This window comes from Cnephaeus nilssonii (assembly GCF_951640355.1).
Source record: "Cnephaeus nilssonii genome assembly, chromosome: 11".
NCBI classification, from domain to species: domain Eukaryota; kingdom Metazoa; phylum Chordata; class Mammalia; order Chiroptera; family Vespertilionidae; genus Cnephaeus; species Cnephaeus nilssonii.
In genome coordinates, this window is record NC_137082.1 from 73,784,670 (window position 1) to 73,903,678 (window position 119,009).

Genomic DNA, 119,009 nt, shown 5'->3' on the forward strand with positions numbered 1-119,009 from the left:
GCACTCTTTCCATCTTCTTCTGAGATACCAACAAATGTCTGCAAATGACAAAGACAAGGTCCATGGTCTGGGACTGTGCAACCGCATAACTTGTCAATGCCTCGATTGCCTGAGGGAAAAGTAAGAATAAGCAGGGTTTCACCTGCTGTGTTGTTGTAATGTGAAGTAGTATATAGCATTTTACCTCCTCACTATCAGCTATATGAGGAAAAGGATTGGGGTGGGAGGTGGGGAAGAGGATAGTGCACTCCCAAGAACAGAACAGAACAGGGCAGCCCTGTTACATATAAATATGTCATCAGACAAACCTTTGAAAGTGTAACCAATGTTAGTTCCAAAGGGAGCATTGACAGAGTGAAGGTCATTCCCAATCATCTACCTTTTCTTGAATTCACGAGGTTTCACCATCTCCCAGTCTAGAAAGACATCAGAGCTCCCTCTGCTTTCGGGGCCTCCTGGCAGAGTCTTCTGTGGTGGGGGGCAGGGATTCCCCACTTTCTATCCCAGGCATCACCTCTTTGTGAATTCAACTCAGCACAGTTCGAGAGAGCTCACAGCAATGACCACAGCCACACTTACAGATGTTATTAAAAGGAATTTAATAATCTTAATTAAAAACTCAACAGCGAATTCCGTCACAGGCCTTGGCAGCTGGAAGCAACTCCAGGGGCATGCCCCTTTGGGATGTGGTTGGGCCATGGTCTTGGACATGAGGCCCACCACTGCCGGATGGTGAGGAGCTACCTGAAAGTTACTTCAATACAATATCAAAGATCCTTGAGGATTTTTTTTTAAAAAAAGTTTTAAATATATTAGACTCTCTTGATTGCCATTTTTTACACAAAGCTGCTGATACAGTATACAGAGTTTTAACTTTTTTTCACATAAAATACATTTTTCTTAATTGTTCTCTGTACATCAGTGGCTTCTGGTCTGGTGAATTATTGCGGAGGGCTGGGGATCTGCAGACATTTCCTGGGTGTGCAGAGCCAGGCCCCGCACTGTGGCACTTGCATGCCCATGGGAAGCAGGTCCTCTGGCCAACTGGCCAGCAAGAGACTCCTATCAAGGAGAGGGCTATAGCTTTTAGCAAAGGGATCACTTCTATGGAGTTATCCACTGACCACATGACCCTTTGCTCTTATGTGCCCTGGGGGTGGGGAGGCTATCCCCAGGCTACAATAGCAAGAGTTAAATATAGTCCTTCTGGGCATCTTATAGGGAGCGCCTTCTGGGAAAGCAGATGGAAGAGAGAGCTCAAGATCAAAAAGTATCTGACACCAAGAACCCAAATAGTCTTAAGTTACTACAAAGCCAACAAACTGTGGTGAGATAGGACAGGGGACATAACCTTGTTAACTTTCTAAACCCATTTAAGTTGATCAAACAGTGCAGAGCAGTTTCATTGACGCTGCATATCTGATGGAGAACTACATCCTGAAGTCTTTAGTAGACTTGAGTCTAGGGTTCATTCAGCTTCCCTGAGTTACTGGCCAGAAACTCACCAATTTTCAATAGTCTGGGGCTTAGGGTGGAGTGAGAGCAAGGGCCAGAGCTCACAGTGAGCCACGTGGCACCTGCTTTGGAAGGAGCCTCCTTCAATCTGCCAGGAGCTGCCACGAGACCTGGATCTCAGCAAGAGCTGGGCATCTGGTCAACCTTGCCAGCATTCTTCCAGCTCCTTGACCCACACCTGCCCAAAAGAGAGGCAATTCACGAGGAAAGGCTTCGATGTTAAAGGAGAAGCTCTTTTTCTTCCCATTATCCATTGGTGGAGCAGGAAGATTATATAATAAATAGCAAAAATGAGTAAGAGACAATGAGTTTTAAAACCTGAGATGCATTTGGCAGCAAATTCCAGAATCCTTATTCTTCTAGACACTGACCTCAAACTGCTATTATATAGTGCCTCAAAGATGTTGGCCTGAAGGCAGCTAGGAACCCTGAGAGCTCCATATAGACTTGGGATGGTGTCTGCCTGGAACCCAAGATCCAGCGTCTGCATTTAGTGGCAAATGTCATCTAGGGATATTGGACCAGGATGCAGTCACTCTATCTCAGATTAATTGAATGGGCTGGCTGACACCCATGGTCCTCGAGGGATGAAAATCATAAGAGCAGTCTCCTCATTCTATCTTGTCTTTTCTTAACCCCCAGAACCTAACATAGTGCCTGGTATGTCACAACTACTCAATAAACTTCATGAGTGAATAAATGACGTTGGCCCCAGCTTGTCCTTCAACATCCAAGAGACCTATGGGAAAAGTACCCCAGGTACTTGAAGCCCCAACAGGGACTGGTTTATCCCTGATTGAAAATATGAGCTTGTGCTCAAGAGTCTTTAGTTGTCTCCTGTTGGGGAATCAGTGGGATTCCCAGCCTTCTGGGTAGAGAAGAACAGCCCAGGAGGCAGGAAGCAAGAGGGGAGGAGCTGGCCAGAGGGCTTAGAGTGGGCAATAAATGCCTCCAATCTCTGGACCCTGAGCAAACAGATCCAAAAACCTGCCCAACTTTCTCTCTGGAGGAGTATGTGGCTTCCCTCGGCACTCCCCAGCTTACAGCTTAAGTTGGCTCAAAAGGAATTTCAGTGTTAGTCTGTTCTGAACAGTTTTAAGTATATCCCTGGCTGCTCTGGCCATAGGCTGAGATGATGGAGAGCCCACTCCAGACCCCAGGGACATAGGAGGCATCACACACAAGTCTATAGTCTCCTGACCTGCCCCTCCACCCAAGACTGGAACTGTCCTGGAGTTGGGGTGGGGGGCCTGGTGCTGTGACCCTCCCTGCATACAAGAGCCACCAGGGGTACAATGACTTCTTGAGCCCTGTGCTCTCTTGCCCAGCTGCTCTACTCCTGGGAAAGCCTCAGCCAGGCCCCCTGGGAGCCAGCTCCCTCTGGGTTAGGGGAGTGTGTGGGGACCCCAGTGGGGACTGGCACTTACAAACAGCAGACCCATTACTAAAGCTGTGGCACAAAGGGAACTTCTCCAGCCACAGTCCCCTGGCCCAGGTGCCCCCAGAGAGTTTTCAGAGGTTCAGAAAGGGAACCCAGATTTGTCCCCCAAATTGCAGAATCTGGATCTAGGGGGCACCTTCAGAGCTCCAAGGAGGTAGTTTTAGGACAAATAAAAGGTGCATAGAGCAGGGAACAAACCTGCTCATTAGTTACACCAATGGGTTTTAGCTGAGCCAGTGGATAGTGCCCAACTCATGGGCGACAATTTCAAAGGGGCTCATGAGAGAATGCAGTGGGGAGGTGATGGGCAGTCTGCCCCACCGGTGAGTTGAATGGGTGGTCACACAGCTGGCTCCTGGCATGGAACAGGCTTGTGACCAACCTCCCCACCAACACTCTCCTGAATGCAGGTCAGGGTGTTAGCCATGGGCACTGTGGATGTACAGCCCTGGGGTGTCACCACTCCAGCAGGGACAGGCTGGGAGTCCCTGGGCCAGGCAGGAACTCACAAGGGCCAATTGGCAAAGCAAGGCCTGGGGTCCTGAGCATTCACTCTAGGAGTGGGGAGGGGGAGGCAGGCAGCAGCCCCTCACTGCTCACTCTGATGGCTCAGTCTGAGGAGGGCTGGCTGAGAAATTGCCAACATGAACGCACCCTCTCCTTGGAAAAGCCCTTCCAACTGAAGCTCCTAAGTTCATTTTTCTAACACGAGCCAGGACAACCTAATGATAATAACATTCTCCATAAAAGCAGCCAAATTCAGTTACCTCCTGCCTAGAGTTTTACAGCCCTAAATAGTCCTTTTATGAAACTCACTTTGGGAAATACTGCCTTTGTTACCCCCTCCATTTTTTGATGCTTTCATACAAAAACAAAATGTGATCTGGAATATTCCGGGAATAGAATAGCCTGGTTTTCCACCTTGGCTCCTGGCCATTCACACAACTAGTTCCTGGCATGAGCAAGGATGTGGGGCGCAGGTCTGTGTCCATTTCATCTACCCATGTGGGTTCATGGCTTCCTCTGGGCACAGAGAGCACTTCCTGCTCCTGTCAGATGTGGATGGTGGCCCAGACCCCAATAGGACCCTGGGCAGGACTATGGGTCTCAGCTTAGCAGGCCCCCTCCCCTGCTAAAGCCACATTGGCAGTGGTGATAAAACTCTTGAGTCTTAACCTCAATCATTCTCTCAGGAATAGCTCACAAATGCTCTGTTCCACCTGCTTCCCATGAGTCCAGTTGTCATTTGTATACACGTTGATGAAGTGTGTGTGTGTGTGTGTGTGTGTGTGTGTGTGTGTGTGTGTGTGTGTATGTTGATATGTGACATGCGAGTACTGGTCCAAAGAAGCCTTTATCAATAACAGAACTGGAATCCCAGCCCTCCCTCCCCCAAATCAGACAGCAGGGTGAGTCGGGAAGCCCCTAGGGGCCTTGTTTCTGATGGCAGACAATGCAGCAGGAAGCAGACCATGGGAAGGGGTGATGCTATGGGCAGCTGGCTGAGAGGTGGGGTAGCATTCCTCTGGAAAGCAGAGCCCATCTCCCTGCAGCTGCCCTCTGAAGCCTCCCAGCCAGGGCTGTCCTGGATTCCAGGGACCCCTCCCCAAAGCATCTCTCTCCTCTGTCACAGGGAGACTAGGAGATGCGGCAGCAGCCATGGACCTTCTCTTCCATCTCCTCAATGGGGGCCTTGAACTTCAAGAGCGGGGGGTCTCCGCTGGTGACCGTGTAATATACCGAGGTCCCATTGCTGCTGTATGGTGAAGTTCTGCCTCCGATCAAGGGGGCCTTGCCTTCACTGCTGCTCTCACCCGTCCTGGCCATGCTGCTGCCCAGGTGGGTGCTCAGGAAGGGGTGGCTGAGCAGCTTGGCTGCAGCCCGATGCCGCTTTAGCTCCAGAAGCGTCTGGGGGCTCTGCTCCTTGTAGCCACTCCAGGGTGGGGTGGCATCAGCCATGCTGGGGCTGCTGTAGACCATGGTATAGTCGGGCACCTCGTGCACTTTCCAGACATCCCCGTTGGACAGTGCATACTGGTAGGCGCTGACCGGAGCCCGGAGGCCATTCTCAACAGGCATGTCCATTTCACTTCGTGGGATCTTGGTGGAGAACTCAGAGAGCAGCACGGGCTTCTCCAGCCGGGGGTTCTGAGGGGGGAAAGGACACGTTACCAGCTGGCAGGAGGCTCTGAACCCACAACCCACCTGCACTTCTGCTGAGGGCATTATTGTCTGGACCTGTCCTCCATCCATTTTCCCTACCTGGGTAATAGGATGTCCTTTTTGCTTTGGGGAACTCACCAGTCAATGTGTTTTAGGAGAGCTGACCAAGGAGATCCTTGACCCCCGGCCTGGATGGTCAACACATTCACTATAGGAATTGGTTCAGGGATGGGTTCTTGACTGAAACTGATTTAATGAAACTCAACCCTGGGACTTTTGCTAGAATGATGGGGAAAGAGAAGTTCTGTTTTTATAGGAATTGCGGGTGGTGAGAATGATACAAGTTGGGGGCTGGGGAGACACCATGTCAAAGGGCTGATGTGAAGGAAGACTGAAGGAGAGAGAGAGAATTTATCCTGACGATGTGTTTTGAGCCCCTGGATCCAGCTGGGCCAAGACTTTCCAGTTACATGAGCCTGTAAATTCCTTTTTCATATGAGTTGACTTCAATTGGGTTTTTGGTCACTTGCAATCCTTCTTCTGAATTCCCAGCACATCTCCATTCGAAACAGCAGAGATTCCTACCCAGAGGTCCTTTACACCCAGAAATCCCTGTATAACTACAGCTGCCTAGAAACTATAAAGGAAAAGGTTGATATATTTGACAATAATGAAAATGTAAAGCCTAGCAAAAATCACCATAAATAGCCCGGCTGGTGTTGCTCAGTGGTTGAGTGTTGACCCATGAACCAGGTAATCTTGGTAGGGGATATGCAGGAGGCAGCCAATCAATGATTCTCTCTCATCATTGGTGTGTCTATCTCTCTCTCCCTCTCCCTTCTCTCTCTGAAATCAATTTAAAATTTAAAAAAAAGAAGAAAGCAAAACTTTTAAAAAATCAAAAGACACATGACAAAAGTGAAATGATATTTGCAACATATATGACCAAAAAGGGACTAATTTCCCAAATAAATAAAGAGCCCTTAAAAGTCCATTTATAAAGGTTCTACTGCACAAAAGAAAAAAATCAACAGGGACACTAATATACAGTTCACAGCAAAATATAGCCTGTAAATACAGGAAAAAAATAAAAATATTCAATCTCACTAATAATTAATGACATAAAAATTAAAACAACAAGTTTTACCAATCACATTGACAAGTGTCTTTAAAGTTTGTTCTTACTCAGTGCTGGCAAGGGTGTGGGCAAATAGCTAGGCATGTAAACTGCCACAGTCTGTTTGGAGGTCAATGTCAATCACATCATCTAAAAAAATTTGTTTTTAAAGAAGAATGAATACTTTGCAGCAAGCCCATTTCCAGGACTTTGTTTTGCAGATACGCTCCCCAGGAGAGCAAAGCCTGAAAGTCATCATTAGGCAGGTGGAGAATTACGGCATGTCCTTGTACTGGAATATTCTGCAACTAAGAATTGAGGCAGTCCCCATGTACTGGCTTAGGATTCTAGGGATCTCCAAGAAATGTATAAATAAAAATAAGGCATCTGAAATGTGATTTGATTTCTGTCTACAGCTCTTTTCTCCCCAACCCACAAGCTTGGGGACTAGATGGAACAAAGCCTCCGTGTTGCCCTCTCCATCCCAGCCCGCCGCTTTGATGGGGATTCCCTTACACAGATGCCATCACTCCTGCTGGTGAGACCAGCCCACATGTGACCTCCCCATTCACTGGGGAAGCAGGGTCCCATTGAGATGTGTGCACACACTACGCAACTAATCACTTTGCATCCCCCCAAGGCAATACTCTCTAGAAATGCTTTCAGTTGCTCCATGTGTGGTGGTGGAACCAAAAAGGCAGACCGCTGCTAGTACAGCCAGCCTCTCCCTTCCTGTCCCCAGCAATTCTGCGCTGGCCCCAACCCTTGGCCCCACTCGGCAGACTCAGCCAGGCATGGACCTGAGTGCATCAATACTGAGTTGAATAGTGTCCCCCCAAATTCATGCCAATTCCACATCTCTGAATGTGACCTTATTTGAAAGTAGGATCTTTGCAGAAGGAATTAATTAGATTAAGATGAGGTCCCCCTGGATTAGGGTGGGCCCCAATCCAATGACTAGTATCTTTCCAATAAGAGAAAACAGAGACACAGACACACACACATGAGGAAGGCCATGTGAAGACCGAGGCAGAGTTTGGAGCCATGCTAGCAAAAACCAAGGAATGCCTAAGCCACCAGAAGCTGGGAGAGAGACATGCAGAGGACGACACTTTGCTGTTTAGACTTCTAGCCCCCAGAGCTGTGAGAAAAGAAAGGTCTGCTGTTTTAAGCTCCAAGTTTGCTGCAGTTTGTCACAGCAGTCCTAGACACCAATAGAGCGTCTTCTTAGGAAAGCCGTCTCAAGCCCAGGGCCTTGGCTACCACTGGGGCAGGCTGCTTAGAGGTCCTACCAGTACCCTACTCAGTTTTTCAAAAAGTTTCTTCCAATCAGATGTGTTCTGGTAAACACAGTTCTCAACTTCTTGTTATATCCCCTCCACCCTGGAAGTTTCAGTGTCCTTAGCTCCCAGGGTGGCTGCCCTACTGAATCCCTTTTCTGGGAAGTGCGGATTAGATCTGCCGGAGCACGAGCAGGCACATGGTGGTCACTCACTCCCTGTGGATTATGAGAACCTAATGGGTGCCAAAGCTCCCAGCTCTGACTCAAATACACCCTCGGCTTGCCTCATTAACCACAGTAGCTAGCCACCACCATCAGACTGGATCTAGCTGGTCTAAGGGCCTGCCCAGCTAACCTCCTTCTGAAGGCTCTCAGATGAAGAGGCCAGATCAGGGAGGGGCCTGGTGCTCCTCCCAAGGCAGTGGCTGACACTGGGGCAGGATATGAGGCCACTCACTGGGTCCTTATTCTCCTGGTCTGTCCTGGTCTCCCTGATGTCCCCATTGTAGGTTGAGGTCCGCTGATCCTCTGCTGCACTCCGCTGCTGCCACAGGATGGCCTCGCCCTCATACTCCTTCCTGTACAGGTTCGTCCTGTCCGACAGGCTGGCTCGACGCACCACCTTCCTGAAGGGAGAGAGGGGGTGCTGGAGGCTGTATCCGAGGCACCACAGGCAGGAGAGGCATGGGGACCCCTGGCTGCCTGGCCCCTGACTCACCCACGGCTGCCTGTGCTGGACGTTCTCCGGCTCAAGGACGACTTGTGCCTCAGCTGTGACTTCATGATCACATCGTGCTTGTGTTTTAGCTCCAGCAACAGGACCTTGAACTCCTCTTCCTCACACAGGTCTGAAAGAGCAGAGGCGTCTGTTGTGGGAGGCAGCCTGTGGCCCCTGGGAGCCCTCCGGACCAGAGGAGCTGCCCTCCCAACCGAATGAAAACTCCAATCATCCTTTGGGGCATGCAGGGAGAGGAGAAAACAATCCCACCCTTATTTCCTGGGCTACCACCCAATCCTTAAGAGAAGACTACGAACGGGAAACCCAGGTTCCATACACAGTCACAACTCCTGAGGTTCCCAGCTATGACTGAAGGAATCATACACCTTTGATAGTTTCCACTAGGCCTTATCAGCTCTCCACTGACACAAGAAGTATCAATAGAAACAAGCAGGTACCATGTAGCCCAAGCAAGAAGTTATGCAAAGAAGCTGAAATCATATATCCCCACCACCTAATTCTTTCACTCATCTATTTACCTTTTCAATGTCCCAGTCATCCATCCATAGGTTTGTCCTCTATCTATCCATCCTCTTATCCATCCATCTATATTTCCTACTTCATCCATACATTCATCCACTTTGCCATACATTTATCTATCTATCCATCCATCCATCCATCCATCTCTCTGTCCATTTATCCATTAATCTATCATCCATGACTTTATTAATTCATCCATCCACACACCAATCCAGCATCCGTCCAACCATATATTCACCCATTTATCACTCTACCTATCAAAAAGTTGATGAAAGCCTATATGTGTACCAGGTGTTGTGCTGGCCTTACCTATTGGCATTTCATCCATGGATGTCCTAGCACTGAGACTGGCCCCATGGGACACCAATAGCTCTGCCATCTGCATCTGAAACGCAGGAAGAAGCCCATGATCCCACTGCCCAGGGCCCAAAAAGCCTAGGAGGTGGAAAGAATGCCCAAGGCCTCTTGGGATGTGACCCAAAGAACGGTGGGGCAAAGTTGACTCCCAGGGAAGGCTTTGAACCCTGGGGCCAGGAATCCTGGGAGTGCAATGGACTGACACCACCTGCAATATGCCTGGACCAAGGAACAGAAGAAAACGGAGTAGCTGTAACTCTAGAGTTGCCGGGTATCTAGGGAGGGACTGCAAAAACTGCAATCAGGGTTTTATATCTGGGAAACAAATGGAGAACCCACTCAAAGCAGAAATGCTGGAGTTTTCTAATTTGGCAAATTTAATCATCAACCCACTAGTAGCCCTGCACACGAATCCATGCGCGAGTAACTCGCTGCCGCTTGCCTCAGCTGGCCAGCCGACCCACCACCCACCGCTGCTCGTAGCTCTCCGCCCGCCCGTTGCCCTGCCCTCAGTAGCTCTCCGGCCGCTTGTAGCTCACTGCCCCGCCCTCCTGGTGATCAGTCGTTATGCCTCACAGCATAATGACCATTAGCATATTAGCTCTTTATTATATAGGATTAGATTACAGCTTGTCAAATGCTTTTGCAAACTCCCTAGGTCTTTTCATATCCCATACTCCAGCTGTAGTCAACACCTTAAGCAGGTCATGTATTCTTTTGAACCAACTGCTAGATCAAGGACAGCAGGCTGATCCTATGCTGGCCTTGCTCACAGCCCTTCGGTGTATACTACCTGTCCCCAGAAGGCAGCCGCATGCAGGGGCTCCCAGCCATCCCAGTCCTTCACATCCACGCGCACTCCATGGTCCAGGAGAAGCTCAGCTGCTCGTAGGTATCCATTGGCGCCAGCTATGTGCAGCTGAAGGAGAGGAAAGAAGTGAGCATTCCCTAAGGGGGGCAGTCCCACATTTGGAGGTGAAATAGCCCTCTCCCTAACCCAGTGGTCGGCAAACTGCGGCTCTGTTGACATTTAATGAGTTTGCCGACCACTGCCCTAACCCAAGTCTAAGATCATTCTTGGGGCCAGGAGAATGGAACAGAATGAGGTAGAAATACCAACCCCATTGCAGAGAATGATTACAGCTGCAATATGGACCTGGAAGGTAAGGCAGAGAGGTGAGCTCTTCTCCCCTGTGGTTGGTTTTAGAGTGCCTGTGGTTAAGGCAACAGCATTTACTGAGTCCCTACTACATGCTGAGCCCTGTAGAAGAGGTCTCAGGGGTCCAATACGGTGGTTTTAAAAATATGCTTACAAATTCTCTGACACATCTTCCAAAGCAGGGGTGGGGAACCTTTTTTCTGCCAAGGGTCATTTGGATATTTATAATATCATTCAAGGGCATTACAAAATTATCACCTTAAAAATTAGCCTGCTGTATTTGGTTAAACATTTAATTAACTCACCCCTAATGCCTTGGCAGGCCCAGACCAAATTATTTCGTGGGCCTTATATGTCCCATGGGCTGGACATTCCCCACCCCTGCTAAAGGATGGAGCTTAATTTCTCTCCCCTTGAATGTAGACCAGATTGAGTGACTCGCTTCTAACAAATAGGATCTTGTGAAGGGGCAGTGTGTGATTTCCAAGACTAGGTCATAAAAGACATTACTGTTTCTACCTTATACTCTCTTGGATCAATCACTCTAGAGGAGGCAGCCATCATGTTGTGAGGACACTCAAGTAGCCCTAAAGAGAAGTCCCTAGGAGGTGAGAAACTGAGGCCTCCGGCCAGGAGCCAGCACTAACTTGCCAGCCACCTTAGGAGTGGATCTTCCAGCCCCATTCAAACCTTCAGATGACAGCAGCCCTGGCCGACAACTTCACTGCAGCCTCATAAAAGACCCCAAGCCAGAGCCACACAGCCAAACTGTTCCCAATTCCCTGACCCACCAAAACTATGTGAGATGGTAAATATATCATGTTGTTTTAAGATGCTGACTTTGGGGTAGTTTGTTACATAGCCATAGTAACCAATACATCCAATAAGGGAAAGCCTCATGCTAAGGCCCCAGCTCTTCTACCCGGCACCATTCAAAGCCTCCGATGGTGGACGCCACCTTAGTTGCCCCTTTTGTTCAATCTCCAAGAGAACACATAAACTACTTAGCACATGATGAACACACAGGAAGTGGTTAACATTCTTAGGGAGCCCTGAGTGATCACAAAGCACACCATGGGAATGGATGAAGGACCGAGAAGATGAGGCAGAGAGAAACCAACTTCCCAGCCAATTAGGGCAAAAGGAAGCCAGCAGAAGACTGGCTGGGAGGAAACAGAGGCCCCAATGGTAGAGGTGTGTGTTCCACCACATGCTGGCCCACTTCCGTTCTGGCTGGTCTTGGTTCTGGCCCATGTCCTCACCAGTGTGGCACCATGGGCGTCGATCCAGTCAAGGTCTTGGCCCGCTGCGATCATACAGTGGATGTCTGCAATCATCTGCTGCTCGGGAGCTGCCCGCATCTCGTTGATTTTCTCTTGAGTGATGCCTACAGGGGGAGGGAGATTTGGTCAGCACCCCAGGCTTAGGCCTCAAAGTGGGGAGGGGAGGAGAGGCAGATAGGGAGGGCAAGGTTTCTGCGCCCCAGGGTCTGCCAGTCAAGGAGGTAGACAGACATGCCCATAGATCATTGTGTTCCAGGCTCAATGAACACAAACATGTGCTGGCCCATAAAATAAAGAACGCTCCTGCCTGGCACCCAGGAGGTACTGTAATGATATCGGTTACTAATATATATGCTGTCCTTCTACCTGGAAACCCTTACCATCCACATACCCACCTCCAACTGATCAAATGGCTGGCTCTGTCTTATTCTCCAGGTCCCGCCCAGATCACACACACTCCCAGAAGCCCTCCCCTGACCACCCTGTCTGACCAGGGTTTGTTAGTTTCTTTTCATCTCGTGCACAGTTGTGTTTGTAGCACCTGGCACAAGGCTCAATGAGTTTTTGTTAAGGGAATGACTCAATTAATGACTACACAAGGGTGGGCAAAAGTAAGTTTACAGTTGTTCGTATGGAAAGCAATACAGTAAGCCCTGGCTCAGTGGATAGTGTTGGCCTGAGGACTGAAGGGTCTTTGGTTCGATTCCGGTCAAGGGCACATACCAAGGCTGTGGGCTCAATCCCCAGTAGGGGGTGTGCAGAAGGCAGCTAATCAATAATTCTGTCTCATCATTGATGTTTCTATCTCTCTATCCCTCTCCCTTCCTCTCTGAAATCAATTAAAAAAAATTTTAAAGAAAGTAATACAATAATAAATAACATAAGAATAAACACTGTGTTTCACATACAACTGTGAACCTACTTTTGCCTACCCACATATAACTTTCAAATGGAGAGTTGAATAAATTGAGGTGAAGGGACCCAGAAAGACATTGTAAAGCCTGAACCTCACGCTAAAATGTTTAAGTGCTACTGGCAGCTACGAATGGTATTTAGTGAGAGAGTGACATGCTCTATAATAAAGGTCCATTAGATCAAACATTCTTGGATAGAATTCAGGGGAGATCTATAAACTGGAAAGGAGAAAAATATACATGATTATTTTTATTAAACTTTAAATGAAATAGAACATTTCCTTCCATTAGAACATAGGCATAACCCACAGTAGAATGAGCGGTGCCTGTGACGTTCTCACCAACAGAAACTGTAGGTATTTGCGTGTCATGTTATCTGATTGTTTCATGAACCAATAAAGTTGGTAGCTAACACATTTTTAAATATGTTGGTAGTTTTATTTTAATATAGTAGGTTTCCTTTATAATCCGTGCAAGAGTAGGCCTTCCTTCCCCCAGCTGCCGGCAGGCACCCGGGACCCGGGCTTCCCTCGTAGCCCCAGCTTTGTCCGGAAGGACAGAAGGACGTCCGGTCTAGTTAGCATATTATGCTTTTATTATTATAGATGATTCTGATAACTGAATTTAAAGATATCATTCTGAGAAGGGGTCCATAGATTCACAAGATTGGCACAAACTGTTAAGAGCCTCTGCAGAAGATGAATGGTTAAAGCCTGGGTGCCAGGGAATGGACACAGCAAATCAGCGGTTATTGCTGGGATCAGGGAAGAAACACCACCCGGCAGGGCCTGGACAGGCCCGGGGCTGCAGCCCAGGGTCTGGTTTGAGATTCCTTCCTGGGGAGGAGCCCCGAGACTGCATGGGGACAGGGGCAGGTCTCTCTGGTTGCTACATTTGTTTCCTCTCTGAAGCTCATTTGTGGCTGAGAACAGCCCACATCTTGTTTACCCGGCCCCTGGCAGCCAGCATAGTGCCTGGCAGGCACCGGCGAATGTTCCTGACTTTTTATTATTTTCCCAAGTGGGAATATATCTTTATTGTGAATGTTTATTGAATTGTCACAGCTGACGAAGAGGAGACGAGGCCAGCTGAGGCCGCCCGCGTGTGGGGGTGACACAGAGGAGAACAATGCCTCCCTTCTGCACAGCATGTGTCCTCATCTTGTTAATCACACGGTAATAATAATAACGGGGACCCATCCCACTTCCTGGGCCCTGAGCATGAGCAGGCAGGTACGCAGCTTGCTAACGTGTTCACCTGCGTTGGTTTAAGAGATGCTCGCTGCAACGCTACCCTGAGCCCACTTGATAGCATGTGTCACGCTCTTACCCTGGTACGCCATGCACGTCTCGATGACATCCAGGGTGGGCTCATCCTCGCAGAGATCATACGGCATATTCCCATCGGAGTTGACAGCGAGCAGGTCAGCCCCACTGCAGAGAAAGGGCCAGGCTGAGGGCCAGGTAGGTGTGAGGGTTGGTCTGTCTGCCTCTGCCCTCTGGCCTCACATCCACTACCCCGCTGTGCATCCAGCACCCACAATCCCACCAACGTGTACCCTAGCAAGGACAGTGGCTCAGCATCCTGCGAACCCCAGATGCAAAGAGGCCAAAACCCTAGGAGAGTTGTCCCAACAGACCTCCCCCAGCTGCCTGCTCTGGTGAACCAGACAAACACTATATAGTTCCACTTAGATGAGGTACCTAGGGTAGTCAAAACAATAGGAACAGAAAGTAGGATGGTGGTTACTGTTATTGTTAATGGGAAGATGAGTTATTCAGTTTGGGAAGATGAGTTCTAGAAATGGATGGTGGTGATGGTTGCACAAGAAGGTAAATGTACTTAGTGCCACTAAACTGTACACTTCAAAATAGTTACGATGATAAATTCTATGTCTCATGTATTTTTACTGCAATAAAATCTAGGGGTGGGGAGAGAATGAAGGGAGAGAGAGATAATGAAGAGGGACAGAGTGGAAAGGCAGAGTGAGAGCAAGAGTGAAGGAGAGACTGGCATCGAGAGGGGAAAAACAAAGGCACACAGAGGTGGAGAGAAAAATGGGAATTGGGAGAAGAGGAGGAGAGAGGTAGGAACAAAGAGAGGAAGAGACAGAGATGAAAACAGGATTGGGGAGAAAGAGAAAGTGGCAGGCACTGAGAGACGGAGGAAGAGGCAGAGAGAGGAAAAAAGAGGGAGAAGGAAAGAGATGGGGGTGAAAAGAACTTGGAAAAAACCAAAGGCAGAGGGGAGGCTGTTCCCGGGGAAGAGAGGGGCACGTACTACTGAACGAGGATCTTCACCAGGTTGATGTGGCCACACGTGGCCGCGGCATGCAGGGGTGTCCACAGCTCGTTGTCCTTGGCGTTCACGTTCGCACCGTGGGAAAGGAGCAGCTTGACAATTTCCTCGAAGTTGTCGATGCAGCACTGTGAAGGGGACACAGGCAGGGTCAGCTCCCAGCAAGGCCCCAGGCCCCGGTGGGGACACCCCCAGTTCCCCTCAAGTGGCCACGAGAAGGACAGAGGAGTCAAACTGCCTGAGAGTGAATCCAGCTCCAGTATGATATGCTGTGTGAACTTGGGCAAGCCACTTAACCTTTCTGAGCCTGCTTCTTTGTAAGTTAATAACATATAGGATAAAAATATAAAGATAATATTTTTTATAAAGTCAACTATAAAAAACTTTGAAAGTGTTGGTGGAATGAGACACATTTTTTAATGAGGCTTTAAAACCTTTTCTTTTTAGCCCTAGCTGGTTTGGCTCAGATAGAGTGTCGGCTTGCAGACTGAAGGGTCCCAGGTTCAATTCTGGTCAAGGGCACATGCCCGGGTTGCAGGCTCCATCCTTAGTAGGGGGCATGCAGGAGGCAACCAATCAATGATTCTCTGTCATCATTGATGTTTCTATCTCTCTCTCCCTCTCACTTCCTCTCTGAAAGCAATAAAAATATATATATATTAAAAAAAAACTTTTCTTTTTAATTCCAGAAGCCTTTCTTTCAACGAAATTGAATGGAGAACACTAACTTAGATAACCGATACATTCAAGCAGGGCTACAGGGAGAGGAGAGGAAGCTGGAGAGTTTGGGGGTTCCCCTTCCCAGCAGTGGCCTCCAAGGGGTGGCCCTAGATCCATCATAGTTTGAAACTTCTGACTTAGGAATTTCTGACTCAGGAGCTCAATTTGTGGGGAAACCCCAAATAACCAACCCTCTCCCTGAAGAACCCAGCTCAGCCTAAAGGCTGGAGGGCGGGGGAGGTCCTGAGATAGTCCTTGCAAGGAGACAGCCATGTCTGTGCTCCTGCCTGTTCACACGTGGGTCAGCATCAGAGAGAGGGAAGGTCAGGAGCCTGCAGCCCCTCACCTAGACTTAGGGGTCCAGCAGTCATTGGAGCCCCTAACTCCAGAGGCAGAGAGTGAAAGAGTCCAAGGGGACAGAGAGGCCTCAAGCCAGGGGATGGGCAGGAGAGGCGAGGACAGAGGAGGAAGACAGACTGCAGGAGAAGTCTGTGGGGGGCTTTGCTCAGCACTGCCCAGCCAGGTAAGGGCGTGGCCTTCAGTGCAATGGGAGGCGTTGCAGGGGTATACTCGGAGGTAAAGCACAGCCGACTGGCTTTTTAAATCCCTCCTCTGGTTGCATATGGAGAACAGATTGCCAGTGCAGCTTCTTTGGGAAGAGGAGGGACGTTAGGAGGATGTTGAAATCTCCCCATTAAGAGATGGTGGCCTGGCCCACAGAAGTGGCGGCAGGCACGGGGCGAAGTGACTGGATGCCAGCAGAATGAGAGAGGCACCTGTGGGAGGCATGGCCCCAGGTGGGTGTGGGAAAGGGGATGGAGATGGGTCAGCTCCACAGCCCCCACCCACACCTCACTGGCCAAGGCTCAGCGCCAAACCACGTGGGAAAGGAACAGTCGTTTGCACAGATGGTGCTAGAGACCCAGGTTCTCCTTTTGCGCCAGCCAGTGGGGGGTTGGCTGGGTCTAGGGCATCTGTCCTACCAGTGGGGCACAGGTAACCCAGTGAGGCCGGGAGATCCTCAGGTGGTGAGGAGAAGCATGCAGTGGTGCGGTGCGGCCGGCAGAGGGCGCAAGAGGCACCCAAGTGAGGTGGCTGGGAAAGGCAAGGAGCCCCAGGCTGTCACCACAGGATGATGTGTCAGAGGAGCCCAGTCCCCAAGAGGAGCAGCAGCCCGGTCCCTGGGGTTAGGGAATAGGAGAGCCAGAGATCCCACCCTTAGGGGCTGCAGAAAACATGAGGATCGGGGGAGGGAGACTCAGGTTGAAGGGGGAGAGGGTTGTACACCCAGAATTGCAGTCCAGGAGCTAGAGCAGCCTGAACCTGGGAGACTAGTCTGAGCTAGCACTGGGTTGGGGTTGGGGTTGGGGTTGGGGGCTGGGCACAGGGATGCAATGGGGGGTGCATGGCAGAGCCGGCAGGCCTCCCCTCCTGCATTCCCCACGGTGGGAAATGGCACCTGGCAGTTGGATGACCCTCTGCCCCCTCACTGCCCACGTCCAATCTACCACCGGGTGTGGATCCCATCTCCTCACTGATGCCCCATCCCATTGCCCTGGCCGAGGCTTCGTCACCGCTCCCCGCCTAACTGCCGCTCCCCTTCCACACATCCTCCACGGGAGAGAGTTTCCTCATTGATCCAGGCAGGTTGCTCTCAGTTGCCAAGTGAAGGCTCCCTGTTGCCAAGCGAAGCAAATGCGCACTCCTCTGCAGGCACAGGAAGCTTTTCCTAATGTGCTCCTTTGTTGCACTGGAGCAGCAGTGGCAATAACAATGACAACAATAATGACAGCCCGGGAAATAGCAGCAGTAACAACAGGCCACGGCATCAATAAGAAGAGCTGATGTTTTTGAGGAGGTACTGGGGCCGTGCACCTTGCTAACCCCTGGCCGTGCCTTGCCTAGTTTCATCCTCAGAACAACATTTTGAGGACTCGATAACCGCTGTTGCTGCTGGCCACCACACTGGACACTGCAGATACGCAGGACATTGCATCATCATGGGAAATTCTATGACACAGTGCTGTGCCTGAGCCTCAGTTTCCTGAGCTGTAAAATGGGATAATATTTCAGAAGTTCATTGTGAGAATCAGCCCACACGTCACATAAGTGAAGTGCCCTTACAGAGAAATGAACATGTGGCAAATTCTAATAAGAATAATATCTAATATTTATCCAGCATCAAGTGATGTTCACAGGGTTTTTATTTAACCCTTATAACAACCCAATGAGATGGGTACTTGTTATTCCTCTTTTACAGATGAGGAAAGTGAGGCACCCGGAAGGGACAAGAGGAGAAGCCTAGAGGACACACAGGAGGCCACTGGGCTGAAGGATGAAGGTGGAGACTTGCCCCTGGGGCTGATGGGCAGGGCAGTGGTCAGTGTCTGCCCACTTCTTCCTGTCCTCATAGGGAGATGGAAGGCTCTCACCAACCCAGCCTTCTAGCAGCCTGGCCTCCCACCTGCTCAGAAACATGGGCCAGGGCACAGGAAGGCATCAGTTCATTCATTATGTTGGCATGCACAAATTGAGCACCTACTGAATGCCAGCATGGGGAAAGATGCTGGGATACACCAATGAGCAAGTGACAGGGGCTCTGCCCTTGTGCAGCTCAGAGCCTGGATGGGGGGACCAATATCAAATGATCACACTAATGGCTAAAATGATAAATAAAAGGGGAGCCCAGGAGAAAAGAATGTGTACAGAACAACACAGCTCTCAGGCTCCTGTGTCCACTGGGGATAACCAGCGCACGTGGGAAAGTGTAGACGGATCAGCACTGTGTGTGCAAAAGAACCAAAAAGCCATTTGGCTGGAGGGCTCATCAGGGGCCAGGCCTCCCGGGGCCTTGCAGGAAGACACCTGAGCGCTTTGAGTAACACCAGTAGATGTTTGGCCTCAGCATCCCCGTGGCCGCTATGAAAACGAATCATGGAAGGGCCAGCTAAAGGCTGGGGATCAGATCGAAGGCTGGTGTAGCATCCAGGCAAGAGATGACCGCCAGCAGCCCTTCCCCAGCCAGAGGGACTGAACCCATCACACCTCCCTGGAAAAGATGTCCCATGGCTATCGCTCTTAAGCAGATCACACAACCCCGCTGCCAATCACCTTTGTCAGCAGGATGGGTGCATGCCATGGTAGGTGTGCACAAACATGCTTCGTAAACTGTCACACTCCAAACAAATTTGCTTTGTTTGCCAACCCCTTTGCTGGGAAGTGAGGATGCAGTGGACAAAGGCTCCCTGTCCTCAGAGGCTGTGCGTACGCGGCGTGAGCGTGCACAGGGGCTCTGTGGGCATGTCCGTAACAGACACACACATCTCTGAAGCAGACAAAAGCCTTTCAAATGGGGCAGCTGCGGCTCCCCCTCCCTCCCTCCTCCCTGCGGGTTCTGGGCAGGAAAAAGCAGGGAGATAGGGTACCTGTCCAGTTGGGAAGCAGGGAGCTGGGGACCCCTGCCAGCCCGGCCTTACCTGGTGCAGGGCTGTGAGTCCATCCTCGTTGCACAAATCAGGGCTGACTTTATTCTTCAGGAAGTAGCGCACTGCAACAGAGGGGACAGGAGTGAGCGTCCCGCCGCACACTGGGTGTGGAGTATGCAGCGGGGCCCCGGTAAGACCCACTCTCCCGGGTCCTGACACAAAGGGCCTTGTTTGTTTGCACTGCTTTGGGCATTATAAGTGGGCCTGAGTCCCATCACCAACTGCTAAAGCCCTCCCACAGCTCCCCATTGCTCCAGTAACAAAGTCGAAAACCCTCACATTGGTCTTTCCCTGCCTGCAGCCTCCGTCTTGCACAGTTCCAGCGGGCACCTCTCACACCCTGGTCTACAAGACTGGCACCCCGGAGCAGCGCAGTGCTCAGCACACTCAGCTGTACACAGTGCTCCTACCTCCTCACCTCTCCAGGCTCCAAACACCTTCCACAATGGTCTTTCGTCAGCTACCGAGTCACCATACTTCCTCTGGCCTCTGAGCTTTTGCATAGCTTGTTCCCACTGCCTGGAGGACTCAAGCATCCATCCATCCACCCTCATCCATGCATCCATTTTTAGCACGTGTGCACACACACACACACACACACACATGCACACACACACATACCTGAACACACTCCTCATTCTTTAGGTCTCAGCTCAAATTCCCCAGATGGGGGCACTCCCCCATTATATACACCCACTGCTCCTATGCATCTCATTTATAACCTTATCAGTTACAATCACATAACTAATTATGCGCTTCGGTTCTGTCTGCCATAGGACACTAAGCCCCAAGAGGGCAGGGCAGCAACAGCACTGACTGCTCTTTCCCTAAGGCCTGACACAGTAAATCCTCAACAATTGTCCCAGGACCCTGACCTAATCAGCAGCCCCCTAGCTCAGTCCAAGGACACAGACTCTCCATCTCTGAGCCAAGCAGGCCACCCTCTGGTGCTGACCCCAGATGGCTTGTGTCTGTAATAAGCGGCCCGTGAGGCCCTCCTGCAGTCATGGATGACCTGGTAGCTGGTCCTAGCCTAAGGGTCATGAGAGGAGATTATGGCAAAGCCACTGATCACTAAGGCCCAGCCTGTCCATGGGCCAGTGAGGGTGCCCCGGGCCTGGCGATGCCCTTTGGAGAGTAGAGGTGGCTGTTATGTCCCTGTCCAAGAAGGTCCTATTCACACGAAGCAAGGGTTCACAACCCCATGGAGTTGAGTGTCCAGGAGATGCTCTTTGAGGCAGAAATTAAGGTTCAGCTGCCAAAAGTAGCCTGTGTACAACACGGTAATTATTGGGGTGTTCTCCGTGCTGTGTGGGAGCCCAAGGCATGTAATTACTCCAACGTCAGGCAGTTATTTTCAGCCCAAGAGGTGGGACTACTTACTCCATCTCTAAGGAGCCCTTACTACTCGTGAGTCAAGGTCCCCTCAATGGTTCCACTTCTGCTCTGGCTCAGAGCCTGGCTCTGGACACAGCTCCTGGACCAAAGACCCCACCACCCAGGCATGATCAGGCTCTACTCTGGGGTTTACCAAGAAACATGGTTATTCTATCAACAGTGTCTTCTTCCCGAGCCCTTCCTATGCCCCAGGGCACTGCAGAGCCTCTCTCTTTCACGGATTCACGTCTCACTGTTCCCCTTACAGAGAAGAGGAGGAGACAGAGGGTCAGGAAAGTGCAGCTCACAGCCAAACGCGGCCAAGTGGAGGAAATCCAACCTTCTGATTTCAAAGCCCAGGCTGATGAGCACAGGGCTGCTCCGCTCTGCCCCTGAGGCCGGGAATGGGAAGCAGCATTGCTGGAGCCCTGCTGAGTGGCCAGACCTGTGCTGAGAGCTGGCGTGGGGAGGAGGGTGGCTGGAGAGTGGACAGCAATGACCCCTCCTTCTTAAGCTTCAGAGGCCCTCAGGTCCCCAGGTCCCTCTCCTTGTGGATAGAAGGGGTTAGGGATCCAGAAAGAGGATAAAAGGAACATTGCCCTGGTCTTTCAGGGCCATATTAATTGTAAATTTGCTTCCTCTCACTCTCTGCTCGAAACCCCCTTGTGGTTTCACGTGGTTCTTAGCATGAAGTTCAGAATCCTTCTGTGGCCTTCACTGGGGTCATCAAACTATGGCCCATGCACCAAATCTGGCAAGCAGCCTGGTTCTGTAAATTAAGCTTTATTGGAACACATCTGCACGCATTCATTTATGTATTGCCTATGACCGCTTTCTTCCCACAACAGCAGAGCGGAGTGGCCACAGAGACCTATGGCCCACACAGCCTAAAATACTTACTCTCTGGCCCTTACAGACCCTGGTCAAGGCTTGCAGGCCCTGGTCTTCTGGGTCCTGCATGGTGTGGTCCTGCCCACAGGGCTACCACCTTGCATAACTCCAGGGGAATTATGCAATCGGCATGTGGACCGCTTGCTCTGGAACTGTGCAGTGCGCAGCCTGCTCAGCCCGACCCAGCCAGCCAGCCTGTCTCCCTACCTCTCCAGGCTCATCGCTTGCTCGCTGAGCACTGTACACAGTGGAGGAAGCTGGCTTGGCAGGGTCTCAGGGGTCGACTGAGGCTCAGGGAACACAAAGAGGGGGCATGCTCTGCCCCTCAGACAGGATCATCTACCACTTCTTCTCGTTGTCCATCCTCAGGTCTGCTCCCTGCCCCCAAAGCCCTAGCTCCCAGGCTTGGCCATCAGTTTGGCAGAGTGACCCATCTGTTCTCATGCATTTGCTTAGTTTTGGCTTCAGGCAAGTTATTCCTCCTCTCTGTGCCTCAGTGTCCTTATCTGTAAAATGGGGTCACACAGCACCTCCTTTGTGGGGTTGCTATGAGGATTAAGTAATACAACACCTGAGAGCTATTACTATCATTTCTTTTATAAATAAACACAAAAACACATCCACTGAGCTCCTGCCTGGCCCCACCCTGTGCTGGGAGCTGGGAATATAACCACTGACATCTTGCATTTCCCAAGAGCTCTCCGTGTGGTTGGAAATGACAGAGGCCATCTCTCTCCAGGGGACTCTGAGCAGCTGCTGATTCAAGGACCACAGTGAAGCCACAGTCAATGTCTCCACTCTCCCCCCATACAGGCAAGACCCCACGGCAATGGCAAAGAGGTGGCTCCCGCTCTCCTCCTGTGTATTCCAGCTCCTGGCGCCAACCCGTCGCTCTGCCCACACCTCCCTGGCAATCTGGCTGGAATCTGGGCCAAGCAGGGCCATCTGCTCCCCTCCATCTCCAGCTGTAGAGAGTGAGGCTGAGCAGGCCCAGCTCTGCAGGAAGCTGATGGTGGATGCCTCGGCTGGGAGAAATCACTGCTGACAAGCTTGTGTTTTCTTTGCAACCTGCCCCACTCTGCCCCACAGAGTAGACTGCCTGACCTCCAGCTGGTCCGTGCAGCCACAGGTGTGGTTCCCGCTCCTGCCTTGGGGGAATGGGGACAGCAAGACAGAGATGCCTGCCCCTGGAGGTGGACCTTGGGCAATCTACTCCTGCCGGGGGAGCCCTGGGGTTGAGCTGCTGCCTCCAGGCCATGTGACTTGCACAGTCATGTTCATGGGGTACCCACTCACCAAGCACTCCTCCCTTCCCATCTCCCTTCCCTTCCCACCTGGCTCCTGGCTCCCAGCAATGTGGCCTCCAAGACGCTGCAGGTCCCTGCCTCTCCTCAGCCCCCACCTCGTCCCATCCTCCCACCTCTCTTCCCAGTCACTCACTGGCTCAGTTACAATTTAATCCTGAAAACAAAACAAGAACTGAGCTCCTCAAGGCCTTTCCACACACACTCTCTTCCCATCCTTAAGCCAGCAATCTCCTCTTCTCCCTTCAGATTCCAGCCAAAATAGCACCTCCTCTGAGAGGCCTGCGCTGATCACCCCAATCTCGATTGAGTTGCCCGAGTTATTCTCTCCCACAGTACCTGCATTTCTGCTTCATAGCAGTGCCTCTCACAGTCTGTACTAACAGGGTGATTATTAGTATATAAGAATTACATAATTATTTGTTTCGTTTTGGGGGCTCCATGAGGGCAGGGACATGTCCATCTCATTGACTGGTGTGACCAGTGCCCACCATGAAGCCTCAAAGATGGAAAAGGAACTAGAATGGATTTCGTACATAAATGAGCAGCAAATACCCCTCCCTGCACCTGCATTGTCGATGCAGCCAGACCCGGCAGCTGAACGGAGTCCTTCCGTCCCACTCCCAGGCCCAGGCACCTGTCATTTCTTCTTGCCCAGGTCCCAGTCCTCACTTCCCCTGCCCTGAGCCCTAGGTTGTTCTTTCTACCACCCACCACTAACTGTGGGCCAGGCATGGTGCTAAGTGCTTTACAGCCATCAAATCCATGAGTCCTCCTAATCCAGTTATGAGGGTCAATCACCTGCTATTATTAATTAGCTGCCTGCTATTATTGCTCCAATTTAGGAAAAACTGAGGCTCAGGTTTGAACATGCGAATGACTTGCCCGAGGGCAAGAGGCTGAGAATGGCAATGCTGGGATTTGAACCCAGACCCGGCTGCCTGCAAAGGCTGAATCTTAGGACGGGCAGCAATGGGAAGTGCAGAATGAGATGCAGATGCCAGTGTGAAGAGAGACACAGAAGTGGCAAAAAGCTAAAAGAAAGGTCAAGATCATTGCCTGTAGTTCAGTGTTCTAGACCAGCGGTCGCCAACCTTTCCGACCTCACGGACCATCGGTTGGCGACCACTGTTCTAGACCATTACATGGTAATAAAGAAAATAATCGCTAACGGTCATTGCAACCACCTTGTCAGTCTTTGCAGATGGGGATGCTGAGGCCAACACTTAGTGTGAGGTCCTGTGGCAAAGGAGTGGCAGCTGTGGGGCTGCCGGTGGAGCCCGAGCTCCAGCACTTCTCTGTTTGTCTTCCTGCTGCTTCTCCATCCAGGCAGACTACATCCGTCCTACCCCTGATTCCAAGGACTCTGGTGACCTGCTTCCCGCTGCCACATCCATCCACTGGGCAGCACCTCCTCCATGGAAAATCCTGACCACACTGACCCCATTTCTTCCCCTTCCTCAGGTACCACGGCTGCTTTGCCCAGCATTTTGTGGGGTCTAGCACCTGCAGCCTGGTCAAACCAGCTCTCAGGCCCACCCTTCCCCTCTCCCCCTCCCCAGCACACCCAAAAAGCAGCCCCTTTATTCTCCTCTCAAGTCAAGGTTGTCCTGAGTCCTTAATGCACTGCACTTCAAAATCACCTCACTGAGCAATTTCAAATTTTCCACCCACCACTGCTCCTCCCTGGAGCAGAAATAGCCAGAAATAGCTGCTTCCAGGGAAGCCTAGCTGCCCGGGGCTGGGGGTGGGGACATCAAGTCTAATGATGGCTTCTGCAGTGGCTGGTGCAGCCCAAGCAGTTCACCCCAGGGTCCCGGGGGATGACTCACCCACGGTGGAGGGTGGGCAAGGAAGACCTCATTTTCCCTCTAAGTCACATGCCCAGGCCAGGGAGCCAGGCCTTGCTCTTCCCAGGGTGCCTCTCTCCAGGGCCCATTCGAGAAGAAGAGGGGTCAGACACTAACAAGTGCTGGCGAAGATGTGGGGACATTGGAACCATCATGCACTGCTGGTGGGAATATAAATGGTGCAGCTGCTTTGGAAAACAGTCTGGTGGTTCCTCAAAAAAGTAAATATAGAGTGACCATATGACCCAGCAATTCCATTCTTTTGCAAGAAGAATGAAGACATATGTCCACACAAAAACTTGTACACAAATGTTAATAGCAGCATTATTTTATAATAGCCCCAAAGTAGAAACAACCAAAACGTCCATCGATAAATAATGAATATATAGAATGTGTTCTTTTCATACAGTGGAATATTATTCGGCCATAAAAAGGAATGAAATACATGCTACAACATAAATGAACCTTGAAAACATGCTAAGTGAAAGAAGCCACACACAAAAGGTCACAGATTGTATGATTTCATTGATATGAAATGTCCAGAATAGACAAATCCATAAAGATGGAAAGTAGATTAGTGGTTGCTAGGCGCAAAGGGGAGGGGAATGGGAGAGACTATTAATGGGTACAGGTTTCCTTTGGGGGTGATAACAATTTTCTGGACTTAGTAGTAATGGTTATACAACCTTGTGAATACACTAAAGACCACAAATTGTACACTTTAAAAGGTGAATTTCGTGGTGTGTGAATTATATCTCGACTTTGAAAGAAGAGGCAGGAGCTTCACGCTGAGCCTTGAGCATCTTGCTGGGATCTCTTTACTCTGGCAGCCAGGAGTTCTGTGACATCAGTACAGAATCTGACCCATTCATCACTGATCCCTCAGTGCCTAGGACAGTACGTGGTACACAGTAGGTGCTCAATCATTACTTAATGGAAGTGGGGGAGAAGGAAGGCCACTGACCTCTTCTGGACCCTACAGGATCTGACCTCTGTCCACCTCTCCTGGCATTATCCCTCTTAATCACCATGGACCCTTTCAGGACCACCCATGTGTCACCTTCTCTCTTGTATCTCTGAGTCTCCTTGGGTGCTATTCTCTTTTCTTGTTCTTCTCTGCCTTCACTTGACCTGGTTAATCCTTACTTAGCCTCCAAGTCTTAGCTTAAATGTTACTTCCTCAGTGAAGCCTCCCCCACCATGCCCAGGCTGGGCCAGGCATCCTTATTCACTTTCTGTTCCCTCCCCAAAAACATTCAACACTATATTGTAGTTGTGTATGGATTTGTTTGTATCTGTACTAGACTGTAGGCTCTGGAGGGGTGGGGGAGTAGGAACCATAAACTTTTTAGATACTGTGACATAGTTCAGGCTCCTGGTCAATGTCTGATGACTGCAGGAGCAAAAAGAGCCTGCCTGGCCTCCACTCAAGACTCAGAACTGGCCAGAGCAACTTTTCTTGGTCTGGTCTATGCTTTGTCCTATGGACAACAATGGTCCCAGGCTGGCCAAAGACTTCTCCATCTCAGAGAGCATCTTCATCCCTTGACTTACACAAAGAGACCAGTTCCTCTCTTAGCACATCTGATATTCTCAGGACCATGAGGACAAGACAGCCAAGGGCACACAGGCATGTACTATAATCTTCTCCCTTCCAGAACTTCCATGCCCATGACATGGGGCTGTGCTGAAGAGTTGTTGTTGACAGAGACTCACATCAGCTACCCAGATGCCTCTGCACATGTGTATCTAATATCTAGTGCTAGGTATGTGCAGGAAAAGTGATTGCATACCCTTTAGAATGCAAGCTCTCTGTGGGAAAATCTTGTTCATCTTCTTATTTGGGGTATCCAGCACCTAGTTAGAGCTCAACAAATATTTGTTGAAGGAAAGAACAAATAAAATTTTGTTTTTCTGCCCTAATCTGTTTGGCTCAGTGGATAGAGCGTCGGCCTGCAAACTGAAGGGTCCCAGGTTCGATTCTGGTCAAGGGCATGTACCTTAGTTGTGGGCACATCCCCAGTAGAGTGTATGCAGAAGGTAGCGGATCAATGTTTCTAACTCTCTATCCCTCTCCCTTCCTCTCTGTAAAAAATCAATAAAATATATTTAATTTTTTTTAATTTTTGTTTTTCTTCTAAAAAAACAAAACTAAAAATACCAGAGTAACCTAATAAAATATGTACAAGGTCTACATGAGAAAACAACAAAACTCTGATGGATGACATCAAAGAAAAATGTAAAAATGGAGAGGTATTCCATGTTCATGGATAGGAAGATTCAAGATGTCAGTTCTTCCCACTTGAGCTAAAGATTCAATGCAATCTCCAATCAAAATCTCAGCAAGTTATTTAATGAATATTGACAAACTGATTCTAAGACTTAAATATTTTTTTAAATTTTTTATTTTGTTAAACTTCACCTGAGGATATTTTTCCATTGATTTCTAGAGAGAGTGAGAGAGGTAGAGAGAGAAATATCAATGCAAGAGAGACACATCAATTGGTTGCCTTCTGCACAATTGGTTGCCTTCTGCACAATTGGTTGCCTTCTGCACGGGATCAAGCCTGCAACCGAGGTACATGCCCTTGACCAAAATCTCACCCAGGACCCTTCAGTCCACAGGCCGATGCTCTACCCACTAAGCTAAACCGGCTAGGGCTAATTCTAAGATTTATTTGGAGTGGGGAAAGATCCAGAATAGCCAACACAATATTGAAGGAGAAGAACAAAATCAGAGGACTGATGCTACCTGACTTCAAGACTTACTATCAGGCTACAGTAATCAAACCAGTGTGATACTGGTGAAAGAATAGACAAATAGATCAATGGAACAGAATAGAGAACCCAGAAATAGATCCACATAAATATAGTCAACTTTCACTCATTGCTGGTGGGAATGAAAAATGGTACAGACACTTTGGGTGGTTTCTTGCAAAAGGGAACATACTTTTACCATATAATCCAGCAACTGCACGCCTTGGTATTTATTCAAAGGAGTTGAAAACTATGTCCACACAAACACCTGCACGTGGATGTTTATAGCAGCTTTATTCATAATCACCAGAACTTAGAAGTAACCAAGAAGTCCTTCAGTAGGTGAATAGATAAATCATGGCACATCCAGACAATGAAATATTAGTGCTAAAAAGAAAAGCGCTATCAAGCCATGAAAAGACATGGAAGAAACTTAAATGCATATTATTAAGTGAAAGAAGCCAATGTGAAAAGACTACATAATATACGATTCCAACTATATCACATTCTAGAAAAGACAAAACTATGGAGACAGTAAAAAAAATCAGTGGTTGCCAGGAGTTGGGGAGGGGGAAACAATGAATAGGTGGAGTGCAGAGGATTTTTAGAGCACTGAAAACACTCTGTATGATACCCTAATGATGGACACATGTCATTATACATTTGCCCAAACTCATAGGATGTACAACACCAAGAATGAACCCTAATGCACACTGCGGACTTTGGGTGATCATGATGTGTCAATGTAGGTTCATAAATGGTAACAAATGCTCCAGTCTAATGGGGTTTGTTGATAATGGGGGAGGCTGTGCATATATGAGGCCAGGGGGTGTGTAGAAAATCTCTGTACCTTCCCTCAGTTTTGCTGCGAACCTATAGCGGTTCTAAAAAATAAAGCCCAAACACACAGAAAGAAACCAGGGAAGCCTATGTACAAAGTAAGCTTCAGTGAATCTTCTCGAGAAATGTGTAGTCTTTCTGAAACGTGGGGTGAGGGAGGAATCGCTTCCTAACGGGGAGCGAACATTCAGGTACTAGATTTTCTCAAAGGGAGGAAACTGCATTTAATTCATGGAATGTGGAGAACAGGTGAGTCTGTATGGTTTCTTCACCAAAGCTGCAAAGACTATGTCTGTGTGCACTTCCCCCTCCCTCTCTCCCCTTCCCTCTCTCCCCTTTGCTGTGCCCCTTCCCCTTTGTAAGGTTGCCGCCCCCATAGGTATCTTGCCTCCCCCCAACCCACCTTTGTCCTGCCGTACTTTATCTCGGGGTCTCAAAGCAATGGTGCTGCTGGTCCAGATATATGACCCTGGAACTTCCCCATTCCGTTCATGAACACATCGGAATTCAACTGTGCCAGGTCCCTGTCCTTCAGGAATTCTGCTCCCAGAATTCTCCCAGAGCCTCCCCTGCAGCTTCTGCGCAGACCCAGGAACCTGATCTCCCTCCTGCCCACAGAGCCTGAGCGCCCGGGAACTCTCCAAGGTATCTGCCCTTATCCCAATTCCTCTCTCCCTCCAAATGCCCTGCACTCCTCTTTCATTTCTGTTGCTCCCCTAACCTCATCTCTCACCTTATTTCTCGCCTCCATTTTTAAAAATAGCCCAATTATTTCATGTCTTCAGGCAAGTCATAGATAAAAATATTCCCAGCCCTCCAGGTAGGAGTTGCATACACATAAACACTAAAACGGCTTCTCAGCCATCATCATAATATCTAACATTTACTGAGTATTTTCCAAGCGAGAGGCACTCTGCTAACACGTTGCATGTCTCATCCCCGGTAATGCCCACAACATGGGCATTACCGGGGATGAGACTTAGCCGCTATTATGAACTCATTCCACAGAGAACTTCTATAATTTACTCCAGCTCACTTAGCTAATAAGTGTTGAGACTCGGTTGCAGTCTGGTTGATTCCAGGCACAACCAGTGTTTTAGACGCAAATAGTGACAAGAGATTCTCACTCCAATGTAACCAAGAATAAAACCCATTCCTATCGATATTTAGGCAGAGAAAACAAGTTGCCTATAAGGGGGGCGGCAGGGATTCCTCCTGCTCTCACCTGCCCACTTTGAACCTTCCGTCTGGTTTCCCTGGTCCCATTCTGCTGTTTCATAACCACTTCCTCCACTCCCTTGCCTGTCGGCCTAGTTCTCAGTTCCCTGCTCCTGTCCCTCGGCACTGTGCTACCTGGGACAGGACAAATCCCACTCTGGGCTCTGCTTGTCTAATCAAGTCAAACAAGATTTGAAATTTTTAATATTTTTTTTTAGTTTTTGCTAATCCTCACTGGAGGTTATTCTTTCCATTGCTTTTCAGAGAGAGAGAGTGAAAGGGAGGGAGGGAGAGAAACATCGATGTGAGAGAGATACATTGATCGGTTGCCTCCCACATGCTCCCTGATGGAGGGAACCCATACTCCAGGTACATGCCCTTGACCAGAATCAAACCTGAGACACTGATGCCTGGGCCGAAACTCTAACCACTTAGCAACACCGGCCAGGGCAAGATTTGAACATTTTAAAGGTAAACCCGAGAAATTTAAATCAGGATTTACATCTTCCCTATCAATGAAAAAATAAAGGCAAATAAACATAGGCTTCATTACTAATATATATAAACATAGAATTCAAAGTCACAAAATGAAAAAAACACAGAAACATCAAAGTTGCAAATCTTGAAATAAAATGACCAAAAACCAAACCTCGACTATAATAACACATAAAATTATTTATCCTCCCCTATAAAGCAGTACAAATTTGGTTGCCAAGAGGACAAAAAATTCAATTGTGTGCTGCTTATAAGAGATATATCCCAACAAAATAACTAGAGAGATTAAAAATTATGGATTTTCCTCAAAAAATTAAACATGGAACTGCCATTTGACCCAGCGATCCCACTTCTGGGAATATATCCTAAGAATCCAGAAGTATCAATCAGAAAGAATATATACACCCCTATGTTCATAGCAGTGTTATTTACAACTAGTGGCCCGGTGCACAAAAATTCGTGCACTAGTCGGGGGTCCCTCAGCCTGGCCTGCACCCTCTCACAGTCCGGGAGTCTTTAGGGGATGTCCTACTGACATCTTACGCCCACTGCCCGCAGGGAGTGGGCCTAAGCCGCAGTCTGGCCTCCCTCTGCGGGAGGTGACCAGGCCGGCTGATCAGGGGTCAGCACCACCCCCATCACCCCGCCATTGCTGCCCGGCCTCCCTCTGTGGGAGGCGAGGACAGGGGATCAGGGGATGGTGCCCCCCCAATTGCCCCTCCACCGCCGCTGGTCACCGCCCCCCCCCCCCCATCGCCGTTCCCTCCCTCTGCCCACTGGTACGTGCCTTGGCTGGCCTGGCGCTGCTTGCTCGCTGGCTCCAACCCCCACCAACTGGTCATTCCACTGTTCGGTCTATTTGCGTATTATGCTTTTATTATATAGGACTAGAGGCCTGATACACAAAATTCATGCTTTCTGATTGATACTTGCAGCTGTGGCGGCTTGCCTTGGCCCTTGCAGCCCCGGCTTTATCTGGCAGGTCATCCAAAAGGACGTCTGGAAGGTCATTTGGCTGTCCGGTCTAATTAGCATATTACACTTTTATGATTATAGATAGCTAAAATCTGGAAACAGCCCATCAGTAGATGAGTGGATAAAAAGCTGCAATACATTTATACAATGGAATACTATGCAGCTGTACCCTTTGAGACAGCATGGAGGGACCTGGAGACTGTTATGGTAATCAAAATAAGCCAGTTAGAGAAAGATAAATATCACGTGATCTCACTTGTATGTGGAATCTAATGAACAAAATAAACTGATGAACAAAATCCAGAGGCATAGATGCTTGGGACAGATGACAGATCTCAGAGGTGAGTGAAGTGGAGGGGACGGAAAGAGATTAACCAAAGTACATATATGCATGTATGCATAACCCATGGACACAGACAATAGTGTCGGGAAGGCCTGGATTGGTGTGGGGCGTGGGTGGATGGGGGCCAAGGGAGAGGGGAAAGTTGGGGGACATCTGTAATACTGTCAACAATAAATAAATAAAATAAAAAATAGAGGAATGCTCAAAAGGAAAACAGCAAATGCAAACATGCACACACAAATAACCAGAGGTAGCAACATTATTACTATGATGCAGAATAGAATTCGGGCCAAAAGAGGAGGCAACCTACTTTAGCTGATTTTAAAAAAATACTTCAAAATGGAATCATAAACAGAAAGCAAATCTGTGGTTGCTTGGTCCTAGCGGTGGGGTGGGGAGAATGAAGTCATTATCAATTAGGAAACCTTATGAATTGCATCATCAGTAAAGGAAAATTCAGGAAAACAAAAATTAGCATATAAGTCAAAAACACATTTTTTTCCTAGTAATCTTTAGCTCATATACACTCTAAAGATCAGAAGAGAGACAAAGATTTATGGACAAAGATGTTCACAGCAGCATGGTTTATCTACATTGTTTATAATCAAGAAATACTAGAGGCAGCCCAAGTGTCTGAACAATGGGGGACTGATTAAGTAAATTGTGGAACAGCTGAATAATGGAGCATTCTGCAGATGGTATCTTGGAGGGAATTTAAACGATGTGGGGAAATGCTTGGTAGATAATGTAGAATGGAAAAACAAGAGATCAAACTAGACTTTCAATGCAATGTCCGCTGGAAAGGAAATATGTATTCCACACATACACACACTTCTCATTGGAAAAATGTTAAGATATTAACTGTGGTTACCAGTGATTTTTTGATTTTTTAGTTGCTAGAATTTTCCAAACATTTGAAAGTTTGTATGTATTACTTTTATAATCACAATTTTCCGTTTTCACCAAAAAAACCCAAAAAAACAAAAAAACACCAACAACAAAAAAACCCAAAACCCTCCACAGAATGACAGCCCAGGGGTAAGAACCATGTTTCTGCTAAAAGTTTCTCGGGCGGAAATGAGTTCTCACGCTGGCTGAGACCACGAAGGAAACGCTGAGGCTGGGACTCCTGTGTTGGGCAGGGAGTTAAATAACAACAATAGCAACCCCTTTGTACTGGCAAACTACTAGTATATAGTCCAATGGCTAAATCTTGCCATTTTAAACTGCTTCCAAGGATGGTTTCTATATATTTTTTAATGGTTGGGGGTGGGGGGCTGAGAATCAAAGAAGAAGAATATTTCATGACACCTGAAAATGATTTGACAGTCAAGTATCAGTGTCCATAAGGGGAGTTTAATTGGAACACACATGCATTTGTTCACATAGTGCCCGTGGCTGCTTTCTCCTTCATCACAGAGACTGCATGCCCCCACAGCCTATGGTATTTCTTATCTGGCCTTTACAGAAACAGTTTACTGATCCCTGGTGCAACACTCTGTGGCTAACAAAGGATGTTGAAAACCACCATCGTTTCACTCTCACAATAAAAGTTGAAGGTAGCAGAGGAAGAGATACATGTATGTCCCATGTGGACCTCGAGCTCATGGCCAGGAGGGGCACGAGCAGATCGGCTCAATTTCTTCACCTGCCAAGGACTGAAGGGGGCACAACCACCACCCCAAGAGCCTGCTGTCGTTCACCTTACTCCCCATCATCTCACCACAACCCCCCAACTTAGCCACCTCTTCCTTCCAAAAGCGGTCACATTTCCTGCCAAGAGCGTGACCTTCTGCAACCTGTATGGTGGAGGCCACAGCTGCAAACAGAATGGTATTTTTATCTAGCTCCTGCTTCCTGTTTATTGGCTGGGGGCTTTTATTTACTGGTATTTCATTTTGTCATTTCTGATATAGACGCGGCTCCCTTGTTGCACCAGAACAGAGATAACTGTCTCCTCAAAGGGTGGGCTGCCTGCCACCAGCCACCTGCCCCAGGGCCCCTCCTTGCACCCTCCCCTCCTGCTGCACCACCTCCTGTGACATGGAGATACACATTTTCTGCCGGCTCAGGAGCAGAAACCGGGGAGGCTGGGTGGGCAGAGAGGAAACGGAGCATTTCTACTGCAGGGAATGGAAAAAACCACTCCGGTCGAGAGGAGCTGGCTGAGCCGGGAGGGAGTAAGTTACAGAGCTCTGGACCCACTGTTCCTAGCAAGGCCTGGCTGGGAGGGACTGGGGCCACGGCTGTGGACAGAGTTCATTCAGTGCAGGACTTGGGAGTCCTTTGCTGGGAATGTCCTCAGCCCTGGGGTCTGGGCATCATTTGCTAATGCTCCCAGCAATAGATGAAAATGGACTGTCCTCCACCCTCTGTCCCCAGGACTCACAGCCCGATGTGGGAACAAGAGCAGCTGCATCCACGTCTAACAAGCTCACATTTATGGAGCACTTACTGCGTGCCCAGCATGAGGCAGGACCTGTCTCATTCAATCCCCACGACAGGACCACACAGGAGGGAGGCAGCCTCTTTGATTTCTCTCATTTTACAAATGGGGATACTGAGGCACGACCAGTTTAATTACCTTGCCCCAAACCACTCTGGGAAGAGGCTCCAGTAAGCCCACACTTGAACTCCATGCTTGCTCCGCCATGATGGTTTCGATGCATGTCTTGGAGCTAAACCTGAGCCCAAGTGTTTGAGCTGAGGATGCACAGCCTGGAGACTCCCTGGGTCCTGTGTCACCAGCACGCCCAGTGCAGGCTCTCAGCCAGCGGGACGTAAGGGCAACTCTGACCTTGGCTACAAACTCTCTCATCCTGGAGAGAGGCCACCAAAACGTCCCTCTGAGGGAGAGGCAATCTACCTAAGCATTGCCCCTAGCATGAAAACACAGGTGTGATGGCTAAGAATTCAGGCCCCACCATTGCCTCATGATTTGATCTCAGGTACGTCGTCTCCTCTATCTGAGCCCCAGTTTCCCTTATCTGTTAAAGAGGAGTTGCAAACTCATAAGATGATCTGAGAGAGAGGGTATAAGAAGCCTCCCCCACCACAGTCAGTCAAATTTCCATTAACCAGGGAAATTCTTCACTGACTCCTATAGCTGAGTAAGGGTTTCTATTTCCACCCACAGTGCTGAAAACGCATCAGTTATCATCTGGGTCTCCTTCTTGTTCTAGGGACACCACCCAAGCTTCCCTACTGTGTGAGGATGGGGCTGGTCTTGAGTCACCCTCCTGAGCTAAGTGTACCCCAGGGCCTGGCTGGAGAGAGGTGGGGAGGAGACTGCAACCCCCTGTCCTCAGTAGCCACCTCCAGCTCTCTAAATCACAGACCTAGGTGTGCTTCTCTCCTGCTCCAAAGCCTCTCTGGCTCCCCATTGCCTTCACACTGTCCGTGAGCTCACCCAGGGGTCCTCAGAGGGCGGTCCCAGCACCAGCAGCATCACTGGGAACTTGTTGGAAATGCAAGTCCTGTGGCTCCGCCCTGGACCTATTGAATCAGTGGGGAGGCCCCACAATTTGGGGTTTAACAAAGCCTCCCGGTGACTCTGATGCTCCAGCCTCTTCACTCCCCATTCCTTCCTGCATCTCCAGTGCTCTAGAAACACCCAACTTCTCTCTCTCCTTGCCCTCCTCCGCCAGTATTCACCGGCACCACCTCCGTACCAGGTGTGGGCACGCAGCAGTGAATAAGACAGACGCCTGCTCTGCCCCCCGCTCAGTCTGGAATATTCTTCCCTTGATCCCAGCAGCCAAATCCCTGCCCAGCCCTCACACCAATGCAGGAGACAGTCAATAGACACGAGTTGAACATTAAAGGAGCAAATGGCCACGTGACTGAAAGCACCACCTTAATGAAGTCTCCCTTGACCCTGATTTAAGTTGGCCTCAGCAGGCAGTGAGCACCTGTCACCCTCACAGTGCCCTTGAGCCACCTGGGGTGCTGGAGGCCTCGAAATGGGCATAATCTGGCTTGAGATGTGCTGTGAGTATACTTTGAAGACTTAGCACCAAAAAAATATATTGGACATGGCTCAGCTTTTTGCACTTGATGACATGTTGCAAGGATATATTGGGTTAAAGAAAATACATTACACAAATTAATTTCACCTGTTTCTTTTCTACTTTAATATGGCTACTACAACATTTTCAATTAAATATGCGTGCGGTTCACGTTATAGTTCTATCGACCAACGCTGAGCTAGATTGTAAATATTAGTCACGTGACTGTGGGCACAGCTGTGAGCTCTGTGAGGGCATTTCAATCCATCTCCTTCTTCCCTCCCTCCCTCCCTCTCTCCTTTCTTCCTTTCTTCTTTCGTTCCTTCCTTCCCAGATCTCTTCCCCCTCCTCTCTTTCCCATAAACATTAATTGGATATCTGCTCTTGTACCAACCCCCCTCTCCATGAGGCTTGGCAAAGTGTAGGTGTCAATACTGTTTGCTGAATGAATAAACCATCACTCAGATGCAGACTGACCCAGAGGTGACCCTGAGGGAGTTTCCCTCCCATCTAATCTTCCAAACCTGTTTGTGTGGGTGTAGATTTCCCATTTCACTTCAAAAGGAGCCAAATTCCAAAGATGTCCTTATGTAACGCAGGGCTGAGGTCAGTTTTCCTCTTGCATATGGGGCTCAGGTGCACGCAGATCCTGGGGCCAGGACTCCGTGTGCAGGACAGCTTGTTCTCGAAGCTCCAGGAGGCTGACCAGAGCGTGGATCTGGGTTTGGAGCTTTAGTGCCAAGTTCTCCAGTGAGGGGAGGGCACCAGGCTGAGCCATGCACTGCCCCCATCCCATCCCCCATGGGCCTGAGAGGGTGAGGGTGCAGGTGGGTGAGACTCAGGCTTCCAAGCCTGCAGGGCCTGGGCAAGAGTCACTGTGGGTGTAAGAGGACTGTGTCCTGGACTATCAGACTCAGCTGTGCCTGACTGCACCCCTCCCCACCCCAGCCCTTCAGTTTGAGAGGCTGCAAGACACTGGAATGAGCCCCAATATCTCAGATGAGCTGCCCCTTGGAGCTGGGAAGCAGCAAGAAGGTTGTTATGGTGTGTGGCCTCTCCCGTCCCGTGCCCACGCAAAGCTGACACAAGACTGTGGCCCCTGTACCACTGCCCATCAACAGTAACATGCCTCATCCCTTTCCACCGGTTTCACACCGTTCCCAGCTTAGCACTAAACTGCTGGAGGCTTTCCCTGTCCCAGGGCCCTTGCTTATGCCATCATTTCTGCCTAGAATGCTCTCCGCTAGCCCCACCTCCTCTATCTTTCTGCATGGCTGGCTCCTTCTCATCCTTCAGGTCTCCTGAGGCCACCTCCACAGAGAGAACCTCCCTGACTGACCTCCCTGCACACATCACAGCCTTGTTGTCCCTATCAGAGCACTCTGGGTGTTCCTTCGTAGCAAGGGATTTGGGGGCAGGGATGAGGGAGCAAGCCTTAAGGAATCTTATCTTTCCCTTTCATATACTTTGTGGGCCATGACACTACTTTTTACACCCTCAAACCACACACTTCAAATGTCCTCATTTATAGGTTGAATGAAAGAAGCCTCACACAAGAAGCCCTGCTGTGTAGGATTTTCTAGAACAAGCAAAACTAACTGCAAACTTCACACACCCTCTAGGGTGGCTATAACAAAAAAGCAGAGAATAACAAGTGTTGGCGAGAATACGGAGAAATTAGAACCTTTGTACATTGGAAAATGGTACAGCTGCTGTGAAAAACAGTCTGGAAATTCCCCCAAAATTGAACACAGAATTACAATATGATCCAGCAATTCCACTCCTATATCCTTCTGCCTTTAATCCTATAAAGAATTGGAAACAGGAGCTCAAACAAACGTATGTACACTCAGGTTCATAACAGCACTAGGCACAACAGCTGGAAAATAGCCAAAGGGCATAAACAAGCATGTACATACATTTGGTCACAACAAGAAATGAAGTACTGAAACATGCTACAACATGGGATGAACCGTGAAAACATTATGCTAAGTGAAAGAAGCCAGACTGGAAAGATTATATGTTATATGTCTCCATTTCTATAAAGTGCCCCAAATAGGTAAGCCCATTGAGACAGAAAGCAGATTGGTGGTTGCTGGGGGCTGGAGGAAGGAGTGACTGCTAATGGGTACAAAGTTTCCTTTTAGGGTGATAAAAATCTTCTGAATCTAGATAGCGAGAGTGCTTGTACTTAATGCCACTGCTTGTACACTTTAAGATGGTTAATTTTATGTTATGTGAATTTCACCTAAAAAAAACAAACAAAACTAATCTATAGTGGTTAAAAACCACATATCAGAACAATTGTTGCCTGGTAGCAGGTAGAGGGCTGACTGGAAAGGGGCATGAGGGAACTTTCTGGAATGATGGTAATGTTCTAGACCAGAGCTGTCCAGGAAAAATATAATCTGGGCCACATGTGTAATCCTATATAATAAAAGCCTAATATGCTAAATGTTCGGTCATCTGGTCATCCATTCAACCAAAGTGTAATCCTATCTAATAATAGACAAATATGCAAATTGACCGCACCTTCGCTATGCCCAAGCCACGCCCACCAGCCAAGCCACGCCCGCCAACCAATCAGGCTGAATATGCAAATTACCCCAACAAAGATGGCGGCTAATTTGCATATCAAGACAGCGTAGAAAGAAGCCAAGAGCTGCAGAAGGGAGCAAAGCTGCAGAGAAGCAAGCAAACCGGGGGGGAGGAGAAGGGAGGAGTGGAGGCGGGGCCGGGGGAGAAGGGAGGAGCGGAGGCAGGGCCAGGGGAGAAGGGAGGAGCGGAGGCGGGGCCAGGGGAGAAGGGAGGAGCGGAGGCGGGGCCAGGGGAGAAGGGAGGAGCGGAGGCGGGGCCAGGGGAGAAGGCGGGGCGGGGGAGAAGGGAGGAGTGGAGGCGGGGCCGGGGAAGAAGGAAGGAGAGCGGGCTGGCGGAGAAGGCGGGGCTGGGGGAGAAGGGAAGAGCGGAGGCAGGGCCGGGGGAGAAGGGAAAAGCAGGCGGGCTGGCAGAGAAGGCGGGGCCGGGGTAGAAGGGAGGAGCAGAGGCGGGGCCAGGGAAGAAGGAAGGAGAGCAGGCTGGCGGAGAAGTTAGAAAAGCAGGGGGGCTGGTGGAGAACACGGGGCGGGGGACAAGGGAGGAGAGCAGGCAGGGTGGGGTAGAGTGCAGCAGGAAACCCTATTGCAGGATTTTTCCTGCAACGGGAATGCTAGTATGCTAATGATATGCTAAGGCCACTCAACCGCTCGCTATGATGTGCACTGACCACCAGGGGGCAGATGCTCAACTCAGGAGCATCTCCCACAGGGGGAGCACTTCTCAGCCGGAAGCCTGGGTGGCAGCTCTAAGGATGTCTGAAACAGGTGAAATTTTAATAATATATCTTATTTAATCTACTATATGAAAAATATCATCATTTCAACACATCATCGATATTTTTAAATTCTATATCTTGACTATGATGGTGATCACATAAACCTACATTTGTGATAAAAAAAATTGGTTAGAATTAAATACACATATACAAATGCATGTAAAGAGGCAACGTCTGACGAAGGTTGGTGAATTGTATCAACGTCAATTTCCTGGTTGTGATATTGTATTACAGTTTACCATTGGGGTATACTGGATTAAAGGCAGAAGAGGTCTCTCTATTAAATCTGCATGTGAATCTAAATTTATGTCAAAATATAAAGGCATGAGCTTCACTCCCTGGGATAGGGCCTTGGACTCCTGGGAAAAAGACAGGTGTGGTGTGGGTGTGCAGCCATTTATATGGAGGTGCCAGACATATATACTGGACTGAGCCAAACCTGACCAGCCCTCGATAACCACTCAAATGGAGGGGACCCTGCCATGAGGACACACCCAAGGGACCTGGCCCAGCCAGGGACTCAGCACGACCCCAAAACTGCAACGTTAGGGCTGAATGCCAACTGATATAATTCAAGAATAATGATAGCTAAGAGCTAACATGTTTTGGAAGCTTCCTCTGTGCTAATTAAGGGCTTCATTTACTGCTCGGTACAACCCTTTTAAGTCGGTGTTTTATTTGACAAACTGAGGCACCGAAGAGGTTGAGTGATTTGTCCAAGGTCACCCAGTAGCAGTGAAGCCAAGAGTTGAGCCCAGATGTCTCGCTCCAGAGCCTCGGGTCTGACCCATGCCCTTTGGTGAACCCTGGGCTGGACCACAGAGTTGTGCCTGGTGGATCTTTAACCATCTCCACCCCCTGGAACCACTCCCCCTGCTGCCGCCATCCGCACCTGGTTGAAGTTTGAGCATGAATGTGCTGATGAGGGCAAAGGAGCTATGAACACAGTGCCCCCTGTGCAGCGTGTGTGTGTGTGTGTGTGTGTGTGTGTGTGTGTGTGTGTGTGTCTGGGCCCGGCCTCGTCCTCTTTCAAGTCTCTTAAAAACAGCAGTTTCTTCATCAACTGACGAACAGATAAACAAAATGTGGTAAATCCATTCAATGATTATTATCCCAAACATAAAATAAATGAAGTGTTGGTGCTACATGGATGAACTTGAACATCTTATAGCAAGCAAATGTTGTCAAATGCAAAAGGTCAAATATTATATGATCCATTTACATGAAAAGTCCAGAATAGGCCAATCCCTAGAGACAAAAAGCAGATTTGTGTTTTTCTGGAGTCTGGGGGCAGAAGAAACTGGGGAGGGACTGCTAATGGATATTGAGGTTCCTTTTGGGGTGATGAAAATGTGCCAGAACTAGGTAGAAGTGACAGTTACACAACATTGTGAATGCACTAAATGCCACCAAATTGCTTGCTTTAAAACAGTTGATTTTGTTATGTGAATTTCACTTCAATTTAAAAAACAATAGTTTCCAGACCTCAGGACGATTTAACTCCACAGCTTATGCCCTGATTCCTGAAATGCCCATGTTGGGAGGCCCACCCTCCACCCCAGGCTGCCCCCTGCAGGCCTGGCATATCCTCTCTGGGAAAAACACATGCTTTGCCTCCCACCCCAGATGTCCACAGAGTGAGGGGAAGCAAGCAGCCCTCTGTGCCAGGCTCCGTCTGAGAAACTAGCCACACGGAAGTACTGCTGAGACACTGCCAGCCCTCGTGGGACACTTACTAAGTGCAAAGTGCTTTGCATGTCATCCTGTTTCATCTTCATCAACCCCGGGATGCGTGCTGCTGAACCCCCAGTTTACAGACAGGGACAGAGGCTCAGAGAGACCAAGTTCTAGCAAGGAAGTGGTAGAACCCACAGGTGCTCCTCTTCCTGCTGCACGCACAGCCGACAGAGCATCTGGGAGTCCCTCTGTCCCCAGGGCCCAGTGCCTGTTGACCACTGTCCCTCCAACACCATGAGCAGGACTCAAACACCCCCTCCCCTCCGCCCAAGCTTTTGAAACACAGATGATGAGTCCTGCCTTCAAAACAGAGCCAGGCTCTGCAGGGGCTGACCGAGGTGCACCAGAAGCCAGGAGACCGGAGGTAAGAATGCAGACACGGTATTCTGGCTGTGTGAACTGTGAGAAAGTGACAATCTGTCTGGGCCTCGGTCTCCTCATCTGTGAAGTCGAGCCCATGCTGCAGGGCTTCGGTACAGGGTGATGCATGCAAAACATGTAGCAATGTGCCCTAACTGGTTTGGCTCAGTGGAAAGAGCGTCGGCCTGCGGACTGAAAGGTCCCAGGTTCGATTCCGGTCAAGGGCATGTACCTTGGTTGCGGGCACATCCCCAGTGGGGGGTGTGCAGGAGGCAGCTGATGGATGTTTCTCTCTCATCGATGTTTCTAACTCTCTATCCCTCTCCCTTCCTCTCTGTAAAAAATCAATAAAATAAAAAAGTAAAAAACATGTAGCAATGTGCAGGGTGCGAGGTAGGTCTGTGTCAGAGCTCCCAGCTGGGCCAGGCAGGGCCGGGCTGAGGAGCTCAGAGATGCAGATTGCACTGCGGAGAACCCTCTGCTCCCCCTCCTGCCCGCCCCCTCACAGCCCAGGCCCTAGGGCTGTCTCACACGTGCCAGGCTCGAGCCAGGTGTTTCCTGGGGAGGAGACAAGGGTAGGGTTTGTCTCGTGCTCCAAATCAGAAACTCAGGCCCTTCTGAATTCTAGCGTGGCTAAGGGGACAGAGCCCAAGGGGCAGAAAGCCCGGTGGGGCTGGGGCTGAGGTCACCATCAGGATTTCAGGCCAGCCCAACCCATTTAATGGTGTTTTCCCAGCCAGAAGGAGGCCACGCTAATTAAATGGAATGTACCGGGCTGCAAACTGATTTCTGCAGCTCCAACTCTGAGAGGGGCCAGGAGCTCCCAAACTAGGTCAGCGACTGTTAGTCCCTCGGAGTCACCTGGAAACACCTTCTTATCTTCATCTCAGAGCTAGGCTCTCTGCTGGTCCATCCAGGCCCACACTGCCCCACCCTGATGCCTGAGTTCTGGTCACTGACCAAGATCTTTCTCTCCAACTGCCCAGCCCACCCCTCTTCGGAGACACTGGTCCCCCCGCTACCCCACAATGTCAGGCTCAGGAGTCCAGGTGAGCTTAAAGTCACACCTGGTGGGGGTGGCAAGTGAGGAGGATGTGGCCATGCATCACAACTGGTTCAGGGTCAAGGCCTCGGGGGCAGGGCCCAGCAAAACCTACTGAGTTTACCAATGAGAACGGAAGGAACCAACCCAAAACAAAGTCCAAAGAGAAGGTGAAAGTGGCATCTTGGGGGCTAAAGATTACCAGCTAGAAGGCTCAGACTGATGGGCAGAGCTCAGACAATAAACGTCATCATCAGCCATGACCCAGATACATGCTGGAGATATCCTAACAGTAATAAAAGGTTCTGTTTAGCGGGGGCTTTCTGTGTGCCAGGAAAGGCGCCCATGTATCTTATACACATTTCCTTGTTTAAACCTCACAGCATCCTGTCAGTGTCCCCATCCTATGGATGGTAAAACTGAGGCTCAGAGAGATGGAGTGACTTGCCCAAGGCCACAGCGCAGTCAGGGTTGAATCCCAGGCCTGGCTGACCCTGAGTCCTTGCTCTCCACCATCTACTAATCCACCTCTTGACTCACGGGGAAATCTCACGGTGCCGCCTTAGAGGCTGACCAGCCTGCTGGGCTTCACTGAGCCTTGGGTTCGATGTGACTCCAAGTCGCATGGGTGTGGTGAGTTCCCTGGAGCTAGGGCTTAATGCGATCACTCTGCAGGAGCCGGTACCTGTGTCCTGTGGACACCCCAAGGCCCAGTGGGCTGCGATGAGGGTGAGTCTAAAGACAGTAAAAGCAGGAGTCGGGCCCCAGGAGGCTTGGAGGGCTTCTACATTGAAGGAAACCAGCTGAAGTTAGAGGGTAACCGGAGACCCCTGGAGGGAGCCTCCATTTTGCTGAGAGGGTTTTGCAAGCTGAGGGTACAGGCTGGCTCTCTGTGGCCAACTGGGGGATTTTAAGAGGCTGTAGGTGGCAGGGGTGAGAACGACAGAGAAGGCTGGAGAGTGGGAAGGGCAACCTGAGATGGATAACTGGGCACTCTGGTGCTGTCATACTCCTCTCCTCTGTCTCCCCCCAAAACCAGCAGCACGATCGGTATGTCTTCCCACTGAGGCAGCACAATGGCAAAACCAGGAAAAACGAGAGCTGAGGGGCCCTGGCACTGCCCCGAGGCCATAGCCCTCCCAGGTCCCAGAAGGTCCCTGTGGGGGTGACCCTGGAGGTCTCTCTGGGCCGCTGAGGTCCTGTGACCCACCCCTCTCTGTCATGCACACAGTCTGGCCCTGATTGCTACAAAAGGGGGCAATTAGGGTACAAGCCGGAATGTCCGAGGTTAGCTCCCAGGCCTGCCAGTAACTAGCTGTGTGGCTTGGAGCAAGTTACTTTACCTCTCTGTGCCTCCATTTCCAACACTGCAGAAGTGAGGTCATAACAGTACCTCCCGCTGTGCTGTTATGAGGGTCAGTGGGTGAATATTTTTGAAGCACATTAAGTGCTAGTTAAGAAACTGGCACATAGCAAGTGCTAGTTTCTTCTTCTCTCTCCAACTTTACTTTTTTGTTTTGTTTTGTTAATCCTCACCCTAGTATATTTTTCCATTGATTATTATTTTTTTTTTTTTAGAGAGAGTGAAAAGGAGGGAGGGAGGGGGAAAGAAAGAGAGAGTGAAAGAGAGAGAGAGAGAAACATTGATGCGAGAGAGACCCATCAATTGGTTGCCTCCCACAGGAACCACAACTGGGCCAGGGATTGAACCTGCTGAGATCCAGGTATGTGCCCTTGACTGGGAATCAAATCCACGATCTTTTAGTGGGCAAGCCAACACTTTAACCATTGACCAACACTGGCCAGAGCAAACTTTTCATTTTTAAAAAATATTTTTTTAATTGATTTCAGAGAGGAAGGGAAAGGGAGAGGGAGAGAGAGATAGAAACACCCCACACTGGGGATTGAGCCCGCAACCCATGCATGTGCCCTGACCGGGAATCGAACCATGACCTCCTGGTTCATAGATCAACACTCAACCACTGTGCCATGCCAGCTGGGCAAACTTTCCATTTTTAAACTTCATGTCTCATACAACCCACCTATTTAAAGGGTACAATTCAATACGCTTTAAGGGTACAATTCAATAAGCTTTTTAAAAAATTGTATAGCAGAGTTGTACAACCATCACCACACCTGATCTTAGAACATTTTAAGCCCACTACCACACCCTAAACAGCCCCCATATCAATTAATAGCCACCCCTATTCCCTACTCCCACCACACGCCCTAGGCAACCATTAATTGACTTTCTATCTCTATAGATTTGCCAATTACGGACACTTTGAACAAATGGGATCATACAATACGTGACATTGTTATGTATGGCATTTTTTGCTTAGCATATTTCCAAGGGTCATCCACATTGTAGCATGGACCAGTACTTCATTCCTTTTCACAACAGAATATTCCACTGCGGGCACATGCCACATTTTGTTTATCCACTTGTCAGCTGATGGACATCTGGGTTGTTTTCACTTTGGGGGGGGGCGGTTTATAAACAATGCGGCTGTGAACATTCATGCGCCAGTATTTGTGTGGACATATGTCTTCATTTCTCTTGGGGAAATGCCTAGGAGTGAATTGCTGCTTCTTTAAGGAAGTTTTTGTTAAATAAAACATCCTCCTCTCATCTGGTACCACCCAGCAGAAAAGATGAGGCATTAACTTTTCTGGAGCAACTTCCTCTATGCCAATCCTGTTCTAGGTATGCTTACACACACAACTCCTTTCAGTTCTCACAAGTTCATTTGAGGTGGCTATTATTGTTACAGCTGCCAACGAGATGTAAGAACCCAGGAGACGACAGGAAAAGCAACTTGCCCAGGGCCACACAGCTACTGTTAGAGCAGTCAGGATACGAACCTGAAAAGGGCCCGAGTCTTTCCATCGTCTCTGCTAGAGTCAAAGGGACAAGGGATATGGGCGGGGGCCGGGGGAGGGGAACCAATGTCCCTCACCCTGGCCCGGCGCCTTGGGGCCATGCTCCTGCAGGGAGGTCAACCTGTCAAAGGACCTCAGGGCCCAGGCAGAATGAAACCAGCCACGTCTGTGCTTTACAGACAGGAGGGGAAGTGAGAGGTGTACCTGTCTCTGTGGTCAGACCAGGGTTATCTCAGTACCAGGAACTTGTCTCTGGGAACTTCTGCATTTCCACGCCTTTTGTATTCGAAGTGCTGTGGTTTGTAAGGTGCCTTTCGGGGGTAGGAGGCTCAGTCCTCAGCCAGGAGAGCCTAGAAAAGCTTGCTGCTTCATGACCCAGAGCCACAGCCATTTCTAAGCCCCAGGGTACTGACGACAGTACACTGTATCTGTTGACACTGAAGCCAGCTCCTTCCCAGCCACCAGACGCTCACACCCACCACCTGCACCCCCTCTTTTGAACATCGGGACACCTGTGAGGCTGAACTGGGGACGGCAGGGGGCTGGGTGAGCCAAGAAGCACGGCAGAGACTCAGACAGGCTCCAAAGGCCACGTCTGACGGAACCTGGAGGAGGGGAGAGTGGGGAGGAGACGCCAAGAGCTCCCAGACCCTGAGCTCTGCCTCTCCAGCTGTGGGTGGGCCAAAGCTGCCCTCGTGGCCGGTCCCACCCTCCTGAGCACCCTTCTCCATCAAACCCATCGTCATTACTCAAACACCTGCTTATTATTCCTGCCCTGACCCGGGCAGTCCTTCAGGGCTTCTCAGGGTAACCCATCTCATCCATTACACTAACTAGGGAGTTTTCTGGAAGACAAAGGGTCAAGTGGGATTTTATTTCTGGGTCACAGGGGCTCCTCACTTTATCTCTAGGTGCCAGCTACAGTCACCATATATTTGCTTCCATGTCTTTCTTTTCATTTTTAAGGCGGTAGGGGCTGTACAGAAGTTAGGAACACAGACTTCAACATTCATTTAACCGGGAATCAAAATCCAACTCACCACTTCGGTGCTATGAGACCTGAGCAAGTCTCGGAACCTCTCTGTGCTTCAGGTTCCTCATCTATAAAATGGGCGTAGCATCCTCCGCCTTACAGGTTCTATCTCCACTGCTCCTAGCCCAGTCCAACATTCAAGAGCTAACATTGCTCTGTCTCCAGTGAACATAAGGAATAGGGACTTGGGCTCAGGTTGCTTGACATTCACTTTCCACTTCCCACAACTTCTATGGGTGCCTCAAGCACCCAGCCCAGCATGGCTTATCCATAGGAGATGGCGAGAGGCCAGGTGCGGTAGGCAATGAAGTGGGGAGCCCTACACAGTGTGGGCTACCCGGAGGCCTTTTCTCCAAGAAGGCTGGGCTAGATCAGGGCTGCATCAGCTTCCCAGGGTCAATTCAGCTGGTGATAAGGCTCATTGGAGTCCTGACGCAGAGAAGGAACTGCAGCAGGCCAGGGGCCACTGTCCTGGTTTGCAGGTGGACAAGAGGAGAGGAATGTAAGTTGGCTTGGGAAGGGGGATAGAGGGACAGCCCACTACCGCAGAACAAACTTACAGAAGGTCAGGTTCCCCATCAGAGCCCTTTAAGAGCCCTTACCCACTAAGGTTCTTCTAGACAAACTCCTTATGAGCCTGGTGGTAAAACTGAGGCACAGCCTAGCCCTCTAGATGAGCCATCTCGTTAGAGGTACATAGGAGTCTCAGCCTAGCCCGGCCATCTCATTGGTCAGGACTGGGGCAGCAAGATCAAGTTCACCCCACTCCATGGGTAGGGGTCTGGCCCTCTTCTAAGGTCTTCCCAGATCAGAACTGGCTCAAATACCTGCAGCTGAGTAGAACTGGGATAGGCAGATGCCAACATCCTGCAGTAGCTCTAATTATTCCATTTACACAGGAGGAGGCTGAGACTCAGAGAGGCTGAGTGACTTGCCCAGAGTCAAACAGCAGATGAGTAATAGAACTGGAGCTGGAATCTAGGCCTGGCTATTGCTGACTAGCACGTCTCTCTCCCGATGCTGTCCACACAGGGTGGGGGCGCAACAAAGGGGAGAGTAAAAGACTGTGGCAGGGCCAAGGGAAGGGTGGGAAATCAGGAGAGATGGTCACAGGCCGGGAAGAGGACGTGGGCATTCTCAGTGGGAGGAATGGCATGAGCAACAGCGTGGGGAGGGGATCTGCAGGAGTCCACAGGTTGAGGAGCACTGGGAAGCAAGCTGGCATGAAGACTCTGAATGCCCTTTAAGGACTATGGCCTATGAGTCAAGGGAAACTAATATAGAAAGCAAAGCTTCCTCCCACTTAACTCTAAACATAGACAAAGCCTGCCAACCAGGCCAATTAGCACTTAGTAGGTACACAGAATCTGCTGTGTGTTCATCAAACCCTGTTCCTTATTCTACTGGTACATGGCTAGAATATCTGTCCCAGGCTCCCTTGTAAAGGTGTGACCACAGTCTGGGTCCTGGTCAGTGTAATGTGGACAGAGGCAGAAGCGGTCTACGTCACTTGCAGGTCTGGCCTGTAGAACCGCCCTTGCAATCCCCACGCGCTCTCCATCCCCAGCCTGAATAGAGGGGACCTGAGCGTCCAGAGCTAAATTGCCCAATATGGTGGCTACGAGCTACATGTGGCCAGGGATGCTTGAAATGTAGTTAATCAGCACCGACATACAGTATGTCAATATACACCAGATTTCAAAGACTTATAAAAAAAAAAACCCCTCCAGAATGTAAGATATCTCATTAATAAGTTTTTATATTGATTGCATGTTGAAATAATATTTTGGATATAGTGGGTTAAGTAAAATGTGTTCTTAAAAATTGATTTCACCTGTCCATTTTTACCTTTTTACATGTGGCTACTAGGACATTTAAAATTCCTTATGTAGCTTACATTGTCTTTCTATTGGATAGCACAGATCTAGAGGGCAGAGCCATAATTTGGAAGGAACCTGGGCACAGGTTGCTGCTTGGAGGAGGGTCACCTAGGATGGCCTTCCAAAGTTGGGCAACCATCACCACAATCCATTTTAGAAAATCTCTGTACCCCTCATCCCCCGCCCAAACCATACCCATTAGTAGTTACTCCTCATTCCCCACACCCAACTCCAGCCCGAGGTAACCCATGACAACCCACATTGGACTGTTATGTGAGCAAGAAAGAAACTTCAAGATGTCACAGCAGTTAGTCTCCTGTTGTAGATTAACGATGGCCACCAACTGTGACCATCAAGCTCCTGCCATCAGGAGGCTGGGTCTTCATCCCCTCCCCTTAAATCTGAGTGGCTTTGTAACTTCCAGGTCTCAAGATATTGGTGGCTTCCATCTCCTGGATCCTGGGCCATTTGCTCTTGGAGCCCTGAGCCACCATTAAGAAGTCTGACTATGCTGGAGAGGCCACATGGAGAGGCCCTTGGGATATGTAGAGAGATGCCCAGCCGGTTCCCAGATGTCCCAGCCCCCACTATGTAAGTCATCCTAGCCGAGGCCCCAGACATTATGGAGCAGAGACAAATTCCTAACCCATGAGAAATAACACAAAACGGTAGTTGTTTTAAGCCCCTAAGTTTTGGAGTGTGCTTTTTATAATACACCTCCCCTCCACATCCCTACTTCCTTCAAGTTTCTGGAACCTCTCTGGGTGACTTTAGGGATATGGTCAGTTAGCTTGTTGGCCTCTCCATGGTTTTGCGGACCTGAATCATATTCCCCTCTTCAAATCTCATGGTCCAAAGATGTCAGCCACCCAGCACATTTATTTCCCCAACAGACAGGTTTAGGCCTTTCCTGTCCACCGGAAAGTTTTCGAAGATAAGGATTCTCTCCCCAAAAAATGATAAATCCTGAGTCTGCTAGGATCTGGGGACTCCGGAGCTCTTCCAGTGATCATTGTACTTTCCTTCAATGTGTCCAGCCCTCTGGAATAATCCTCTAGTCTGAGGCAACCTTTGTATTCCCCTTTAAGAGCCCTTACCAGCTTCTCCAGCATTGCAGAGAACCCCAGCAGCATCAAAGAAGCCATCCATCTGGCCTGGCAACAGAAAGTGCCTGCTATGGACCGAACTGTGTCCCCCTCAAATTCCTATGTTGAAGCCCTAAACCCCAATGTGACAGTATTTAGAGATTGTGCCTTTAGGAGATAGTTAGATTTAGATAAGTCATGAAGGTGGGGCCTTCATGATGGAATTAGTGCCCTTATAGGAAGAAAAACCAGAGAATTTGTTGTCTCTCCCTGTTTCCTTTTCTCCCTTTCATGTAAAGACAAAGCGAGAAGGCAGACAAAAGGAGAGTTCTGACCATGCTTATACCCTGCTTGGACTTTGAACTCTAGAACTATAAGAAAATAAATTATTGTTGTTTAAACCACATAGTATTTTGCTCTGGTAACCCAACATAACTAAGAAAGTGCCCTGGTAGACTGGCTGAGGTCCCCAAGTCAGGGCCACCAGAAAATACTTATGGTCTCACATGATGAGAGATTTTGGTCACCCTCAGCTATGCCCTGAATGACACCTGGGTCAATGCAATGACAGTCACTGAGTGTCATGAGGTGGAAGCCGTTTATTAGCCAGAGCACACCAAGACCAGAATATGCTTGCCAAAAATGGAGGTTTAAGAAATCTAGAGTTGTGTGGGCTTTATGAATATATTTTCAACTGTAGATATAAAGATGGCATATTTGGCAGTTCCCCATACCTAGCTACCAATCGATCTGTATAACAGCCAACCCCCTTCATTAATTAGAGTTTAACCTTAAATTTTCAGTGAAAAAACAATTTCACTAACTATGATCCTCCTGGTATGAATGGCTTTTCTTGGATCCAGCAGCTTATGAAATAAGACACCTCATGGCCTATGGCAACGTGATTGCATTGCTGTCATAAAATAAAGAGAAGTCAAGCTCTACAGGACCCAAATGTAAATCTTTTTTGAATTAAAAAAAAAATTCCCAAAGCTCCAAATTATTGCCATATAATGTTTTCCAAGCAACTCGTGTCAGAAAAGGCTTTTGAAAATGTAAGCAGGTCATGACCCTTGACATGGCATCTGTCCAAGGCATGCAGAAAAGTACAGAAGAGAGAAGGAAAAACGTCCCAAAGATAGAGATTTCTCTTGCTATGTCTCATCCCATACAGATGATGGAAATTCACCGTGGACTATAAATGTCTCAGTGCAAATGAGGTCTGATTGCCGGTGGTGGGTGCACCCTGGGAAGCCTGGTTCTAAATTATGACTTTATCTGACAGACCTCATTGGAAATGGGTTTGGAACATGGCTGCCAGTGGCTGCACCCACCCACAGGTGGGGGCCGTGGGCACTTGGCTTGTTTCTCCGGCTCCTTCTGCAAGTAGGACACCCTACCTAAGCTGTCACTTCTGGCCCAGACCTTGCAAAATGCTGTTAAATTGTGAATGGAAGGATTGGGATTTTTAAAAAATATATTTTTTTATTGATTTCATAGAGGATGGGAGAGGGAGAGAGAGATAGAAACATCAATAATGAGAATTACCTACTGGCTGCCTCCTGCACACCCCCCACTGGGGATCTAGTACAACCTGGGCATGTGCCATGACTGGGAATCCAACCATGACCACCTGGTTCATAGGTTGATGCTCAACCACTGAGCCACACTGGCTGGGCAGGATTGGGCTTTTGAAAGGCAAATGCTCCACAGTAATCCATGGCTGTGGCAGAAGGCTTAGAGTACAAGTTCTGAAGTCAGACAGTCTGGGATCTGTCTCTTACCCAGGAAAGCTACTAAAACTTTCTCAGCCTTAGTTTATCCATCTGTGAAATAAGGCTACCGATAGTACTTATTCCATAGAGGTATAGAGGATGCAATGACATGATGCATGACAAGACTTTTAGCATGGTGTCTGGCACTTAAGGGTCAATGAAAAATGGTAGAGAGAATGATGACGGTGATGATGGGGCAATGGGGTCTCAGATGTGGGTTATGCTAGGACCTCTGGCAGGCAACTTCACCCATCGTTTGAAGGACTGAGAGAAGAGAGAGCCCCTCCCTAAAAAGAAGAAACTCACCCAGCCACATTGCACCTACCCACTACTACCACAGCCTCAGCCTTACTCCTGGAGAGCTGCACCCCACTGTTTACAACAGCCCAGATTCCAGCTAACTGATTCAGACTTAGACTGAGTTTGTTTCACACCAGCAAGACCTAAGAAAGTAACAAAATAGACACAATCAGAGAGGGCAGAACGGCCCCTACTACAGGTCTGGGGCTCTTCTGCTGTCCCACTCTAGTAACTCCCACCTTGTGCTTTACCTTCATTATCCAGTTATTTTTCCATTCTCAGGCTACTCCCTCATTGCCCAGCTACTCACCCTCTCTCCAGTTACTCCTCTTTCTCTAGTTACTTCCCCATTATCTTAGCAGCTCCTTCATTATCCAACTCCTTATCACCCATTTACTGGTAGATGATTACTCATCACACAGCTATGCTGCACTCCCCAGCTTCTCTCTCACCCTCATATTATCCAGAGGTATTATCTTCTAATTTAACACCAGTTTGGAACAATCAAAGGAATCTTGGCTTTAGTAGGGAAAAATATGTCCTGATATAAGTGTGTGTGTGTGTGTGTGTGTGTGTGTGTGTGTGTGTGTGTGTGTATTTATATATTTATATATATGTATGCATATACACATGTATGTACATACACACATACAGGGGTGAGCAAAAGTAAGTTTCCAGTTATTCATATGAAAAATAATACAATAATTAATACATAATACAAGAATAAATTGTTTCACATACTCACAACTGAAATTATGACTTCCTGAACCAAGAAGCTGATAAGTAGAGATGGAATGTTTCCTGCTCATTATCTGTGAGGCCTGTGGTCCGGGCTACAGGGAGTGGAAGGCAGAGGCCACATGGCACAAGACAGGGAACACTGCCAGGCAGAGCCAGAGGTCTCAGCCGCACAGCCAGGACCTTAGCGGGTGGTCAGCCTGGCCCTGCAGCAGCTCTCCTAGCTCCAGCTGTGATGTGGAGACAAGAGGCTCCTCCCCTCACCAGGGCCCTGCTCCTAACCATCCCTGCAGTTCAGGATGCTCTCCCCTAGAAGCTGAGAGAGCTTCATTGTGGATCTGATTCAATGTAAGGAATCTCATCCCAAGCTTGCCAGAAAACAAGTTATTTTCAGCATCCGTGGGCCGCAAGTGAAGAAGAAAGTCATGAGCCGGAAGGAATGACTATGTAGAAGCCCAGCCCATTCCGAGGAAGGTTGGCCACCATGTCTCCTTGACAAAATGTTAGGTGCCAAGTAACTTGGGAGAAGTTTTGTGAAATAAGCTAGGGTGTTTTCTTTGTGTGTGTGTTTTTAAATAACAAGGGAACAGGTCATATTAACCCTGAAAGGTTAGAGAAAGCTATTTATAGAAACTAACTAGGGTCCCTCCAAAAAGCTTTTGTAATTATAGCTGGGTTTTAAACATTCTAATAACTCAAGCCAAGCAAAATGAATATTTGTGACTACCTTAAGAAATGATACCGGAAACCAGGAAATCTCAGGCACCTTGCGTTCTGTGGTCTCAGTTGTAGCCTGACACCATGCTTCAGTAGCAAGTTCTTTCATTTCAGGAACTCTGAAAGGGCTCTCTATGGCAAGTGCTCCATTAGGTGGAGTGGCCAAAGCCTTTCACTTCCCCCACTGGCTTACCACGAAAACTGCTGTTAAAAATATATATAGTTTTAACAGTTTCATACTAAAGTGCAAATGACTACAATCAGAATACTCATGTCAATGACTGGTAGGAGGCTGACACTAAGTAAACAAAGATAGAGAAAATAAGGGTACTTATGGCAATGGGGGGTGAGCAGAAGGATTAGAAAGAAAAAGGAAGAGGTATTAACCCTGTCTCTGGCCCACTGAAACGGAGGCTAGTGGCAGATAAATAGCTACTTGACTATGTTTGCTGTCCAGCCTTTATCTCTATGAATCTTCACAGCCACCACTTTCACAGTCATTATTCGCTCCACTTTACTGATGAGAAATCTGAGCCCAAAGAGGTTAAGTAACTCACCTGAAGTCAGAAAATGGTCATTAAAATTTAGTTTTGTCTGATTCTACATTCCTAACTTCCAAGTCTGCTATCTTTCTGCAAAGCTTCCCAACCTTTCCACCAAGGGCCCCTTTTGATTCCATTTCCCCTATGCCATCCGTTTTGAAAGATTTTTATCTATTGAGCACACTGCATTTATGAACTAATAATTTGTTCCATCTGGCAGTTGATTATTTTTCTGTTCCTGTTTCAACATTGATCCAGACTTTAACATCAATTACTGAGGGTTCACCATAATATTATGAAATCACATAAATCACTGTCATGGTTATGCAGCTATTAGGCAATAAGATTAAATAAGCGTAAGCACCATTCCCTAGTGCTGAATTCTGACTGCCATGGTTTCAGCGTCAATGCCAGCCACATACTGGCATACTCAACCCAGACTCCAGGATTACCAAATAGAGAACTCTGGTAATAGTGTTTGATCCACATGGTATATCAACAGCCAATCACAGCATTTGCTCAATGTAACATGCCCAAGGTTACCACACTGGGTTGCTAGAATTCTGGTCTAGATCAAAGCAAAGTGTAGTGTGTGTGATGGATTGTAATAACAATGGCTGCCAATCAATCATGCCCTCGGTACCCATGTGCTTATATAGGCTCCTCCCACACCGACTCTTAGCTTGGCCATGTGACTTACTTTGGCCAATGAGACACCAGCAAACATTATGCAGGCGAGGACTTAATAATACTTGTGCATTGGAACCTGCCTTCTTAGGACCCTGAGACCACCATGCTGTATGAAGCCCAGGATGAAAGACCACATGGAGAGAGAATCCCAGATGAGAGCAGACACTGGCTTACCCAGTAGCTAACTGCAGCCTCATGAATGAGCCCAGGCAAGACCAGCAGAACTGCTGTCAATCCAAAGAATTATAGAGAAATAAGTTGTTGTTTTAAGCGTTTCATGGTGGTTTGTTACACAACAATAGGCAATGGATACAGGGTAGCTCTTGATCATGACTCACTTGGAGAATTGCCATTACTACCGCTGTGGTGCCCAGGGAATTGGGGTCTTTAAGTCAAAATGCCTGTGTCCTAGGATTTCTCTTGAAGGACCAGAAACCCTGGACTCCTTCATCAAAATTTGGGCTTCATTTAGCTTTTCCTGTATAAATGACAAAGGTACTATTTCCCTCTTCCCAACTTAGCAGTTTTCATATTTCTCCCTTCTTTGTCTTCACTTCTGGTCTGGACACATTTCCTCCATCAAATATGGTAAACATAAGATGGGGCCATGAGACCAGTTCTGTTTTATTGGCACAAACATGGGGTAAATGTGCTGGACAATACAATACTCTGAGTAGATTCTGGAATATTCTTCTATTTGTCCAACCCCAGCCTTCCTCCACATGGTTGTTTGATGACTTCGGCTTTGGAGACTGTTGAAAGATTTAAGTTGTATGTATTTAAAGAGCCTCTGAGTTTCTTTGACAAATGACCACTTTCTCACTCCATTAGAAAAGAAACAGTGTCCCTAGAAGCCAAGCAAGAATAAATCATGCTAGAAATATTTCATCTATCTCTTCAACAGGGTCACTAGACTGAGAAATGTCAAAGACAGCGCATGTCCAGACTCCAGTGAGCATTTGACAAGCAACGCATGCATCTCCTTATCACTCTCTGGGGAAATGCAGCTGAGTGTCATGGCGTTTGGGGCTTGAGGAAGTTCCAGGAGAATTTCAATTGGCTGAATCCCCCAGGATGGCATCACCTGGGTAATGGACCATGGTTTACAAGTCTACCACAAGTGATTTCTCCCAAGAGCAGTCTCATAGGTTCCAAGCAATAGGAGGCTGCCAAATAAAACCACAGTGCAGTTTCACATGAGAAAGAGAATGGTCTGGTATGCCAGAAATTCATTTAAGCATGGTCCCTCATTCTGTATCTGCAGGCAGACCTGGCTGGAATGTCATTCACAAACATCATTATAATCAGAGGGTTACATGGAGGTACATGATCATTGTGTTTAATGCCATTATGTCAAGACAGATCTTCATAATCACATCGTCCTTAGCAACAGAATGGTAATCTTCAAAGTTGTTAGTCAGATTATCCTCTACCCCCTGGACAGTATTTAGATAATATTGCTCATCAACAGTCTCCTAGCCTCCTTTTTCTAGGCATCTGTTCTGTACAAGCCTCTTTTTATAATAACATTATCCACTGTTAAGGATGTTGATACTGTGCTCTCTTCAAAGTGATTTTGCTAGTCTCTGAGCTCCAACATGGCCTGGCCCAGTCTCTCATTCACTACTGAACTGTCCAGATGTCCAGACAGTGTTCCGTGAATGTCTGTGCATGAATCTCTGCTATAATTTAATACTCAGAACTCTCCCAAGTTTTTATAGGAAGAGGAGTTTTTATACTTTTTTAAGTATTGTAGACCCTTGCTATTGTTCCCACATACCAACTACAAATAACAGTATAGTTAAGTTCATTTCAGTTGAACAATTAACCCCAATGTGTTATGATTGACTCGTGTATATATATTTAAAAAGAAACAACAGGCCAAAATGGAGACATCCAGCATTTACCTGCTTAGAAAACTCATTATGATAAAGATATCCATTTACTAAATTAATTTTTTAAATTGTGATAAAATATAAGTAACAAAATTTACAATTTTAACCATTTTCTGTGTACAATTTAGTGGCATTAATTATGTTCACATTGTTGTGTAACCATCATCCATCTCTAGAACGTTTCCATCTTCCCAAACTGAGACTCTGTACTTATTAGACAACAACATTTCCCATTCTCCCCTCATCCGAGTCCCTAGTACACATAACATAAAATATAATATCGCAATCATTTTTAAGTGGTCACTGGCATTAAATCCTATCTAATAAAAGAGTAATATGCAAATTGACCATCACTCTAAGACACAAGATGGCCGCCCCCATGTGGTCAAAGATGGCTGCCCCCATGTGGACACAAGATGGCCACCACAAGACGGCCTGCAGGGGAGGGCAGTTGTGGGCAGTTAGGGGTGACCAGGCCAGCAGAGGATGGCAGTTGGAGGTGACCAGGCCTGCAGGGGAGGGCAGTTGGGGGGACCAGGCCTGCAGGGGAAGGCAGTTGGGAGGCACCAGGTCTGCAGGGGAGGGCAGTTGTGGGCGATCAGGCCAGCAGAGGAGGGCAGTTGGGGGTGACCAGGCCAGCAGAGGAGGACAGTTGTGGGGGACCAGGCTTGCAGAGGAGGGCAGTTGCGGGGGGGACCAGGCCTGCAGGGGAGGACAGTTGGGGGGGCAGGCCTGCAGTGGAGGACAGTTGGGGGGGACCCAGGCTTGCAGGGGAGGGCAGTTTGGGGGGGGACCCAGGCCTGCAGGGGAGGGCAGTTTGGGGGGACCAGGCCTGCAGGGGAGGGCAGTTGTGGGCAATCAGGTCAGCAGGGAGGGCAGTTAGGGGTGACCGGGCCAGCAGGGAGGGCAGTTGGGGGAGACCAGGCCAGCAGGGGAGGGCAGTTGGGGGGGACCATACCTGCAGGGGAGGGCAGTTGGGGGGCCAGGCCTGCAGGGGAGGGCAGTTGTGAGAGGTACCAGGCCAGCAGGGGAGGGCAGTTAGGGGTGACCGGGCCAGCAGGGGAGTGCAGTTGTGGTGGGGGGGGAGACAAGGACAGCAGGGGAGGGCAGTTGGGGGGACCAGGCCTGCAGGGGAGGGCAGTTAGGGGTGACCGGGCCAGCAGGGGAGGGCAGTTAGGGGCAATTGGGCCGGCCGGGGAGCAGTTAGGCGTCAATCAGGCTGGCAGGGGAGTAGTTAGGGGGTGATCAGACTGGTAGGCAGGAGCAGTTAGGGGCAATCAGGCAGAGGCAGGCAAGCAGTTGGGAGCCAACAGTCCAGGATTGTGAGAGGGATGTCCGACCGCCCAGTGGGATCGGGCCTAAACGGGAGGGCGGACATCCCTCAAGGGGTCTCAGATTGGAGAGGGTACAGGCTGGGCTGAGGGACACTGCCCCCTCCATGCACAAATTTCGTGCACCAGGCCTCTAGTATATTATAATGTGTGCAACCATCACCACCATCCAGCCCCAGAACCCTTTCCATCTTGTAAAACTGAAACTCTATTCCCTTTTATAATATTCGTCAATTTTAGAGGAATCTATTTTTGAAACTTGGAGGCAAAACTTGACCAAAAGATCTTAAATATTATGTGAACAGCTGAAAATGACCATGAACGTTTTTAAAAGAGGAGCAATATGAGAAAGAACTTGTTCTATCTGATACTAAGCCAAGCCACAATATAAAGCTAGAAAGATCCAAATAGTATGCACCTGGCACAAACAGGTTGTTGGAACAGAATAAACAGCTTGGAAAGTTACCCTTCTTCACAGATGAGGCTTTAGGGTATGAAGGTGGCATTGCAAACTCAAGGAGAAGGGAAAGATGCTGGGATAATTGACAACTGTTTGGAAACAAAGTAGAGATATATTTAATTTACCACTTTATCCCAAAATGAGATTTTAAAGGATTACATATATATTTACTTAAATAAGGCCACAAAAATCTAGAAGAACATGTAGGTTAACATACAGAGCTAGATGAGAAACACATTAGAGCAAGAAGGCTAGAGATTAATTATTTTCATCTTTGCAGGCTTTGAACAGTCTCTGTTGCAACTATCCAAACTGCTGCTGTAGTGTGAAAGCAACCATAGACAATATGTAAATGAATGAATATGGCTGTGTTCTAATAAAACTTTATTTACAAAAACAGATGGTGGAAGCATTTGGCCTTCCAGCCATAGTTTTCTGACCCCTGTTTTAAGGGATAAAAGTAAAGAACAAAATAATGGGAAAAAAGCAATATCATTCAGTTCAACTACATAAAAATTAAGACCTCCAGGGCATAAAAACACTACTATAAACAAAATGTGAAAAGACACACACACACACACACACACACACACACACATACACACACACATATACTGCAGAAAATATTTGCACCATACATGACAATGAAGGGTTGACATCTCCTTCTCCATTTTCATTCTTCCCTTTCTCTCCTTCTCCCCCATTCATCTTTCACACACAAACATATACAATCATTAAAATTAGTAAGAAAAATAAACACACTAGTGAAAACGGACAACTCAGAGGAAGAAAATAATGACCAGTAAGCTCATGAATAGGAGGGTATTCAACCTTCAACTTCTCAACTATATGCAAAGGTGTGAATATATGAGCAAAGGTGTGAATATATGAGCAAAGGTGTGAATATATGAGCAACAGTGTGTTTTCAGTGTCATCGTCATATTGATGAGGAAGACAGTGGTGAGGCAGGCCTGGTACTCACTGCTGATGAGAGTGCAAACTGACCAAATGAGCTTTGCAGATGTTTATATCCTCAAATCTATTAAATCTCTAGGAATCTTCCCTAAATAAATAATCAAGGTGATGGTCGAATACTTTTATACAATGATAATCACCATGGCATAATTTATAGTAGCAAAAATTGAAAACAACCTCAAAATCCAATAATAGGAGAGTGGTTACATAAATTCAGGCATGAGTCCCCATGAAGTCATCATTAAAAATCTCTTTTCCAAAGACTATGTAAGGACAAGATAAAATAGTCAACCTCTAAGGAACATTTGATGCAAGCTGACAGTCTTTCCTTCTAAAAACATCTCCTTCCCTAGGCTTCTCAAATGCCACACCATCCTAGCGTTCTTTCTACTTCCCAGACATCTTGGTCTCTCCGTTCTCTTATTCTTCTGAGCCCAACATGTAGCTATTGAGGTGTCCCAGGGCTTTCTCTTGGGGTTCCTTCTTTGGTCTCCCTACCTTGCTTCCTAGATGGTCCCATACAGCCTCCCAGCTTTAAAAAGTTACTTAAAAATGGAAAAGGAAAAAAAAAAAAAAAAGCACTGACTGGGTGGCTCCGTTAGTTGGAGCATTGCCCCATATCCAAAAGGTAGCTGGTTTGATTCCTGGTCAGGGCACATACCTAGGTTGCAGGTTTAATCCCCAGTAGGGGCACATACAGGAGGCAACTGATCAATGTTCTCTTCTCTTCTCTTCTCTTCTCTCTCCCCCGCCCCTCTCTTCCCTACTCCCCCTTCTTCTCTCTCTAAAGTCAATTAAAAAAAAATATCCTTGGGTGAGAATAACAAAAAAGATTTTTAAAAAGATTGCATTTATAAGCCCATGACTCCCCAATTTTTATATCTATCCCTGAAATCTCCCCTGAGCTCCAGATTCACCTATTCACCTGCCTCCTAAAGATCTCCACTTGGATGTTTAAAGGGCATGTCAACTTGAACAGTCCTACAGAACTCTTGCTTCTCTCCAAATCCCTACCTCCCTCCAACCCCAATCTTCCCAGTCTCAAAAGATAGCACCATAATCCACCAAGGTGCTCAAGCCAAAAGGAATCATCACTGAGTCCCTCCTTTCGTCACGTGACACTCAGCCATGTCATGTCTACTTTCTCATTTCTCCAATTTACCTAGGTTCATGCCACCACTAAAGGTCCTCACCCAGGCTACTGTGATAGTTTCTGACAAGGCCTCCATGCTCCCTCTCCTGCCCCCATGAGAATATACTCATACAGTCTACTCTCCAGGAAAGCATTACAGTCCACATCTCATCATATGATTTCCTTTTCACAACCCACCAGTGGCTTTTCATTTCAATCTGATTAAATGTACACTTTCTACCACAGTCTTCAATGATCAACATCCCCCCAATTACCTACCTATCTATGTTCTTTTATCCTCAAATACACCAAGCTCATTCCCATCGAAGGCCCATTATACATTTCCTACAGATTCCCATGTGGCTGCCTCTACCTCCACATTTGAGCTCAGCCTAACTCACCTCCCTCAGGGATGCTCTCCACTTATATTGAAGCTTTGCAGATGTTTATATCCTCAAATATATTGAACCTCTAGGAATCTACCCTAAGTAAATAATCAAAGCAATGGCCAAATATTTTTATACAGTCCCTAGGCCTGGCCTGTGATCAAGGGTATCTTCCCCAGCTGCTGGCAGCCAGCCCCGCCCCCACCGCCACCCATACCTGGTTCCCCATTCGCCATTGGGCGATCAGAGCCTGCAGGCGCGGGGTGGGACCGAGAGGTGGTCAGTGCACCTCATAGCTACTGGTCGAGTGGTCATTCTGGTCATTCCGCCATTTGGTCAATTTGGATATTACTCTTTTATATATATATATAGATAATCACCATGGCACAATATATAGTAGCAAAAATTGTAAACAACCTCAGAATCCATAGCTTACACATGGTCTCCCAGCTCAGTCCTTACTTATGCCATTATTTTGTTTTGGTTCTTCAAAGCACAGAATAGATTCCTAATTTTATCGAATTGATAAATGCATGTTAGGGCAAAAGTTCTTTTTAAAATATACACACACTCATTCTGTGTCTGTGTGTAGATACTAAGAATTGAAGACAACTGGGTTGGGTATACCCCATCTGTCCCTCCAAATCCACTCTTCATGCCTGGGGAAGCCTAACCCCTTGGGCTATGTCAAAGGCTTCCTTGCATTCTGCTTTCTGGTTGGGTCTGGTAACGGGAGCATGGCAAGAAGACTAGAGACAGCTGGAAGAAGCCATTGCTCCTGTTAGGCAGCCCTCTGTCTATAGACCCTCCTTAGGGTACAGTAGGTTCCCCTTCCCATGGCCCCTTCGAATTGGGGTGTGGTAACAGCTACTTACTTTTGCTAGCCCCAGAGTACTGCATCATTCTATGTTGGTTCAGGTAAACCAGTAGTTCTCAAAGTGGTCCCCGAGACTCTTTCAGGATATTCAGAAGGTCAAAACTATTTTCATAATAGCACTAAGATGTTCTTTGCCTTTTTCACTCTGTTGATATTTGTATTGATGGTGCAAAAGCAATGGTGGGGAAAACCACTATCACTTTAGCCCAAGTAGTTTAGTGGCACTAAACTCTACTAGTAATCACCTTATTCCCTACTTCATATGCACGGCGGGGGGGGGGGGGGGGGTGTGGAGGGGGGGTGGAGAATCAAACCAAAGAAGATATCAGATGGCAAATGAGCATATGAAAAGATGCTCCGCTTTATATGTCATCAAGGAAATGCAAATTAAAACAACAGTGAGATATAGCTACACACCCATTAGAATAACCAAAACACAGAACCCAACAACACCAAATGCTGGTGAGGATGTGAAGCAACAGGAACTCTCATCCATTGCTGATAGGAGTGCAAAACGGTACAGCCACTTTGGAAAACAGTTTGGTAGTTTCTTATGAAACTAAACATATTCTCACCATATGATCCAACAATCACATTCCTTGGTATTTACTAAAAGTGATGGAAAACTTATGTCCACACAAAAACCTGCAACCCGATGCTTATAGCAGCTTTATTCAAAATTGCCAAAATTATGAATAATTTGCTTCTTAGAAGCAACCATGATATCCTTCAGCAAATGGATAAATAGCGATTCATTCAGACAATGGAATGTTATTTAGAACTAAAAAGACATAAGCTATGCCCTAGCCGGTTTGGCTCAGTGGATAGAGCGTCGGCCTGCGGACTCAAGGGTCCCAGGTTCTATTCTGGTCAAGGGCATGTACCTTGGTTGCAGGCACATCCCCAGTGGAGGGGGTGGGTGCAGGAGGCAGCTGATTGATGTTTCTCTCTCATTGACGTTTCTAACTCTCTATCCCTCTCCCTTCCTCTCTGTAAACAATCAATAAAATATATTGAGGGGAAAAAAAAAAAGACATGAGCTATAAAGCCATGAAAAGACATGGAAAAACCTTAAGTGCATATGACTAAGTGAAAGAGGCCAATTTGAAAAGGTTACATACTGTATGATTCTAACTATATGACATTCTCGAAAAGGCAAAACTATGGAGACAGTAAAAAGATCAGTGGTTGCCAGGAGTTGGAGAGGGGGGGAATGACTAGGCAGAGCACAGAGGATTTTTAGGGCAGTGAAAATACGCTGATACACTGTATAATACCGTAATGATGGGTACCAGTCATTATACATTTGTCCAAACCCATAGAATGTTACAACACCAAGAGTGAACTCTAATTAAACTATGGACTTTTGGGGATTATGATGTGTTCATCTGTGTTTATCAATTGTAACAAATGTACGATTCTGGTTGTAAATGTAAATAATGGGGAAGGCTGTGCATGTGTGGGGTCAGGGGTTAGGTATATGGGAAATCCCTGTACCTGCCTCTCAATTTTGCTGTGAACCTAAAACTGCTCTAAAAAAAATAAAGTCTTAAAAAATATATAAAATACATACACGATAACCAGAAAAAACCATCAATACCAGTTCCACTTTAACATGTCCTTGATGAAGCAATAAAACATACTAATTGTATTAAGTCTCAACCCTTGAGGACATGTCTTTTAAATACTCTGTGACAGAGTGAGAAGTACAAATGAAGTGTGATCATTCTCTCCATCTGCATTGGTCGAGAGAGTAAGCTGCGTGCTAAGCCACCCCTCCTCTCACGGAACACCATTTCTACTTAAAGCGCGACTAGCAAACAATGGTTGCCGGTCTTCTTCTCTAAAGTGAACAGAGAGCCCCTCACTACTGATAGTGTTTGTTGCCAATGACAGAATTTGAGTTTTCAGGGGAAAATTAGAATTTTGGAAAACCTGTATCACCATCATGAGCTTACAATTTCCCAGGACTTGAAGACTTTTCTGGTGAGGTTGGTGTTGAAATTATAATTTTTTAAATATTGTATAATGAAACATGTCAACGTGTAGAAGATCTGCACAAGTCTGTGAACTAATATTTTCTCCCTACCCAGCTTTACGGAGATATAACTGACATAGAACACTGAAAGTTTAATGTGTACAAGGTGATGGTTTGATACACATTTATTGTGAAAAGGTTGCCACAATAAGATTAGTTAACACCTCTATTACCTGCATGTGTGTGGTGAGAGCACTTAAGATCTATTCTCCTGGTAACTTTCAAGTATATAACGCAGTACTGTTAACAACCGTGGCCATATAGTGCAGTACTGTTAACAACCATCGCCATGCTGTTCATTAGGTTCCGAGAACTTACTCGAAATGGAAGTGGGCACCCTTTGACTAACATCTCCCTATTCCCTCACCCCACCACCAGCACCTAGCAACCACCATTCTACTCTGTTTCTGTGAGTTTGGGTTTTTTAGGTTCCACATATAAGTGAAATCATACCGTACTTTCTTTTCTCTGACTTATTTCACTTAGCATAATGCCCTCAAGGTTCATCCATGTTGTCACAAATGACATGGGATTTCTTCTTTTTTATGGCTGAATAATATTCATATAGATTATATAGATAGATATAGATATAGATATAGATATAGATATAGATATAGATATAGATATAGATATAGATATAGATCACATTTTTTATCCATTCATCCATTGATCGACATTTAAAAAATGTTGTATGTATTTAGATTGAAGACATTTAGATTGCTTCTGCATCTTGGTTGAATAATGTTGCAATGAACATTGGAGTACAGACATATACCCAGAAGTATATACTATATTGCTGGGTCATATGATAGTTCTATATTTTTATTTTTAAAGGAACCTCCATACTGTTTTCCGTAGTGGCTGTGCCAATTTATACTCCCATCAACAGTGCACAGGGTTCCCTTTTTTCCACATCCCCACCAATATTTATCATCCCTTATCTTTTTTATGTTAGCCACTCTCACAGTGTGAGGTGATATCTCACTACAGTTTTGATTTTAATTTCCCTGATATTACTGATGGTAAGCACCTTTTCATGTACTGTTAGCCATTTGTATATCTTTTGGGAAAAAAATGTCTATTCAGGTCCTCTGTCCATTTTTAATTGGATTTGTAAGAATTCCTTATATAATGTGGATATTAACCCCTTATCTGATATATGGATTTGTTTACCTTTGCTTTTGTTGCTCATACTTTTGGTACCATATCAAAAAAAAAGTGAACCAATATTCTCTAACAGACCAAAACATTATGTTGTTTTAAAAAAAAAAGTAAGCATGGGTAAAAGAGCCATTCAAATGCAAAACAAACCAATGAATTTTAATCTATATATATAAAAGCCTAAGCAACCCTTACGACCGGTCGCTATGACATGCACTGACCACCAGGGGGCAGACGTTCAATAAGGAGCTGCCCCTGGTGGTCAGTGCGCTCCCACAGCCAACCTCCCGCAGCCAGCCAACATCCTGTGGTCCCTCCCCCGAGCTGGCAGGCCCCAATCAGCCCGATCACCAGCTAAGTAGAGGGACCCCACCCATGTATGAATTCGTGCACTGGGCCTCTAGTGTAACAATAAAGTAAGAAAAGTTAAAAATTGAGATGGTGTAAAATTCCACATCGCCATTAAACTTCAAGAAACTACCACCTGTTGAGTTGATTTTGGTGTCAAAGACTATCCACAATTATCTGGAAAGGCAATTAAAATACTTCCTCTCTTTTCCAACTATGCATCTGCATGAGATAAGATTTTCTGCATTTACTTTAACCAAACTAACATATTATAACATACTGAAAGCAGAAGCAGATAAACGAATCCAGCTGTCTTCTTTTAAACCAGACCTTAAAAAGATTTGCAAAAATATAAAACAAGACAACTCTCCTTGCTATTTAAAAAGAAAATCATGATTTAGGTTAACGTGTGGTGGCTTTAGAACAGGTTCACAAATTCTCCTCCCTTCAAGAAGTGGAGACTAACTCCCTTCCCCTGAGCCTGTGCTGGACTTTCTAATGAATAACCTATGGCAGAGATGATGGTATGTGACTTGCAAGGCCAGGTCATAAAAGGAACTGTGGTTTCCTCCTTGTTCATGAGTGGAGATGGCCCATGCTGAAGGAAGCCAGCTGCCATGTTGAGAGGATGCTCAAGCAGCCCTGTAGAGAGGCTCACCTGGCAGGCAACTGAGGCCTCCTGCCAAGAGCCATGTGAGTGAGCCATCTTGTGAGTGAAGCAGTTCCTTCAGTCCCAGCTCAACCTTGAGGTGATCACAACCTATTAGAGATACTGAGATAGAACCATCTGGCTAAGTTGCTCCTACAGAAATTGTGTGAGATATAAATGTTTATTGTTTTAAGTCACTTAATATTAAGCTCATCGGCTATGCAGCAACAGATAAATAGTACAACAGATAATGGATTTTATGTTATGTTTTCATATTTATTTTATTTCCTCAGTTTTAATTTCTAATAAGGTAAATATCAATAGATAGAAACCAATTAAACAAAGGTTTTTATGGATTCTGTTTTCAAGAATATAAAGGGGGCCCCAAGGTGATGTGGCTCAGTTGGTTGAGCATCTGTCCCACATACCAAGAGGTCGCAGGTTCGATTTCCCATCAGGGCACATGCCCTGGTTATGGGCTCAATTCCCAGTAGAGGGTATGCAGGAGGCGGCTGATTGATGTTTCTCTCTCATGGAAGTTCTCTCTCTCTCTCTCTCTCTCTCTCTCTCTCTCTCTCTCTCTCTCTCTCTCTCATCATTAAAAACATGCTTAAAAAAAGATAAAAAGGGACCCTGAGACCAAAAAAATTGAGGACTATTGCCCTGAATCCTGCAAATTTCCTCTTTATTAAACTTTCCTCAAATTACCCCATGGGAAAGCACCATTTGTTTCCTACCAGGACCCTGACTGATATAACAACACCAAAATGTTATCAGTAATAGTTGCTGTTCCATATGAAGTATGCATTATTTTATTTTCTTCTTAATGTGTTTTTTCTTCACTTTTAAGGTTTTCTCAACAATAATTCATTATTTTTGTAATTAGGAGAAAAGAAACTTCCCTTTCAAAGCCACCCAAAGTGAAAGTCAGAGCTGTGCTTCCTTTAGACATGCCACTGGTCTCAGGGTGCCCTGCACAGCCCAGGGGTCCACCAACGCACCCAGGGGTGGGGGAGAGGTTTGCAGGGCAAGGTGGGGCAGGAGTGGGGGTGGATGAGTGTCTCAACCAGAATAGCTCTTTCCCCTGCTTTACATATTGGGTTTCTGCATAATATTTTATGTAAAGGAAAGTTTCCACTGCGTAAAAAAAAAAGTTTGAAAACCTTTACCATGAGAATAACAGTTGAAGGGCTAAATTTAGGCTATAGAAGAATCGCTCAGACGTTTGAGTTTGAATAGGATTTCCATAAAGAAAATCCTACAGATTCTGAGAGAACAGAAGCCCTGACACGTTAACAAATGTTCAATCTTTTCAAGGCAGGCTGGGCTCATGCAGCTGCGGAAAGAAGTTTCAGCGAGGGATGAAGAGCCTACCTAGGGACCCCCAATGCAAAGGGCCCGAGGTCAGCAGAAACACCAGGGTTCATAAGGCCCAAAGAGACACAGATCAGAACCACAAGTGAGTGGTTCTCTTGTGTTCTAGGGAAAACCAAATGCAGGAGGTGCCGGAACCACCTGGTTGTTAGAAGCATGGGCCACTGATCTGCCTTCAGAGACAACGGATCTGCCTTCAAGTCCTGGGTCTGACATGTGTGAAACCTGTGAGGTCTCAGCAAGTGCCGTCGCCTCTCAGTTGAGGAGCTGTAAAATGGGGTTTGAGAATGTAAAAGGATGCAGCCTGCCCTGGATGGTTTGGCTCAGTGGATGGAGTGTCGGCCTGTGGACTGAAGGGTCCCGGGTTCAACTCTGGTGAAGGGCACATGCCCAGGTTGTGGGCTTGATCCCCAGTTGGGGGATTGCAGGAGGCAGCCAATCATTGACTCTCTCGCATCATTGATGTTTCTATCTCTCTCTCCCTCTCCGTTCCTCTCTAAAATCAATAAAAATATATATTTTTTTTTAAAAAGGATGCAGCCATTCTGGAAAATAGTCTGGCAAGTGTTTTAAAAAGTTAAATATAAACTTACCATATGAACCAGCAAAGCCATTCCTAGGTAACTCCCCGAGAGACATGAAAACATGTCCACAAAGACTTGCATATAAATATACTTAGCAGCATTATTCATCAAATGGAAATAATCTCAATGTTCGTCAACTGGTGAGTGGATAAGCAAAATGTGGTCTCTCCATACCCCGGGATACTATCTATAATAATAAAAGTGTAATATGCTAATTAGACCAGATGTCCTTCCAGAAGACCTTCCGGACAAAGCTGGGGCTTCGAGGGAAGCCAGGGCCAGCAGCCGGGGGAAGGAAGGCCTACTCTTGCACGAATTTCGTGCATCGGGCCTCTAGTAGGACAATGAAAAGGAATGCCATCCTGATATGTACCACACCCTGGGTGTACCTTGAAAACATTATTCTAAATGAAGAAGTCATCATGAAAGATCACATATCACATGAGTCCATGTAATGAAATGTCCAGAAAAGCAAGGAAACGGAAGCAGAGAATAGATCAGTGGTTGCCTAGGGCTGGGGGTGGGGGTGGGAACCAGGAGTGACTACAGAAGGGCACAAGTTTCCTTCTGGGGTGATGAAATGTTCTAAGACTGGGTTGTGGTGATGGATGTACAACTCTTTAAATTTACTGAAAATTATTGAATGATACACTTTGAATGGGCACATTTTATGATATGTAAATTAGACCCCAATAAAGCTGTTTTTTAAAAATGGGCAATAGGAACGGGAGGGTGGGGCTCAGGCAGGTCTGAGGCCAAGAAGGGTCCCTGGTGCCCGGATATTAGCCTGAGGGCAAGCAGAGTCGAGAAGGAAACCTGGTAAGTTTCCCCAGCGCTGCCTTTCTCTGAGCTGCCTTTCTCTGAACGCCTCACACTGCCCTGGCAGGTGGAGGAGGTTGACTCAGCCACAGCTGTGAGCTCAGGGGAGCGGGGGAGCTGCCATCCATCCCGCTGTGAGCTTACGCCCCAGCAGCCTCCCCAACACCAGCCCCCACCCCTCCTGCACACAGAAGCCATCCTGGCCAGCTGGGAGCAGCGGGCTCTGGCGTGCTGGCAGGAAACAGCATAGCTGGGAGAGATTGCCTGCTGATGGATGGCAGCTCCACATCCCTCCTCCAAGACCCAGCCACCTGTGGCCCCCCAGGGCACCTCGCACCACCCCCACAGCCTGCCCCAGTGCCCAGTGCTCGGGCCCCCCACACGTACCTGGCTGTCCCCAGAGCCAAGAGACCAGCCTGTGGGGCCTGGCACTTTACTTTCAAATTTAATACACGTACCCTGGGATCCAGCTCCTCGATTTTTCCACACCTATCCTAGATCAACATTTGCATGTGTGCACAAAACGTTCGCTTCAGCAAAAACAACACCACTGAAAAGCTTACATCAATAAGGAAGCAGTTTAAAAATCCTGGTGAGTCCATACTATGGAATAACAGCAGTTAAAAAGAATAACACAGATTATTCTGCTGTAGTTTTACTGGCATGAAAACACCTCCAAGATATATTGTTGGGTGAAGAAAAGGAAATTGTGGAATAATGTATCCAGGATATCATCACTTACATAAAAATAAAAACAAAAAAAATCCCAACTAGCTCCTACTTCTCCAAGCCCACAGATGCACAGGTAAACGGGGGAAATGCCTGGTAGGAAACACACCAAACAACCAGCAGCATTAATTTCAGAAGGAAGGGAGAGAGAGACGTTTTACTCTGCAACTTCTGTGTTTAATTTTTTTACAAGAAGAATGTTTGTGCATGTTTGGGTCCTTTAAAAACGTTAGTCTTGTAAAAAACAAACTAACAAACGGAAAAAGTGTTTTGAGATGGTCACCGTGTTAGTGCAGGGTTCAGGGTCACTTTTCAAAGAGCTGTCAATCAAGGACCTTGTCTAATTCTTGCCCCTCCCCCTTGAGGGCCAGGCTCAAACCCCCATTTTGCAGATTAAGAAACTGGACCCAGAGAGGTGAAGCCAGCTGCTCAAGGTCACACCAGGGCTGAGGGGCCCTGGTGCTCTTTGTAACCAGAACACCAGGGGTGGGGGCTGGGCAGCGGGCTGGGGGCGGTGCCGACCTTCTGAAGCAGCACAGCCAGCTCACAGAGCCTCTGCAAAGGGAGGGGGAAGGGGACTTAGTCAGGGAAGAAGGGAGCAAAAGATGAAAGAGGAGCTGATGAACTATCGCCCACGACAAAAATTAGACATCATGATGTGCCTCCCACTGAGTGGGATGGGCCTGCCACGTCACCCAGCAAATGGCACGTGGGAAGGAGCCTGGAGGGGTCGTGTCCCCTGAGCCTGGGATTTCATGCTTCTGAGGGGGCTGCACAGCCCAGGCTCTGGGCTCAGTGCTTCCAGGAATGACTCTCTGCTTATTCCCCAGAGCGCTCTGTAACAGGGCACAAAGGGAATTGTGCTTCGCACAGGCATAAAACCCAACACCTTCTAGCGTAGTAAATGCCACCACGTCTCAGTTCTTTCATTGATTGCTTGAGCACCAAGCATCTGGGTGTGCAGAGGCAGGAGCCCAGAGGGACCCAGGAAACATGGCTGGGCCCCTTCTGGGACAGCCAGAAAGGATTTGTATCCAAAGAGGGACCAGAGGCTGCTGAGGGTGAACACAGGACACAAGCACAAATCTCAGCTGCACAATGAGCAGGCGTGTCCCTTCAGAGCATGCTCAGAGAAGAGCACATTGGCTAAATCATGGATCCTCCGTTCATCCCTATAGCAGGAAGCAAACCTACAAGGCCATGAGGCCAGTGGCAACAGCTTGAATCCTGGGGGTTCTGATCCTGGTCTGCCACTTTAGTCAAGGTTCTGAACCTCTCTGGGTCTCAGTTTCCCTATCTGTAAAATGGGTGTTTTATACCTGCCTCTTGGGTATCGTGATATCTGGGTCATGGGACAAATAATAATATAATTAAATAAAAATATAACAAGTACAGAGTACCCATAAAATGTGGGAACAGATTATATGAGTGTGTATATGTGTTTATATTTATTTACTCATTCACTTTGTAAAGTGAAAATGGCCTAGACAACATTGTCTATATTCTTCTGTTTCCAGACTTTATGAACATAACTATGATTATTTTTATACACATATAAATATATTATAATTTATATATTTATAATTATAACATAATGTTTATATTATATACTACTTTATATTATGTAACTACTATATTTTATTTTATTTTATTTTTATTATATTATTACTCTATTTTATCTTGTTATATAATATATAAGTATATATGTATATAATGAAATGTTCCAGAAATTCACAGGTATTTAATATTCACAGCAAGTCCTTGAGGTAGATGCAATTATTATCCCCATTTTACAGAGATGAAAATTGAGGTACAGGAAGAGAAATGACTAGGGTCTACCTGCTAGGGTCACAGAGGGAATGCTTGACAAAGTCAGTTTTAGACCCCTATAGTCTAACTTCAGAGCCTATGCGATTAACCACCCCTACACCATCTACCTCTGCAGCAAAAGCTAAATGGAAGGGACCTGCATACTGAGCCCCAAAGCTAAATGAAAGGGGCCTGCATCCTGAGCCCCAAAGCTAAATGAAAGGGGCCTGCATCCTGAGCCCCCGCTCGTGGCCAGGCACTGAGGAGGCACCTAAGAAATGCAAGATCCTATGAGCATTGAGCTCTTGGAGGAGAAACCCGACCCAACCTGTTCACCAAATATCTACAATAATAATGTGCAAGAAGTAGGTTGTTAGTAAATATTTCTGACAAGAAAGGAAAATGATGATGTTCGTTAGCCAAAGGCTGGGATTTTTGTTTTCCCCCAAAAAAGTCTTTCCCAAGATGTGTGAGGCTGCCAAACTCGGGAGAGGGTCAGACCCCCCCACCCCAGCTCACACCTCTACTGCTCAGAATCTGGGGGGTAGGCGGGGGTGGGGGGGGGGGTGGGGTAAGGGGCAAACCCTGAACAGGAGGCACGAAGGCCCAGGCGCCGCCAGCGAACACGGGTCAGAGTGGCCTACCTTCCTCGGCGTCGTTCCTCAGGGAGGCCTCCAGCAGGGCCACGCTGGCCTCGAAGGTCACCTTCTTCCTCCGGCCCCCGGCGCTGCGCTTCCGCTCATGCTTGCGCTTGCGGTGCTGCAGGTCCTGCTCGTACTGCGCCCACTTCTTCAGCTGCTGCGCCCGGCGCTTCTGGGCGGCCCACAGCCGCTCCAGCGTGGGCACCTTCTCCAGCAGCTGCAGCTCCGTCAGCAGGTCCACGTGGCTGGCCATGGCCTCCGCGCCTCCCACGCCGGCTCGGGGCTAGCACGGTGCGCCCGCGGCCCGGGGAGCGCGGGGGCTCCGGCGGGGCTGGGGCCTCATGGTGGGGCCTGTGGCGGGGAGACAGACAGGTGGACATGCTTGTCAGGCTCAGAACTCGGATCTGATTATGTCACCCCGTCCATGTTCAAAACACTTTTTTCCCCTATTTTATTGGGGTTATTTTTCTTGGTTTTTTTATTCAGATAGAATTGCCCTGTAAATTGTGTAAATTTAAAGTGTTTTTTTTGATACACGTATATACTGCTATGCGATTTCCATTGTAGTGTTATATTAGGGAACACCTCCATCACCTCATACCATTTATTGTGGTTATATTGTTATAACACACACGGCTGTTAACATTGTTGTTACATAGGATTTACAGTTAATGAAATTGATTCCTGGACAATATTCCAGGAATCAATTTCATTAACAATAAGTGAGGTCAACAATATCCCACAGAGTCGGAAGCCCACTGGTTTCTGTCTTCAGACCCATGGGCTCTCAGAGGGAAAGGGTCTTGGAACAACTCGAACCTCTCTAAGCCTGTTTTCCCACCTATAAAATGTACCTGCCTCCCAGAATTTATAGGATGCTCAAGGAATAAAAAGAGTTGACCAGCCCTAACGGGTTAGGCTCAGTGAATAGAGTGTCGGCCTGCAGACTGAAGGGCACCAGATTCGATTCCGGTCAAGGGCATGTACCTTGGTTACGGGCACATCCCCAGTAGGGGGTGTGCAGCAGGCAGCTGATCAATGTTTCTCTCTCATTGATGTTTCTAACTCTCTATCCCTCTCCCTTCCTCCCTGTAAAAAATCAATAAAATATATATATTTTTAAAAAGAGTTGACCAAGATGTTATACACCTAGCATAGCAGCAAAGATAAAGCAGCTTGGAGGAAGAAAGCAGGGACAGGTAAACAGTGCATCCGGGAACCCACCGGCAAGGCTAGTGGAGAACTGGGGGGTCAGTAGGTGACAGGGAAAGACTGGCACAGGTCTACGATTGCACAATGTGGAAATGCCCATTGTCACAAAGGGGATCGGGATGGCCCTGTGCTTTAGGAAGTAATTGTTATCTCCTGGTTTCCCTGCTTCATTCCCATGGCAGGGGGTGGGGTCCTGCCTGTCTTCAAGAGGCTGAAGACCAGGGTTCAGCCTTAGCCTGGACCCTCGCGTTGGGTCAGAATGTTCGGGTCTCCCCCAGCTCTGAGACTAGAGGTTGGACAGGCGGAATGGGGAAGGGGCTGGCTTGGCAATACTCCCAGGGCAAAGGTCCAGCGGATCTGAGTAAACATAAGCCAATGGCAAGGCCCAGCAGGAAACAGCTAACTGGCCTTTTGTTTTCTTTTTTCTTTTCTTTTTCTTTTTTTGGAACACCTTACAATGCTTTTTAAATTAATTAATTAATTAAACTTTTATTTTGAGATCATTGTAAATACACATGCAATTGTAACAAGTAACACCGAAAGATGCCATGTACCCTTCATCCAATTTATCCCAGTGGTAACATCTTGCAAAACTACAGTATAATATAACAACCAGGAACTTGACATTGATGTAATTTATCAATCTTTTTTTTTAATCCTCACCCAAGGATATTTTTTCCATTGATTTTTAGAGAGAGTGAAAAGGAGGGTGGTCATAGAAGGGAGGAAGGGAGAGAGAAAGAGAGAGAGGGAGGGAGAGAGAGAGAAAGAGAGAGGGAGAGAGGGAGAGAGGGAGGGAGGGAGGGAGGGAGGGAGGGAGGGAGGGAGGGAGAGAGAGAGAGAGAGAGAGAGAGAGAGTGAGAGAGAGAGATTGGTTGCCTCCTGTATGCGGCCCAACTGAGCCAGGGATCGAACCTGCAACCCTTTGGCTTGTAGGGTAATTACCATGTCTAGTTTTATAAGAAACTGTCAAACTGTTTTCAAGAGGAGTTGTACCATTTTTCATTCCCACCAGCAACATGAGTGATCCAGTTTCTCTGCCAGCATTTGGTACTGTCACTGGCTTTTATTTTAGCCATTTGGATCAGGGGTTGTCAACCTTTGGAACCTCACGGACCACCAGTGGTCCCGCAGACCACCTGTTGGTAACCACTGATTTAGATAGATATTTTAGTTGCCTTTTTAAAATGAGCTCAGAAGAGTTGAATTCACAACCACACCACGTCATCATGATGGTCAGACCTCACTGGGAGCTAGTGGACCACATGTCTACTTTCCCCCCTTTCTCGGGTAATTAAACATTCAGGGAACACCTGCTCTGTGACAAGTTCTGATTCAGAGATGGATTAGGGACCAGCTCTGCCTTGTAGTAAATCCCAGTCAGTCAGTCTGTCTGTCTGTTAATCTATCTATAAATTCATTTAATCCTCCTGACAAGCTAATGAGGTAGGTACTGTTATCATTCCATTTCATAGGTAAGGAAAGTGAGGCACAAAGAGATTAAGTGATTTACCCAACAAACATACGGCTAGAAAATGAACAAGCCAACCTGCCTGGGGTTATCAGGAAACGTTCTCCAGAGTAAAGGGCAACTGATAATCTCAAAGGATGAATGTGAAGGAGTTCACCAGGTCAGAGGTAGAGACATGGGCTGAGAGGGAGCTTGGCAATGTTCAGAGGCATGAAGAGGGGTTGACCATCATGGAGGGAGTTCACGAAACAACACACACAAACATGGCTTGAAGAGGATGGCGCTGCCCAGCCCAAAGGGAACAGAAGTCTCCGGGGGCAGTGGGGAGCAACTTGTGGCTATAGACCAGACCTAACCTGAAAGCCCCCTGTGGCCCACAACATGGCCCACACGATGTTTTACAACATCGTAATTCATGGCTTGCATCGGAAACTTGGAGACGTCATCGTCAAAATCAAATTTTCAGCTCTTCTTAGAACATCTCAGGACCTGGCCATGCTGGGCTCACATGGCAACAGTCAGCAGGTATGGAGTAGGACTGTCCCCTTCATACAGGCACATACCCTCTAATTTACCATAGTCCCCACTACTCCCCATTACTCTCACCTGTCCTTCACTAAATGGCAACACTTACTAACTCCTATGGTCATTTGCGTTTGCAAGCCCTGTCTTGGGCAAAATGAAACAAAAGTCTCCCAATATCCACAGGTCCAATCTGCACAAGAAAGAGAAGATAGTCTGTGAGCCTCCCCAGTGCAGAACAGGACCAAGGCCCAGGGGAGTCACTGTGTGCACCCACAGAACAGACACCAGCCTCCGGAGCTGTCCAACAAGCAGTTTCACAAGGCGCCTATGGTCCAGTGACTGTCTCAGGAGGTAGCCAATTCTTCATCACTCACCGATCAGTAAATTTCCACTATGTCATCAACCTGAGTGCTCTGTAAGATTTCTTTCAGCCCTAAGATTCTGTACCCAGACAGCTACTCATTTCTTCATTATTGATTATTTACTGATCACTTGCCAAGTGGGAGACACCAAAAACATGCTAAGGCTGAAGATAAGAATAACCAGACCCATCACTTACACTGTTCAAGCACTTAATTCCTTTGCAAGAACTTGCCCAGCCATCGTGTCAGCCAATAGTTTCCCTACGTGTGGAAAGAGAATCCATTCTGAAGGAATTTTCAAAAGTACAGGGCAAGGTTTAGTATAGCATGGGCTCAGAGAAAACAAGTATCCCCTTTTCACTTCTTTTTTAATCTATCAGGTTGTCTCCAGGAGAAAGTATCAGTTCAGTACTAATAGACCTTTAACATCATTTTAACCATGCCAATCTCCCTTGTAAACAAAGAGAAAGCAGGCCCTGGGCAAGTGATTGTATCCAAGATAGAATGTAATGACATCGTTGTGTTTTCTGTGGATTTGTTTCTTTATAGTCGTGACATAAAATTTCCCTTTTTAATAAATCTACTTCAGTGGAAAGCTAGCAAAGATGATAGCAACAAAAAATTAAATGATGGCATTTAATGTTGGCAAAGATTGTACATGATTGACATTTGGAAAAGCCACCTGGCCACCCATCCTCAATGATGACAATCTTATAGAGAAGCATTTGTACGAGTTCGTTATTTCATCTGAGAAATAGTTATTAGGCATGTATCACATGCCAGGACGGCGCTAAGGGCTAGTGTTACAGCAGGGTCAAAGATGGGCACAGTCCCTACCCATCGGATGGATGACACAACAGAGGCACCAGGGAGTGGGGGGCATGCTCCAAGGACAGAGGCTGAGCTGGTACCTCGAACCCTGACTCCCAGTGCAGTGTTCCCTCCCTGGGTCCAAGCCCCAGGCAGACCAAAGACACGCACTGCAGTGAGCTCCCTGGCTCGGGCAGTTTGCTCAGGGCTAAGGAATTAAGGGCAGTTGCCCAGCCCCCTGGAGAAAGGTGAGGACGATGCCTCCCAAGGGCCAGTAAAAGGGGCCAGAGCACATTTTCTCTGACTTTGCTCCCCCTGCCAGCCCCTCCCGCCTCGCCCCTCTGGGTTCCCTGGAGCTGGGGCTCCAGGACAGCTCCCTCTTGGCTACTGGTTTTCAGGTGACCTAGTTTTCCCCAATAGACCCACACACCTCCTCCCACCCCTGGCCGAGAAAACCCTGCATGGTCTAATTAAAGACTTGCCACCCTACAGCTAACCCAGCAGCTGGGCGACTCCCAAGACAAGGTGCTGGCCTGGGTGCTGGGGTAGCCCCCAGACGTGCTGGCTCCAAAGGGCTGGGGGCTGGCCCCCTCCTGAAACCTGGGCACACCTGTCTTGTACTTCCAGAGCCAGGCCTGGATGGTGATGGGGACATAGCCGGAACTGCCAGAACTTGGGAGAGCAACAGCATCATCCACCCTTAAAGAGGGTCCCCAAAGACCTCATTTGGAGGATAACCAGCTCCTTGGAGACATGGAGCCAGTGTGTTGTGGAAACATCCAGATGGATCATCCTGTGGAGAATTGGGCATGTGGAACCACAAGTCAATGGAGTGGCCAGGCTGGCCAGGCAGGTGTGGGAGGGGTCTGCAGAGGCCGGTTGTATGTGTGTGTGTGTGTGTGTATGTATGGTGGTGGGGGCAGGGAGGTGTGTGATAAGAGAAATCAGAAGCAAGGCAGGTGTGTGTGTGTGTGTGTGTGTGTGTGTGTGTGTATGTGTGTGTGTGTGTGTGTGTGTGAAGTCGGATAGATGAGCCAAAATAGCCTGTGGGCAGCAGGAAGTCTGAGGCCAAGGCATTTGACCCTCAGTGAGCAAGAACAGGCTGTTAGGCAAGCCTTGATTCAACATCTGTTGCTGACTGGCATAGCCAGAAATGACTCCTCTTGCTGCGTCCACTAACCCTCACTGCCTTCGAGGGGAGAAACTGAGTCAGTGTACATCGGGGAAGTAGGGACTACACCCCACAAAGCTGAGCCTTGAGGGGAAAGGGAGAGGAAGGTGCTGGGGCTTTGGAGCTGGGAAGGGGGGGAGGGGAATGGGATGGGCAGGATGCACTACAGAATCCCTCCTCCCCCCAAATGAAGACTAGTACAAGAGTATTGTTTGGGGAATGAATATGCCTCTGGGGAAACAGGAAGAGGAAGTCAGTTTGGTGATGGTCCTTGCAGTTTCCCCGTTATCACTCCCCGCTAGGTCCTGGCTGGCCGGAGCCTGTCAGCAACCGCCTAAGTCCAGGCACAGTGATTGGCTGGGATAGGCACATGACCTAAATTGACCAATCAGGAGCTCTTTCTTCCCACTGCCTGCAAACTTGAAGCACGGACACCCCCATCCACCCCCCAACCCCCAGCCCCCACCCCGGTAACTGCTGGAAGTGATCTTGCCGCCAGCCATGCAGGAAACTGGCCTTTGGATAAAGGCAACACTTGAGAGTTGGAAGAGGGTCCTTTAGCTTAGGGGCCTCTGGACTTCAACTTTCCAAGCCAATAAAACCCCCTTCATCTCTTAAACCCGTTGGATTGAATTTTGTTACTTGTAGCCAAGAGCCCCCTAACAGAGCAATGCGGTTTTTAGGGATGCAGGAATGGGGACCCCAGAAGCAACTGTGGGCTGAAGCAAGACAGTGACCTCGCAGTGACCTCCCCTACGGTGGCCACTTAGGGCCATTCAGGCCCAAGACCAGAGCCAGCCTTGAAGAAGGGTGGGGAGGCCAAAATCAGGCTCCTGAACCCTGAGATGGGACAGGAGGGCCCAGGCTTTGTGACTCCCCACTCCCAGGGGAGCAGCTTGTTGACACATCTTTGGACTCGAGCCTAGTGCCTTGAGAAAAACAACGTGAAGGAAGGTGAATTCAAATGGAGGAGGCATTACAATATGAGTCAGACAGTGTCTCAGAGTTCACACTGCTAAAAGAAAACGTTATGATTTTTTTTTTAACAGCCCACATCCCAGCACGTCCGGTGTCCAGGCCTGGGCAGCCACACAGAGGGAAATCCTGCGGCTCCTGAGTTCACGTGCTGCTGCCCCGCCACACCCCTGCAGGAAAGCGCCCCAGCTAGACCAGTTCCTGCCCCTACTGAGCCACCTGCCCCAGAAGTGAGCTGTGCTTTCCCCTGTGGTGGGAGGCGTGGGCTGCTCTGGGGATGAGAAGTGTCATGGAATTCGAGGACCGCCAAGGAGCTGACCTGCCCATCTGTCTGGACTTGTGGATTTTGAGGCCTGTTGCCCTCGGTGTCCAGCGAGTGCAGTCACAACGTCTGCCGTGGAGGCCTGTGCCACAGCTGGGCATCCTGAGTGCCAGCAGCCTTCGTCTCCCACCACACTGCAGCCCAACTGTCCCTGGCCTGGCTGATGGAGAAGATGTAGTGCCCCACCGGGGCCTGTGCAGCTGCCACTAGGAGCCCCTGCTTCTCTTGTGCGAGGAAAACCAGGGGGCGGGTGCTTGGTATGTAGCGAGTCCCAGGAGCACCAGTCCCACTCCATGGCGCCCATCGACGACGAGGCCTTCGAGAGCTATGGGGAAAACTTAGTGACGCCTAATGGCCAAGATGAAGAAAGCCAGGCATTTACAGGACATGGAAGTGAAGGGTGCTACTAGTGGAAGAACAAGACGGAAAATCAAACTGAGACTCAGTGCAGAGGTTGCAAAGCTACACCACTTCCTGGCTGAAGAAGAGAAGCTGTTTCTTCAGAGGTTGAGCAAAGAAGAAGAGACAAAGAAGAAAGAGACTGAGAACACATTAAAGCTCCATCAAATAACCACTTCCTTGAAGAGGCTCATCTTAGAAGTTGGGGAGATGCGCCAGAGCCCCTTCCTGGAGTTGCTTTGGAATCCAAAAGATCTTTTGACCAGGAGTGAGAACCGGGACGGAAACTATGCCCTTGAGGTTCTGAAGGTGAAGACAGTGTGCCATGATGATGAAGGAAATGCTGAAGCGATTCCAAGTGGCTATCAGTTTAGCTGAAGACACAGCTCATCCCAACTTGTCTTCTCCCAGGAAGGGAGGTATTGGAAAATGGAGCGTCAGCCAGTTCTTGGCCATTATTTTCTACAGCTTGGAACTACTTTACTGGATGGAGGAATCCTCAGCCGACCACACACTCTGTGGAGAGATTTCAACACCCTATTTTGGGGGGAAACTTTTTCACTTAAGGGAAAAATTACTGGGAAGTTGAGAACCGAGATAGCCTGGAGATGGCTGTGGGGTCTGTCCAGAGGACATCATGGAGATTGTTGGTAGTTTATAAATGTCATCCAGGTGGGCATCTGGGCTATTTGTTGGAGTCCTGCTAGCTATTGGCCCCTAACAAGCTTCTCTGTAAGTCCCACCAGGCCAGAGCCAGCTCTTCACGGGGTAGGAGTTTTCCTGATCATGGGGCTAAGGGTATCTCATTCTACAGTGTTGTGGATGGAGGGCCCCTACACACTTTTTCTTGTCTTTTGTCTGATGTCTCTGGCTGTTTTTATTGTTGTTGTTGAGCCCATTAGCATCTTTAGTCTTGCCACTAGTGACTGGTGGGAAATGAGGTTATTCTTTCCCTACTCAAGAACCCACCCTACTCCCCCCTCCCACCCCCCATCCTGTATTCTAGACCAGGGACATCCCTTTCTTGGCCCTGTTCTTTCATTTCATACATTGTGACCCTTGGCAGTACATCAGTATATCCACTCAGACTCCAACTTCATGTTTTGTTCAACTCCCTTTATGTCCTGTGCATAGATATGGCAGACCCTGTTAGTAGCTTTTCTAGTAGCCACCTGCCCCCACTTCTCTGCTTCTCTTCTGGTTGTTTCTAACTGAACTGTTTGGTATATGCCTTCCATGTGCTTCAGGAGAAGCAGTCCCTTGTGAGGTAGGAAGAGAAAATTTCCAAGGTGGGAAAACTTTCTGGGGAATGATTTTGTAACTTCTAAAAAGAGGTATTTGGAAAGGCATAGCCCCCTTCTGATGTTAGCAGCTGTATTGGAACTGAGGAGAGTACAGTAACAGCAGAAAGGAATAAGAAACACGGTCTTTGTTGGCATCATCAAACTTGTAATTTCCCTGATCCCAAACTTCTCATCATCTAAGATTATTGCTCCCTTTTTGCATAAGGCAATTTTAGTCACATTTTGGCTACTTGAAGTCTGAGTATCCTAAGGCACATAGCATGGATAGCCCACAGTTTGGGCTTATCTCACTTTTTCTGAAAGTTGACAAACTTGTAGAATCCCAATTCAATCCAGTCATGTAACTCCTCTTTCCAGTAAGTACTGATATCCCTCACTTCTGTGGATCAGAAAACTGACACAGTCTTCCCTCACACTGCTCATGCTATTATTACTCTTCATCACCTGACCAGGTCTCAGCCTTCAAGTGTTCATTATGTTATCCATTTGTCAAATCCGTATATTGTGTATACAAATTTATTAATATATTGAAAATGTTGAAAAACACTTACGTACTTACACTGGGCTAGCCTCTTCACAAAATGCTTTCATATGACTCTTATAACAGCTCGGTGAGATGGAAATTAAAATCCTATTTTTACAAGTGAGAAAAAAAAACTTTAGAGTGACTCACTCATTATTGCTTAGCTGGCAAATGGGAGTGTTGGGATTAAATTCATATCTGTTTGAGATGAAAGCCTACACTTTTTTCTACTCGGCATTTATTTGTAAGCATTGATTGAATGCAGATTGTGGGTCTGCATCATCTTTGCTTCTTATTTTCTTACATGTTTTTATCCTATATACGTGTTTTTCTCACTTCACCTTTCCACTCGCGATTGGATGCACTCAAGAGGATTGTGAAAATTGCTAGTTATTTTTAAAATAATAACTGTTTCATCATAAAAGTGGTGTACTTATTGAAATTTGGAATGTACAAAGACTGTAAAGAAAATTAAAGTCATTAATTATAAAAACAAAGATTTTTTTCCTTGTTCTTAAGCTATTCTTCTTCACACAATATTGGCAGCAGCCTGGAGGAAGGCGGTGAGTGCGTTCTCCCTGCGCTTCCTGTCGCATTGAGCACAAGGGGGAGAGGAAAACAAAACACAGCCCAGGCTTCCCCTCGTCCTTGGAGCTCACTTGGAACCCACTTTCTCTCCTAAAGAATGCACAGCCCCAACCTCCCATAGCACACTTATTTGAATAACAGCCTCACCCCCATCCCAGTATAAAGATGCTTTACTCATGAGCAAAGAGACTTCTGGGGCCCTTGATGCTCCAAATATTTGAATTAGAAATTGTCTTCCCCAACCCCATTCTCAGGGGATTTTGTGGACTGACTGTCCTGTCCCTTCTGAGATGAAACTTCTCAACTTCAGGTATAGTCATCTTAGACACACATCCTGCTTTAAACCTGTTGTGGGATGTGGGTTCCCAAGGGTCTGCTCTTTAACTCCATCTCTCCCCACTGAGCTTCTTCATGGTGGCCCTAGGCTTGGCCCTGACTTGCCACTGTCCTCTGAAGGCCCAATTTGGCAAGATTCGAGGGTGGGGGCTCAGGAAAGGGCAACAGGACTCAAAAACCACAAGTTCACCAAGAGCAAAGAGTGATCAAGCAACTGGTGTATTGAGAGCTCTGTCAGGGAAAGAATCATGCCCAGCATGGGGATAAAAACCCAGCTGGCCTCTCTCTGAACTGCATGGCCATATTGTGATTATAGGGACTAGGCCTTAACAAAAGCCATGAGGGAAAGGATTACCTTTGTTCCAAGTCTCTAGAGAACAGAGTTGGGATCATGGACAGGCAAAATGAAGACGTAGGAGCAGCCTGACATGAAGAAATTATCTCATGTTAACGATTCAACAAAGCCCAGCCATGGCACGATGCAGGGGTCCCCACCCTCAAGAACCCCATGGCCACTAAGGAGATTGCTGAGAGAGAAGGTCTGTGTAGGGGTGTAGGTGGGACTTGCCCAGTGAGCCCCAATCCTGGCCTGGCAGACAGATCATCTGCACTAGCAGCAAGCACTCTATCATGTGTATTTGCAGTCCAGCACTTGGCATCCACCAGGCTAGGCAGCCTGTTAGAACCATTCCAAGTAGATACTGATTGATGGTGTTTTGGATCCGTTCTGCCTGTGAAGGTGATACAGCTTTCTCAGGCTCAGCTCCAGGAAAACTTCAAAGGAAGCCACAGCTCGAACAGGTGAAGGAAAACCCATGAACACATCAGTCTTCCACGCTGAGCTTCTCCCCGAGAACCTGAACCTACAGAGAGGCCCACACACTTGTGGGTAAGAATGCCAGTGTGTGGGAGGCTGCAGGGGACAGAACGGAGGTGCCAAGGATGGGGCACACACAAGGCTGACACGATATCTACGAATACATTAGTCAGTCACAGTGACAGTGCTAAACCAAACAGCCAGTCTTCTAAAGAAGCTTATGTAATAGCTAAGCACAGGGAAATGAGAGTCGAATTACATATACTGTTTCTCCGGCTTGGGGGACTGTGGTCCACTCCCTCCCTTTGCAGGGAGACAAATACTCCCTTTACAGCTGGAGGGATCATTTTCCAAAGGAGGCTACACGCCCTCCTGGGTTACACATTTAGTAAACGGGACAGTCACTCACATTGGCTAAGCCTGGAGTGGCCTGTCTCCTCTGTCTCCCTCTCTGAGCATGACACCCTTGGCCCAACTTTGGTGTGCTGTGCCAGCTCTTAGTTTGTTTTGGCTACTTGGAGCACTGTGAGGGCAGGGGTTATGAGGCCATGTATGATAGCAGGGGGAATGAGTGTTTGATTGATTGGTAATGCCTGACACAGATAAAGGAGTGGGAAGTGGCTGTGTGCACACTGAGTGTGCAACTCTATTCTACATCATGCTTACCTAAACTTGGATTTCAATACTTGCCTTTGCCCCATTCATTGTTCAAAATCCTCTAGTCTTAAACACAAACATCTAGAAAGTTATTAGAGTGAGTGGAAGCACCCCTCAAATCCTAGTATATCAGCCAAACAACAGCTCAAAATCATCATGGCCACAATGATAGATATAGATTCAAGAATAGCTTAGGTTCTAATAGGAATTTCTCCAATAACTTGCACTAGGGGTAGAATGAAGAATTGTAGTCCATCCCCTTGAGTTAATTAGATCCAGGTTCTAAGAAGCTGCCATCTTTACTTGAGCCAACTCAAGCAAAGGAAGGCAGCCCCTGCAGCTGACTGCCACCTCTCCCAACTCTGTCCCTGGAGAGTAGGGAGATAAGCATTCCGGATGGGGTCCATTCTTGAAGCGGGGGGGAACAAAGGCACTACAACCAGCTATGGATCACTGTCTTGTCCTTTCCAAGCATCTTGGACCCCATCTTGGTACCCAACATAAAGGTACCCCTAGCAAGCTATCTCTTCCCCTTTAGCCAGGGATGTTCTTAGCCAATCAGGAAGTAGCTGGGATGGGAATTTTAAAAAGCTTTTCATATTGTTTGTGCACTGATGTTTAGAGATTAATTCCAATGGAACAAGGACAATAAAAACCACAGAATTGGATTCAAAGGAGAGAGTCCTCCACTAGAGGAAGAAAGAATGAGGAGGGGAAGAATTAGAACAATGCAGAGAATGGATGCCAATTAACTGCACAGCCAGTAAGTGGTGGAGCTGGGATTTGAACCCAGATCTGCTTAGTCCCAAAGCCTATGTATATAAAAGAAGAAGAAGAAGGAACTAGGAAAAACACACACACAAAAAAACACATCAGTGCTTTAAAAGATCTGCTCCATGAAATGCAAGGAGATTTCAGAAAATCTACAGTATTCATGATCAGGGAGATAAGAGGACATTTTTAAAAATTATTTTTTTATTGATTTCAGAGAGGAAGGGAGAGGAAGAAAGAAATAGAAACATCAATGATGAAAGAGAAACATTGATCGACTGCCTCCTGCACACCCCACACTGGGAATTGAGCCCACAACCTGGGCATGTGCCCTGACTGGGAATCGAACCATGATCTCCTGGTTCATAGGTCAACACTCAACCACGGAGCCACGCCAGGCGAGCTAAGAGGACATGTTGACTAAGAAACCAGACAGATCAATTTGTAATTGAACAAATACTTGTTGAAGTCAGTATAGAATAAAACGTGCTTAATGAAACTAAAGATAAGCATCACAGAATCTATAAAACATGTAAGTGAAATGAACCCAGAGATAAAGAAGGCAGGGTAATAATGGCAGCTTCTGTGCACAGTACAGCTTCCACTGTCAAGCTCTTCACATGTTAACATCTCTTGAAATCATTGCCCCAACTCTGCGCTGTAGGTACTGTCCCCATTTCAAAGAGGAGAAAGCTGATGCTCAGAGAGGTTAAGGGATTTGTAACTTGGGCTGACGTTCCAGTTGGTGGCTAGCCGCTCTTCTGATTGGTCTGTGCCTGGGCCATGATGGGTAAGTATTTTGAATAGCTCCCCTGCTTAAAAACAAACAAAAAAAAAAATGCCAGACAGGGAAGATAGCCCACAGGAGCACAACTGAGAGCAACAAGAGGAATCCTTGAAGGAGAATAAATGAAATCTATGCAAAGTGAGGATGATAGAGAAGCCATAACTTCCCCTACTATTGGAGCTGCCATCACCCTTTGGAGGCGTAAGCAGGAAATATCTGTATCTCATCCTAAATTTCCTAAACTCTGCCTTCCAAACCCCTGTGGGCTCAGCCCCCTATCACCAGTATCCTTTCCTTGGTGAGCACTTTCTCATTTTCTACTTCACCCAAACCAGATTCATAACAGCAACTATCCAACAGCAACTGTCCTCTGTGCTCTACTCTCTGGGTGATGAAATTGTCAGTAGACTAAGTCAGGAAGTTCCCAAATGCTCTGCATTTTGGTATGAATTTTCCACCCAATATGCAGTCTTTGAAGTCTCTGAGTACTGGATTTGTGACCTGCCAGGTCACCACACAGAGAAAAGCAAGCTGCAGTAGACTGCCTTTACATTGCTTCGGTTCCTCCCCGCTTTGATCTCCAGCCAAAGTTCCTTCACTTTGATTCCCTCCTCTTGGATCCTCTTGGATGTAAGAACTCCAAGCATACCTCTGCCGACCCTTTGACCAGCTTTATTTCCATTGAACACGGTACATTCTTTGTAAGCCACAAAGTCAATCCCATGAAAGCTGTTACCATCACAATTGAATTTATCTCCTCATGTTGAAATCTTCGGTTCACTTTGTTAGCCACTTTGGTCTACACTCAGATAGCTGGGGTCCTAATATTATTTCAATCACCTCACTCATCATTTTCTCCAGCAACTTACTGAACATCCTATTTTATACCTGATGTTACCGATTAACTAGTTTCAGAAAATGTCTCCCCTAATAAACTTTCATTTTCAATTTAAAGCCACATTCATTTAGTCAATAAATACTTATTGCCATCTACTATGTGCTAAGCAATAAAATGGGGGGCAGCTCTGAGGGTCTCTTTTTCTTTAGTTATATATTCTTTTTTTTAATTGATTGGGGTGACATTGGTCAACATGAACATAGGTTTCATGTGTGGGTTTCTATGTTACAAGTATATGTTCTTTTTTTTTCCTTTTTTTAATTTAAATTTTTTATTGTTTAAAGTATTACATATATTTCCTTTGTCCCCCATTGCTGAGGGTCTCTTAATGAGCAAAATTATTTGCCAGAAAGGCTCTGCTTCTAGTAATAGCAAAGTAGCTCTTAGAAGACCTCCCCTCTCACATATAACTATTATAAACTCGCGGGGGGGGGGGGAAGAGAGAGAGAGAGAGAGAGAGAGAGAGAGAGAGAGAGAGAGAGAGAGAGAGAGAGAGAGGGAGGGAGAGAGAGGTGTTATTGAAAGGCATTAGATTTGTTCAGCAACAAACATACATAAACTGGAGGGGAGTCAACACTTGAAAGAAAGAAACAGAAGAAACAGCAATTGGTGATGTCCCTATTTTTATAGCTTTTGACCCGAGGACAGGCCCAAGTCAATGTTGCACATGGACTACAATTTGGATAGAAATCTTCATTCTTAATTTTTGAGGAATTAGAGGACAGAGTTCAGGTAACTACAGCTGGAAAGTAAGGAGAGACATCCCAGAAAAGAGTCACAGAACAGTAGCCCCATATTCTGAGTATATATTCTGCCCAAATTTCCATGAATGATGCATGTATAGTGCAGGTTTCAAACAGCCTGACTAAGTCTAACAGAACTAAAGAAAGATTTCAGCTAATGCCCACTCAAGAGAAATTGAGTTTAGAATTTGAGTTGGGTAAAAAAAAAATTTTTTAAAAAATCATTAGCCGAAACCGGTTTGGCTCAGTGGATAGAGTGTCGGTCAGCGGACTGAAGGGTCCCAGGTTCGATTCCGGTCAAGGGCATGTACATTGGTTGTGGACACATCCCCGGTGGGGGATGTGCAGGAGGCAGCTGGTCGATGTTTCTCTCTCATCGATGTTTCTAGCTCTCTATCCCTCTCCCTTCCTCTCTGTAAAAAATCAATAAAATATTTTTAAAAAATCATTACTGTTTTGAGAAATATAGAATCAAGAGTCTCTTCAAGTCTCATTCACAATACTCAGGATGTAATACAAAATTACTAGAAAAAAATGTTTTAAACAAACAGAAAAATATGGCCCAAACTCAAGAAGGAAGATAATAGAGATCTACCCCAAGAGGACCCAAGATGTTAGAGTTAACAGATAAGAATCTTAAAGTTGCTATTATAATTTTGCTCAAGGGTATAAAGGAAAATATGCTTGTAATAAATGAATGAACAGGAAATATCAGCCACTGCACAGAAACTACAAAAAGAACAAAAACTATTAATCAGATCAGCTAAATCCCCACCAACACCTTCCTTTGCACTGTGAGTTGTGCTTTTCACTAGGGACAATTACACAGTGCTAATATTGACTTCAATGGCTTTTTTTTTTTTTAGCACTTTCCAAGTACAAGGTATTGGGCAAGTTTTGGAAAGCTAATATACAATACAAAATCTGAAGTTCTGGTCACAAAAAACAACATCTTTTTATCTGACAGCATCTCTCAGTTATAGGACACACACACACACACACACACACACACACACACACACACACAGCACTTGTCATGTCCTCCCTTCTCCTTCAGGTCTTAAATCAGAAGAAATTGAAGTCCTACCATGGCCTCTTTCCAGCTCTCAGATCACTCCTGATGGAGCCATTTGCCCCACAAAAAGCACAGAGGAATGAGGGTGAGGGGCAGGCTGTCAGGTTTGATACACCCCACATTCTCCTTCCACAGCAAAGGTACCCTCCACTAGATTATTAGACAGACCAATTCTGTAAAAACCTCTAGGTACAGAAATAAAAGCGAGTCCATGGGGAGGCACTGGCCACTGTAACATCTCTTTCATCCAGTTTCATTAACAGGTGTTTAGCTTTTTCAAAACCTGGTAAGAAAGAGATTTTTAAACTTGGCTACATGTTGGAAATACTGGAGATGCTGGGGACATATATTAAGATCACAGAGAAGACTACTATATATCCACCAAAATGGCCCAAAAAATGTTATTACATCAGAAAATAGCAACTGCTAGCAAGATTCTCATACACTGGGAATATAATGATAGTCACTTTTAGAACTTCTCAGCAATATCTTGTGAAGCTGAGCATATACACACCTTATATCCCAGCAATTTCATTCCTAGGAATGTGTCCAACAAAAATTTCTATATACACTTTCCAACGGCATTTACAAGAATTTAATAGCACTGTTTATAACAGTCCCAAGGTATAAACTGTCCAAAATGCCCACCAACAGTAGTCTAGAAAAGAATTATGGTGTATTCACACAAGGGAACATTGTGAACGAGAAATGAGAACGAGCACTATACAATTGAACTCTCACAAGGTTAACCAAAATAAGCCAAATACACACACATACAAATACATGATATATGATTCCATTTATGTAAAACCCAGTAGCAAGCAAAAGTGATCTATGTTATTAATCAAGATAGTGATTTTGGGGTGAGAGTGACTGGAAAATGACATAAGGGGTACTTCTGGGATACTGGTAATATTGGTGTGTGTGTGTGTGTGTGTGTGTGTTTTAGCAGGATATGTGTTACAGAGGCATGTTCAGTTTGTGAAAAATCCATCCTTTATTTGTCTTACCTTAACTCATTAAAAATTTTTAAAATATTGATGCCTGGGTCCCACCTCTAGAGAGTCTAGTTTAATTGATCTGAGGTGCAACCAGGCATTAAAATTTTTAAAAGCTCCCCTGGTGGGTCTACCGTGCATCCAAGAACCACTGTGTTAGAACTTGGCAACCCTCCCTACTATTTCTTAGAGCAGAAAGTGCCGCTGTTTCTCTAGAAAGACTAAAGCAGATGTTTTTTGTGGAACACGGTTAGCTCCAGGGGAGGTTAATAGGCGTTTCATGGAAAAAGAAGTCCATCATCAAATGTTTAATTTTTAAAAAATTCTAATTATCAACTGCGTTTCTAGAGCTAAGTGCTTTATCTACACGATCTCATTTAATCCTCACAATGAGCCTATGATAAAGGTGCTATTAATCTCTATTTTACAAAGGGTAAACCAAAACCCAGTGGGGTGATTGCCAAGGTCATACAGCCAGTAAGCAGCAGGGCTATGATTCACATCCACATGGGCCTTGACACTGAAGCCCATGCTCGTTACCACTGTCCTCATCTGCCTCTCTGGGCAGTACTTGGCTGTAGGACTGAACCCAGCTCTTACTGGGCCAAGGTGAGTGGTGGGTTATACAGCATTCCCCAAAGTGGTTTCTTCATCTCCACCCCTTACCTTCCAACCCACCATCCACACCACTGGCACATTTTTTCACTCTTTTTTTTAAAAAAATTTTTTTTGGTTTAAATTTCTTTATTGATTAAGGTATCACATATTTGTCCTCATCCCCCCATTCCCATCCCACACCCCTCCCCACGCATGCCCCCACCCCCCTGTTGTCCTTGACCACTGGTTAGGCTCATATGTATGCACACAAGTCCTTTGGTTGAACACTCCCCTTTATCCCCACCCTCCCCTACCCTCCCTCTGAGGTCCAACAGTATGATCCATGCCTCCTTGTCTCTGGGTCTGTTCTTGTTCAACAGTCTATGTTGACATTTTTCATTCTAAAACCAAGTTTGATTCTGTATTTCCATTGTGGGGAAGCATTTAATCTCTCTGTTGCCTACAGGGTCAAGTCTAAACTCCTCAGCCTAATGGTTCAGGCCATCTAGTATGTAGCTTTGACATTTTAACTTTATCTCTGGCCATCCTAATGTCCCAAACTCACTAAACTCTCAATTTCCCAGCTATACTGAATAGTCTGATGGATTCACATCTCTGCAATGGTCCCCACCATTTGCTGAGACTCTGCTATGTGTCTGGGTCTACACATAAATTAACTTTACTCTCCACAATGAGCCATTTTAAACAGGTATCATTATCCCCAATGGATAGATTAGAAAATGGGGGCTCATCTTGACATGCCCAATGTCATAACTCATAAGTGACAGAACCCAGATTTAGATTTCTCTGCTACAAAGCCCATGCAGGTCCACTACAGCACACCCACCTCCTCACCTTCATTCATGCTGTTCCATGGAGTGGCAATACCCTTCTTTCTCTCCACCTGGCAATCTCTCTCTGTTCTTAGAGAGCTGGTGCAAGTGCTATAATAATCCTATCTATCATCTCTTAAGTGCTTTCCAGGCACCATGCTCAGCACTTGACTTGCCTTGTCTCATTTACACAGTGTCTCAATGCTCTTTTTATTCCCTCTGAATTGTTCTTTATCTGCCCTGTGCCAAATGGGTTTCTTTCTCCTCTCTAGTTCCAAGGCATGTGACCACATCTCTATTGTGGCGCTCAGCACTCTTCAGTAATTGTTAGTTTCCAATCTGCCTCTTCCATTGGACTAGATGCCCTTGAATGACAAGGCATATACGTTATTCACCTATACATCCTGCTAGAGAGCCATCCAGCATATGGTAGGTATTTCAAAAATGAGAGAGTTGTCAGAAGGTGGAAGACCTTGAGACTGAAAATTCACAGATTTTTCCATCAGTTCTGTCACAGGGAGTGGTCCCTGGGTTTGCAACCAGAGCTGTAGCATCAAACAGACAAAACAGACCTGGCTGCTGGGGCAAGAGGTCACACTGAGGGCCAGACCCAGGACACACCTCACCTGGCTCCCACCTTGCCTTCCATGAAAGGATGGGATGGGATTGCCCCTGGCTTCATGGTCTCTTCAACTCTGAATGCTTTTTAATTGGCTCCACACATCCCTGCTTAGGTGATGTGTTGTAAAACAATGGCTAGGCTCAATCCACAGCACTGTTTAAGAAATTCTCAACTGCTCCTTGCCTTGTGCTGTTCTTAAGACACCCCAGTGAATGAAGATCTCCAGGACAGGTGGCCCAGAGAAAATGAATATCTAAGGTGTGGCTCCCCAAAGGTGAGTAGATTAGCTGATCACACTCCTTGCTAAATAGATCTATTCTTTTTTGGTTGGAGGCCCCTTGACAAGAAAAGAGCCATCTTTGATGCTCACTCATCGCGTTGAACACCCTTTCAGTGTACCTGGTCTACAACGGGTGCTGTTCAGAGCACACTGCCTTGGGACTGGGATAACAGCCTGTACATGCCACCAACGTCCAAACTCTATGAGCTCCAAGGCTGTCGATTTTTAAAGCCAGTCCCTGCTCCTTTGCTCTCACTCTTACTGGACTAACATGCATTTGCCCAGGTATGAGTGATCGGTAAGCCCTCCCAGCTGCAAACTCAGCTGGGTTTCTGCACAGCCTCCTTCCAACAAACCCCTTTAGGAAACAGGGGAGCCACCAGAGACTATTTCAAAATTAGTTGTCCCTTCCTAACTGCCCACCTCTTTTGCTGCTCCCACTAGAGGTTAGCTGCATGATTTTTTGGCTTCTAATCAAGTCATTTTCTTTTGAGGATTTGAAGTCCCACCCCACGCCCATCATAATGTATATTGTATTTTTAAGAATTCATTTGTAACATTCATGAAGATAGAGTTTATCAGACAAAAAGTTAGCTTCTTTATGCATTCCTTTAGCACGCTTGAACCACACTGTCTTTCTCTTTGTTGTTGTTGTTAATCCTCACCTGAGGATATCTTTCTATTGGTTTTTAGAGAGTGGAAGGGATGGGGAGAGACAGAGAGAAACATCGATGTGAGAGAGACACATTGATTGGTTGCCTCCTACAAACCCCACGACCAGAGCCGGGCATGGAGCCTGAAACCGAGGTACCTGCCCTTGACAGAACCCTTCTGTCTATGGGCCGACGCTCTATCCACTGAGTCAAATCGGCTAGGGCTTCTCTTATTTTGATTTGCCCAAGTCTTTTATTACTCCAAGAGACAGGGATCAGTGTGAGGGCAGAAACTGGTTTAATATAATTTTCTGTCTTTGATTTCAAGAATAAAGCCAGGTAAAATGTAGCTCTTAAATATGTAACAATCTTTATGTAGGCCCAATCTAAAGAGTCAAAATTTGAATTACTGTGGAACCTGACTCAGAAACATGTTTTCCATTTTATTCTATCAGACTGGCAAAACTTAAAGTTACTTAATACTCAGCTGTTGGAAAGGGGGAGGTATTCCCAAATACTGTTGATGGAATAGAAATTGGTTTGGCCTCTTGGGAAGACAATTTGACAACGTCTGTCATAGCTCAAATTGCAGGAAGTTTTCCTTATAGATAAAATCATGCCAGTGTACAAAGATAGACACTGTACAAGCAAGGATGTTGTAGCATCCTACATTGGTAGCAGGAAAAAGCTGGAAACAATCTCAACTGTCAGCAAGGAAGAAGAAATAAATTATGGTAAAGTTTTATTGCTGGAATATCATGTAGCCTTAAAGACTGAGGCATATCTCTGTGTGCTGACATGTGCTAAGATAAATTAGCTGAAAAAAGGAAGTTTCAGAAGAGTGATCTATAGATGTGTTAAAAAGGATAAACATGTAAATGAATATGGGTCTGTCTATGTATAAGAAATTTATGGAAAGGTACATAAAACATTCAGGAATTTCTTCTGGGGGGGGAATGAGTGGCTGGTGGTAATGTTTGGGGAAATATCACTTTCCATTTTCTACATTTTCATACTGTTTAAATTTTAATAATGCATTTGTATTCTTTTGTAATTAAAAAGCATAAAATACAGCAATAAGAAAACAAAAGCTGGATTTTATATGTTAAAAAAAAAAACAACTAATGAAAATCCAGAGGCAATTGTCCCTATTTCTTTAAAAGGCAAGAGGCGATGTCTATAAGGTGACCTTTGCTCTCTGCCCAGTCCGTGGGATTGCCCATGATGACTACACAGTTCCAGAAGGAACGTGGAGATGGCGACAGTCACCGAGAAGGGCCAAAAGCCCTGAAGAGAGTCAGTATGAGAATGTGTGCCTTCTACTTGCACTTGGACCACAGGAAATAAAGCCAGTTCTGACTGCGACTCTGAACCCTCCTAGGAGCCAAGAAATTCCGAGAACTCCTCAGGGTGGCCCAAACACTAGGGCCTCTACCCAGTGCCAGGAAGCAAAGGCTAGGGATGCCTAGGTATGTGATGACACACGTGATGTGGGTGATCAAAACAACGGCTCCGGCCAGCAGGGACATCAGTGGCGCAGGGCTCTGCTCACCTATCCCCTCTGCTCTGAAGCCACCTGTGACTCCCAGGGGCCGACTTTGCTGATACTAATGTAATAATAATAATAGTTGAGATGTACATCCTACCAAGCAGAGGCTAAATGGTCCATCATATCATCTCATGCTACTATTATTCCTATGTTACACCGTGGGAAACTGAGGCTTAGTGACGTTAAGCAAGTAACTTGCTCAAGGTTGTCGTAAGTGGTGGAGGCAGAAATCAAACCCAGGTCTGACTCCAGAGCCAGCCAAGGTCACTGCTAGCCTTCCCCCATTTGGGGAAGAACTAAAAAAGGGCACTCCCTCAGAGTACAGACACAGAGAGCCACAGCATTTTCATCCAAAGAAAAGCCAGAGACTATAATGATCACGTGCAAGGGCTTTGAAACCAGATGATCTGGGTTCAAATCCTTGCTCTGCCACTTACTGGCTGTGTGGCCTGTGGAAAGTCATTGAACCTCTCTGTGCCTCACTTTCCTCTGCAGCACAATCAGTAATAATGCCACCCCTGAGAGTTGCTAGGAGGACTAAAGAGCTAAAAAGACAGTGATCAGCTCATAATAAGCACCAAATGTTAACGATTATTATTCATTTTTTTAAAAAAAAAGATGCCCTCTCTTTCAGGCAGATGCAAGTCTGCAGGGTGCAGTTTGGCAGGTGGAGCAGACTCCCTCAGTCAGGTGCCATCAGGGAGTATATGACTCTACAACCTTACCCCAGTCCTGCTGAGCAATTACCTCCCATGCACTGCCAGTTCTTCCTCCTGGCTACCTCTCTCCTAGCTGGCACCCTTTTAAAAAAATATGGATTCCCAGGGCCCCATTCTGGCCGGTTCTAATCCAGGTGGGCTGGGCTAGGGCCCAAAAGCCCCCCCAAAAAAAATTAAATTAAATTAATTAATTAATTGATTTAATTAAAACAAGTAAAAAGCCCCAGGTGACTCAGAAAGGGTATGTTCTGGACACACATTTCTGGGAGCACTAGAACCCCTCACACTTTGCTCTGGCTGGTTCAGCTGCTCCTTGAGAGCCGGCAGCCATCCTTTCACTCTTGGTCCCAGGCCTGGGCTCTGGACAAGGCACACAGTAAATACGCGACTCTGAAAGCACGCAGGCGCGACAGGCTGGGTTTCCTTTTGCGCTTGAGTGGGTTGCACCAGGGACCCCTCACCTTGGGATTCCCCAGACCCTTGCTACGCAAAGTGCAGTGGACAGACCAGCCGAAGGGCTTCCCCTGGGAGCTTGTTAGAAATGCAGGCCCTCAGTCCCCTAACCTACTGAATCAGAGTCTGCTTCTTACAGGAGCCCCCAGACGATTCATGAGCAAGTTTGAGACATCTACCTGAGATCCCTTCCCCCATCAGAATAAACTCTGACCAATGTGCACCTCTAACCCGTCCAAATGCCCTTTGGGGATAATCTTTTCCTTCAAACTCCCAGAGAGCCCAAGAATGACACAGCCTGATCCTTGCAATAGCCCAGCTCCAATCTCAGCAGCCAGTCTGGGGCTCACAGTGAACCTTTGCTTTAATCAGTTATTTATTTCAAGGCCCAATTAAAATACACCTTCTTAATACATTGAAAAGGAGACAACAACTGCAGCCTTTACAATTCCGGGGTGTAAAACACTCCCTTCTTTTGCACAGAGTCATGACTCCTGCTTCCCTGGCCAAAGCCATCCAAAGGCATCGGATGGCCCAAAGAAAACAAGCCATGTCTTCCGGTTGGCCAAGCTTTAAGTGATTGGGCAGATTTCACCCTGGAGCTCGACCTCATTAATCCAAGGCCTATCACAGTGCTGTAAATGTCAGTGGAAAATAGCCATTCAGTGGGTTTCCTTCATTCCACCAGAAAAGGGAAAAAACAGGAAGCTGACAGCAGCTGTGCCCCAACTTGGCAGATCCCAAGGGCCCAGCTGACAGGGCGTTCCTTGTCAGCACCTATGTTCCCCCGCCCCAGTCTGCTTGTCCAGATAAAGGTGGGTCCTGTATCTACATGAGCAAGATGCAGTGGTGATTGCAATTCAGACCATTCAGGCCCCCAAGCACCTGCTTGGGAAGGAAAACAGCGTGAATTTCTTTGGCCTGAATTACCAATTGGCTGATCATCATTCAGATCCATCTAAACCTCTTCTTCCCATTCAAAATGTCCTGCAAGCCAAACCTCTGGGACTCCAGGGGACATAAGGTGTTCCAAGACCTCATTCATCTCTTTAATGCATATTGATTGTCTCCTGTGTGCCGGGCATCATGCTGGGAAACCAGGGACACAGAGATGAATGAATTAGACACAGTCACTGACCTTATGGGGTTTATATCCAGTCTAAGCTTTCTCAGCCTTGGCACTATTGGCATTTGGGGTCATATAATTCTTTGTTGCGGGGGCTATCGTAGGCACTGGAGGATATTAGCAGCATTCCTGGCCTCAACCCACTAGATGCCATTGCACCCCTCCCCAGTGGTGACAACCAAAAGTGTCTCCAGATACTGTCACATTCCCCCTGGGGAGCCAAACTGCCCCTAGTTGAGAACCGCTGGCCTAGTGGTTGAGACACACTAAAAGAGTAATGACCACAAATAACCACCTAATCACTATTTTGATAAGTACCATGGAGGAGAATGTGGGTACTACACCAATATTATCTACAACTTGGAAGCCAGGCATTTTTGTGTGTGTGGTGTAATTACAAATCCTTATGATAACTCTGAATGGTCTCTATATAATATATGGTCTATATGATCTGTATTCCAGGTGAAGAAACTGAGGCTCAAAGGGATGAAGAAATTGTCCAAGGCCAAAAAGCCAGTGGAAGGCAGGGTCAGGATTTGAACCTTGGCCTTAAACTCTGCCTCTCATGGAAAAGGAAAAGGGTATGTGGTTACATGATACTCTGACCAGCCATCCTAAAAGGCTCATTCCTTCCTGGGGTCACTGTGGAGCTCAACCACCTGCTACATTAATCAAGCTACAAACTGCCTACGTCAAGGCATGTTTGTGGGACATTATTGGGCCGAGGAATGCGGCCTGAACTCTGAGACACCCAAGAACCCCTCCCCCTTGCCAAGGGCCTGCAACAGGACCTTCCCAAAAGGCAGTGCCGGGGGAGAATGGGGCAGTTCCCCGTCCCCAGATAACCAGAGCACACCCCACAGAGACCCATCTCCAAGGTGCCTACTGCCCACATCAAAGGATGCATACACGGTGAAAAAACACAGACATTCTACAATCAGCTTTAGGTATTTACAAGGAGCATAAGTTGAGGTGGCTCAGGATAGCACATAACAATTTTGCAGAGCCCCCAGATATGAATTCCTGCCACATATAAGCTGCAAGCCTTTTGCAAATCACCTCATCCTTTGTGCCTCAGTTTCCCCCTCTGTGCAATGGGGGATAAATGGGTCCACTTCAATGAGTTGGTGTGAGGATTCAAGGGCAATGCAAGCCAAGATTCTGGACAATGACCACCACCCAGAAAAGCACTTGTACAATATTCTGATCAATAAAGAAGCTGGACCATGGCACTTTCTCTACCCCCAGCCCCTTCCTTCAAATAAGAAACTGAGTCCCAGGAAGACAGAAACAGGAACAGGAGTATCTCATCTTAGGAAGCATCTCAGGAAGAAGGAGGGGACCTCTGTGCTTCCTGGGTAGAAGGAAGAGGAAGGGACAGTTAATATATTAGCAAATGAGCACAGCACAGCCCTTCCTCTCAGGCAGAAGTTAATCCTGGACTCTCTCGGGCTGCAGGGTACCTGCTTCGGGTCAGCGAGTGTTTAATCATTCGGGACCCCGTGGCAGGACAGCCTCTGCCTAGCGCCCTGGCTCTGCCTGCTGCCCCAGCCTCCAGGTGCTCCGGTGGGAACTCCCCACTGCTCGCAAAGACAGCAAGCCTCCGTGCCTTTGCACAAGCTGTTCTCTCCGCTCAGGCTGCCTACCCCTCGATTGCCCACCACCGGGAAAATTGTCTCTGAAGAGCTCAAGTGGGTTCCCACAGCAAACTTTGCCCACCTGTTATTGGTCATCACAGACTAATAATAACAGCAACTAACATTTGCAATCGTGGATTAACATCTAGAAGGCCCTGAGCTGCATTTCTTATCCTTGTGGTCTCCCTTTTCTCCTCACATCACCACCCTTAGGTAGGTAGCTGATCTTTTGAGAGGTCAGGCATCTGTCCATCACCACCCAGCTACAAGATGGCAGAGTCAGGAATGAAACCTGTAGGCTGGCCTGAGCCCACCTGTTCACCCATCGCTCTATTTTTCACTCCTCTTCCTGCTGGTGAAACTGTTATCCCTGGCTATCTGTTGGGGACAGTGGCCTCACTATCTATTTCCAGGCCTGCCTCTCCCTCATAGGGAAAGAACTCCGAGAGCTGCCTTATGCATCTTGAAATCCCTTGCTAAGCACAAGATCTAGGAGGAAGTAAACATCTGTTGAATAAGTCAATGAATCCTGAAAAAATGGCAGCCAGGTGAGAAAGGCTCCGTCACAGACTTCCTGGGGACAGGCCATGCCATCCTGATAGCTAGAGGCAGAAGAGGTCTAACTGCCCCAGACCGAAGGCAGTGGGAGCCCAATGCATGGGAGGAAACGGTGGTGAGGTGACAAGAAGCACTTCCTGCATTCCTGCCCACACCAGGTGCTGTGCTAAGCACTTTCTGGGTGGTATGGTCTCACAGAATCCTCACAACCCCATGAAGTCAGCATTACGATACTCCCATTTAACAGATGAGAAAATCAGGCCTGAGAGAGAGTAAATAATTTACCAAGGTCACAGAGCTTTTAAGCATAGAGCTACCACTTGTGCCTATTGGTGCGCAAGACCCGGGAGAACGCCCCCCACCCCAGCCAGGTCCCTTGCTCTTCATACCTTGTAGCTTTCTGTAGGCAGCGGGCTTGTCCAAGCCCTCCGTGAAGCCCAGTCTCTAAGATGTGCTCGGGATAAAGAAGCTCGGTCGCCTGGTCTCTGCTGGAAGAATGCCAGCTGGGACCCACTATACACCAAGTCCTCTGTGCTAGGTTGGGGGTGGAGAGTGAGGTTGGGTGGGGGTCCTGAGGGTCCAAGCACAGCACACGAATCCAGGTCTGTGCCTTCTGCGACCTACAAAACTAGGCTGGCTGCAGCCTCTGGGGGTCAGAGAAAGCTCACTCTGGATGGAGCAGGTTTTAGGAGGAACCTGGGGCCCTAGTTTCCAAAGAGTCCTAAGAGGCTCCGCAGGGAGGTCTGGCCTTGGGGGAAAACCCACCTTCCTGGGTCAGCAACCTCTGAGCCCTGTGGCTCAGGCTCCCAAACAGACTTAACTAGGTTAGAGTTTAACTCCACTCTAGCATCAATTACCCGAGACATGGAGGCTACACATGCATTGGCCTTGCCTGCCATGTCCTTCCACGCCAGGGAGGATTCAGAGAGCACCAGGGGCAAGGAGCCACATAGAGTCACAGGAATGTCTCAGAGGGGGGAACGCAAAGAGGGGTTGGAAGGATCAAGTGGTCTTCCTGTAGGAATGTTCCAGAGGCTGGGAAGAGCCAGGACCAGAGAGGGGTCAGGAAGGTTCCAGGGTTGGGGACACTGCTGGGTAGACTCCATTGGACAGCAAGGTGCAAAGTTGAACATCCAGGGTGGCCTGGTTGACCTCTGACCGCCAACATCCTGGCGGGGGGGGGGGGGGGGGGGGGGGAGAAGGGGCTGAGGATTTGTGTGGGAAGGCCCCGTGCAGGCTGCCTGCTGAAAAGACTCACGAGCGCCCACCAGCTGCCTGCAAGCTGCCTCTTTATGACAAAGCAAGGGAGGGAGATGTGGAAACTCCCAGCCCCTGCAGAACCACCCACCGAGGCTCCACTTCTGCTCCTGCCTAAAAGGAGAGACACGCCCCACTCAAAACCAGGAGGAGAGGCGCCAGCATTTACTTAGGAGCACTCCTGCCATGCTCCACTGCACCAAGCACTTCCATGGGGCCTCTCACCCATCCCCCAAAGGCTGGTTCTTACCCCCATTTTCTAGAGGCAACTGAGGCTCCCAAGCGGCCAAGTGCCTCGCCCTGGGGCAGACAGCTAGTCACCTGCAGAGTTAAAAAGCTTTATTACCAGCCTAGGAGGGAGTCTCCCAGACGGAGGGGTTTTCTCGCTGCTGCACCAGCCGCAGGAAATGGCAGGGCACACGGGGAAGTACCCCCGCGGGCCCGGGCGGCTAACGGCAGGCCCCTTCCCGAGAAAGCGCTGGGGGAAAGGGCGCCTGGTACCTCTGGGCCCGGGTCCTCCACAGAGGGCGATTCAGAGGCGGCACCTGGTGCCCGGGGCCGCGGGGAGCTGGTGGGCTTTTCTGAAGGCGAGAACAGGGGCCCATTATGTGGACTCCAATCACATGGGCGCGCAAGCGGCTCGGCTTTCGGTTCTGAGAAGCGCTGATGCAGCCGCGTCTCTCTCCCTCAGCGCCCGAGGTGCCCGGGAGCGCCGGGTCCCAGGCTCCCGGGAGGCCAGATTGAGCTCACCGAGGCTCGGTTATCCGCCCAGGGCTGGGAGCTGCATCATCAGCATCTCCGGTGTGGCTGGGCCCGGGCTGGGGGAGGAGGAGCAGGGAAGGAAGGAGTCTGCATCGGGGAAGGAGGCGGCAGCGAGCGCCTCCCCTCCCTGCTCTCCACTTGGGGATGTCTGGCAGCTCAACCTGGGCGCTCCGGGTGACCTTGGGGAGACCCCCCTGCGCGACCTCTTGAGGCGGCTGCACAGTGTCAGCCCATCCTAGGCGCTCGGGGGCGCTCCTCCGGCGGAGTCGAAGCGCGGGACTCAGGAGGAGAGCAGCGCGCCAGGCGCGAGGACCCAGCAGCCAGGACACGGGGGCCCTTTGGAGAGGCCGGGCGCGCCTCTCCCCGGGCAGAACCACGCGCGGGGTCTCCCCGGGCCGGCGGGCTGGGTCAGCGGGATCCCGTGGCGGGTGGGGCGGCACGTGGGGTCGCCTGCCCCTGGGGACCTTTCCCGCCTGAGCAAGAGTGCTCCCTGCGCCTGGCCGCTGCCTCGGGGACCAAGCGCCGCCACGCGAGGGGGCGGCGCCCCCATGCCGGGCCCGAGCCTGGGCTCCGGGCTGTTTGGTGCTGGTTGTAGCTCCCGATTACCGGTATTGAGCTCCCCGGCAGACAGCGACCCGAGAGTCCAGAACCAGCCTAAACCCCCCTGCCCGCTCCACCATCGGGCCACGGCGACCCCAGCCGACAACCTGCCAATGCGCCCTCCCCCCAACCCTGGCCTCGTCTTGGCGCGCAAGACCCGAGAGAACGCCCCCACCCTAGCCGGCCTCCCTGGCCTTGCGCTCCCCGTCCCCGCCTTTACAGCGTTCCTCTCCCCCCCCCCCGCCCCCTACCCGCCACCCCCCAATAATCTTAAGCCGCCGGCCCCTGGCCAAAGCGCCACTCACACCCCCAGCCAGGCTGTCAGAGGCCGGGACCACCTCCCCGCCGCCAACCTCAAGCCTCGCCCGCGGGGTCAGCCCACAGAGCGCAGCAGGGAGGCGGCGCCGCTGGGAACTCACCCGCTCTCCCGAGCCCTGCTCGGGCGGCTCCCGCCCCGGCTCCGTCGGTCGGTCCCCGAGCCGCGGCTGCCCGAGAGGCGACTGAAGCCGGCTCTGCTCCCCGCGAGGCTCCGCGCCGCCCTCGCTCCGCCCCCGAGGCGGGGCCTGAGCTCCCGAGCGGGGGGCGCGCTCCGCCCCGCCCGCCCGGACAGGCTGACCGGGGAGCGCGCGGGGTCCAGGCGCTCTAAAGTGGGGGCCCCTCCTCACAGCCGCTGGAAATGCAAGGGAGCTGGGACGCAGCCAGGCCTTGGAGGAGTTTTCCTTATGGTCGCCCCCGCTTCCCGCCGCCGCCACCACCTTTGGAAAGGGAAGCCCAGGACTGGATCCTTGCTCCCATTTGACGGAGGGCACCGGGAAGTCACCCAGAATCAGCACAGAGCCGGGAATTCGAGTCCCTACCTTGAGGGCTGCGCAGCCTGAGTCGGGGGCTTCCTAGGACGTCGAGGAGACCCGCCAGGCCTTGTCGTGGGGACTGGTCTGTGCGGGCAGGTCCCCCAACTGCGGGCGGAGAGCAGGAGCGAGACAGGGGAGCACGGCGGGCCGGGGCCTGCGACGTGGACTCGCATCATTTCCTCTTTCTGGGAAGAAAGGAGGTGAAGCGCAGGAGGAAGGAAGTGGTCGTACCTCCGCTGACGTCTGCCATGATCTAGAAAGGGGCTGCCTCTCTGAGATTTAACGCTAAAAACGAAAAGGAAAACACCTGGTGGCTTCTGTCATCAAATCTAAGCCTCTTGCCTGGGCCGACAGCTCTGAGCACCATCTTTTCTTTGCAAGACAAAGGATTTTACTACCTTAAGGTTGCTGTATAGAGGGTCCTGTCACTCCCACGCCCTCAGGAAGAGGAGAAAGTTAAACAAAGGGGGGGTTGCGGGGGAACCATCCCAAAACATTCTCTGGAATCCACACTCCCTGAGCACTGGCTTTCCAACAATAGAGTTCTCTTCTCCACAAAGGGCCTTGTTTCCTGAGCTTGCTCAGCCTCCAGATTAGAGCCCTCGGGCCAGCCAGCCTGGTGCAGACAAGGTTTAAGTTTGGGGGGTTTGGGGATGGTACCCAGTGAATTCAGTCCCCAGCAGTCTTGTGTGAAGAACTCCCCTGGGTCATTACTAACTAGCAATGTTCTTCTGAGGCTAAGGGTATAACTTGAGTTTAATGATTTTCTTTGCTAAGGAAATTCAGTAACCTTTCATGGGGGGGGGGGGGGTGAAAACCTCCGCATTGGGCTTATTCTGGGGCCCCCAAGTCCTCTGAAAACACCACCCACTCCCCCCCTGACCCCTCTCAGTTCAGTAATAATCGAGTTGTGAATGACACTATTTCAGTAAGAGCAATTAGAAAGCAGGACAGGTAGGGAGGACTTAAAGTGATGTTAACTCCAGGGGATCCTGGTTCTCCACAGAATGTTTCCATTGATCTGTCACAAAGAGCTGTAGGCTGACAGAGTGGGAATCACCTCTTCAAGGCAGAACTTGGAGTCCGTGTCCCTGGAATGAACCTTCGAGAACGGGCCCAAATCCCTGTGCTGTGCTGCCCAGTCATACCACTGACAATGTTTGATACCAGAAGCTCAAGCATTCTCAGAATAAGGTGAAGGACTCACACTTCCTGGTTTCAAAACTTACTGTAGTAATCAAACGAGTACGATGAGCTTATAAGGACAGACACAGAGATCACATAGATCAGCAGGATAAAACTGAGAGTCCAGATATATACTCTTACAACAAGAATGGCAAGTCAATGTAGTGGGGAAAGAATAGTCTTTTCAACAAATGGTACTGAGACAACTAGATTCCCACATACAAAAGAGTGAAGTTGGCCCTAGCCGGTTTGGCTCAGTGGATAGAGCACGGACCAAAAGGTCCTGGGTTCAATTCCGGTCAAGGGCATGTACCTTGGTCGCAGGCTCCTCCCCAGCCCAGGACCTGGTCGGGGAACTTGCAGGAGGCAACCAATCAATGTGTTTCTCTCACATCAATGTTTCTCTCTGCGTTTCCCTCCCTCTTCCGTTCTCTCTAAAAGATCAGTGGAAAAGTATCCTCAGGTGGGTAGAAAGAAAGAAAGAAAGCAAAGAGTGAAGCTGGACCCCCTACCTCACACCATATACAAAAATGAACTCAAAATGGATCAGACTGAAATGTAAGAACCCAAACTGCAAAACTTGCAGAAGAAAACATAGGCAAACATTATGACCTTGGGTTAAGTAATTGTTTCTTAGATATGACACCTAAAGCACAAGCAACAGAAGAAAAAATAGATGAGTTGGGCTTCATTAAAATAAAAAATGTTTGTGTTTTAAGGGACACCATTAAAAAAGTGAAAAGATAACTGTTATGGGCTGAGTTGTGTGTCCCCCAAAATTCACATCTTGAAGTCCCTAACACCAGTACCTCAGAATGTAACTATATTGAAAGGTCTTTAAAGAGGTGATTAAATTAAGCTGAGACCTGTAAGGTGGGACCTAATCCAATGTGACCAGAGTCCTTGTAAGGAGGAAGAGACATCAGGTGTGCACACATAGAGAAAAGACCTTGTGAAGACACAGGGAGAGAATGGCCATCTACAAGTTAAAGGAGGGAGACCTTGGGAGAAACCAAATCTGCAAACTCTTTGATCTTGGACTTCTAGCCTCCTGAACTGTAAGAAATAAATGTATGTTGTTTAAGCCATCCCATTTGTGGTATTTTGTTATGACAGCCTTCGCAAACAAATACAATAACCCACAGAATGGGAGAAAATATTTGCAAATCGTGTATCTGATAAGGGACTTGTATCTAGAATATATGAGGGACTCTTACAATCCTATCTAATAATAGAGTAAAATGTAAATTACCATCACTCCGCTACGCCCACGATTGGGCAGTGGGAGGCTGGGGGGCGGGACTCGGGGTGGCCTATCCGGCCATTGAGAGGCACGGATCTGCTGCCACTGAGGGGGGCGGGACTCCCGCCCCCTGCGACTCTCAACGGCCAGATCGAGGCCAGATCCACGGCCGCTGAGCGGGCCTGCGCGGACACCCAGCTGCGCCTCTCAACGGCAGGGTAGCCAGGTGTCCAAGGCAGCCCCCCTCAGCGGCCGTTGAGAGGCGCAGGGGGTGGGAGTCCCGCCCCCTGCGCCTCTCAACAGCAGGGTAGCCCCCCTCAGCGGCCACGGACCATCAAAAGCGTGGGAGCTGGGTGCCTGTCCGCTCAGACACCAGGCCTTTCAGAAGCCTCCAGCGCGGCGGCGGAGGCTTCTGAAAGGCCTGGTGCACCAGCAGACAGGCACCCAACTCCCCGCGATCAAAAGCAAAAGCGTGGCAGCTGGATGCCTTTCCGCTCAGACACCAGGCCTTTCAGAAGCCTCCGCCACGCCGGAGGCTTCTGAAAGGCCTGGTGCACTAGCGGACAGACACCCAGCTCCCCGTGATGAAAAGCAAAAGCGTGTAGGGGACCCTACACGTGCATGATTCAATCATGCACTGGGCCTCTAGTGCAATAATAAAAAGCCAAATAACCTGATTAAAAATGGGCAAAGAATCTGAATAGATATTTCTCCAAAGAAAATATACAAATGCCCAACAACTGTATGAGAAAATACTCAATGTCATTAACCATCAAAAAAATGCACATTAAAACCACTGTTCAGATACACTTTCAAACTCACTAGAATAGCTATACTAAAGAAAACAGGTAATAACAAGTCCTGGCAAGGATGTGTAGAAACCTCATACACTGCTGGTGGGAATGTAAAATGTGTTGCTGCTTTCAAAAACAGTCTGAGAGTTCCTTAAAATGTTAAACATAGAATTACCAGATGACTCAGAAATTCCATTCCTAGGTATATACCCAAGAGAAATAAAAGCATACATCCACATGAATTTGTACACAAACGTTCATGGCAGCATTAATGATAATAGTGGAAACAACCCCAATGACCATCAAATGATAAATGGGTAAATAAAATGTGGTATACCCATACAATGCAATATTATTTGGCAATCAGAGGAATAAAGTCCTGGTATATGCCGTAACATGGATGAACATTGAAAACATGTGCTAAGCCCTAGCCGGTTTTGCTCAGTGGATAGAGCATTGGCCTGAAGGGTCCTGTGTTCAGTTCCTATCAAGGGCACTTACCTAGGTTGCAGGCTCGATCCCTGGCCCTTGGTGGAGTGCATGCGGGAGGCTTCTCTCTCTCTGTCTCTCCCCCTCCCTTCCACTCTCTCTAAAAAATCAATGAAAAAATTTCCTCGGGTGAGGATTAACAAAACAAAACCCCCAAAAAAAGAAAGAAAAGAAAACAGGTGCTAAGTGAAAGAAGCTAGACACAAGACCACATATTGTATGATCCCATTGATATGAAATGTCCATATAGGCAAATCTATAGAGACAGAAAGTAGATTGGTGGTTGTCTAGAGTTGGGTTTTGAGGGCAAGTGGAGAGTGACAGATCAAGGGCACCAGTTTCTTTTGGAGGTGATGAAATATTCTAAAATTGATTGTGATAATGGTTGTACAACTATGAGTATACCAAAAACTATTGAATTGTATAATTTAAATGGGTGAATTACACAGAGTGTGAATGATATTTCAAAAAAGTTTTTACCCCCAAAAGTTAAACTCTTCTCTGGTCCTTGAAAACAACACTGACCATGTCCTCCAAATCTCTCTCTTTTATCCCTAGGCCATCAATGAAAAGCAAATCTCTTTATTTTGAGGTCATCTATGACCTGTTCGACATTAGGGGACAGTCCAAAGCTAATGGACATATTTGAGGACGTGAAAATAAATGGATTCACTCCAACATATAAAATCTGGGCCCAGCCCTAACCGGTTTGTTTGGCTCAGTGGATAGAGCGTTGGCCTGCGGACTGAAGGGTCCCAGGTTCGATTCCGGTCAAGGGCAGGTACCTTGGTTGCTGGCACATCCCCAGTAGGGGGTGTGCAGGAGGCAGCTGATCGATGTTTCTAACTCTCTATCCCTCTCCTTTCCTCTCTGTAAAAAATCAATAAAATATATTTTTTAAAAATAAAATCTGGGCCCAGTTGGCATGGCTCAGTGGTTGAACACCAATCTATGAACCAGGAGGTCACGGTTCAATTCCTGGTCAGGGCACACACCTGGGTTTCGGGCTTGATCCCCAGTGTGGGGCGTGCAGGAAGCAGCCAATCAATGATTCTCTCTCATCATTGATGTTTCTCTCTCTCCTTCTCCCTTCCTCTCTGAAGTCAATAAAAATATATTTTTTAAAAAAAATAAAATCTGGAACATATTTATAATTATAGAATTAAATATCTACATAACTTTAGGTCAACCAATCAACTGCAATTCAAGGGCTCATAATTACATATAAAGTATATGGAAAGTAGAATTTGGGTGAATTACACAGGGTGTCCCAAAAAATGTATGCACTCTTTGAATAATTATTAATTCCAATTGGTTAAATCTGAAAAGAAAGAAACATCAATTGAGCTATCAGCTGTAAAGTATGTATGCATTTTGGGGGGGGCACCTATATAATTGCTAGGATGCAAGGCAAGGACGCTAGAATAAGGAAGGCCTAGAGACTCCTGAGTTTGTAAAATAAAAAAAGGAGCTAATCCAGCTCAAAGGGATTTATTTAATCCACTGGTTTCAATGCCAGCCAGTGGGCAAGTGCTGGACTGGCTGCACTCATTCATTCAACTAATAGCCCAAGGCCTGGCCAAGGCTAAGCCCTGATAGGCGGCTGATTCTGCTGGTGAAGATGTTGGCTCCAGGCCAGGCCCAACCAACAGAGGTGCAGGAAGTGCAGGGGGGCTGGAGGGCCCAAGTAAAAGTGAGCCAAGTCGGAGAAAGACACCCTGGGTAAGAGTCCTGGCTCTGCCATGAACCCGCTGGCCAGGCATTTCCCCTTCCAGAGTGTCCGTTTCCTGGTCTATAAAACTCCGATTGTACAATACTTGCATGTGTTTTTGTGTGCCTTTTTCCCACGTCCCCACACTTTTTAGGGAAGTGACCTCTTTTCAACCTCTTTTGTAAGCTCCCTGAAGAGTATAGGCTGGGCTGTTTGCACACAGTGGGGGGCCCATCAGTGGTGTAGAGGGAGCACCAGATGTTCCTGGTTGGCAGGTGAGCTCAGGCCTGTGATGCTGTGAGTTTAATGGTAACCAGGTGAGGGCAGATGAATTTTCATTTTTATATTTAGTTTAGAAAGAACCCTCCTAGCCCTGTGGCTCTCAACGTTGGCAGTATATCGGCATCACAAAGGGACCTTTTAAAAGTGTTGATGCCCAAGCTCTACCCCAGACCATATGAATCAAATTCTGGACATAGGGCTTGTACTTTTAAACACCCATGCACACACACAGATAATAATAATCTATAATAATAAAAGCGTAATATGCTAATTAGACTGGACAGCCGAAGGACCTTCCAGATGTCCTTTCGGACGAAGCCGGGGCTGCGAGGGCTGAGCCCCTTGCACAAATTTCGTGCATCGGGCCTCTAGTCTATAATAATAAAAGAGTAATAAGCTAATTAGACCGGATGTCATTCTGGACGAAGCTGGGGCTGGAGTGAAGCCTGGGTCCTGGGTGCCTGCTGGCGGCCACAGGGAAGCCCGGGTCCCGGGTGCCAGAGGGAAGCCGGTGCTGGAAGCCGGGGGAGGAAGGCCTAGCCTACTCTTGCATGAATTTCGTACATCAGGCTTCTAGTAATAATAATAAGAAAACACTTCCCAGAAAAAAACACTTCCGAGGTGAGGTAAAAATGCAATGAGCAGCAAGGCTGAGGATCACAAACTAGGTCTGTGTTTCTCCAACTTTGGGAACTTTGCAAAAAATGCTGCTCCTTAGGCCTATTCTTAGTACTCCTTTCTCATCCCTTGGTGTGGTATGGGGCCTAGGGATATGCATTTTAACTGGTTCTAATGAGCCTTAGTTAATGCCTCCAGCTGCCCTGAGAGCAATACCTTGTTATCTGACTTAAATAGTGTTTCCCATATTCCTTAAGTAGAAGAGTCGCCGGGAGCACTTATTGATAAATGGAGATTCCATTTTGCAATCACCAATATAATAATCAATTGAGGAAGTAACAGTCCTCAACAGATGCTGAAGCCACTGAGGGAGAGGTTTGGGGTAACAAATAGTCACATGATGCAAAACATCACACCACCAATTATTTACTGACTGAAAAGGGAGGAAGACACCTTTACAATAGAGAGACCCGGTAGTCTCCACCGGAATCGAGTGATCAAACCCACATCCCCAAGAGTGGGGCCAGCTGACGCTGTGGCTTCTGTGTGACACAGTATGATGGACTCAACATCTCCTATGTCATGTTCTTGCCAAAAATACTTAACCTGATTTTAATCATGAGGAAAATTTAGACAGATCTAGAATGTGGGGCACTCCACAAGCCTAAGGCAGGAGTTATTCTAGATTAGAAGGAGTAAAGGGACATATATCCTTGATTGGATCCTGAGTTGGAAAGTAAATGTTGCTTGGATGCTGGATGACATTATTGAATTAATGTTAACATTCTGAGATATGATGATGGTAATGTGGTTATGGAGGAAAAGCTCCTTATCTTATTCTTAGGAATGCATGCTGAAGGGAGGGCAATGAAAGGAGAAAGAAAAGCATAAATTTCAAAAATGCCAAGTGTTCTTTGTACTTTTCTTTCAATTTTTCCGGGGATTTGATATTTTTCAAAATAAAAATGCAGCCTCCTCTTGGAGATTCTGATTCAGTGGACCTAGAATGAGGCCCGGGATCTGTATTTTTATTTTCTCTCTCTTTTTTAAAAAAAATTGATTTTAGATAGAGAGGATAGGAGAAGGAGAGAAAGAGAGAGAGAGAAACATTGATCAGTTGCCTCCCACATGCAACCTGACTGGGGATCAATCCCACAACCTGGGTATGTGCCCTGACCAGGAATCAAACGTGCACCCTTATGGTGTACGGGACAACGTTCCAACCAACTGAGCCACCCAGCCTGGGCAGGGGATCTGTATTTTTAAAGAAATACCAGGTGGCTTTCATCTGGTTCAAGGCTTACATCCTTAGAGGTTCCCACAGCAACCTGCCCTGCTGGCTGCCTTTCCGTTTCTCAGATGCCAGCCAGGTACCATCATCTCTCTGCACATCCTGTTCCCTCAGCCTGCTCTGCTGTTCCCTCCTCTGCTTCACCCTCGCCCTTTTTCAGGTCTCAGCCTGAATGTCACTTCTTCAGGGAAGGCTTCCGACAGGCCCCTCAGCCAATGCCCCCCTTCCCCACTGGCTCTCACAGCCCCAGGGACCACAGCTGTAATTTCCATATAGCTGTGATTTTTTGGATTAATGTCTGCTTCTCCCATTACACAGTGTTATGGCTGAGCTGGGTCTCTCCCCGCCGCCCCCCCCCCCCCAATCCCAGTTCATAGGTTGCAATCCTAACCCCAGTGCCTCAGAATATGACTCCGTTTGGAACTAGGGGCTTTAAAGAGGTGAGTAAGGTCAAATGAGTTCATATAGGCGAGGTGGGCTCTCATCCAGTACGACTGGTGTCTGTATAAGAAGAGGAAATTCGAGACAGAGGAAAGACCGCCTGGAGACACTGGAGGAAGACAGCCTTCTATCTACAAGCCCAGAAGGAAACAACCCTGCTGACATCTTGGTCTCAGACATCTAACCTCCAGAACTGTGAGAAAATATGTTCCTATTGTCTAAGCCACCCAGTTTGTTACGGGGGCCCTGACTAACACAGAGAGTAAGCCACGCTGACCAGGGGCCAGATCTGTTTTGTTTACATCTGAATTTCTAGGGCCTGACGGAGCCTGGCACAGAGGCGGCGCACTGGCAGGCTCTGTGGAATGCATGAAGTGGGAGAACGCACTATGGTCCTGGTACACAGTCAGGCTTCAGTAAACAGCACTTGAAAATGCAGCAAGATAGTATTTGAGAAATTACAAACTGAGGCGCGGGCTTTCTTCCCCTCAATGTTTGTTTTGTTGTTGCTGGCGCCCTGGCCCTCAGCCCTGCACCCATCTTGTTACCCCTTGCCTCTGGGGGTGCACAGATGCCACCTAGAACAAACAAAAGTGGCTTCTCAGGCCTGAGTTGCAAAATAGAGTCTATAATATCCCCAGTCCAAGTAATAATAACCAGGGAGCCAATGCACTTTTCATGTGTTACTGCCTCCGACCAGAGAGGTCTTATGGAGTTCTAGAAATCTATGCTTGGAAGATCGAGAGGCAAGCTGAAAGGCAAAATGTTTATTCCCAAACAACAGATTGGTTGAAGAGAGGCTCAACTTCTGAATTTTTAGGGAAATGCAAATAAAAAAGCCAGGAGAGAAAGTTAACAACTATCAGAAAGGCAAAAACAAAACAAAATACCCACAGCTCTGTCAATACTGGGAAGGCCAGGAACCCCTTGGGTGGGGGCCCAAACACTGGTACTACCGGTTTGAAGAGAAGATTGGCATTATTTAGGAAAGTTGGATGTGCATGTCCTGTGACTCAGCAACTCCGCCATGAGGCATACCTGCCTGGAGAAGACCTTACCCTGTGTAGGAAAAGACATGTAGGAAAGGATATTCATCATGGCTTTTATCTTCGAGAGCAAAAGATTAGCAACATTCTAAATGCTTACCAATAGGGGAATGGATATGAATGAATTAGGAGGTATCTTAATGATGGAACTTTTTTCTTCTTACACCCTTTCTCCCTTTCTACAAGGAACCTCTGCCCCCTTTTTTAACATAAAAATCTCATGGATTCATTTAATGTTACTTGAAATTTCAAAAGAAATCCTTTCTCTGAAATGGGGGGGTGGCAAGAAGGAGTGGGAGGGTATGCTTTGGAATTCAGAGCTTTAGAATTTTATAAATATAAAGTGGTACACATACTCTGTATTAGTGATTCTCACACTTGAGCATAACTCAGAATCACCAGGAGGGCTCCTTAAAGCACAGATGGCTGGACCCTACCCCAGAGTTTTTTGATTTAATAGGTCTTGGATAGGGCCTGAGAACTTACATTTCTAACAAGTTTCCGAGTGATGCTGATGCTGCTGGTCTGGGCACCACACTTTGAGAATGACTCTCTCTTACACAACAGCCCTAGAGGGGTCTAGAATAGCACCCCATAACCAAACATTCATATGTGCCCTGTGGAATAAATACATATTATATAGGAATAAATATGTAATAATAAATATTATATATATAGCCTTATGTCAGTTCAGATTAGGTTTTGCTACTGATTCAGCTTTTGTAAACTAATGAAAAATCTCTTCATTTTTAGAGAATTTTGATTTTTGGAAGAAAGTATAGGAGATTGTTGAGTTCTAAGTGATGTGTCATGACCATAGATGAAAGCATACAAAAATGGTAACATTAGAATATGCTTTCTTTTTTAAGTACATTTGACCCCCCACCATCAGGGATTGTTAATGTTTGAGGAATGAATGAATGAGAATAAGCTTCTCTAAAAAAAGAGAGAATAGCCGGTCTTGCATTGTTTCTATTGGCCACCAGGTGGCAGCAACAAGTCAGCCCATAATAGTCACATTGTCAGAACATGTGGGATGGGAGATATTCCTATGGCCATTATGAGAAAAGGCAATCTGTGCATGTTTGTAGCAGGGATAAGCCAGGATCTATGTGGACCAGTCGCTATTTGTAATAGAATAAATTTAGAAACATATTTATTCAAATGCCATTCAAAGGTGGAATAGTTAAATAAATCATGGCAGGAAACTATCGGAATACTATTCAAATGTTTAAATGAATGAGTTACTTCACCAAAAAATGTGCAGGAGACATATGAATAAAACTTTTGAAGTCAATTATGTGACATAAGGACCTATGTAAAAGAAAAAGGCACATTTCCTTTTTGGCTAGAAGATTCAATAAAGAAAAGATGCCATCTTTCATCTCCTAATCTATGCTTTCAATGGGATGCAAATAAATATTCTAGCAAGGTTATCTTAGAACTTAACAAACTGACTTCAAGAAAAGTCCCGGGGGGAAAAAGAGAAATCTGGGGAGACAAACTCTGCCACCTCTTAAAGTGTATTACAAAGTCAGATTAATAATTCATTGTGAACTCAGGAATAGACAGAGATTAATGGAGCAGATGAGTGAGTCTGGAAGTAGACCAAAATATATAAGGTTATTTAATAAACAATAAAGGTGGCATCTAAATCAGTGGATAAAAGATGGATTGCTCAATAAATATTGTTAGCGCAATTTGCCGGTCATCTGAAAAGAAAATCAACTGGAGGCCTACCACAAACCTATGGCAAGATAAATTCCACCTGGATAAGTGAATCGTGGTACATACATACAATACTGAGCACTGAGAATGAATCATGGCTACATGCAACATGGATGAATATTAAAGACAGTGCTTAGGAATGCGTAATTAGGTGGCAAAACCATAAAAAGCACAGAAACGAATACTACAGAAGTCCACATAGTGGTTTCCAACGAGGGGAAAGGAGCAAATTTTGATCAGGAAAGACCATACTGGGGGCTTTTGTGGTGATACCAATGTTCTGTTTCTTGACCATTATGATTATGCAGGTGCTCATTTTACAGTTATTAGGTTGTACCTTTATATTTTATGCCATGATATATGTCACATTTTACATAAAAAGGTTTAAAGTAACTAAATATATGGGAAGAAAACAGGATTCTCCCCCCCGTCCGATGCATTACCCATTAAACATAATATAAAAAACAGCCCTGGCCAGTGTGGCTCAGTTGGTTGAGTATCGTCTCATGCAGCTAGAGGTCCCCAGTTCAATTCCTGGTCAGGGCACATGCCCAGGTTGCAGGCTTGATCCCCAGTAGGGGGGATGCAGGAGGCAGCCAATCAATATTTGTCTCTCCCTTCCCCTTCCTCTCCCTCTAAAACCAGTAAAAACATATTATTTTTTAAAAGGGAAAAGAATGTGGAAGCTGTCTTTGCATCAATGTGGTGTGACCTCCAAGATATATTATGTACTGTGGAAACCTTTGGAGCAGCGGTCACCAACCGGTGGTCCATGAGGTCCAAAAGATTGGCGACCGATGGTGTAGCGTATGCTACTATTTGTGTAAAAAGTACATGGCATGCATATGCTGACTGCATCCTCGTGATGTTGTCTATGTTTGTGACAGATACACATGCACATACATTTTTGAAAGATTAGAAAGAAGCAGCTCCGTATGCAGTGGTATTGAATGATATCCAAGACATATTGCTATATGACAAGCAAAACAAGGGAAGTATGAGTACTGATACTTTTTAATATTTTTAATGGGAAACTTCAAACACATACAAAAGTAGAGAGAGAAAAATAATGCACCCTATATAGCTATCCCCATATTCATGATAATGAACTCACGGCCATTCTTGTTACTTTTTTTAAAAAAAAAATAATTTTTTATTGATCTCAGAAAGGAAGGGAGAGGGAGAGAGACATAGAAATGTCAATGAGGAGAGAGAATCATAGATTGGCTGCCTCCTGCACACCCCCTACTGGGGATCGAGTCTGAAACCTGGGTATGTGCCCGGACCGGGAATCTAACCATGACCTCCTGGTTCATAGGTCGAAGCTCAACCACTGAGCCACACCGGTCAGTCAAGCCATTCTTATTTCATACATGCCCCCTCCCATTCCCTTGTATCCCACTTGATTATTTTGGAGTAAATCCCAGACACTTTTGTATGTATCTCTATACGTATTCTCATTCATTCATTCATTCATTCATTCATTCTCTACCCCCTCCCTCTCTCTCTCCTCTCTCCATAAGCACATTACTTCTAAAAATAAAAACCCATCAATAATTCTTTCATATACTCAAATATCCAGACTGTGTTCAAATTTCCCTGATTTTTTCAGAAGTTTTTTTTTTTAACAGTGATTTATTAGAATCAGGTCCAAACAAGATCTATACTTTGTGTTGTTTGAAATGCCTTTTAATTTATAGTTCTCCCCTTCTTTTTATTCCTTTTGCAATTTATTTGTTAGGGAAGGAAAAAAAGTTTAATTTATAGCTTCCCCCTGCCTCTTTCTTTCCTCTTGACAATTTATTTGATGGAAGGAAGGAGAAAAGAAGGTTATTAGTCCTGGAGAATTTTCTGCATTCTGGATTTTGCTGATTGCATCCTCATGGCATTATTTGTCATGCTGGTGACAGATTTCACTCATTTGCTCCATTCAGGTCCCTTTCCAGCCTTCTCCACTCTGGTCTTTGCCCCCACGAGACTGTCCTGTGGGGACTATATCAGCCAGGCTCTCTGGCTTCAGTTGGGCTTGGCCAATAGGGAGCCCTGGTAGAAATGGGAGGGAGGGAGGAGAATGAGGTCACACTTTATTCCCCTGGCTCCCTCCCTGCTTTGTCTGTGCTTCGTGACTGGTGACAATTTCTCTCAAGACAGTTGCTCTACACAATTCCCTCCCCTTCCAGGTTCTGGTAATCTCTCCCTTCTACTGGGAAAGCCTTCTCCGCTGCTCATCCCAGGATCCTGCACTACCCATCACACTCTGCCTTCCCTTTGTAAATACCCCCTCTTCTAACTGTGCTAATCTGAGTCCACCATCTGCTTCCTGGTAGAACCCTAACATACAATGTTTCTATGTCCCAGTATTTCCAGTGAACTGGCAGTCAAATCTGAGGGCTTGATCAGATTCAGGTTAAATTATTTGTAAAAATACTTCATGGATGGCCCAGCTGGCATGGCTCAGTGATTGAGTGTTGACCTATGAACCAGGAGGTTGGGGTTTGATTCCTGGTCAGGCACATGCCCGGGTTGCAGGCTCAATCCCCAGTGTGGGGCATGCAGGAGGCAATCAACCAATGATTATCTCTTATCATTGATGTTTCTATCTCTCTCCTTTTCCCTTCCTCTCTGAAATCAACTATATATATGCATTCCTTTATATAAGTGTAAAAAATACTTCATGGATGATGTTCAATACGTCATTGTTATCACACCAGAAGGAACATGCTATCTATCCATTATAATGATCCCATCAACTTTTCACCAAATGGTGTTTAGATGTCGTGGATAATCCTTGTCCCTTGCTGTTATCAGGAGTTCAATAATGGTGGGATTCTATCATTTCTTCTTCATGGATTACCTGGAAATCCTCTACAAAGAAAACTTCCCTTATCATTTATTTGGTTACCCTGGGGCACAGTTGGTTCAGGAAAGGCAGGATCAATGCCTGCTTCTTCCTCTTTATCAGTTTTCAAAAGTATGACCTAGCCCTAACCGGTTTGGCTCAGTGGATAGAGCATCAGCCTGCAGACTGAAAGGTCCCAGGTTCGATTCCGGTCAAGGGCATGTACCTTGGTTGTGGGCACATCCCCAGTAGGAGGTGTGCAGGAGGCAGCTGATTGATGTTTCTCTCTCATCGATGTTTCTAACTCTCTATCCCTCTCCCTTCCTCTCTGTAAAAAAAAATCAATAAAATATATATTTTTTAAAAAGTATGACCTGGTTTCTTTAGAGGTAACCAATGATGAAGTCATGGATTTTAAGAGTTGATGTTTTATCGGTTCATTTTTATTCTTTCTGATGCTCAAATTGTCCCATTCCCTGGCCAGTGAGAGCCACTACAAGTTGGCTCCTGAGTTCTTTAGATACAGTCCCAAGAGTCTTCATGAGTCTTTCATACTTTCCTTGCTTTCTAAAGCAACAAGATATTCCAGGCTCATCTTGTATATTTCCTGCCTCGGAACTGGAATCAGCCATTTCTCCAAGGAGCCCTGGTTCCTTTTAATAAGAAATGGTACTTGAGAAGCCACAGTAGGCATGTTTCTGGATACTGAGTTGTTCGTTATTTCTAGGTTGTATTTCAGCTAACAAAATAATACTTTCAGAGAGAAGATACATCACATGCTCATACTGATATTTGTGGTTTAGCCTGGCCGGTGTTGCTGAGTGGTTGAGTGTCGACCTATGAACCAGGAGGTCATGGTTTGATTCCCTGTCAGGGCACATACCCAGGTTTCAGACTCGATCCCCAGTGTAGAGTGTGCAGGAGACAGCTGATCAATGATTCTCTCTCATCACTGATGTTTCTATCTCTCTCTCCCTCTCTCTTCCTCTCTGAAATAAAAAAAAAAAATCTTAAAAAAAATAAAGAACTAAGGAAAGAATGTTCATGTGTCCAAACCAGACATCTGGAAGATTACCATCTCAGACCAATCCAGAGACTCAGAATGCAATACTAATGCTTTTCAAAGATGTAATTTTTACTATAAGAACTCTCAACCAAAAAAAAAAAAAAAAGAAAGAAAAGAACTCTCAACCTTTCTCTCTCTCTCTCTCTCTCTCTCTCTCTCTCTCTCTCTCTCTCTCTCACTCACTCTCTTAACACTCTGAGTGCTTACCTGGTAGTATTTCCAATTTGTAAACCCTAAGACCCTTGAGTAAAACTTTGTCATTTTCAATTTTGGCAAAGCCTCCTGATTCATTTACATTCAGTTGACACCATTAACCCGACTCCCATGCAGTCTCCAGATGGTTGCCCAGGCTAGTTAAGGGCTGGCAGGATAAGCTATGCCCACTCCCAGCCAGGTGTTTTATCAAAATGTCATGCAGGCCAAGTGTGACGGGAAAGTGCCAAGCAGCTGAATTCATCTCCCAATTCTTGTCCAGGTTAAGGAAAGACTACCAAGAGAATCCCACTTCATTTCTTCTGGAACATTTCCAAGAGACCGTCTAGCTAGGCCCAGGACAGGAGAAGCCATCCTATTAAGCATTCCTAAGAATGTGCCAGCTGAGACTAGTGCCAAGGAAATGTTCTCCTGCCCCCACTTTCCGGTGCCAGAAAGTGAATGTACAGGTAAATACAAAAGATCGTATTTTTATATTTCTCCAGAAGACTGTTGACTAAGTAATGTTAACAATGTATTATGGTCCTAGCTGGTTTGGCTCAGTGGATAAAGCATCAGCCTTCGGACTGAGGGTCCCGGGTTCAATTCCGATTAAGAGCACATGCCCAGGTTGCAGGCTTGATCCCCAATACGGGGTGTGCAGGAGGCAGCCAACCAATGATTCTCTCTTATCATTGATGTTTCTATCTCTCTCTCCCTCTCTATTCCTCTCTAAAGTAAAAAAATATTTATTTAAGAAAACAAACAAAAAAACACACACCACAATGTATTATGTATGGGGTTTATAAACTAAGTAATAGTGAAACACGTGACACCAATAACAAATTCCCAAAGTGGGAAATGAAGTTGTGGTAACATACTTACATTGTATGTGAAGGGTAAGAATTCATTCAAGGCAGATGGTAATACGTTAAGGAATCATATTGTAATCTATAAGGCAACCACCAAAACATAGAGGCGTAATTAGAGGGGGTAAAATGGAACACTGAGAAATTACACATGGCTAAATGATTTACTTTGGCCAGCGAAAGGTGAGTAGGCGTGATGTATGTCACTTCTGGGTAGACACATTTCAGAGCCAAGACTTGGCTCTTGCTGTTCGGTTTCCTTGCTTTGTGTTGAGATGGCAGGATCGCAGGATGGTGTGCAGTGATTGTGTGGAACAATGCATTCCCCACACCCACACAACCACACACTTGCTGACATTCACTGGACATGCAGCATAAGAAATAAACTTTATGTTAAGCCTCTGAGATTCTTGGTATTTGACGGATACACTTGCATTCCTGGAATAAAACCCACTTAGTCACCATGTATGTATTATTTTTAAGGTGCTGGCGGAGTCTCTTTGTAAATAATTTACTTGTTTACTTTATTAATATTTTTGAGATTAATCTATGGTTGTGTGTGTGTGCAATCTATCAGATTTTGATAACAATGATATACTTGCTACATAAAAACAATTTAGCCCTGGCTGGTTTGGTTTAGTGGTTAGAGGATCGGCTCGTGGACTGAAGGGTCTCGGGTTTGATTTCCTGTCAAGGGCATGCACCTCCGTTGCAGGCTCAATCCCTAGCCCCAGTCACAGTGCAAATGGGAGACACCCAATTGATGTGTCTCTCTCACACCGATGTTTGTCTCTCTCTCCCTCCACTCCTCCCTCCCCTCCACTCTCTCTATATAAAAAAAAAAATAAAAATTAAAAAAAAATCAATGGAAAATATATCCTCAGGTGAGGATAATAATAATTTAGATTATTTCTCGTGTTTTCTATGCTTGGAAAGCATTTAAAGAACATTGGAAACATCTATTCTTTAAAGGCTAATAGAATTCTACGAACTTAACTGGACCTGGAGCTGTTTTTGAGAGGGGAAGCTCCATGACAACTTTCTTAAGTTCATCTATGGAAATGGGTCTGTTCGGATTTTATGCATCTCTACTAGGATTAGTTTGGGTATATTACATTTTCCTTAAAAAACTATTTCATCTAGATTTTTTTCAGATGTACTTGCAGTTATAAATGATTATACTCGTTTTGATAATTATTTCCTTATTATTTTGTGTATTTGTGCTTCTCATTCTAGTAGTTTTAAATTTTTGTTGTTTTTTCCCTAGTAGTTCTTAAATTGTGTTGATTTAAAACAAAACAAAAAACACACAGCAAGCTTCTTTACTGTTCGGCTGCAACCTCCAGAGTTCCCTGGGATGAAATCTAAAACTGGCTCCTGGAGCAACTGAAGGGGCAGGCCAGTCAGATTGGCAGGTGGCAGGTTTAATATGCAAGGGACCTTACATACGAGGCTTGTCTTGGGGCAGCCATCTGCCAGAATCTTAAGTTTATATAACTTAGCAAAGCCCAGTCATGTACAGTACAGAAAGATGATCTCAACAACACTTGATTCTCTCAAGACTGTAACCTTGAAACAGCTCCAGCTATGGGAACCAACAGGTCCACCACCAAGGTCAACCAGGGGTCACATCTCCTCAATGATCTCCAACACTTCTCATCTTTGTTTTCTAATTATTCTTTTATCTTTCTATATTATGTACTAGAGGCCTGGTGCACGAAATTCATGCACTCAGGGGGGTCCCGCAGCCCAGCCTGTGCCCTCTCACAGTCCGGGAGCTCTTGGGGTATGTCCAACTGACGGCTTATGTCCACGGGGAGCAGGCCTAAGTCGTCAGTCAGACATCCTTAGCGCTACTGTGGAGGCAGGAGCAGCACTCCCCCTGTGGGAGCGCACTGACCAGCAGGGGGAAGCTCCTGTGTTGAGTGTCTGCCCCTGGTGATCAGTGCGCATCATAGCGACCGGTCATTCAGTTGTTCAGTCAATTTGCATATTAGCCTTTTATTATATAGGATTTCTGCTAGGAAGCCTGATGACATCTAATTTTTCTTTATTGTATAAGCCAGTTTGTCTTTTTGCCTGGAGGTCCAGAGGATTTCTTTTTTTACTAAGACCTTTCTCAGAGCTGACATAATTTTAGTAGGATCTTTCTTAAATGGACACTTCTGAGTCAACTTTCCCAAGTATGCACACAGTGTGTCTTTACAGTATTTATATTCAGGGTGTTTTCTTTTCAGGGGGAGGAAAGTTTTATTGAATTACCAAGCTAAATGTTAATTTTGTTCCATTTTCTTCTTCTATTCCCATCCAATATAAAATTCAATATAGTTGAATTTTCTTCAACAACATTAAATTTAGATTGCCTTTGCTTCTTTTTGTCACTTTCTCTTATTTTCTCTTTCTCTTTTTTCAGTTGAATATCTTCCCCTTGTGCATCTTGAATTTAGGTTTCTGAGATACTTTTTAAATTCAATTTCTTTGAGTCCTGTCAGTTCCCATTTCACTTCTACCTGTTGTTTGGTCATCTCCACCACGTTTTTCATTTGTGTTGTGCTGTCTCACTGCATTCGCTTGTACAGTTGTTTTTAATTCCTGTTGGAATGTTGCATTACATTTTTCTACCTATAATGGTTTCTTTTTTTTAAAGTATGTTTTACCTGCTAAAATGTTTGAATTTTCTGGTTTTGGTCTCTTCCTACCATATTCCCATAAAGATGCTGCAGTTTCACTGTATTAAGGTGGACATTTGAGCATGCTAGGTTTACCTAAACAATTAGCAGGAGAAACAGTAAGAAGTGGGGCAGGGAGAGGGTTTGGGTGGTTTTCCGTTTCTCAAGGGCTCCCTCTCCTGGTGCTAGTGAGACACAGATTCATTAATACTTGGCACCTTTTGTAGACAGGCTTCCTCGGGTTCTGTTGCTTTAGTAAGTCTATCACCAGCCCCTCTGTGCTCCCCATTACACCACCTCCAGAAGGGGTGCCTCACCAAGACCTTCAGTTCTGATCCTGTGCACTTTCCACACCCTTCTTCTCTACTCCTTCCCTGCCAGAGCCAGCTTACTGGGGTAAAGCTGTTGCTATCCAGGTGCTGATATTGCTAGGACTCCACCAATGTATTGGCAAGTTGTTCCCTTTAAAAAAAAATTATCTTTATTTTTTAAAGTATTGCAGATGCCCCCCGTAACTCCTCCCCCCATTAACCCCTCCATATTTGCTTCTATCTGGCTTAACAACTTCCCACCTGCACTCACACTCATTCCCAGACTAACCTGGTCATCTGGGCGAGTTTCCTAGGGCAGCCGTAACAAATTACCATAAACTTGGTGCCAAAGCAACAGAAACTTCTTCTCACAGTGTTTACCAAATCAAGGTGTCACCAGGCCACCCTCCCTATGAAGGCTCGAGGGGAGAATCCTTCTTTGCCTCTTCCGGCTGCTGGCGGCTCCTGTCCTGGTGTTCCCTGGCTTTTAGCTGCATCACTCCAATCTCTGCCTTCACACAGCCCTCTTCCCTGTGTCAAACCTTTCTCCTTTCTCTCATGAGGACATCAGTCATTGGATCTAGG

General features: G+C 47.1%; 1 protein-coding gene and 1 pseudogene across 2 annotated transcripts; one reads left to right on the top strand and one right to left on the bottom strand.

Moving 5' to 3' along the window:
- Window positions 1-630: 630 nt before the first annotated feature.
- PPP1R16B (protein phosphatase 1 regulatory subunit 16B) lies at window positions 631-99,333 on the bottom strand. The gene is made up of 11 exons (XM_079784871.1): window positions 99,219-99,333; window positions 70,413-70,760; window positions 18,984-19,054; window positions 14,770-14,915; window positions 13,819-13,922; window positions 11,555-11,679; window positions 9,927-10,052; window positions 9,086-9,161; window positions 8,237-8,366; window positions 7,976-8,144; window positions 631-5,104 (listed from the first exon to the last, which is right to left on the bottom strand). Exons 2-11 carry the CDS (start codon window positions 70,660-70,662, stop codon window positions 4,595-4,597), a joined length of 1,707 nt encoding a protein of 568 aa, XP_079640997.1. The 5' UTR covers window positions 70,663-70,760; window positions 99,219-99,333; the 3' UTR covers window positions 631-4,594.
- On the top strand, window positions 73,474-80,613 carry LOC307106766 (E3 ubiquitin-protein ligase TRIM4-like; annotated as a pseudogene). Its single transcript has 3 exons — window positions 73,474-73,617; window positions 77,458-78,454; window positions 80,528-80,613. The product of its transcript is annotated as an E3 ubiquitin-protein ligase TRIM4-like (transcript).
- Window positions 99,334-119,009: the final 19,676 nt, after the last annotated feature.

What these genes read in the sequence shown, in the direction of transcription:
- PPP1R16B (XM_079784871.1), bottom strand. Translation starts at nt 70,662, where the DNA reads ATGGCCAGCCACGTGGACCTGCTGACGGAGCTGCAGCTGCTGGAGAAG. An exon ending in GTGAAGATCCTCGTTCAGTA is followed by an intron (nt 13,923 to 14,769) that starts GTACGTGCCCCT and finishes CTTTCTCTGCAG; the next exon opens with TGGGGCTGACCTGCTCGCTG. An exon ending in GACGTGCATGGCGTACCAGG is followed by an intron (nt 11,680 to 13,818) that starts GTAAGAGCGTGA and finishes CTCCCCCTGTAG; the next exon opens with GCATCACTCAAGAGAAAATC.